At 38.8% G+C, this 143,761-nt stretch overlaps 2 protein-coding genes and 1 pseudogene across 6 annotated transcripts; 2 read left to right on the top strand and 1 right to left on the bottom strand.

The window, feature by feature from the left end:
• Window positions 1–3,871: 3,871 nt before the first annotated feature.
• On the bottom strand, window positions 3,872–5,261 carry LOC147917244 (uncharacterized; annotated as a pseudogene).
• A 17,424-nt stretch (window positions 5,262–22,685) lies between these two features.
• LOC106803529 (protocadherin alpha-C1) lies at window positions 22,686–62,704 on the top strand. Its single transcript, XM_014795259.2, has 5 exons — window positions 22,686–22,817; window positions 23,134–25,443; window positions 61,999–62,106; window positions 62,291–62,418; window positions 62,560–62,704. The coding sequence occupies exons 1-5, from the start codon at window positions 22,686–22,688 to the stop codon at window positions 62,702–62,704; spliced, it is 2,823 nt and encodes a 940-aa protein (XP_014650745.2).
• On the top strand, window positions 62,421–102,776 carry PCDHAC2 (protocadherin alpha subfamily C, 2). 5 transcript variants are annotated; one of them, XM_087429680.1, is made up of 6 exons: window positions 62,422–65,393; window positions 73,686–73,744; window positions 76,573–76,661; window positions 87,920–88,000; window positions 100,807–100,908; window positions 101,348–102,776. In XM_087429680.1, exons 1-6 carry the CDS (start codon window positions 62,835–62,837, stop codon window positions 101,416–101,418), a joined length of 2,961 nt encoding a protein of 986 aa, XP_087285806.1. In that variant the 5' UTR covers window positions 62,422–62,834; the 3' UTR covers window positions 101,419–102,776. The 5 variants fall into 5 exon arrangements, with proteins under 5 accessions (XP_087285807.1, XP_087285806.1, XP_087285805.1 ...); XM_087429679.1 differs by having other exon boundaries at window positions 62,425–65,393; window positions 100,807–102,776; XM_014795254.2 differs by lacking the exon at window positions 87,920–88,000 and having other exon boundaries at window positions 62,426–65,393.
• The last annotated feature ends 40,985 nt before the right edge of the window (window positions 102,777–143,761 follow it).

Here is a 143,761-nt window from a genome sequence, read left to right as displayed (position 1 = left end):
TGTAAAGTGAAAACCAATGTGTCCAAGTAAAGAATTTAGGTAGGTAGGTGTGTTAGTTCCTGGGGCTGCAGTAACAACTTACCAAAAACTGGGTGGCTTAACACAACAAAAATTTATTCTCAGGGCCGGCCCGGTGGGGCAGCGGTTAAGTGCGTGCGCTTCCCTTCGGCAGACCGAAGGGTTCACAGGTTTTGATCCTGGGCGCGCACAGACGCACTGCTTGTCAAGCCATGCTGTGGCGGCGTCCCATATAAAGTAGAGGGAGACGGGCACGGATGTTAGCCCAGGGCCAATCTTCCTCAGCAAAAAGAGGAGGATTGGCATCAGATGTTAGCTCAGGGCTGATCTTCCTCACAAAGCAAAAAGAAAGGAAAAAAATTTATTCTCTCACAGTTTTGGAGACCAGAAGCTCACAATCAAAGTGCTGGCAGGGCTGTGCTTCCTCTGGAGCTCCAGGGGAGAATCTGTTGTCTCTTCCAGCTTCTGATGGCTTTTGGCATTCCTTGGCTTGTGGCCACACCACTCTGGTCTCTGCCTCCATGGTCACCTTGCCTCCTTTTCTTCTTATCTTTTCCTTCATATGTTTGTTTTATAAAGATACATGTGATTGCACTTTAGGGCTCACCTGTATAATCCAGGATAAGCTCCTCGTCTCAAAATCTTTAACTTAATCATATCTTTTGCCATATAAAGTAATATTCACAGGTTCCAAGGATTAAGATGTGGGCGTATCTTTTTTGGGGGGGTCACCATTCTACCTACTATACTAGGTTTAAAATCATAGGGTAGTTAGACAACAGACAGCTGAAATAAAATTCAAAGTACAAAATATCAAGTAAATATTAGAGGTGAAGAGAAGGAGATAAACAGAACAGGCTTTTTTTATTTTCCAGAAGTAGCAGGTTTAATATTGTATATTTATGTTTATTTTTTTGTTAAAGGTGCTTGAGTGTTTTTGTAGTGTGTGGGAAAGAAGCAAGTAAAGGAGATACTGAAGATGAGACAGACAGAGAAAGAATGAAGATGAAATGAAAAATATGAAGGAGAATAGAATAGACAATAATTTTTTAAGAGCATAGGGTTGGCCTTAAAAGTTGGGACCATTTTTCCTTAGTAGGAAATGAAAAATAGAGAATATAAAGAAAAACACTGATATAAGAAGAGAACCATTGAGTTCATATTTGATGACTTATCTCCCTGGGTAAATCATCTGAGAATCAGGTGGTAGAAATGAGATTGGGAATTTGAGAAGAGAGGGAAGAGAGTATGGAAGAATCTCTGTAGGCAAGAGAGAAGAGTTAATTATGAATTCATTTAAGGGCCCAATCGAGGTAAAGGTGGGAGTAAATTTGTAGAGAATATAGTCATCATGGTTAAGTGACTACCTTATACTGAGAAACTCAATAGGAGGAATGGAGAAAATGGATAGTTAGGCTGTGTGTTGGAAGCTAAAGAAAATGTTAGAGAAGTAATATAAGTAGGTGAGTGCTTCTAGGGTGTCTGGAAGGGCATGTTTTAAATGGTTGACTATGTAGTCTACGTTAGGTGGAGAGGTAAGTGAGACAAGGTAGGGCCTGATTGACAAGAACAATTAGAAAGAATCAAGGAGCTATTCCCATTATAGGAGTAAAGCTATTTTAATAAAAGTAATGGAGCAGTGGAGGAGGATGAGGGTAAGAGAGTACCAAATACTCTACTCAAATTTTCAGAGGGGAGCAAAGATACAGAAATGAACTCAACTATTATTTCCTGCAAGTTGTGCACAGAACAGGCAAGAGAATTATTGGAGCTATGCTATATCTTTCATAGCACTATTTGGCCTGGAACTTTGTGGCTTGGTAAGGATAGTTATAGCGATAGGTAAAAGTAGGATTCCCTTCCTCTCTTCCTTGCTAAAGATGTGTTAACATCTGTGTCTACCTGTTGTTGCTTGGAAAATCAGAGTCAACTTAAATAGTAGTAAGGTTTTCCCCAGTGATAGTGTAAAATGGGGAGAGAGAGAGGGAAGTTTAACCTATTGGTACTAACCTAAATTCTATCAAATACATAGGATGTTAGTTCTTGGCATGTTTTATACAAAGAGAATCCAGAATTTTAAAACATTGTTATATCTAAATGGTCTAAATTGTTGTGTTTATGCACATTCACGCTCACATACAAACTCATACACACATCGGATACCTCCTTCAAATACAAATACTTTATCCACATTTCACAGTTACATTTGGGGTAATTTATAAATATGGTGTATTTATTTAAATCTGGTATTTCACTTACCAATATTTTCCACGTTCATTCATTTTATTCTTTGTGGTTCTGTTTCCTTTTGGAATCAATAGCAGTTGTGTGAGCAGGTCTCAAAAAATATTACAGGAAAAGGACATTCCCAACAAAATCTACAAAGCTATGCAGAACTAGAGACTTATTTCCAAAAGTGAATTTACAATATTCTCCCTCTTGTCAAATTCTGCATGGAAGTTTTACAAGTGCAAAAATATATTTGTGGAAAAAAGGAACTCATCAACCAACTGTCAGTTAGCATCCAGTACTGATCAGAATACAGTGATTTATTGTTTCTGGAAAGAAAAATATTTAATCTGGAATTATGTATATGCAGTGAAAAACGTCACGAAGTGCAAGAAAAAAAACCCTACATCAACGGACAAGGCGAAGACAGTCATTTTTACACTTACACATTCATGCGCATGGTGTCGCTCTTCACTGAGAACGCTACCCGAAGAAAGCACATCCGCTTCTTCCTTCCTGCAGAAAATTTGGCAGATAGTGGAAAACCTCTAGCGAATCCTCCCGCAATAAAAGGCCATAAAATTGGACATTGAGAGGCAGTTTGAGGTAAGGTATTCTATATACTTCAGTTCTCTCCGAAGCCTTTAGAGTGTACCATGCTGTTTTCCTGGCGAGGAGGCCCAGGAGCGCGGCGTCTGCTGCTCTTGCTTCAGCTCCTCACAGCCTGGAAGGCGGGGAGCGGGCAGGTCCACTACTCCGTCTCCGAGGAGGCCAAACACGGCACCTTCGTGGGCCGCATCGCGCAGGACCTGGGGCTGGAGCTGGCGGAGCTGGTGCCGCGCCTGTTCCGGGTGGCGTCCAAAGGCCGCGGGGACCTTCTGGAGGTAAACCTGCAGAATGGCATTCTGTTTGTGAATTCTCGGATCGACCGCGAGGAGCTGTGCGGGCGGAGCCTGGAGTGCAGCATCCACCTGGAGGTGATCGTGGACCGGCCGCTGCAGGTTTTCCATGTGGAGGTGGAAGTTAAAGATATTAACGACAACCCGCCTGTGTTTCCTGAAAGTAAGAAAAGAATAATCATCGCAGAATCTAGACCTCCGGAAACTCGGTTTCCACTAGATGGCGCATACGATGCAGATATTGGTGTAAACTCGGCCTTGACCTACCGTATAAATCCCAACGATTATTTCGCTTTGGACACACAAAACAATCGTGAACAAACGTCTTCGTTATCACTTGTGTTGAGGAAATCATTGGACAGAGAGGAAATTCAGGAACATAGTTTATTGTTGACAGCCAATGACGGAGGTAAACCCGAGCTGACTGGCACAGTTCAGCTGCTGATCACGGTTCTGGATGTGAATGACAACGCCCCAGAATTTGACCAATTTGTTTATAAAGTGAGAGTGTTAGAGAACGTATTCAATGGAACATTAGTGATCAAGCTAAATGCCACAGATCCTGATGATGGTACAAATGGAGATATAATCTACTCATTTAGAAGGCCTGTGTCACCTGCAGTGTTATATGCATTTATCATAAATCCCAACAGTGGAGAAATTAGGACAAAAGGTAAACTGGATTTCGAAGAAAAGAAATTATATGAAATATCCGTGGAGGCAATTGACAAAGGGAATATTCCAATGGCCGGTCATTGTACCATTTTGGTGGAAATATTAGATATAAATGATAACGCCCCAGAAGTCACCATCACTTCTCTGTCACTCCCCGTGCGAGAGGATGCTCAGGTGGGTACCGTCATCGCTTTGATTAGCGTGTCCGACAGTGACTCTGGCGCCAACGGGCAGGTGACCTGCTCAGTAACACCCAATGTCCCCTTCAAGCTGGTGTCCACCTTCAAGAATTACTATACGCTAGTGCTGGACAGCGCCCTGGACCGCGAGAGTATGTCAGCCTATGCTCTAGTAGTGACCGCGCGGGACGGGGGCTCGTCTTCTTTGTCGGCCACGGCCAGCGTGTCCGTGGAGGTGGCCGACGTGAACGACAACGCGCCGGCGTTCCTGCAGCCCGAGTACACGGTGTTCGTGAAGGAGAACAACCCGCCCGGCTGTCACATTTTCACGGTGTCTGCGCGGGACGCGGACGCGCAGGAGAACGCGCGGGTGTCCTACTCGCTGGTGGAGCGGCGGGTGGGCGAGCGCGCGCTGTCGAGCTACGTGTCGGTGCACGCGGAGAGCGGCAAGGTGTACGCTCTGCAGCCGCTGGACCACGAGGAGCTGGAGCTGCTGCAGTTCCAGGTGAGCGCGCGCGACGCGGGCGTGCCGCCTCTGGGCAGCAACGTGACGCTGCAGGTGTTCGTGCTGGACGAGAACGACAACGCGCCCGCGCTGCTGCCGCCTGGGGCGGGCGGCGGGGGCGGCGCAGTGAGCCAGGTGGTGGCGAGGTCGGTGGGCGCGGGCCACGTGGTGACGAAGGTGCGCGCTGTGGACAGGGACTCGGGCTACAACGCGTGGCTGTCTTACGAGCTGCAGCCGGCGGCGGGTGGCGCGCGCAGCCCGTTCCGCGTGGGGCTGTACACGGGCGAGATCAGCACGACTCGCGCCCTGGACGAGGCGGATATGCAGCGCCAGAGCCTGCTGGTGTTGGTGAAGGACCACGGCGAACCGGCGCTGACGGCCACGGCCACCGTGCTCCTGTCGCTGGTGGAGAGCGGCCAGGCGCCAAAGGCCTCGTCACGTACGTCGGCGGGCGCCGCGGAGACGGCTCTGGTGGATGTCAACGTGTATCTGATCATCGCCATCTGCGCTGTGTCCAGCCTGTTGGTGCTCACGCTGCTGCTGTGCACGGCGCTGAGGTGCTCGGCGCCGCCCACCGAGGGCGCGTGCGGGCCGGGGAAGCCCACGCTGGTGTGCTCCAGCGCGGTGGAGAGCTGGTCTTACTCGCAGCAGAGGAGGCAGAGGGTGTGTTCAGGGGAGGGGCCGCCCAAGACCGACCTCATGGCCTTCAGTCCCAGCCTTCCTCCTTGTCTGAGTTCTGCAGAGGGAACAGGTGAAAGAGAAGCAGATTTAGAACATTTGAAAGAGGTGAGTTCGTATTTACAATTGTCTTAACAGTATTAGCCTTCTTCACAGTTTTCCGTATAAGATGTCTTCAATCGCAATTTTAAGATTATTCTTTAATTTTCCTCATTGTTATAGTATTTAATGAGTATTGTTGACATTATGGGTTTAATTATTCTTCAGATTGAAATATTAGGTCAAAAACCATAATAAATTGTCCACAACGCTAATCATTTGTTTTTGTTGTATTCATAATAGTTTTTAAGTATTTAATGTGTACGTCATCATTTACAAGAAACCCCACTTTATGAGTACATAAGCATTTAGAAAATGTTTGTTTTAATGAGGCTAACCATAATTTAAAATTTTAAATCTCTTTATTTTTAACATTTATACATATACTCACATACATGTTTTATTTTAAAGAGAGCCATAACTTTTTTACATAAATATCTTTTTATAGGCGCCATTTGTCTTTCTTTTAAAAAAATTTTAGGCTTGGTCCCTCCTCACTTTCCTCTAGGCACACCAGCATTTCTCTGTCAGGTATCCAACACGAAAAAACTTGCGATTTTCCTTTCACATTTTTATTTGCAGTCACATAATTACTCGTTTACACGAATACACTGGTGGGTTTTCGTTATTCTTTCTTTTTGAAAGTTTATTAGCATATATAATGCATTTTACATTTCTCAGTCACCAGTACCTTGTGGAAATCCCTGCAAATCTGATACTTTAATAGCTGTGTAGTACTCCATAGTGTGGGTGTATTATTATATATTCAGTTATTCACCTGTTGATAAGCGCTTTGTTTCAAGTGTTCTTTTGCCCTCATAAACCATGCTGTACTATCATTTTACATATTCCTAAAATATTCGTGCTTTTATTGCTTTTTTTCTTTTTTTTTATTTATTGCAGTAACATTGGTTTATAACTGTATAAATTTCAGGTGTACATCATTATACTTCTATTTCTGCGTAGATTACATCATGTTCACCACCCAAATACTAATTACAACCCATCACCACACACGTGCCGAATTATCCCTTTCGCCCGTCAGAATGGCTATAATTAACAAGACAGGAAACAACATGTGTTGGAGAGGATGTGGAGAGAAGGGTGCTTTTATTTCTACAAAATTCATTTTCAGATGTGGAATTGATGCATCAAAGAGTATTAATAATTTTAATTTTAAAATGTGTTGCTAGATTGCTTTCCAAGAATTTTGTACTCCTTTTATTTCCATCACCAAGTTATGAGCACTCTCTCTTTTATTTCCAAAAGCAGTAGAGGTCTTATATTCTGCCAATGTGATCCGTATAAAAGGATATCTCATTGTTATTTTAATTTTAATTCCTATACACTACCACTGAATTTGAGCATATTGTTGTTTATATTTGGTTTTCTTTGAGTTATCAATTAGATTCTTTGCCCATTTTTTATTGAAAAAAATTTTTGTTTTTCAATTTGAGAAAGATCTCTGTAAAATATAGATATTAACTTTTATCTCCCATCTATATCACAAAATATTTTTTCCTCCTATATAATTTATATTGGATTGTTTATAGTACATTTTGCCATATAAAAGTGTTTTTAAAATTTCTAAATTAAAATATGTCTATTTTCCTCTTATGGGATTTAAGGTCTCCAGGTTTAGTTAGGAAGATCTTCCCAACTCTTATATTAAACATTGTTTAATTAAATTCATTTAATAAATATTTCTTTTAAATTAAATTAATTTTAAATTGCGATATAATTGACATATAACATTATATTAGTTTCATGTGTACAACATAATGATTTGATATTTGTGTATATTGCAAAATGATCACTACAATAAATCTAGTTAACATCCATCACCATACATAGTTACAAATTTTTTTTCTTGTGATGAGAACTTTTAAGATCTACTGATTAGCAACTTTCAAATATATAATACAGTATTATTAACATATAGTCATCATGCTGTACATTGCATCCCCAGGACTTATTTATTTTATGACTAGAAGTTTGTTTCTTTTGACTTCTTTCACCTGTTTTGCCCACTTCTTACCCCCTGCATCTGGTAACCACAAATCTGTTCTCTGTATCTATGAGTATTTTTTTTTTTTTAGATTCCACGTAAGTGAGATCATTTTTCTTCATGTAGGCATTTATTGCTATAAACTTCCCTTTTAGCATTGCTTTTGTTGCATCCCATAAGTTTTGGTATGTTGTATTTCCATTTTCATTTGTTTCAAGATATTTTTTTATTTCCCTTTGATTTAATCTTTGACACATTGGTTTTCAGGGCTGTATTGTTTAATTTCTACATATTTGTGACTTTTCTGGTTTTCCTCCTGTTATTGACTTCTAGTTTCATACCCTTGTGGTCAGAAAAGATGCTTCATATGATTTCAGTCTTTTAAAATTTGTTGAGGCTTGTTTTGTGATCTAACATATGATCTATCCTGGAGAATGTCCCGTGTGTGCTTGAGAAGAATGTGTATTCTGTTGCCATTGGATAGAATATTCTGTATGTCAGTTAAGTCCATTTGGTCTAAAGTATAGTTCAAGTTCAATGTTTTCTCATTGATTTTCTGTCTGGATGATCTATCCATTGATGAAAGTGGAGTACTGAAGTCCCCTACTGTTATTGTAATGTTGTCTATTACTCCCTTCAGATCAGTTAATATTTGCTCAATATATTTATATACTCTGATGATAGGTGCATATATGTTTACGATAGTTATATCCTTTTGATGAATTGATCCCTTTATCATTATATATATATCTCAATATTTATAAATTTATAATGACCTTCTTTGTTTCTTACTACAGTTTTTTTACTTAAAGTTGATTTTGTCTCGTATAAGTATAGCTACCCCTGCTCGCTCTTTTGGCTTCCATTTGTGTGGAATATCTTTTTCCATCTTTTCACTTTGAGCCTATGTGTGTCCTTGAAGCTGAAATGAATGTCTTGTAGGCAGCATATAGTTGGGTCTTGTTTTTTTTTTAATGCCTTCAGCCACTCTATGCCTTTTGATTGGAAAATTTAATCCATTTACATTTAAAGTAATTATTGTTAGGTAAGGACTTACTATTGCCATCTTGTTAATTGTTTTCTGGCTGTTTTGTAGTTCTTTTGTTCCTTTCCTCCTCTCTTATTATCTTCCTTTCTGAATTGATGATTTTCCATAGTGGTATACTTTGATTCCTTTTTCTTTATCTTGTGTGTATCTATGATAGTTTTTTTGTTTTGTTTTGTGGTTACCCTGTGGCTTACTTGAAACATTTTATAGGTATAAGAGTCTATTTTAAGTTGATAACAACTTAAGTTTGATCACATGCAAAAACGCTACTCTTTTACTTCCCCCCATCATTTTATGTTTTTGTTGTCACAATTTACATCTTTTTGTATTGTGTGTCCATTAACAAATTATTGTAGCTATAGCTATTTTTAATGCTTTCATCCTTTAATCCTTATACTAGAGTTAAGTGGTTATCACACCACTGTATTACAGTATTAGAGTATTGTGAATCTGACTATATACTTACCTTTACCAGTATATGGTATATTTTCATATGTTTTCATGTTATGAGTTGGCATCCTTTCACTTCAGCTTGAAGAACTCCTTTTAGCATTTCTTGTAAGGCAGAGCCAATGGCGATGAACTCCTTTAGCTTTTGTTTGTTTGGGAAAGTCTTTATCTCATCTTCATTTCTGAAGGACAACTTTGCAGGGTAAAGTATTTTTGGTTGCCAGTTTTTTTTTCCCCCAACTCTTTAAATATATCATCCCACTCTCTCCTGATCTGCAATGTTTCTGCTGAGAAATCTGCTGATAGCTTTATGGGGTTCTCTTGTATGAAAGAATTTTTTTCTCTTGTTGCTTTTAAAATTCTCTCTCTTGATTTTATACAGTTTTATTATAATTTGTCTTGGAGAGGATTATTTTGCATTGAAATTTTGGGGTGACCTATTAGCTTCGTGAATTTGGGTATTCAAATCTCTCCCCAGGTTTGGGAAGTTCTTAGTCATTATTTCTTTAAATAAGCTTTCTACCCCTTCTCTCTCTTCTCCAAGACTCCAATAATTGTTTCTTTTAAAGGCGTCTCACAAGTCCCATAGGCTTTCTTCATTCCTTTTCACTATTTTTTCTTTTTACTCCTCTTGACTGGATAATGTAGAATGATCTGTCTTGCTCCCTCTAGTGTCTGTCTTCAGCATTTCAAGTTTCTGGTTCTACAGCAGCAAGCTGCTCTCCCTTGTTCTCAGTGGCCACTAGACATCCAAGATATACCGGCTTCCTGTCAGAACCCCAAGTCAGGTGAGACAGGTACCAGTCCCTTGGACAGCCCTCCAAAAACCCAGAAGGCTGGATGCACCTCACTCCTCTTCTTCCTTCCTGATAAGGCAAGCTGCCCCCTTGCCATTCTTTGTTCTCAGTGGCCCACCCCCCCCCCCAGCATCCAAACTATGCCAATTCCGTCAGTTCCTTGAGTGAGGAAATACAGAAACTAGTCCCTGAGGCGTTCCTCTGAGAAGCTGAAACATTGGACACGTGCTCTGCTTTTCTCTTTCTCCTTAAAGGTGAAGTAGAAATCCAAGGTGTTCTTTCCTGGCACTGAGCTGTGCCAGCTTGAGGGAAGGGCTGATATGAGGAAAGTAAAATTACTTTCTTTATTTGTTTCAATGCAGCTGTTTCAGCTTTGTGCTCACCTGAGGTACTCCAACTTCTTAACTGGATTCTGGAGGTCTCATAAAGGTATTTTTGTCCATATATCATTGTTAATTGGTATTTTAGTGTGGGAATGAGGGCTAGGACTTCCTATTCTGACATCTTGCTGGCATCATTTTGATCCATTTTGAGTTAATTTTTGTATCTAGTGTGAGGTGGTCCAACTTCGTTCTTTTTCAAGTGGATGTTCAGTTGTCCTGGCATCATTTATTGAAAATAACTATTCTTTCTCCCATTGAATTGTTTGGGAGCAATTGTTGAAAATCAATTGACCAATAAATTTGGGAGTTTATTTCTGGATTCTCAATTCTGTTCTATTGATCTGTATGTCTGTCCTTATCCCAGTACCACATTCTCTTGATTATTGTAGTTTTGTGGCAAGTTTTTAAATCAGGAAGTATTAGTGCTCCAACTCTGTTCTTTTTTCCAAGATTGTTTTGGCTGTTCTAGGTGACAAATTTAGGATCAATTTGTCAATTTCTACAAGGAGACAGCGTACTTTTGTTAGGGAGTTTGTTGAATCTGTAGATCAATTTGAGGAGTATTGCCATCTTAACAGTCTAGAGTCTTGTGATTTATGAACATGGGATTTTTCCCCCATTTATTTAGGTCTTTTTAAATTGCTTTCAACAATGTTTTATAGTCTTCAGAGTATACATCTTGTATTTCTTTTGTTAAATTTGCTCCTTAATATTTTCATCTTTTTGATGCTATTGTAAATTATTTTCTTATTTCATTTTTCATTGGTTCATGTATAAAATATAATTGATTGATTTTTGTTTATTAACCTTTTATCCTATAACTTTGCTGACATCACTTATTAGTTTTGTAGATTTTAGTGGATTCTTTAGGATTTTCAATATACAAGGTCATGTCATCTGTAAATAGAGATAGTTTTAATCTTCCTTTCCAATCTGAATGTCTTTGATTTCATATTCTTGCCTAATTGCTCTGGCTAGAAACTCCAGTACAGTGTTGAATAGAAGTGGTCAGAGAAAACATCCCTGACTTGTTCCTTATCTTAGGGCAAAAGCATATGGTTTTTCACCTGTAACTATGATGTTATCTGCCAGTAGATCAGTAGTAATGTCCTCTCTTTCATTTCTGGTTTTAGTAATTTTAGTATTCTGGCTTTGTCTCTTGGTTAATCTAGCTAAAGATTTGTCAGTTTTGTTGATCTTTTCAAAGAACCAACTTTTGGCTTCTTTGTCTTTCTCTACTGTTTTTTCATTCTTTATTTCACTTATTTCTTTTTTTTTTTAAATTTATTTATTTTTTCCCCCCAAAGCCCCAGTAGATAGTTGTATGTCATAGCTGCACAGCCTTCTAGTTGCTGTATGTGGGACACGGCCTCAGCATGGCCGGAGAAGCAGTGCGTCGGTGCACGCCCGGGATCCGAACCCGGGCCGCCAGCAGCGGAGCGCACGCACTTAACCGCTACGCCATGGGGCCGGCCCATATTTCACTTATTTCTGCTCAGATCCTAATTATTTCCTTCCTTCTGCTTGCTTTAGGTTTTTTTTTTGCTTTTATTTTTCCAGTGGAGGTGGAGATTAGGTTATTGATTTGAGATATTTCTTCTTTTTTTTGTGAGGAAGATGAGCCCTGAGCTAACATCTGTCACCAATCCTCTTCTTTTTTTCTGAGGAAGACTAGCCCTGGGCTAACATCCAGGCCCATCGTCCTCCACTTTATAGGGGACCTGCCACAGCATGGTTTGACAAAACGGCATTGGTACGCTCCTGGGATCTGAACCTCCGGCCGCTGCAGCGGCGTGGACGCACTTAACTGCTATGCCACTGGGCTGGCCCCCAGATATTTCTTCTCTTTTAATGTCAACATTTATAGCTATACATTTCCCTCCAAGCACTGCTTTAGTTGCATCCCATAAGTTTTCTTATGTTGTGTCTTCATTTTCATTCATCTCAGAGTATTTTCTAATTTTCCTTGTTCTCTCTTCTTTGACCCATTGGTTATTTTAGCATATGTTGTTTAATTTCCACATATTTGTGAATTCTCCAAATTTCTTTTTGTTATTGATTTTTAATTTCATTCCATTGTGGTCAGAGAACATACTTTGTATGGTATCAATCCTTCTAAATTTATTGAAGCTTACTTTATGGCTTTGTGTTGGGAAGGGAAGTCTCATGTGCACACTCTTTCAACACCAGTCAGTCACATAAAAATGGGCCTTGGCCATATATGACAAATTCACAGCCAACATCATACTTAATAATGAAAAACTGAATGCCATTCCTCTGAGATTAGGAACAAGACAAGGGTGTCCCCTCTCGCCACTCTTATTCAACATAGTACTGGAAGTTTTGGCCAGAGCAATCAGGCAAGAAAAAGAAATAAAAGGTGTCCAGATTGGAAAGGAAGTAAAACTCTCACTGATTGTGGATGACATGATTCTATATATAGAAAACCCTAAAGAATCTGGCAGAAAACTATTAGAAATAATCAACAACTACAGCAATTTTCAGGGTACAAACTCAATATACAAAAATCAGTTGCATTTCTATACACTAATAATGAACTAGCAGAAAGAGAAGTCAATAATACAATCCCATTTACAATCACAACAAAAAGAATAAAATACCTAGGAATAAATTTGACCAAGGAGGTGAAAGACCTATACACTGAAAGCTATAAAACATTATTGGAAGAAATTGGAGACATAAAGAAATGGAAAGATATTCCATGCTCATGGACTGGAAGAATAAACATAGTTAAAATGTCCATATTACATAATGCAGTCTATAGATTCAATGCAATCCCAATCGGAATCCCAATGAAATTCTTCACAGAAACAGAACAAAGAATCCTAACATTTGTATGGAACAACAAAAGACCCCAAAGAGCCAAAGCAATACCGAGAAAAAAGAACAAAGCTGGAGGTATCACAATCCCTGACTTCAACATATATATACAAAGCTATTGTAATAAAAACAGCATGGTAATGGCAGAACAAGAGACACACAGATCAATGGAACAGAATTGAAAGCCCAGAAATAAAATCACACATCTATGGACAGCTAATCTTTGACAAAGGAGCCAAGAACATACAATGGAGAAAGGAAAGTCTCATCAATAAATAGTGCTGGGAAAACTGGACAGCCAAGTGCAAAAGAATAAAAGTAGACCATTATCTTACAGCATGCACAATAATTAACTCAAAATGGATTAAAGACTTGAATATAAGACCTGAATCCATAAAACTCCTAGAAGAAAACATAGGCAGTATACTCTTTGACATTGATCTTAGCAGTATCTTTTCAAATACGATGTCTACTCAGACATGAGAAACAAAAGAAAAATAAACAAATGGGACTGCATCAAACTAAAAATTTTCTGCAAGGCAAAGGAAATCATGAACAAAATGAAAAGACAACCCACCAACTGGGAGAAAATATTTGCAAATCATATATCCAAGGGGTTAATTTCCAAAATATATAAAGAACTCATACAACTCAACAATAACAAAACAAACAACCCCATCAAAAAATGGGCAGAGGATATGAGTAGACATTTTTCCAAAGAAGGTATACAGATGGCCAACAGGCACATGAAAAGATGTTCATCATCACTAATTATTAGGGAAATTCAAATCAAAACTACAATGAGATATCACCTTACACCCGTCAGAATGGGTATAATTAACAAGACAAAAAATAACAAATGTTGGAGAGGATGCAAAGAACAGGGAACCCTCATATACTGCTGGTGGGAATGCAAACTGGTGCAGCCACTATGGAAAACAATATGGAGATTTCTCAAAAAATTAAAAATAGAAATATCCAATGATACAGCTATCCTACTACTGGGTATTTATCCAAAGAACATGAAATCAACAATTTAAAGAGATGTATGCATCTCTATGTTCATTGCAGCATTATTCACAATAGCCAAGACTAGGAAGCAAACTGGGTGCCCATCAATGGATGAATGGATAAAGAAGATGTGATATATACACATACACACACACAATGGAATACTACTCAGCCATAAAAAAGACAAAATCGTACTATTTGCGACAACATGGATGGACCTTGAGGGTATTACGCTAAGCAAAATAAGCCAGATGAAGACAAACACCATATGATTTCACTCATATGTGGAAGATAAACAAACACATGGATAAAAACAACAAATTAGTTGTTCCCAGAGGGGAAGGGAGTGGGGGCGAGCGTGAAAAGGGTAAAGGGGCACATATGTACAGTGACAGATTAAAACTAGACTTTTGGTGGTGAACATGATGCAGTCTATACAGAAACTGATATATAATAATGTACACCTGAAATTACACAATGTTATAAGCTAATATGACCTCAATAAAATAAATAAATCAATGATAATAATAATAAAAATGGGCCTTGGGCTTGGAATACTTTCTTAGCAAGAGATAAAGAGCCCACACAGCCAAGGCTTATCACCTTGTGTGGGAATATCTTTCCCTGTTTCAGGCTCAACGAATGCACTTTTGTCTCTGCTTAGAGGTGCATCATGTGGCACCTGGCCAACCCCACTGTTTCATTTGTCCCCCATCGGAAGGGACAAGGCCTTTCTACTGTGAAACAAGAGAGAGGCACATAGGCAAATTGCCCTGCAATAGCTTCTAGGAGAGACCTGCTGGCTATAGGGGCTGATGCCCACTATTGAAACTCTTCTTGCTCTGCCTCTTCTCTATGTGAGTAAAGTGTTGTTCCATCCAGAGCTTGACTGTGTTGTGTTTTTCTTGGCCACTGTGATGCCAAGATGCCATGGACAGAAGTGTTTAGTGTCCTTTGGGATTGATAACCAGTGTACAATAATCTGCTTGATACTTAACATGTGGTGTATCATGGAGAATGTTCCATGTGTATTTGAGAAGAATGTATATTCTGCTGTTGTTGGGTAAGTGTTCTATAGATGTCTTTTAGGTCTAGTTGGTTTATAGTGTTTTTACAGTCTTCCATTTCCTTGTTGATCTTCTGCCTAGTTATTATCCATTACTGGAAGTAAGATATTAAATTCTCCAAGTATTAGTGTTGAGTTGTCTATTTCTCCCTTCACTTCTGCCAATTTTTGCTTTGTGTATTTTGGGGCTCTACTGTTAGCTGCATATATGCTTATAATTGTTATACCTACCTAATTGACCCTTTTTATGTATATGACCCTAAAATGTCCCTCTTTATTCCTAGTAATATTTTCATCTGATACTTGCATAGCCACTCCAGCTCTCTTGTGGTTGCTATTTGCACAATATATCTTTTTCCATCTTTTTACTTTCAACCTTTTTGTATCTTTGAATCTAAAGGTGTCTCCTGTAAACAACATATAGTTGGATCTTGTTATTTTTAAATCTAGTCTTATAATTCTGCCTTTTGATTGGATTATTTAATCCATTTGAATTTAATGTTATTATTGATATAGTTAGAATCATGTCTGCCATTTTACTTTTTGTTTTCTGTATGTCTTAATTCTCTTTTGTTTTTATAGTCCTCATTTCTTTTTATTAAGTGAATATTTTCAGATATAATATCTTAATTCCTTTAATGAGTTTTAATCTGTATTTTTGAGTTATTTTCTCAGTGGCTTCTCTAGAGTTTACCACATATGTTTTAACTTATCAGCATCTACTTCAGATTTATAGTAACAATTCTATTGAGACATTAAAATGTTACTCCTATATAGCTCTTTTTATTTTACTCTTTTTGTCCTATCATTAATATACATATTACATCTTGTGGTGGGTTGAACTGTAGACCCCAAAAAGATATATCTACATCCTAACCCCTGCGACTTGTGAATGTGACCTATTTGGAAAAAAGGTCTTTGAAGATGTAATTAAGTTTAGGATCTTGAGATGAGTTCATCCTGGATTTTCCAGGTGGGCACTAATTTCAATGACAGGTGTTTTTATAAGAGAAGAAAAGACACAGACACAGAGGAGAAGGGCATGTGAACGTAGAGGCAGAGATTGGAGTAATGCAAATAGCCACCAAAAGCTGGAAGAGGCCAAGAATGGAATTCCCACCCACTAGAGCCTTCAGAGGGAGCACGGCCCTGCCAACACCTTGAGTTTGGACTTCTCCCCTCTAGAACTGTGAGAAAAACTATCTTAAGCCACCCAGTGTGTGGTAATTGTTTACAGCAGCTTCAGAAAACCGATACATATCTATATATATTGTAAACCCAACAATACATTGTTATAATTATTACTTTATATAATTTTATATTTGATAAAGTTGCTGAGAGAAAAAGGGAGAGCAATTATATATTTATAGTATTTCTTATTTACCATTTCTGGTTCTGTTCATTTGTTCCTGTGGATTCAATTGACCATCTGGTGTCATTTCCTTATCCAATACAGCTGTTCTCCCATCCACCTCCTTTGTACAGTAATTGGCAAAGTTGTTACATTTCTATACTCATAGGCCCAGTGATACATTTATGCGTATTGTTTCATATAATTGCTTTTTAAGGAGAAGAAAGGAGAAGGCTCTGGACATATTTCATAAAGATTACTCTTTCTCTCTCTCTACCAGAGGCACAGGGGGATCTTTCTTGGATGTTCACTATGAGAACCTGGTGGGATTTCCTGAAGGTAAAGCCCACAAAAGTGTGGGGGCCTCCCAAGACTCTGGCCTCCAGGAGTTTCTCCCTCTCAAGGTAGTCCACAATTCAGCCTCCAGCAATTCATCAAAATTTCCACTTACATGTTCCCTGCCAGTCTCTGGCTCTAGTGGCTTCTACTCCATGTAAGCAGATTTTGATTGTGACTCTGGATTTGCCTGTCTCTCCAGATTTCAGGGTGAAGGTTTTTCCTGCAAACTCAGTTCTCCGACGGGTTCAAGAAAAGTCATTTGCCCAGCTTTTTTGTTGTTGTAAGGACAGGAGTGACAAATTTCAAGCTCTTTACTTGTGGGAGCTGAAACTGGAAGTCAGAGTGTAAACTCTTAATTGAAAAAAACTTCTTGATAGATAATGCATCCCCTTATTTCTGACAGACAGGGAAAACCACTCCTGCTGCCCTTGACTTCCCCTGGCTGAAGACAAACTAGACTTACATTGCTGAAAGTTGAAATCTGAAGTTTATTCGTATCTCAAAATTTTTTCTTGAATGATGTCTTTGGGTTTGTTTTTTCTTTTCCATGTATTTGGTTTCTTTAAGACGTCTATTAGGGAGTGTGTTAGATCTCCTTTTTCTCTGTTCCAGAGCTATACTTTTCCCTTTAATTCTTTTAAATTCATTGTTCTTTCCATTTATTTTTCTCAAACTTCTCGAGCATTTCTTCTTGTTCTTGACTGTGAGCCAACCAGAGCCTGTTCACCTTTTTACTGGTTCTAATGTGGCATTGATTTCTGTGATGATCTTATATTTCTCTTCCATTTATTTCCTGAATTGTGCCAACTCAGTTTTCATGGTCTTCTGTGGCCTTTTTATTTTCTCCTTGAAATTCTGTAACTGTGTTTTGAGTTCTTAATTCTCTGAGGCGCTTTAAAATTGTGAATATTTGACCAGAGACTTCTAGCCAAAAATTTTATCTGCTTGGTAGTAAAAATTTTCAGGTGTGTATTTTTATCTGTATTTTTTTTTTGTGAGGAAGATCAGCCCTGAGCTAACATCTGATGCCAATCCTCCTCTTTTTTTTTTTTTGCTGAGGAAGATTGGCCCTGAGCTAACATCTGTGCTCATCTTCCTCTACTTTATATGGGACGCCGCCACAGCATGGCTCGACAAGCAGTGTGTCAGTGGGCGCCCGGGATCGAACCAGCGAACCCTGGGCCGCCACAGCGGCTGCACTCGCACTTAACCACTTGCGCCACCGGGCCAGCCCCATCTGTAATTTTTAATATTTATTTTCTTATTCTTTCTTGTAATATTTATGTAGATCCTATGTTGGCTCTTTTTTTGAGAGGAGTTCTTGTCTTTGAGAGGAGTTACTTTAGGACCAGCTATCTGCAGGCAAAGAATGTAAATGGAGGGGCCAGCAGTGCTCGGGACGAACAGGGACATTTCCTTATTTTCTGTTTGGTACAGTGGTTTGTGTGTACCTTAGCTTTTACATATCTCCAACTGAAGATAACTGACAGATGCAGAGCAATTTGTCATCCAGAGTTTTCTCTTTACCGCATCCTTAGGTTCACTCTTGGAATAATAATGCATCTACTCACTATCACATTTAATCCTAACTTCTCTCCTATCTTGTGCTGACAAATAGGTTACAGGAGAGTCCTGCCTGATTCAGGCTATGTGCTTAGATCTTTTTGTTCCAAACAAGGGGTCATTGGTTTTGCATCTGTGCAAGCCACTACTCTGGAAAACTCCAAACTACCAGCTCTTCTCAAGGTCTCCAGTGGCAGGAACCTCTTTGAGCATTCTCTCACATCTTGGTTCCATTTTCATGGCCCTTGATAACTTCTCTTCATATATATTATGGTTGAAGTCAAATGTTTTATAGAGTTTCATCAAAGATTAATTTTATCTTTTGTCACCCCCTCTTTAGTTGTTTTTGGTAGATTTCCTGGAGAAGAGACATTAAAATGTCCATTTTCATTTACTCATAATTGGTAGAAATGCCTCTTTTTGCCTAGTTATTGTAGGTATGTAAGATAGCTATGCTTTTTATATTTATTTTTAAGCTAATCATCTCATTTAACTCTTTTTATTTATTTTTACTATTATCATTACTTTTGGTGAGGAAGATTGGCCCCAGAGGTAATATCCATTGCCAATCTTACTCTTTTTGCTTGAGGAAGATTGGCCCTGAGCTAACATCTGTGCCAATCTTCCTCTATTTTGTATGTGGGTTGCTGCCACAGCATGGCTTGATGAGTGGTATAGGTCCATGCCAGGCCACCGAAGCCAAGTGTGCCGAACTTAACCACTACGCCACCAGCCAGCCCCTCATTGAACTCTTTTTAGTTCCAATTATTTTGTTTCTTTAATTCTCTGGGATTTTATAAGTGGAAAATTAAATTACCTATAAATTCATTATCTAACAATATATTGATCCTCCTTCCTAACACACACATACACACACACACACATTTCCTTATCTTGTGTTGTCTAGATTTTCCAAGTCAGTACTGAATAATAACTATGACATGAAGTGTCCTGTTATGCTCATGATTTTTTATGGAAATAGTTCTGGTGTTTTACTGTTTAAAACGAAGGTGGTCATTGTTTTGTGATAAGTTTCTGTCAAATTTTTATCAAATTTCTTTTAAGCATCTGTCATACTAATGGTCTGGTAATATTTTGTTTAGCATTTTTTGAAACTATAATATAATGTGAGATTTGTGTATAGTCTTTTTTGCAGAATGTTGGTAGTATCTTCATCAGATTTTTGTCTCAGGTTAGGCACTATCTAATAAAGTGATGTCAAGGAGAGTGGTTGGTAATGGTTGCAAACCTTCATTTTCAGTCACATGATGAAAATTTTCATCTGCAGCTTGGGGAAGATTAGTGTGACTGCTTACCAAATATGTAGGAATGTGAAATTTGAATGTAGATAAAATATATTATGTGATTGAACCACATAGGCTAGCTCTTAGCATAATGACATTCAGCAAATTTGAGTAAAAAAAAAGTAAGTATAAAAGTCTAGGACTTTTTGATCTGTGGCTTAATAGCATCTAGAAAAAAATAGTCGTGAATTTTAGTTTTCAATCCATCATGAAAAAAGTAATTGATTGGCTGTTACAGAACCAGATGCAATTTTAGGCGCTGTTACTTGATATGTAGTATTTAGAACGAAAGGAGTTGATTTGACCAACCTGGAGTACGAATTTAAGTTCTGAGGGCTACACTTTGAAGGTGAAATAGAAAAATATTTTTATAAAAAATTAATTTTTGGAAAATTAGTACACAATTATAAAAAGTAGTAAATAAACACAACATAGAGTTAGAGTGAAGATTCATGAACAAAGATCCAAGACACTTTATATGGTATTATGTCACAGAGAAAAATAAGTTCCTTGGTAACAGAAACTTGAGAAAGAAATGCTGTAGTAATGTGTTACTAGTAAAGGTTTGGAGTTAAACAAAAAAGGTATGACATAAGAGGATGTTGTGTATTGAGAGTGCTTTAGCCACTTAATTTACATGCCCAGAGCTTAGCTAAATACTCAAGAAACAAAATTGAATGGTGCAGATCTCTACCCTCAAAGAACTCCCATTCTATTAGACTTGATTTGGACACTTCATTAAGCTATCTTACAGGATGAAAATTTGCTTAATGTGATTGTGATGTCCTGTCTTTTGATTTAGTTTCCATAAGTACATAATATACTCCCAGGGAATAATCTTAAGCACTAAGAACATCTTGTTTAAAGTACAATATCCTTTTGCTGACAAACTCTTTGGTGGGTATCAGATTTACCATTCTCTTGTTTGGCTTCAAGATTTCTATTAGGAGCTTATGCATTATGGCTAGAAATCTTTTGATTTTACAGCTTAAAGCCAAGTTTGGTGGGAGAGCTTTATAATAATAGTCTTGGCTGTAGGACCCAAGCAGAAATCAGGATTGTGTTTTTGCAGCGAGTCCACTTAAAGTTGTACTTGCACCTAATTGAAAGCTTGAAAATGTCTGCATTAGGAGAAACTATGGAAAATGCCATAAAATGGCAAAATGAAATCTTAGAAAGGAAAGGTTCTGAGAAAGAGAAATTTTGTTAATTCACAATTTTAATGTTCCCCTAGTCATCTATACAAAAGAAAGAACTCTTGAGACTTCTTCCTCTTTGGGATTTCCAAATATCTCCTAAATATTGCTTTCCCACAAATCCCAGTTTATTTGACTAAATATTGCTTTCCCACAAATCCCAGTTATGTCTAAAGCTAGGGAGGCAGATGGTGGGACAAATCCCACTAGTGAGTGCTATCCACTTCTTGGTGCAAATTAAATCCTTTGAAAATAGACAATGGTGGCAGTTTAAATAGAGAAATGAGAAATAAAGGGAAGCTCAAGTCTGAGAAGTGTGTGAAGGGGGAAGAGCTTTTTTTCAAGATTTTCCAAGCTGATTCTCAGTATGAGTTTTTCCTTCTTCCCACTTCCTAATTCACATCCACATATACTGTCCTCCTAGATGCAGCTCAGGATTCCTAAACCCAGTATAATTGGAAGCTTGATTGCAGGTCTAAAAGTCAGGAGCTTTCCAAAAGTTGAGTACGTCTATCCAGGTGTACTTCATCTGCAGCTAATGGAAAAATGAAAAGTATAACCTTTCAGCCCAAAAGCAGTTAGTTTGGTTAGCAGCATTAAATTAAAAGGAGGAAATGCAAATCCTAATCTCTGGCACTGAAGTAGATAGTTTTGGTTCTGAAATTTGGTGAAGAATAAGTTTAATTTTTATCGGTTATTTCATATTCTAATGAGGATACCAAATGATAGCTATACTTATGACTCTGCCTAACGCTTCAATGGGCTGACATGTTTCCTGCTTTGATTTTATCTAAGACTTGGTGTCAATGATCATTTGGTTTCTTTATTCAGAAAGACAAATTAGTCAGGGCATTTACTACTTACATTGCCTCATGTTGCAGCCTACCCTTTCTATTTCTCTGGAAAATATATGGGATGGGTTTGTGATGTTCTGAGGAGGTGATTGGTTCTTTGGGGCACACTGAAGTTACCAATCTCCCTTTTTGTCTTAAAACCAGAATGCTGTTTAATATGGTGACTGACAAACAATAATGTACAAGAAAAATTTCATAATAAAGACAAAACAAAAACAAAAACAGAATGCTGGAGCTGCCTCATCCCCCTCCATTTTAATCAGCCTTTAAAAAGTTTTTATAGAAATAGTCAAACACACACTACAGGTGAGAGAATTGTGTAATTAACCCCCATGTAGCCAGTGCTCAGCTTCAATAATTATCACTACTTGTAGGCAGTTTTCTGACCAGAAAATTAGTGCCATGGGAGCTTCAATTCTTGATCTGTATTCAGCCTTTGCCTTTCAAAGTTTGGTTCTTTGGGCTTTGGACACTGCAACTGTATTATAAGAAAGATTTGAGTGGGGACTTCAGTGTTTAACAATCATTTAAGTTAGTCTCTTTTTCAGCTCGCCTTCCTCTCAGGGAAAGGAGCCGATTGTAGGGTGCTAGGCGGGAATTTGGAGATGTTTCTTGCAGCTCAGAGATGTTTTTCATAGCACTGACCACTGTCCTGATTTCTGTGCAGAAAATTTGCCTAAAAACGAAGTTGGAGAAAGTATGGGCATCTAGCCTGTTCTTACCCTGCTTCATTGCTGTTTTCTAAATATTTACAGAGTAAATTTACAGACTAGTTTGCTGGTCATAGTCTGAAGAGCATCTCAGTACTTTCTCTCCCCTCCACTTCTTCGCACGTCCTGTTTGAGAATGACTTGTCAAATCTTTCTGAGTTTGTGGTGCTTGATGTTGAATGGTTCCTGACCTCCCCTCTCACCCGGAGCGTCAAGGGCCGCCTGCAAAGCACTCCCGGTAGGGCCTCCTGGGGAAAGAGAAACTGCGGACCCGCAGAAAGCGGAACGTAGAACCTTAAGCCTTGCGCCCGCCCACTTTGGTGCCTCGAAAAGCGAGAGTCCTGAGGAAGCTTGAGGAAGATGCTGTTCCCCAGTTTGCCCCTCGCTGGTCGCCTCTATTGAAATCTTGGTGGCTCCTGGGACATAAGAAGGTGCAGGAGAGACTTGAACCCGCAGGGGAGAGGCAGAGAATCCAGCACGGAATGCACAACAGCACTTGCTTTGGGGGCTCCTGTTTCCTTAAGCCTCGAAGGCGTGGTGCTTCACTGTCACGGTTCTGCCTCTCGCCGCCTCCGCCCCGCGGTTCCTCGGGGAGTTCTGGCGCTCTTCCGCTGGCACCGTAGGGGTCGGTGGGTTCGAGCGTCCGGAGCTCGACGCTCCGCTCTCGTGTAATTGGCGAGAGAAGCCCAGCCGCGCTCAGCCCCCGTTACAAGCAGTCTTCAGGCAGAGGTTGTGGAGGTTAAGACCGGGGAGGTCTCAGGGCGTTGTGCTAGGAAACGCCGTTTAAGGCAAGATGTGTTAGTTTCTCGGGGTGTCTTCCTTGCCCCGCCCGGCACCCGCTGCCAGGGCTCAGGGCGAGAGCCCAGCCGGCAGGGAGTGGAGACGGCGCTACACCAAGCCCGGCCGTTTACCTCGTCTCCGCACCCCTAGGCGGCGCTGCGCTCCTCCGCACGGGGCCGGCTCTGCTTTCCCAGACGGCTGCCGAGCTTCCAGGCTAGCAAGCCTAGCTCCCAGCCCGCCAGCCCCGGGCAATCTGGTATTCAGGAGGAGAAACGTCGGCGGTCTCGGCACCTCTCGCCTGCAGCGGCGGCTGGCCGGCCCTTGCTCTTTACCACGGCTCGTGCTCTCCGGGAGTCCGGAGCATGGTCCCGGGTCACCGCGGGTGGAGCGAGGACGCCGAGAGGGAGGATGGTGGGCTGGAGGGTGGCAGTTCTATGTTTGTGGGTCTCCTGCGGCTCTGCTGCCGGACAGCTCGAATACTCAGTGTTGGAGGAGACCCAGCGGGGCGTAGCCGTAGGCAATGTTGCCGCGGACTTGAAGCTGTCAGCGGCCGCTCTATCCTTGCGGAACTTTCGCTTCCTTTCCAGCCACGGCGAGCCCTACTTCGGGGTGGATCTAGCCAGCGGCAGCTTGGTGGTCCGAGAGCCGGCGGACCGCGAACGGCTGTGCGAGACCAAAGCTACCTGCGTCTTGACCTATGAGCTGGTGCTCGAGGACCCGCTGGAGCTGCACAAGTTGCGCGTTCACGTCCTGGACACCAACGACAACTCACCTCTCTTCCCTGCCGGCGACGTGCAGCTGCACGTCCCCGAGTTCCTGATGCCCAGAGCCCGCTTTGCTCTCCCTAATGCCCAAGATGCCGACGAGGGAAGCAACGGGGTGCTAAGCTACAGCCTGAGCTCCAGCCAGCACTTTCGCCTGGACATGGGGTCGCGGGTCGACGGCAGCGAATACCCGGTGTTGGTTTTGGAGAAAGCGCTGGATCGCGAGCAGCGCGCCACCCACCGGCTGGTGCTCACCGCTCGGGACGGCGGGCAGCCCGCGCGCTCCGGAGAAGCACAAGTCACCATCGTCGTGGTGGACACAAACGACAATGCGCCTGTATTTGAACGCACAGTATACCGCACCAAGGTGCCAGAGACTGCACCCAATGGGACTGTGTTATTCCGAGTTCAGGCCTCGGACCCGGATGAAGGCTCCAATGGGGAAATCCGGTACTCCTTAAGCAATAGCACAGGAGCAAAGCTCCAACACTACTTTCACGTGCACCCGAGAAGTGGGGAGGTGCGAATAGCTGCTTCACTAGGTCCGCCTGAAACGGTGTTGGAGGCATACATCGAGGCGAGGGATGAAGGCGCCTTTGGTCTAGCTAGCATCGCCAAATTGCTGGTGGAAGTGACTGATGTGAACGATCATGCCCCCGAGGTGAACCTCATGACTCTTTCCAGTCCATTGTCCGAGGATGCTGCCCCTGGCACAGTGATTGCCCTCCTTAGTGTAAGGGATGAGGACCTCGGTCCCAATGGGACGGTCGTTTGTAGCGTGTCCAGTGGAGGCCCTTTTAAGCTGAAGGCTTCCTTTGACAATTACTACAGCCTGCTGACGGATGGACCGCTGGACCGCGAGCAGGTCAGCGAATACCAGGTCCTGATCACTGCCTCAGATGGTGGCTCACCACCACTTAGCACCCGCAAGACACTGACTGTGTCAGTTGCTGATGTGAACGACAATACACCAAGCTTTCCTCAGACACAACAGGAATTTTTTGTGGCTGAAAACAATGGCCCTGGAGCCTCTCTAGGCCATGTGTTTGCCCAGGACCCGGACCTGGGGAAGAATGGCCTTGTCGTCTATGAGCTGTTGGATATTATCTCTGAAGAGCAGACAGCCTCTAGCTTGGTGGCGGTAGAATCATCCAGTGGGACTATCACTGCCAAAATTTCCTTTGACTTTGAGCGGCTCAGGGGGTTTCGCTTCCAAGTGGAAGCCAGGGATGGTGGCATTCCTCCCAGAAGTGCAGCAGTGACCGTGAGCTTGTTTGTGGTAGATAGGAATGACAATGCTCCAGTCATCTTGTTTCCTTTTCCCAGAAATGGCTCTGTTCCAGTGGAAATTGTGCCCCGCTCTGCCAGAACTGGACATTGGGTCACAAAAGTGGTAGCAGAGGATGCAGACAGTGGCTCCAATGCCTGGCTTTCCTACCACATCTCTCAGGCTTCTGACTCGAGCCTTTTCAGAATTTCAGCCAATATGGGGGAGCTCCGTACTGCTCGCTTAGTTCTTCCCACTGATGCAATTAAACAGAGGGTGGTGGTGGTGGTTCGGGACCATGGAGACCCACCACTTTCCTCCTCTGTCACACTGGGTGTGCTGTTGAGCAACTCTGTCCCTCAGGTCTTCCCAGACTTTGAAGATGCCTGGGAAACAGGAGGGCATCTTTCAGCCCAGAACTTATATTTAGTAATTGCCCTGGCCTGTATTTCCTTTTTATTTCTGGGGTGCTTACTTTTCTTTGTGTTTATTAAGTTGAGCCAGAGCCCAGGTTGTTGCTCTCAGAGCTGCTGTCGCTCTCCAGAGGAGCTGAGGTGTGGAAGGAAGATGGCTTCGAATCCTTGCATGACATCAGCCACAATAGATGTCACTACAGTTGAGAGACTTTCTCAGACCTATCTCTGTCGGGCCTCTCTGGGGCTTGGTTCTGATAATAACAGTTTGCTGTTGCGTGGTGAATACAGTACTGCTGACCTGAGAAATGTGGCCACTGGGGTAGGACTGAATTTGCCAATATCCTGTATTCAGATTCGAAATAGGAAAGGAGATCACCCAAATGTCAATGCCATGGTAAGCAAATTTTATGGGATTTGATTATCTTGATCAGGAAATGGCTGCTAGCTATGCTCTGAAATGTTTCTTAGAGAGCCTTTGGCAACGTTTAATCCATTGAATTGAACACACTTGCTTAGCACCCCGTGCTAAGAATTCTGGGAGTATTAGAAGAGTGTCCTTGGCCTCAGAGAGCTTGTTTATTTTTGAGAAATAAGAGTAAGAAATTCAAACCTATTAAAGAACGATAAAAGTGATATAGCATAAAGGTCTAAAATTAAAAATAATAAAGTGCTGAAGTTTCTGGTACAGGTAATAAATGACCTGGGATGTCTTTAAATAATTCCTTTTAGGATTTTCTTTAAGGAATTACTTAAAGCAAATATCCCTTCATTCAAAAAAATATTTTGAGCTACAGATGTGTTTAAGGCATTCTGATATCTAAAGTGGGAATGAAAAATATGTAAGAATCTTTGTATAATACAAGTTTAAGGTGATGGAAGATGAGACATTTACTCAAATCATTGCAATACATGATTAAAAATGATGATAACCTAAAAAATAAATTGCCATGGATGTTCAAAGAAGGGAGAGAGAGAATATGAGAGAACATCTGGGCAGGGAGGAGGAGGGAATCAGAGAAGGCTTTGTGGTAGAGATGGCATTTGAATTGGGTCTTGAATGATATACTGTTTAATAAAATGCAGCATGTTCTGTAGGCTATACTTTACATGAATACCGTTTTGGTAAAGTAGTCTTTTTTGAGAATGACACTCCAAAACATAGCTAATAGCTCCACGTGGTATTTATAAGTACATAGAATTATAAGCATGTCTCAGAACACCTATTTGAACTGATAGAAACAAGATAATGCTATTGGGTATAGGACTTGACAACATTTTATTTTGTGTTTTTGTTGATATATTTCACAAAGAAAGATGAGCAATTATTATGTCAGAAACATTTGTGTGTTCGAAGGTACACTTACCATTCCAAGTCCATTCATCTTGGATTTAATTTTCTTATGATTTTAGAAGCCAATATACTTAGAAATAAGTAAATACCATATTTAGAGTAATGTATCTTCTAAAAGTTAAATTATTCAAATACTTCAATTATCCATAGTGGCCCTTGGCATTTCAAAACTTTTTGAATGGAGTGAGGACAACATTTTCCAGCAATTTTACAATACTACTTTTTGACTTCTCATAGAGATCATGGATGTAAGGGAAGGAGTTATACAGAAATTAGGGAAGGGAATGGAAGATTTCTTGTTTTATTATTCCAAGTAATAAGGGGAGAAGGAGATTATAAGTTATTCTCCTTGCATATAAAATGGATTTACATCCATTATAATTTTGCATACTTAATATTCTCACAAGGTATAATAGAATCCAATATATAAGATATGATTAGTAAATGCTGAATGAATGAATAAATAAATTTATGAACTTATGAATTGGATGGTAACACTGGTCAACATAGAGGGAAAAACTTTAACTTACTTTTCTACATTACAATGTGTATATATTGTTAACATTTTAATTATTTCAATGGCTATTTTCTTCCTCATGATGTATAGTAATGAAACAACATAGAAGGATTTTTTGGTATTAGATCTAGCATGAAAAACCTCAATGCTGTATTCTGGGGCTAAATATGAGTGCAGTTCCTGTAGATGACAAAGTGATTAGTAGGGATGTACATTACTGCATTGTAAAATTTTCAGTAAATGCAAATTAAAATGCAGTTAATTTTAGGGGAGAAAATCGGTGCACAAAATTTTAAGATTTCAGGTATCAAAACACTTAATTATAAACTCTCTTCCTATCAAGAAAATTCACCATTTATTTTTTTTGTTTCATTGCTTTCTGTAACAGAGAGAGATGAGAATAACAGTAATATCTATGAAGTATGGGAATCAGGACTTGTTTGAGAAACACATTTTGACTAGACTAGAGAGGAAATATAAGTAAGTGATAGGAAGATCAGTGGATCTGGAAGTTAGAAGGAACAGTAGCTATTTAAAAGGAAAAATACAGCTAATAACAGGGGAAAATGTCCTCTGCCACCAAATTTTTTAACTTATATGAGTGATAAAGTGACAGATATACTGTTCATACATGCACAAATATTGTACCATCCCGTTCATCCAGTTGAGCAATGTTTCCATCATTGTTGATATTTCACTTTTTAGGTAGTCCATTGTCTGCTAATAATTTTGGGGGGGGGGGTAGATATTTCCTTATATATAAAGAAAGTATGATGTCTAAAAACATGGATAAAATACCTTCTATAAAGCTGGAGTATTTGTAATTCACACAGGCATTTATTATTTACTTTTTCCTATGCAATTGTATATTGATCCAATCTTGATTCTTTAGAAAAGAATGCTTGTCATAGTGTTCATTGAATGCGTTAATAACCACTACAGAATTCTAGAAATAAAATATTTTTTGCTTGGTTTTATAAAACAAATATCCTTTGAAAAGCCTGCAATTTCATAATGATTTTAACTGTGTGCCTGTCATACCAAATCATGTTGATGCATATGTGTTTATATTTTGTTCAGATTCTAAGCTCTTCTGTCTTATTTTAGTTTACAGTGTATATTAACATAGTTTACAATACTGAAATCTATTAGTTCAAGAAATTCAGGGAGACATTTTTTTCTATATCTCTCTTATTGATAACATTTAACAAATATAAACAAAATTGATCCACTGCACAACAAGTAGACAACCTGTGTCTCATGTCAATTTTTTCTGTTAAGATTCCTGATGGGCAATTTAGTTTTTTTAGATTAGTATCTAAGATGATACCTCTGAGATGTAAATTTCTACTTACCATTTAAAATTGATTGCATGTAGCAAAAATGCACGACAGCATACAACTGACTTTATTAAATATTCCACATGAAAATTATAGTTTGAACATACCAATGTTACATTACTATATTGTTCTTCCGGAATTAAAGCAGTTTCTTTTTTGCCAGGATATATAGTGTATAGGTTATTTTTCCTTTGCAGTGTCATTTGTTGATAGAGTGGTAGAATGTTTTTTGGCATTCTAGGTGTTTTTATTTGTTAATATATATTCCATAAGTAGACTTTCTTGGAGGTTAATTACGTGTTTCCTTATATTTATTTTGACTTTGAAGCTGATAACCACACTTTGAAAAACTTTAGAGTGCTGTAACTAAGGAAGCTTGCATGGCATATGAAATGTATTCAGATTAAAAAAACATGCAGACGGTACAATAGTATTTGTTGTTTAATTGGGAAACCTCAAATTAGTAAAAAGGAAAGAAAAAGAGCATCATAATTTGAGTGGACAGAAGGGAAAAGCAATGTCTGGCAAATGTATGAGTGGGACAGTTTTAACAACATATCTGACAATGTTAATGATTTATTGATTTTTGTTGCCTTCAATATTTGCAGTTAAAGGGAAACAATATTATTCCAGAGACTGAATAGAGTTGGCTGGATTGGATTATAGGTGGACTAAATTGCTAAAAGATTTTTAAATTGCTCAGATGCATGTAATATGAGTATCGGAAATAATTAACATTTGGCAGAATGTCAGATGAATATGGATTACAGTCTAGGATTCTGACTAGAGTATTATGGAAAGTAAGGAATTTGTTGGTAAGAATTAGTCTTTTTTTATAGTTTTATTTTTTTATTGAAGTATAGTTGACATGCAATATTATGGTAGTTTCAGATGTACAATATAGTGATTCGACATTTATATACGTTATGAAATGATCACCACAATAAGTTTAGTAACCATCTGTCTCCACACAAAGTTATTACAATATTATTGACTATATTTCCTATGCTGTATATTACATCCGCATGACTTATTTATTTTATAACTAGGAGTTTATAGTTATAGTTAGGTGGATCCCCTTCACCTATTCTCTCACCACCAACCAATCCCCTCCCCTCTGGTAACCACCAGTTTGTTTTCTGTATCTAGGAGTCTGTTTCTGTTTTATTTTGTTTGTTCATTGTTTTGTTTTTCAGATTCCACATATAAGTGAAATCATACAGTATTTGTCTTTGTCGGATTTATTTCACTTAGCATAATACCTTCTAGGTTCATCCATGTTGTCACAAATGGCAAGATTTCATTGTTTTTTTATGGCTGAGTAATATTCCATTGTGTATGTGTGTCTGTGTGTATGTATATATATATATATATATTTATTTATCACGTCTTCTTTATCCATTCATCTATCGATGGACACTTCTTAGATTGCTTCCATATCTTGGCTATTGTAAATAATGCTCAATGAACCAAAAAGGCAACAGATAAGTGTTGCCGAGGATGTGGAAAAAAGGAAACTGTTGGTGGGAATGTAAATTGGTGCAGCCACTATGGAAAATAGTATGGAGGTTCCCAAAAAATCAAAAGTAGAACTACGATATGATCCAGCAATTCCACTTCCGGGTATTTACCTGAAGAAAACAAAAACACTAATTCAAAAAAGTAAGGATTATTCTTAAAAAACAAAACTAAATGATTAAGGTGGTTACTCACCTTGTTCTCAGTTTTAATTGACGGAATGAGAATGGTTCAAGATATAAATGAATTATATGTCTCTTTTATACTGCATTTATGAAAAAGAAAGAATTAGGATAATAATTTCCTCCTCAAGCTGTAAACACTTGGTCATTATATATTTATCCGAAACTTGTCTTGGAATCTAGAAATGAATATATAATCACATATTGTCCTCTGCTGCAGAGAAAGAGAAAAAACCTTTCTGTCCCATCCCAAATTCTTGGCGGTTCCTAGCGCCAGCTAGTTGCCATGTACATCTATACTATTTTCATAGCAGAGATCTAGTGACATATCCTCAAAAATGTACTCTCTGAATTCAGGCACATTATGGTTATTCTTTAGAATCTTTAAGCAAAAATTACAGCTGTTTTGTTTAAACTCAAAATGATGTTCATACAAAATAAAAACAACCAATTAAGACATCTTAATTGTGGGTTCTATTCATCTATACTTGTCACTTGAGATTGGCTTGTCATTTTCCTTTCTTATAAGTGTTTGGTATCAAGGTTATGCTGGCCCTATTAAACAAATTAGAAGTTTTTTCTCTCTCTTCTTTTTTTCTGTTCTCTGGACATGTTTGTTACAATTGGTGATATTTCTTTCTTAAATATTTAGTAGAATTCACTAGTGATGCTCTCTGTGCCTTAAGTTTTCTTTGTGGGAAAGTTTTAAATCATGAAATCAAATTTCTTTATTAGTAATAGAAATATTTATATTTTTCTTCTTGTTTCATTTCTGTAAATTCTATTTTTCCAGAAATGTTAATTTCATCTAAACTTTCAAATATTTTGGCATAAAGTTGTTTATAATGCCCTGTTGTGATCTTTTTAATATCTGCAGGATCTGTAGTGATGTCTCTCTTTTCAATCCTGATGTTACTTATTGCCACCTCTCACTTTTCCTGATTAGACTTGGAAGTACTTTATTATATTAGCCTTTTCAGGGGTTAACTTTTGGCTTTTGGGATTCTCTTTCTTGCATATTTGCTTTCTATTTTATTGATTTCTGCTCTTAGCTTCATTTCCTTGCTCATATTTTCTTTGTATTTAATTTTCTATTTGTTTTCTAGCTTCTTGCTTAGCTTATTGATTTTCAGATTTTGTTGTTTATAATGTATGAATTTAAAGCCGAAAAATTTCCACTAAGCATGGTATCAGCTGCTTCACACAACTCTTATTTTGAAAAATTTTAATTGATGTATAACATACATGAAAGTTCATGTATCATAAGTGTACAGCTTGTTGAATAATCCAAAGCCAACAAAATCATGTAATCACCACAGAGGTAAGAAAGTAGAGCATTACCAGCACCCTAAAACCCCCTCAGCCCCCGCATCATTACTACCTTCTGAACTGTAACCATTATCATGGGTTCCAACATCATAAAAATAAGAATCATATGGTATGATTATACTATTGTGTCTGGCTAATTTCGCTCAATATTATACATGTGAGATTTATCCGGGCTGCTGTGTATAGCAATAATCCATTTATTAAATTGCTGTGTATTGCATTGTATAAATATGCCACAATTTATTTATCCATTTTTCTGTTGATGGACATTTTTTCAAGTTTGTTTTTGCTATTATGAACAATTCTGCCATGAACATTTTTCTTTTGGTCCACATATGTTTGTGTTTCTATTGGATATGTAGTTAGTAGTGGAACTTTCTTGGTTATAAGGTGTATGTTCAGCTTTAATAGATATTACCAAAGTTTCCCAAATTAGTCGTTCCAATTTACTCTCCCACCAGCAGCGCTTGAAAGTTCCAGTTACTCCACATTCTTGAATATGTAGTACTTCCAGCCTTCTTAATTTTCATCATTATAATGGTGTGTACTAGTATCTCATTGTTTTTTTTCCAGTTCTAGATTTGTGTTATTTTTTAAATGCAATGTAATAATTGAATACTGAATAGTCTATATAAGTGGCTATGAAAATGCTAACACCATTCATCCCTCCCTTCCATTATATACTTTGAAAAAGTCAGGTTTATTGGTCATTTGGGAAATATTGATTCACTGAGCTGTGTAGATCTTCCAAATGTGGACACATTTTATTATACAATGAGAAAAACTCGCATTTGTCAATACCATCACTGATCTCATCAGATAGTCTTTTAGTATTGGGAAGCTACAAGCTCACAGTGGTAGACACAAGTTTTCCAAAATTATAATTCTCACTCAAAATCTTAAATTTGCAGCAAATCTATCAGTCGTTTTCCTTGCAGTGACAGGCTCATTTCATTCATTTTTAAGAGAATGTCTGCTTTCTGGTATTATAAATATCCAGGTTCATCTTGTAAATTTCTTGTCTCAGACCAAGAATCAACTGTTCTTCAAGGATCTTTTAATTCTCTTTTGTGGGAGATGATATGTAGAAATATAATCTGGACAATAGGTGTGCTTATTGCTACAGGGTCGAGTCAGTATTTCTAGGTATATTCAGTTACTGAGCTAAAGGATGTGCATTTTTAAAAAGATAAAATACATCCCAAGTTCATACTAATCTTTCCAATTCAAGTTCAGCATTAAAAGGTTTTTACTTAATTTTATCAACCTTACATATGTGTCTCCTTTCTCCCACAACAAAAATCCCAGTTTTCATGTACATCAACATAATTACTCATTTGTTGCCCCACACTACTCAAACAACAGACTTAGAAAACAGCACTACACCAACAATATGATTACAGTAACAACTTAATATTTTTGCCATTCTTTTCATTTGTAGGGTATATCCCACTAGGCATGTACAAATTACTGTATTTTAAAGTACCTTGGAATAGTTTATCTCTGTGTAGTTAAGCCACCAACTACATACAGAATTAAGTTCATTTGTTTTAAGTTTCTTTCAAATTTAGGGCTTGCTTTTTAAAATTTAATTTTCTTTTATAGTTATGTGAAATATTTACATAGTTCCAAAATAAATTTATAAAACAAAGTGTACTTACAGAATTCTAGCATCTACTATCCCTGTTCCTCCACACTAGTCTCTCTTTCCTCTTACAGGTAATCATATTTTACGGTTTATCCTTTTACTATTTCTTTTTAAACGTAAGTATATATATATATATATATATATAAAATGTAAGCAAATATGTATATGTCTATCTATCTTCTGCTTTTTTAGATAAGTTATAACATACAATACACATTCTCCTTCACTTTAATTTTTTCACTTAAAAATATAAACTTGTGATCACTCCATAGTAGTATATAGAAATATTCCTTGTTTCTTAATGCTATCTTTTGATTAACAGAAACTCCTAATTTTAATGATATCCAGTTTATCAATATTTTCTTTTTTACTTAGTACTCTTTCTATCCTTTTAAAGACAATGTAGCCTACTTCCAGGTCACAAAGATATGCTTCTATATTATCTTCTAGAACATTGCTGTCCAATAGAACTTTCTGATATGTTGGAAATTTTCTATATCTGCATATATATAGGACATATGGCTACTGAGCACTTTGAAATGTGGCTAGTGAAACTGTGGGACTAAATTTTTAATGTTACTAATTTTAATTAACTTAAGCTTAAGTTTAAATAGCCATATCTGATTAGTGGTTGCCATAGTTCCAGCAGCTTTCTTGTTTTAGCTTGCACATTTAGATTCTTAAATCCACCTGAAATTATTTTTTTGAGTTTGGTGCAATGTAGGAGCTAAGATTAATTTTTTCCATGTGTAAATCCAGTTGGATTTTCTAAATACACAGCACCATTTAATAAAGAGATCTTCTTTTTCTCATTACTCTACAGTGCTACCTTTGTCATAAATCAAGTCACTATATGTTCGTGTCTATTTCTTGACTCTATTCTGTTTCATTGGTCTATTTATCTAGTCTTATGCCAATACCATTCTGTGTTAAATACGGTAACTTTTAATACACATCCATATACAATTGTGTAGGTTCTCTCACTTTGTTCTTCTGCCTCAAGATTAATTTAGCTATTTTTGGCCCTTGGCATTTCTATATAAGTTGTAGAATTGGCTTGTCAATTTCTACCAAAAAAATCTACTCTGATTTTAATTAGTATTACATTAAATCTGTAGAAAATATGGGGCATATTGACATTTTGACAAAATTTTATTTGGATTTTTATTGACTCTATAAAAAATATGGGGTTTATTGACATAATGACAATACATTCATATACATTTGGCCCATTGACATAGTATATCCTTCCATTTATTTTATTTATTATTTTCTGTCAATGTTTATGTCTGTTTTCATGGGTATATGTGTAAGGATATTGCACAACTTTCATTAGATATTTGATATTTTAATGCTATTATTTTTTTTGTGTGTGTGAGGAAGATCAGCCCTGTGCTAACATCTGCCAGTCCTCCTCTTTTTTTTTATTTGATGAGAGAGACTGGCCCTGGGCTAGAATCCATGCCCATCTTCCTTCACTTTATATGGGACGCCGCCACAGCATGGCTTGCTAAACGGTGTGTCGGTGCGTGCCTGGGATCCGAAGTGGCGAACCCCAGGCCGCTGCAGCAGAGTGCGTGCACTTAACTGCTTGTGCCACCAGGCTGGCCCCCTATTTTGATGCTATTTTAAATGGTATTTTAAATTTTTCATTTTATAATTGGTTTTTGTTGCAGGTATATGGATATAAAACTGATTTTTATATTAAATTTGTACTCAGTCTCCTTGCTAAATTTATTTTAAAATCTCACAATTTTATATTATTTTATATTTTCTGCATATATTGTCATGACACTGCCAAATAAAGTTAGTTTTATTTATTTTTTTACTTCCTAATTATATAGTTTTCTTGTTTTATGATTTTATGGCATTGTTAAATAGAAGTGATGATAAGGGTAGTCGCGTGTTATTCCTGATCTCAAAGAGAAAGTTTTTAATATTTAATATAAAATATACTGTTTGATTTTTTTTCAGAGACCCTTTATAAGGATAAGGAAGCTTCCTTCTCTTTCTAATTTACTAAGAGCTTTTTTTTTTTTAAATCATGAATGGGTGTGAAATTTGTCATGTATTTTTCTGTTTATTGAGTTGATCATATGATTTTTATTTTTTTCTTCAAATCATGAATTATTGGTTGATTTATTAATAATAAACCAATTTTGCATTCTTGGTATAAAGCCAGGTTAATTGTGATGTATTATCCTTCTTTATATCGCTGTACTTAGTTCCTTAACATTTTTCTTAGAACTTTAAAAGTCTGTGTTTATGATAGAAATTGGCTTATAATTTTCCATTCTTGTAATGTTTTTGTTGGGATTTGGTATCAAGGCTATGCTGGCAGCATATAGTAAATTGAGAAGTATTACCTCTTTTTTAATTCTTTGGAAAGTTTGTGTAAATTATGTTTTTTCTCCCATAAACATTTGAAAGAATTCAGAATGAAGCCTTATTGGACTAGAGTTCTCTTCATGAAAATGTTTTTAATTATAAATTTAATATCTGTAATAGGTATAGAACTATATAGATCTTCTATTTCTAGTTTTATCGGTTTGGTTAATTATGTTTTCTAATAAATTTGTGTATTTAATCCTAATTTTGTAATGTGTAGGCTTAAAGTTTTTCATAATATTTCTTCTTATTTTAATGTTGTAGGAACCATAGTGATGTTTCTTTTTACTTTCCTCAAATTGATATTTTTGCTTTCTTCTCTTTTTTGATAACTTTCACCATACATTTATTGATTTTATTAGTTTTTTCAATGAGCTATCTTTTAACAGCCAGAAAATAAAAAACATATTACCTTTAAATGAGCAATAGTAAGACTGGCAACTAAGCTCTCAAGAAAAAATGTAAACCAGAAAACATCGAAATGGTATCTTCAAAGGGCTTAAAGAAAACATCTGAAAACCTAGAATTTTATACCCAGCACAAATATCCTTCAAAAAAGGAAGATAAATAAAAATATTTCAAATGAACCAAAGCTGAGGAAATGCATTTAAAGAAGATCTGCACTGAGGGAAATAGTAAGTGATTTCTTTAGGTATATGGAAAATATTCTCAGATAGAAGTATAGAAATATAGGAAGGAAGGAAGGTAGGAAGGAAGGAAGAGGAAAAAGAAGAAAGCAGAAAAGGTAAATATTCACTGAATAAAACAACAACAGTAATCATAGTAGCATTTAATTTTATTTATTTTATTTTTTCCCCCAAAGCCCCAGTAGATAGTTGTGTGTCATAGCTGCACATCCTTCTAGTTGCTGTATGTGGGACGCAGCCTCAGCATGGCCGGAGAGGCGGTGCGTCGGTGCGCGCCCGGGATCTGAACCCGGGCCGCCAGTAGCAGAGCGTGTGCACTTAACCGCTAAGCCATGGGGCTGGCCCCATAATCGCATTTAAAATATAAAAAGAACTGAAATATATGAGAACAATAACAAAAAATTTGGAGAGAGGTAAATAGAATTAAAAGATTCTAAGGCCATTGCATTGTCCTGGAGGTGGTAAAAGTAAAAATTTATATTAGACTTGAATAAGTCAAGGATGCACGTTTTATCTTCTAGGGCAATCCATTAAAAATATTAAAAGAATGTGTAACCAATAAGTTAATAATGGGGAGACAATAGGATAAAAATATACTTTTTTTTTTTTAAATATTGAAGAGGTTTTTTTTAAAGGAACCTTTTTCTGTGGTAACATCTGTTGCCAATCTTCCTCTTTTTTCTTTTTTCTCTCCAAAACCCCAGTACATATTGATGTAGTATAATTGTAGAGTTGTAGCTCTTCTATATGGGATGCCACCTCAGCATGGCTTGATGAGCAATGAGTAGGTCCACGCCCAGGATCTGAACTGGTGAACCCCAGGCTGCCAAAGCCGAACATGTGAACTTACCTGCTACATCACCGGGCTGGCCCCCATAAAAATATACTTAATTAATTTAAAAGAGTGCAAGAAAGGAAAGAAAGGTGATGAGATAAAAAAACAAATAGTAAGATGACAAATTTAAATCCAAGTATATCAGCAGTTACATTAATTGTGAACAGACTAAACACTCCAGTTAACAAAGATAGTCAGACTGGTTAGAAATTAAACAACCATATGTCATTTATTAGAGACACACCTTTATTGAAAGGGTAAAGAAAGATTGAAAGTAAAAGGATGGAAAGTAACAGGAAAAGATACCATGCAAACAGTTATCAAAAGGAAGCTGTACAGCTAGATTTACAAATATCACTTATAGTAGACCTTAAGGCAAGAAACCTTATAGATATAAATACAGACATTACATAATGATAAAACAGTCAATCCACCAGGAAAAGAAAACAATCATAAATTTCAATGCAATAACAACATCATCCTAAATTACATTTAGCAAAAATGGCTGAACTCCAAGGAGAAATAGAGAAATCTATAACCAGAATGGGAAATTTTAACATACTTTGTTCAGAAACAGAACAAGGCAACAAAAGAAAATCAATAGGGATATAGAAATTTTGAATAACAGGAATAACAAACTTGTACATGTATGTGTGTGGGTATATAAAATCACCCAACAACTGCAGAATACAAACTCTTTTAAAAAGCTCATGGTACATTTACCAAAATTAAACATCATCTAGGCTATAAAGGAAGTCTCAATAAATCCATCACAAGTTTTCATATGTAATATTTTCATTATAAAACATCCAATATATTTTCTAATTTCCTTTTTGATTTCTTCTTTGACCCATAGGTTATTCAGAAGTATTTTTTTCAATATCCAAACACAGAGATATTCTGCACATAGAGATAATCTATAATCTTTTGGTTATAGATTTCTAGTTACATCTTACTGTCATCAAATCATATCCAGTGTGATTTTAATTCTTGGATATTTGTTGAAATTTGCTTTGCAGCCCATCATATAGTCATTTTTTTGAAAAACTTTTTGTTTTTAAAAGTATAATATACATATAGAAAAGTGCACACATCATAAATGTACAGCTGGATAAATGTTCACAAATTGAACCTACCTATGTAACTGGCACACGAATCTAGACTTAGAACACTGTCAGCACTCCAGAAGCTCCAGTCACAATGCGCCCAAAGTAACCATTATTCTGACTTCTGATTAGTTTGCTGTTTTTATACTTGACATGTATGGAATTATATAGTATATACTGTTTTGTTTTACTGTCTTTGCTAAACATGATTATTTGTGAGATTCATCTATATTGTTGTGTGATTCATTCTGGTATAGTATTTCAGGGTGTGAATGGTCAATTTTTGTAAATATTCTGCATATTTATTAAAAGGCAGTATTCTGAAATTGCCTGTAATAGTTCCGCTGGTAAACTAGTTTAGTTTCTGTTTGCCTGAAATGTCATTCTTGATAAATATTTTTCCCTAGGTGTAGAATTCTAGCTTGGCATTTATTTCCCTTTTGCACATTTAAAGTTATCTCTTCACTATCTTCTTTGTCCCACTGTTGTCTCATTATGCTCTTTTATGAGTAATTTCTTATTACCTTTCTTTCAATGTTACTAATTTTTGTCTCCTTACGTATCCAATATGCTGTTAAAAGTATCCCTTGAGTTTTTGATTTAAGTTATTATGTTTTTCATTTTTAAAAATTCTAATTATTATTGTTCAAATCTGCTATGACATTTTAATTGTTTTTTTTGTTCCCTGCAAATATTTTCAAGCTTGCTTTTTATTTCTTTAAATATACTAAATTTCTGTCTGTTAATTCTAGAGCCTGAAAGCTGCAAGTATGTTTCTGCTGTGTGCTGCTTCAGCTGGTTTTTTTTTTTTTTTTTGGTGAGGAAGCTTGGCCCTGAGCTAACATCTGTGCCAATTTTCCTCTATTTTGTATGTGGGACGCTGCCACAGCATGGCTTGATGAGCAGTGTGTAGGTCCATGCCCTTGATCTGGGCCCATGAACCCTGGGCCACTGAAGTGGAGCTTGCAAACTTAACCACTACGCTACCAGGCCCACCCGTGCTTCAGCTGGTTTTTGATCACAGCTCCGTATTTCTGTGCGTGCCAAATTTTCTTTGACTTGTGATGGTCATTACCTTGAAAATAATCTTTGTCAGGATATCTTGAAATCTTGGATGAATGTGCCTTCAGGATAGATTTTTATTTATATCCGCCATTGTTCAAATACTACTAGTCGTAAACTACTTTAAACCAAGTTCAAGACTTGAGGATCCTTGGCTATTTAGACTATTATGTATACACAGCTGAAAATCTGTAGGATGTCCAGTATCCGACCACAAGTTTATAGGATTTTTTTCCTTTCCTATTTTCCTTCTGTCTTGGTGGCAAGTCCAACTCCCCAGCAGTTCTCTGGGCAGGAGGATAGGTAGGTTTGGTTTTGGTACACCATCACCTGGAGTGTATAGTCCTTAGGGTTCCAGATTAATGTAGGTTGGAGATTCTATAAGATTCCTTGTCTTATGTACATCCTGGTCCTTAATTTCTGTCTTTCTTCCCCACAAGTTATCTGAATTTATGTCCAAGTTTGTGTTGGCGAATGCTTTCAGAACAAAAAGCAAGTTTAATATTCTGCTTATCTCTCTGGGTTTAAGTTTCCTCCACAATTTGTCCTAGGAGTTCCCCATTATCTTGTGAGATTTTCAGTGCTTTTAAGATAATTGTTTTAATATTTTATCCAGAATATTTAGTTGCTTTCGGTAGGATGGCTGCTCTGAATAACTTAGGCTGCCATTACTTGAAATTCCCTATCATACAGTTTTATTACCAGCAGACTAGCATCTAAGTAATACTGAAATGCTTTTATGTATGTCTTAAAATATTTGGATTACTTTTCTTTCTTTTTTTTTTTTTTTTGGTGAGGAAGATCAGCCCTGAGCTAACATCTGATGCCGATCTTCCTCTTATTATTTTTTTTTTTTTGCTGAGGAAGATTGGCCCTGTGCTAACATTCATGCCCATCTTCCTCTACTTTATATGGGACACCGCCACAGCATGGCTTGACAAGCGGTGTGTCGGTGTGCGCCCGGAGTTCCAAACCTGCAAACCCCGGGCTGCCGAAGCGGAGTGCGCGCACTTAACCGCTGCGCCACCAGGCCTACCCCTGGATTACTTTTCTTTTGAAAACAACAGTATCTTACTATTTCCCCAGACCTTGATGGGAGAGTTAAGTCTCTTATCTCTTATTTTTAGTTTTGGAAAAAGAATAATTCAGAGATCAGATCTACTATGAAATACTTAGTAACTGAACCAAGAGAGCATATGCTTTCCCTTATAACATTCAGATAATCAGACTTTATTAAAGGTGGTATTTGTGGCTTTACTTGACATAGAACAATTTCTACATTTCTCTATTCTAGTCATTTTATTTAACGTGCTTTTTTGAGCATGAGACACTCAAAATGTGGAGACAAATAAGATATAGTCCATAACATTAAAAAATATCTCAACAATAAACAGTTAAACCATCAATTATAATATAAACAGATTCAAGCTGCAATTGAAACAAATATTACCTAGGAAGCACAGAGGGGAAGCAACTAACTCAGTATGGTGTTTGATGGAGGGTGGGGGTAAGCAGGGAAATCTTCCCATATAAAATGTCTCTTTAGTAGAATATTAATGGATGATTTGGGAAGCAAGGAGGTAGAGTGGAGAATGCGTATTTAAAGCAGAGTGAAAACCATGAATAAAGGCCCAGAGGAATTAGAAAGCATAAGAGGAGATGAAAATAGTTTGATTTGGCCAGAGCATACTGTACATGTGTAAGCAAGGTATAAGTTGAGGCTAGAAAGGTAAATAAGAATCAGATTAAGAAGATCCTTCAATGCAGTGCTTAGGATTTTATATTATATCATGAGGAGATAGGGAGCCAGTACCACATGATCATCACAGGCGTTTTGGAAAAAGAAGAAATCATCTATAATCCCAACACTTAAGTATAGTCACAATTATATGTTTTTACAACTCTTTTTAAAAAACATGTTCTATTCATATTTTTAAAAATAGTTGAAATCATGTATAAATATATGGTGCTTTATTATAAAATGAATTTATCTTTATTATAGAATATAGTGAAATTTAGGAAAGTATATACATTTTAAATTCATGCTCTTTTAGGGCCGGCCCGTGGCTTAGCGGTTAAGTGCGCGTGCTCTGCTACTGGCGGCCCGGGTTCTGATCCCGGGCGCGCACCGACGCACCGCTTCTCTGGCCATGCTGAGGCCGCGTCCCACATACAGCAACTAGAAGGATGTGCACCTATGACATACGACTATCTACTGGGGCTTTGGGGGAAAAATAAATAAATAAAATTAAAAAAAAATTCATGCTCTTTTATCACTTAATATTTTTACATAGATCTTAAGATATTATAAACTATTTATAAGAATAATCTTCTTTTTATTTTTTTTTTTTTGTGAGGAAGATCAGCCCTGAGCTAACATCCATGCCAATCCTCCTCTTTTTGGCTGAAGAAGACTGGCCCTGAGCTAACATCCGTGCCCATCTTCCTCCACTTTATGTGGGAGGCCGCCACAGCATGGCCTGACAAGCAGCGCTTAAGTGCGGCCCGGGATCCGAACCCGGGCCACCAGCAGCGAAGCATGTGCACTTAACCGCTGCACCAAGGGACCGGCCGTATCAGAATAATCTTAGTGACTATATACATTCCAGTAACAGTATGTATTCTAATTTGGATTATTTCCAGATTTTGAAAATATGACTACATAAATTATGTTTACACTAATATCTATGTGCATTAAGAATGGAGAATTGTGTACTTAGGAAATCAGACTAAGTTCATTGAAAAAATTATTTAAGTTATCTTGCATCAAATCATATAAATGTGCGTAGGTAGATGACATACAGCCACATAATTATAGGTTTTATATTTGCCAATAGCAAAAAATAAAATGGCAAAAAGAAATCTCGTAAAGAAGAGCAATAAACATAAAATACCTAAGAATGATGTTAATGAGAAATGCAAAGGAAAAGTGTGAAATTTTGTTGAAAAATATTTTAAAATCTTATATAAATGGAGTGGCATAATGTATTCTTAGACGGAATATTACAAAAGTGTATTTTCCCCGAATTAGTCAGCTTTGGCCCTGTGTCAATAAAAATTCCAGTGGGATTACTGTTTTACCCTAACATGCCAACTATTTTTCTAAAATTTACTTCTAAGAATCAGAAAAAATATTGAAAGAAATTGAAAGAGTTTAAGATGTAAAAGTTCCGTTATCAGAGTTAAATTTTGGTGAGACATTACTAGCGATATTATATAGTATCCATTGGACAGGGCTATAGTGGAGGAAAGGAAATTAAACTACTATTAAAATATCCAGGTAGGAAATTGTAAATGTTTAAATTGAGGCTAGAGGGAAGGAATTTGATAAGATATAAAAGGTAGACTTCATAGGGCTTCATTACTAAAGGTGAGGGATATAGTAGAATAATAAGTAGATGATATCAAGGTTCATGGAAATGATGTGTTCAGTTTGGAAATGTCCTCTAGGTAGAGGTAGACAGTAGTCAGTTGAATTTGTTGATCTGAGAGAGGTCTGAATTCTAAATATACATTTTGAGTCATCTGCATAAAGGTGATCAATGAAGCCTGGAGTATGGATGAAACTATCTATAGACAATGTATAAAATGAAGGGAAAAAAAAAGAGGGACAAGGTCAAAATCTTGTGGACCACGTTTAAAGGTCTAAGAGAATGAAAGTCCACAATCTAATGGAGAAGAAGCAGTAGGAGATATAGGAAACAATCCCAGAAGGGATACTTTATTCAAATCAAAAGAGGAAAGTTTCAAGAAAAAAGAGGTTGGTTGCAGTTGTAGGATGTCACAGAAAAGTAAAGTAAGGGATTGCTCAAGTGTTTATTGGGCTGGTCAATATGATGTCACTGAACACTTTAGCAAAAGCAATTTCAGAATTGTGGTTAGAGGAGAAGCAGTGAATTGAAGAATGAAGGCAGTTAAGACAACAGAGATGGAACCATTGAGTATCCTTAAAAACAATTACCTTCAAAAAGGGGGATATCAGATTGGGATATTGGGGGGCTTCTTGTTAAAGATAAAGGAGACCTGAGTGAGTTTGTATATAGTGGACCGAAGGCTAATAGAGAAGAAAAAGTCAAAGATTAGAAGAGTTGCTAATTAAAGGACTGATGTCTCTTAGGTGGAGGGAAGGAACATATTTCCAACTTTAAATGGTGTAGTCAGTTGTTTGAATATTTGGGGATCACAATTTTCCTGACTTCTGTAGAGATCACTTCAGAAATTTTCTGGGTACAGTAGGATGCTGCAGAAGTACAATGTTCTAACCGAGTGTGGATTTTGGGTCCATCCTCCTTACTTACACATTCTGACAGTAATTATCAGAATATCTTGCCTTAGAACACCTGAGCAAGTTGAGCGTTCACAAGGAAAAATGCCAGTTTTTCCTCCTAAATATTTTTGTATTTTGCAGATCCGTCGAAGTTCTGTAGTGATGTTTGCCTATTTCCTCATACTTGTGAAATGACACATTAGAACTCTCTCTATTGCTCTTAACCATCTACTCCACTGTATAGTTCCTATCACTCCAGAAACATCGCTTTGTGCTCTCTGCTTCTAATAGTGGCTTATTCCTTCTGTAGATGATTGTGATTAAGAGTATTGTCTTAATCTCTCTGCTGGATCTACTTCTGTAATAGTTGCGGGTCATGAATTATTCTTTCAGACATAATTCTCTTTGGTCCTTATTTCTAGCCACATTTAGGACTATTTTGTAAAATGCTAAAAATACTATGCAATCAGGTCCAATAATTAATTGCAAGTTACCAACTGAGCCAGATTGTCTCTAGTCCCCAACTCAGTGCCTACAAGTAACATCGACACCCAGGAAGTTAATAACAGGTCTAGTTTCCCATTGCTGCTCTTTTGATTTGGAGAACATCATGTAACAGAAAAACGATTTTACATTTGACTTCTTTCTTAAAAAGGAGGGCACATTCTACATCTCCATCAAAGCCTTTAAAGGATATCTTCCTAAGATTAATGAAGCCTGAGCAAGAGAGTTAATTATTAACGTGTTTAAAATTAAATGCATCTCCCAAGCTCACGTCCTCTATCACCAAGGATTAATTTAAGTATGTATTGGGAAGATTATAGCCATGCTGTATGTATTCTAGTGCATTGTGAATCACAATTGGTGGCCAATGATGCCTCTCAACTTCCATTCAACTAAAAATCAAATAGGTCTGAATTGTGATGGTGCTCCTTGAATCTCTGTGGAGAGAAAAGAGCCTTATAATTTTGAGAGCATAAGCATCAGCCTTTGCTTCTTATATGGTGTCTTTCATAATATTTTGTTCATACTGATTTTACCAGCAAACAAGAAGATTTACCATCTGTATAAGTGAGAAGTTGAAAGTAGTTCATGTTCATATTTGTAGCTATGACATTCATTATTTAACCTATTTAGATGAGCAGAGGGATACATTGTGAAAATTTAATTTGTAGTTGAGGCACATTTCAGCTGCTGTCTGCCTCACTCAAATTTGCCTCTCCTCTAAAGTATGCTGTCCATTTTCATTGTGTAATTCATTTATGAATTAATCAATATTTTATCTATAGTTCTCTTGAAATGCCCCATTGAAGGTTGTGCCTTAGAGCAGTTTGATTGAATTTATTTAAGGGTTTTTTTTTTTTTGTCTATACAATGGCTGAATATTCTTCTATTCAACAGCTTATTTTGGGGTTTTTAGAAATCCAAGACCAGAAGAAACTTAAATCAATTTTTATATTTCAAGATTTTATTTTCTGTTTATAACATCAATAGAGTTTGTTTTACATCTAAAATAATACAAAAATATTACATAGAAACTATAAATCCTCAGAATCTCCCAAGATATTAAATAATCTAAATTTAGATAAGCAACTATATATGCAGTTAAGGAAAGGGAATAATTTCCTTTTTTTTTCCTTTGTCTTTTAAGATTGCTATCAAAAACTTCCAGATAATTTGGTCAGGATAAAAAACAAAAGGCCAGTATCCACATTGGTTTAAGAACCTTCAACTTTTATAGTGATATTCTTAATGTATCTGGCTTTACTTATTTTTATCAACTTTATTATAGTTAACCTAATGTAGACTGCATCCTTTGAAAATATATGATTCTGTGAGTTTTTATGATTGTATACACTCTTGAAGTCTCTACTTCAATGGTGTGAATGCAGAATATTGCCATCACCCCCAAAAGTTTCCTGTTGTCCCCTTGTCCCAGGCCCCAGAGAGCCACTGATGTGCTTTCTGTCACTATAATTACATTTTCTAGAATAACAGGTAAATAGAATTGTTCAATATGAACTTTTTGTGTCTGCCTTCTTTCACTCAGCATAATGATTTTGAGATTCATTCATGTGTATATTCAGTAGTTCATTCCTTTTCATTGTTGAGTAGTATTCAATTGTATTGATACATCACATTTTTATTATCTAGTTGCCTGTTGATGGACCTTTAATTTCCAATTTTTGGCTATTGTGAATAAGACTTCTATGTGCATTGGTGTGCAAGTTTTTGTGTGGATATATGTTATTTTTCTCTTATTTTTCTCATATCTGTGAGTAGACTGGTTGCATTCTATGGTGGATATATGTTTTAAGAAACTCGCAAATTGTTTCTCAAAGTATTTGCACAATTTTACATGTTCACCTAGCAATGTATGGGAGTTTCACTTGCTTCATATCCTCACAAACATTTGGTATTGTCAGCCTTTTTAATATTATCCATTCTAATAGGTGTGAACTGTTATCTCATTGTGGTTTTAATTTGCATTTCCCTGATAACTAATCATGTTGAGCATCTTTTTAATGTGCTTCTATTTATATGTCATCTTTTATGAAGTATAGTCAAATTGTTTGCCCTTTTTTATTAGTTTGCATGTCCCATTATTGAGTTGTAAACATCTATATACAAGTCCTAAATCAGATATATGTATTGCAGATAATTTCTCCTCTTCTGTGGCCTGCCCATTCATTTTCTAAATAGTGTCCTTTGAAGACCAGTGTTTTAAATTTTGATGTGGGTAAGTCATTTTTTGTTTTAAGATTTATGTCTCTTGTGTTTTACTTAAGAAATTTTTGCTTACCCCAAGTGGGCAAAGAGTTTTCTCCTAGAAGTTTTTAAGTTTTAGCTTTTAGATTTAGTTCTATGATTCATTCAAGTGAATTTTTGTGAATAGTATGAGGTAAGTATCCAGGTTTATTTTTATCCATTCGAATATCCAATATAACATTTGTTGAAAAGACCTACTCTTGTCATTGAATTTTCTCGGCATCTTTGTCAAAAATCAATGGACCATATATACGTGACCCTCATTCTGGACTCTGTTTTGTTCCTTTTATCCATATGTCTATCGTTTCACCAATAGTAGATTGTCTTGATACCGTAGCTTTATAAGTTTGGAAATCAGCTATGTAAAATTTCTTAGGATTTTATATGTAAATAATCATTTCTTCTGGAAATAGAGACTCTTTACTTCTTTCTTCCAATCTTTATGCTTAATATTTCTTCTTATTCCTTCATTGCAATGGCTAAGACCTACAGTATAATATTGAATAGAAATTGTGAGAGCAGGTATCCTTGCCTTATTTCCAATTTTAGTGGGCAAGTGTTCAATATTCCACCATTAACTATTATGGTAGCCATAGATTTTTCATAAATTCTTTATCGAATTGAGGAAGTTCCTTTCTCTTTCTGGTTTGCTCAGAATTTTATCATGAGTAGTTGTTGAATTTTGTCAAAAAAATTTTTTCCATCCATTAAAATGAAAATAAGGTTTTCTCCTAACTAATATGGTGAATTACACTGATTGATTTTTGAATGTTGTAACAACCTCCCATTCCTGGGATAAACCCCACTTAGATATGATTATTATCTTTTTGTATATTGTTGGATTCAATTTGTTAATAATTTGTCAAATATTTTTACATCTGTGTTCATACAAGATATCTGTATGTAGTTTTCTCATCTTTTTTCTTTCTTTTTTTTTTTTTTGTAATGTCTTTATCAGATTTTGGTATTATCTGACCCAATAAAATGACTTAAGAGGTGTTCCTTCCTCCTCTGTTTTCTGAAAGATTGTGTAATATTAATGTTATTTCTTCTTTGAATGAAACTTTCTGTAGCTGGAGTTTTCTCTTTGGGAAGGTTTTTGATAATGAGTTCAGTTTCTTTAATAGATTTGTAATTAAAAATGAAAACATTATTTATATTTTTTGTTTCATCTTGTGTTAATCTTAAGTTGCATTTTTCAAAGGATTTGTCCATTTTATCCAATTTGTTTTATTTGTTGGCACAAAATTGTTAATAATATTCTCTCATCTTTAATGTGTGTATATTCTATAGTGATCACATCTCTTCAATTCCTATTATTGGTGATTTGTGTTCTGTCTCTTTTTTTCTTGATCAGTCTAGCTAGGAATTTATCATTTTGTTGATCTTCTCAAAGAGCCAGCTTTTTGCTTTGTTGATATATTTGCTAGTTTTTCTGTTTTCTATTTCATTGATTTCTACTTTAATCTTTATTATTTGCTTTCTTCAATGACTTTGGGTTTACTTTGCTCTTTTTTAAATTCTTTAGGTAGATTTCTACAGACTTGAGACATTTTTTTCTAACATAAAAATTAAAGCTGTAAATTTCCCTCTAAGAACTGTTTATCTGCATTCAACAAATTTTGATATGTTGTATTTTTATTCATTTTAAATATGTTCTAATTTCCTTTATAACTTATTCTTTCTCCCATTGATTACTTAGGAGTGTGTTCAAATTTACAAGTGTTTGTGGTTTTCCTGAATATCTTATTGCTTTTTTTTTTTTAAAGATTTTATTTATTTATTTTCCCCCCCAAAGCCCCAGTAGATAGTTGTATGTCATAGCTGCACATCCTTCTAGTTGCTGTATGTGGGATGCGGCCTCAGCATGGCCGGAGAAGCGGTGCGTCGGTGTGCGCCCTGGATCCGAACCCGGGCCGCCAGCATCGGAGCACGCGCACTTAACTGCTAAGCCACGGGGCCGGCCCTCTTATTGCTTTTGATTTCTAAATAATTCTGTTTCGATCAGAGAAGATACTCGACATGGTTTTAATCTCTTTACGTTTATTGAGACTTGTTTTATGGCCCAGCATACAGTCTATCTTGCTGAATGTACCAAGTGCACTTGAAAAGAATGTGTATTCTGCAGTTGACAGGTGTAGTAATTTATAAATATAAATAATTATTATTAGATTGTCCATGTCTTTACTGACTTTTTTTGTCTAGTTCTATAAGTTGCTCAGAGAGCAGTGTTAAAATCTTTATTATTATTGTATTTCTCCCTGTAATTGTGTCCATTTTTGCCTCATACATTTGAGGCTCTATTATTAGGTATAAACGTGTATGATTATTACAAACTTCTTGATTTATTGATCCTTTTATCATTATGAAATATCTCTTTGTTGCTGGTAATACTCTTTTTTTTTTCTTGAAGTATATTCTATGTGATATTAAAGTGGCCATTCCAGTCTCATGTTTACTGTTTGCATGGCATATCCCTTTTTGTCCATTTACTTTCTGTTTCTTTAAATTTAAAGTGTGCCCTTGTAGAAAGAATATTTTTGGATCTTGTTCTTTTATCCATTTTGATAATCCCTGTCTTTTAATTGAAGTATTTAGTCCAGTAACATTAGTGTAATTATTGATACGTTTGAATTTGTGTCCTCCACTATATTATTTGTGTGTTGTTTGTCCCCTCTGATTTCATTCCTCTATTCCCCCTTATCTGTTGTCTTTTGAATTATTTGAATATTCTTTAGAATCCCTTTTAATTCTTAGATATACCTATTTTTAGATATATCTATTTGTATTTTTTAATGGTTGCTCTATGGATTATAGCATACATCTTAACTTTTCTCAGTCTACTTAGTGTTACTAATGTACCACTTCCATAAAATGTAGAAAACTGGCAACCATATAAGACCATTTAGCTCCTCCTATGCCATTGCTTATGCTACAGTTTTCATTTGTATTAAATCTCACAAAATATTAACCCTACAAGACAAAGTTATAATTTTCGATTAAAGTTGTTATGTATTTTAGAGAAATTAAAAGAAAAAATAGTCATTTCTATTTATTCAGACATTTACCATTTTCAGTGCTATTAATTTGTTCCTAAAGAATAGAGTTGAGTTTCCCTGTAATATCTTTTTACTTCAACCTGAAAAGCTTCATTTAACACTTCTTGTAATGCATGTCTGCTGCAGTGATTTCTCTTAGTTTTCCTTTCTATGAAAATGTATTTATTTCTCTTGCATTTTTTTTTGTTTTGTGTGAGGAACATGAGCCCTGTGCTAACATCTGCCAATCCTCCTCTTTTTTGCTGAGAAAGACTGGCCCTGGGCTAACATCCATGCCCAGCTTCCTCCACTTTATATGGGACGCTGCCACAGCATGGCTTGCCAAGCGGTGCGTCATGCCCAGGATCCAAAATGGTGAATCCCGGGCCACCGCAGCGGAGCGCACGCACTTAACCACTTGCGCCACTGGGCCGGCCCCTCTTGCATTTTTTAATGATATAGAATTCTGGATTGATAGATTTTTTTTTCTTTCAGTGTTTTAAAAATTTTATTCCACTGTCTTCTAACCTCCATGGTTTCTGATAAGAAGTCTACAGACATTTGAGTCATTGTTCCCTTTCTGTAACATGGTTGTTTTTCTTGCTCTTTTTTGGGGCAAGGGGCACTGATTTCAAGGTTTTCTATTTATCTTTAGTTCAGAAGTTTGACTATGATGTGCTTATTTGTGGTTTTCTTCAAATTTATCTTGTTTGGGGTTGGCTGAGTTTACTGAATCTGTAAATTTATGTCTTGCACCAAATTTGGAAAATTTTTGGTCCTTATTTCCTCAAATATTTTTTGGTTCTATTCTCACTCCTTTCTTACTGGACTCCAATTACCTACATATGAGACTTTTTGCTATTGTCTGATTTCATCATAGTAGGGTTAAATTTTGATTTTTTAAGAATATTCATTCCTTGTGTTCCTATATTGTCCCATAGATCTCTGAGACTCTGTCTATTTTATTTTAATTCTTTTTCTCTCTTCTTCAGGTTTGATAATTTCTATTGCTCTATGCTCAGGTTCACTGACTTTTGTTTCTATCTCCTTATTAAGCCCACCCAGAAAAATTTTATTTCAGATACTATATTTTTTAGTGCTAAAATTTCAGTTTGGCTCTTTTCTATATATTCTATTTCTTTGCTAAGATTTTCTTTTTTTTTCATTGATTACAAGCATGTTTTCCTTTACCTTATTAAATATAGTTTTGGTAGCTATTTTAAAGTCCATTGTCTGCTAATTCCAATGTCTGCATCATCTCAGGTTTGGCTTCTTGATAGTTTTTACCCTTGAGAGTGCATCACATTTTCCTGGTTCCTTATATGTTAAGTAATTTTGAATTGTATCCTGGATGTTATAAATGTTATGTTCTGGAGACTCTTCATTCTGTTATATTCCTCTGAAGGGTGTGGATGTTTTTGTTTTAGTAGAGAATAAACTTGGTTAGACTAAAAATACAAACTGTCTCTTGCTTGTGATGGGCAATAGTTCAAATTTCAGTTTCGTCCTTTTAGCTTTAGCCTTAGCTCTGTATATGTGGTTCAGGGGTCTGCAGAGGTGCAGGAAGAATTCAAGTACAGAATTTAGAGATACCTTTCTCTGGCTTTCTCCGCTCAAGGATCCCTCCACTTTAAAATGGCTGTGGTTGCTGCTGGCTTCTTCCCCTTGTTCCTCATGCCAGAGAAACTAAGGGGCTATCTATCAGAACTTTAACTTCCTCCTGCTGTGCCACAACCATGGCCTGTCCTCAGGTCGAAGAAACAAAAACAGGAAACTCACTCCATGCTAATCGCTGTCTCCAAATTTTGGCTCCTCCCCCCAAATCTGCCTGCTTTCATTTACTCTCAAGAGCTCTCAGAGGAATGAATATTCTTAAAAGACCAAAATTTAACCCTACTTTAATGAAACCAGACAATATAAATGACACAGGAAGTATAACCAAAATTTATCATTTAAAAACCTAAAATATATGAACATATTGTACTCACTTATTCAAAAAGCACATATGTGTACAAAAGAGGCTTTTTTACAGCAGTTTAAGCAAATATACTTTCATTGGCTACTGGTCCCAAGATGTTTTTTCCTTCATTAGTTCCTCTGAAATTTAGTGTACAGGTGTCCATCTTCAACTGACAACCATTACTTTGGTCCACATCACCATCTTATCTCCCCTGGATGAATGCAATAGCTTTGTAACTGGTTTTCCTGCACCTCCACCCACAACCCTGCTCTCCATATACCATTCTCTACACAGCAATTATGATAATATTTTTAAATAAATACATTGGATCATCTCACGCACCCATTTAAAACTGACAATGGCTTACTTGGGGCTAAGCAGAATAAAATCCAAACTCTCTGTAGCAATATACAAGACTATAAGATCTGGCCCCTGGTTGTTTCTCACCCATCTTACACCACTCTCCCATTGCTTCCTATTCTTCAGCCACATTGGCTATCTCTCGATCTTCAAGTGTACCCTGGCTTTTCCTACTTCAGTGCCCTCACACTTGCTGTTCCACCAGCAAGGAATGCTCTCCTCACTATTCTTTTTATGATTGGCCTCTTCTCATCCTTCAGGTCACAATTTAAATGTCACCTTTTCAGAAAGGCCTTCCCTGATATCCATATCTAAGTATATTTCCTTCAGATATCCTTTATCAATATTTCTGGATTGTTTCCTTTACAACATTACCACTTTTTGCCTACTATTTATTTGTTCACTTGTTTATCATCCATCTCCCTCATTGCACTACTCCATAATGAATACCATGTCTATTTCTTTTGCCACGGTGTCTCCAGTAGCCAGCAGAATATCTATAATAGTCCTTCAATCAATATTTGTAGCATGAATGAGTAAACTCTGTCCTTAAGCATGTTGAACAGGGGAGATAAGATATGTACATACCTACCTCTAATTTAATAAGTAAATTAAAACTGTATGTGAGAGATACCAGGAAAGTGCTACAGAGGTTAAGTGTTTAGTTCAATCCTTGTCATGAAGTTAATGTTCAATAAATGTTGAATAAATGAAAAGTTTCCCAGCGAAAAATGGACATCCTTTCTTTTAATAGGAATGCAGTGAGATTGTCTGGTGATTCTGACACCCTAACTTAAGACAATATATTTTTCTTTACAAATTCTGAAGTTTAGGGGCCAGCCTGGTGGCGCAAGCGGTTAAGTGCATGTGCTCTGCTGCGGTGGCCTGGGGTTCACCGGTTCGGATTCCCGGCGTGCACCAACGCACTGCTTGGCAAGCCATGCTGTGGCGGCATCCCATATAAAGTGGAGGAAGATGGGCACAGATGTTAGCCCAGGGCCAGTCCTCCTCAGCAAAAAAAAAAAAAAAAAAAAAAATAGGGGGATTGGCAGATGTTAGCACAGGGCTGATCTTCCTTACAAACAAAAACAAATTCTGAGGTTTAAAAATAAAAAAAAGAATAGAGATAGGTAAAAATAAATGGAAATACAATGCAATCACATATTACTCAAAGGTTAGGTTCCAAAATAAGTGTATGGTGAATACTATGTTTAAGTAATATTAAGCTTAAAAATCACATAAATCTTTCCAAGTACAGTTTTCCTCGTTGTATTGGTACCACCTTACAGAGAAATTCTCATGTACGCTAAAGCTTGAGAAGCACTAAACTTACAGACATTTCTTTTGTTCCCTGATTTAGGTATCTGGACATTCAAACTTTTCTGCCTTTAAAATAAATGATGAATGAAGGGTTGTTGGAGAATTATAAAGTGCTCCTGCTTTCCTACAGAGTTTACTCCATACACTTTTAATGTTGACTCTATTGATACATATTAAAAGATTTCTTTAATGAGAATTAAATTTGGTGATATATGTGAAAGCTCTTAGCTCTGGGACTGGCACATACTAGATATGAATGCTTGATGAATTTGAATTTAAATCTTGCTTCATTAGACCAAGATACAAGAGTTTTTAAAACATGTATGGAGAAGAATGTGATTTCCTGCTTCCTGTATTTCCAAGCTGGCATTTCCTGTTGTAACACCAATGAATCCCTCCATGATTTTTTTCAAAATATATTGTGGTGGGTAAAAGGATAGGGAATAATCAAGGGTAATTTTCTGTGCCTACCCCCAGCCTATAACTGCCACGTTCTCAGAATTATAGCTGGCTTTTTCATCCAGGGATACAATATTCATCCTGGTACCCAGGAAATTCACAGACTGACTTTATCAGTTTTGTTGCTACTTTCTTAACACATCATCAACCCTGGGAAAGAATGACTTTTTATAATTTGAAAATTCCCTTTATTCCTCAATTCCTGCTAGCTTAAGGAGCACTAAATCCACATATCCTAGGAGGCATAGCTGTCCAATATAGCCTATGTATACATTAATTTATGAGCCAATAAATGTTTCATATACAGTTGAGATTTTAAGTGAGCTTATGATAATTGGATCAAAGGAATATTAGACTAGCTTGAGAGTAATGTAGAAAACCAATCATGGGAGGCTATGATGAAATTTTAATTATAAAGGATATTGAATATCCTAGGGTGACAACTCTGTTATAATAGATGTAACATTGAATTGGAAAGAGAGAAAGTAAGATTTTTACCCAGTTCTTCTTGAGATCAACTGTGTTTCCAGTAAATTATTGAACTATTCTATGCTTCAGTTTTATATTTTCATTGAAGTTACCACTCCATTGTCTTTGGTTCAGTGGATTTATTAGAGAATTGCCCAATAGATTTAGATAAAGAAAAGTCACAAGTTAAAGTGTTGATTTATTGGGGAGTTTTGTGTATATTTTTTTCCTATTCAGTGATGAAAAGCTGAAGTTGGCATCAACCAACTTCAAGTTGTAGATGCATCAAGCTGAATGATTTTAAGATCTTTTGAGACCATTAGTTCAGAGATGCTGTATAAATAGAACCAGTACAAAATTTTCCTTCTCCATTCTGTCAGTCAAGTAGAATATGCTTTCTTTGCTTGTGATAAAAAAAAAAAAAAGAGAGAGAATGCAGAAGCTTGGATTCTCCATTTCTTTTGACTCATCCTTCCTTTCTCCTAGGATTGTTTGGATAATTTCATCATACTTCTATTCCCATTCTGCCCCCTCACTCTTTTTTCTGGCTAATAATCATTAAGAATTTATATAATGAATTTTTTACAAGCTTCATCTCAATAAATGTCTAGTAGCAACTGTTTGTAGTAAGGACTATGTTTTCCTAAGCTGATGCTTAGAGAAATTAAACAACTTTCCAAAGGACACATAATTAATAAACAGTAGAGCTAGATCTTGAGTCACAGAGTCTGGTTTTACATCAATCAGGATTACTAGAAGAGGGCCCTACCTAGGTGCATGATCTAAGCATACAATGTAATTAAACACCTTCACATGGGCTTGGGGTCTGTAATTGCTAGTGGAATTTAATCCTAGATCTTACTACCTAAAAGATGCTTTGTAGACAATTCTGAGGTTACTACAAAATTTAAGAATCTATAAGTCTTTTCTAAATAACTTTTAAAAGGAGTTTTGATAAAGTAATGTTTTAGATAACATTATCTCATCAAAATGCCTTAAAGGATCTTTTAATATTCACAGAAAATACCGTACATCTTAATTAGCTAATTTAGAGGATTTATATTTTACCTACCTTATAATGTGTTATACACATACCTGCTGAAGGAATTATGTAACAAAATCTATCACAAGGAATACGTGAGTGGAATTTATGTCAGAAAAGTCCAAGTCATTTGTAAAACCCCATTACTTAGGCAGAATATTGTAGGTGGAAGATGGTACTGAAAGAAGAGGTTAGGATATGAAATACAAATCTATTTTGCATCACAATTTTGCTGAGGCCAGCCCTTTAAAGAACATATACAGAACATCCAATTGAATTCTCTAAAAGAAAAAGAAATTTGTAGTTGTGAAAACATTTGAATAGGATCCCATATAAAATACTTGGAAATTAATAGCTTAAGACCAAATAGTATGATTCTTAATTAGGAATGCATGGATAGTAGTCAGACGTTGTATTAGAATCTCAAGAAACAGGGGCATGGAAAAAAGCTCCCTGGAGATTCTGATCCAGTTTCTTCATCAATACCAACCTCATTGGACTCTTGTGAGGATTAAATGAGATAATGTGTATAGAAATATAAGTAAACTGTTAAGTGCTAAGGCATCAGGATGCAAGAGGGACCTCAAAAGCCAACAATTACTTCATACTCTGAATATATGAATGGATACTTTTGAGAATTGACTCTTCTTAGATTTATTTGTTTGTTTTTTCCAAGCAGCAAGCAAACTGTGGCCTTCACTTAGACTGAGCTCAGGTCATATCTTGGAAAACAGCTCAAATTCAAGGTACAATTCAACAATATCTACATTTTTTGAAAGAGAAAAAAACAGTATCCAAATCAGTGACCGTTTTGGCTAAAACCCTCTTGGGAACAAGGATATTCTTGAGTGCCAATTTCCCATCTTTTTAATTCAATGGCTAAAATCCCAAGAATTACAGAGGAGAAACAGGGCCAAACAAGGTTTTCTATTAAAATAAGAGGCCCCAAGTGATGAATGGAAACTTGGAACAGGTTTTAATGGCAATACCAGAAGCCAGAAATTAGCTTAAATACAAACTTATGAATTTCTGGTGTGTATTGAGTCTCAAATAGAATATTGATACTAATATTAGTGAATTAGAGACATGGCTTAACTTAAGCAGTTGTTGTTCTCATTCCAGAGAGCTCAACTTGCTGCTGGATTGGCCTGGACCCTTGATGCTTCCTTGTCTTGAGTCATTGATAAACTGTTGAGTGGGTTAAGACCAACAGTAGATCTCTGCAGTCACCGACGAGACTTCTCCTTCCAGATTGAAACATTCCATTAACAAACACTCTTTGGCACTGTTATTCAAACAATTATGAAATCACCTAACTTCACTGTCTTGCAGCCTTTCTTCATTTTGTCTGCAAGGCTATATTGGGGGTCTTTGTTTAACGTCTCCATGAATTCAGGACAGATTGTACCCGTAGCATTTTCCTTATCAATGATTCTAGCAAATGAAAATCTAAAATGCCCATGTGAAATTTTTTTTAAGTCTATGTGGTTGGTTTGATGTTACCAGTTTTTAGTTAAGCCAAAGTAGTCCCTAGTATGAATGCCTTTTATTATCAAGTGCTCATAAACAATCGCTTTAGTAATAATAGAATTTTGAAAGAATTTGTATCAAGTTCAATGGCATTTTTTTTAAAAATAGGAAATTTGGTTCTCTAGTCACATCTGTAAGTTCTTCCAGTACCCTGGAAGATCATTCATCTCGTTACAGACACTTGACTTGCTTATAGTACTCTCATGCTTCTTACCTCCTCACTTATCTTGAGGTTCAAGTTCTGTTTAAACATTTTCTTTAATGAAAGATAAAGAATTTGGGTAAGATACTTTCTAAATATCTCTCAATCTTTAACATTCTATGATTCTTGTTAGGCCATCTCAATCAAGAATACTGGTAGAGAAGCAAAGCTCCAAAATCGAACAGTTTGATTTTATCTGTTAATATTACATACACAGTCTGCCCCAACCCTTTAACCTATTCTCCCTTTTGATGGTTACTTGTCCAAAGATAGTTTGAGTCCCTTTGTTTATTCTAGGCAATTTTCAAATGCCTCAGTCAAGAATCAACAATATATTAGTTTTACTAAAAATTTAGAGGATCTCTCCCTAAAAGCTAATGCATTCCCTCTGGAGGGAAGGGAATGTGAAAAAAAATTCAGCTGTTATGTTATATGAGAAATCTTTTTTCTCTCCCCATCCACTGGATGCTATATACCTGTAAAGAATGCTGTAATCATATAGGAAAGTATTTTCCTTTTGGAGATGCATAAAGATCAGAAGTCTTTTTCCTTTATAACAAGATGGATTTTTCCCCTCCATTTGTAATATTTTATGTGAATAAAAATAAGAACAAAGTTAAGCAACAAAAATAAGAAAGCCTATAAATATTTTCACTTCTCATAAGGTTTTCTCCTGCCCATTCTGTACATATTCTTGGTTGTTCCTACCTAGGATGTGAAGAAAAGAAGAGATATGTTTTGCTCAATACATATAATTTCAGGTAGACTCTTTGAGAATTTAAACACAATTCCAATGTGATCTTTTAATTCATTTTGGAATAAGAGGGTCCTAATGATGTAACAATAGAATCAAGTCAAATGAGACTTGAAAAATGGTTGCTTTTTTAAAATGCGATAAGATGTACAATGCTTCAACATTTCCAATGACAGGAAAGTCACTAGCTCACAAAGCAGCATACTCAATTTGTAAATTTCCATTCGTTCATTCATTATATATGTATTGAGCCATTCTCTGTTTAGAATGAGCAGTCTGACAGCAACAAGACTGAAAGGGGGGAGACCAGTTAGGAGTCTTTCTCATTAGTGTAGGTGAGAGATGATGAAGCCTGAACTAAGTCAGCACCAAGAGAGGAAAATAGAATAACCAATTTAAAACATATGTAGAAAACAGAACAACTAGACTTAATGACTAACTCCAGTCCAGATTCAAGGAGAGGGGATTAGTTTCCATCTCTCAATAAGAGGATTAAAGATGTGGCCATCTTTAATCTGTCGTACGCTCCCTAAGATGGAACTTTTCAACTACCTTGGACCATACTAAATACTGAAATGTTCATTTGTCTTTGTTTTTAAATTATATATCATGTGCTCACTTTGTGGAACAACATAAATATACAACTTAAAAATTAAAATTAGATCCTTCCTTATTTGGCAGGTACTCTCATAATGGTCAGACCAAAGCCTGGTAAAACTAATGAGCATGCCCCTTGCCCTGTGGCCCAAAGACACCAGATTGTTTGGTTCCCCAAGGCAAAACGATTTGTAATGACGCTAATAATAGAGAAAGGAAAATTTTTGTGAATTAGGAGAGTTCACTGAGTGCCAGTATTTTTTTTATAGGCTTAATTTGGTTGTGTTGTGATTGGTTTTGCTCTTGTGCCCAATGACCTTGTGATAGATGCATTTTACAAATACAATTACGGGGGTACAATTGAGGGATGCTATTTCAAAGTTCTTGTCTAGCATGGAGGAAAACAAAACCATGTCTTATCTTGGCACTTCTCTTATCATGTCACTTTTCTTGTTAGTTATAAGCAAGAAATATCTTATTTTATAATTTATAGTTATAATATAAAGTAGAAAGAGTGATAACATAATACTTTGGGGCAGAGCCTTTCTTAGAGTCCAGCAACTTTTTAAGTGGGATTCAATTCCCTCTCTCCATTAGACATGGCCTGTCCATATACAACAAAAGCGACATGCCTGAATTGTAGCAGCTCTTCTTGAATTTGCTAAAAAAGGATCTGAAGAAAATGAAACAATCATCACTTATTTATTGAGAGTCTGTAAGGTTTCCTACACTGTGAAGAATATACGGAAATGTAAGACATGGCTTCTGCTTGCAGGTTGCTTATAAATAAGGTAAAGAAATAATATTAAAGCATTTGGATGAATTAAAGAATCACACATGTCTGCATTCAGAGATACGTGGTAGACTGTGAAAGAGGAAAAAAAGGCCATTATGTTTAGAATAGACAATGTTGCATGGATTAGGTGGATTTTAAGCTGGACCTTGAAATGTATATAAGATTTGGAAAGGGGGAAAGAAAAGAAGAAGCTATTTCTCGTTGAGAGAATTGCACCGGTTGGAAATTTAGTTCTGTTCAAAAAATATTGAATATGTCTGTGCCAAGCTCTATATTGAGTGCTGGAGATTACAGCATTTTTGGGAACTGTTCTGTACTCTGCTGCTAAAGCATTTTCATGTATCCTAAAAAAGTGAATCTCTTGTGAGGAAACAAATCCCTTGAAGGAATTCTCATGACAGAAGTCTCTTTTCCTTGGTGATATAGAAAGGGACTGGTTTTTGTTTTCAAAATATAGGATAAGCTCTAGGAATAATTGGGAAAGTTTAACTTTGGTGCACACTCATCTTCTCCATCATCACTGACTTCCTGTCTGGCATAGTTACAGGTGCTTATCTGTGTTTGATACCTAACGGGATGTGCTATATATAGACTATCAACTAAGGTGTTATCTGATGATAATAAATTGTTGCATTTTAATAATAATAATAGTAATAATGTACTTGTCAGTCACTATGCAGATTACTTTATATACATCATCTCATGTAATCATAACAACTCTATGAGTTTTACTTAATATTGTCTTCCCCAATTAAAATGAGTAAACTGAAGCTTAGATTAAGTAACATGTCCAAGGCCACATAGTTAGTCACTGGCAGGGGTGTGACTGACTCCAAATCTGTGTTCCTAATCACTGTGCTAGTCTGCTTTTTAATAGGGCGTTTGTGAAGGTCCAAGGGAAGGAATGCATAATGGCGTGGTTGAGGTATCAGCATTAATATTTGTAGACAGAGCACATGCCAGCAGTCTAAGCAATCCCATTCCACCCACTAGTAATGTTGGCAAGAGGCTAAGTAAAACAGTGTGAGAAACAAAAACATTGTAGTGCCAAATATAGAGTGTACCATTTTTAGTACAATGTCTTTGAAAAAGGTGGCTAATTTGTGTTGGCTGTCTGTTTGCCTTCTCAGTCATTGAGGGAGTAAATATTAGTTGAAGCTTATGATCCTGACACATCAAAATGGACAACCTGGCAGGTGTCCTTGCTGAAAGATGACGAGATTGCTAAAAGATGAGCCCTGGTTTTCCTCCTGAGATGTGACACTTGGGGGCTTCCATTAAAAACATCACCAAGCCTCTGTCACTTTAATCTCTTCCTTAAGTGCCTGTGATCTTTTCAGGGGCACAAGTCCATGCATGGTCAATACCCAGTGGCCAGGTTTCTGAGCTGTGGGCAGAGGTGGCAGTGACTGTGAGGGCCTGGGAGGAGATGAGGGAAGAAAAGGTCACTCTTCCTGACAACTTATAACTTGACTCCACTTTTAAGCCATTTATTTTCAGAAATAAGTAATGGGTAAAGACATAGGCCAGGCCTACAATTTGTGCACTTGAGAGTTTAAGGCTTTCTGAGATCAAATTACCACAGCAAACAGAGACAGAGTTACTGTAGGAACATTTTGGGAGGAAGCAGATAGAGAGGGAGAAGCTGGAGACCTAAGAAAGGAGACAGGAATAGAATGGGATGGAAATTGCTTCCCACTCTGCACCCTTGAGGGAACAAAGAGGACAAATAAGAAGTAGCAGTGAGAGGAGGAAGCTGGCAGCTTCTCTGGAATAATATTGGTCAGGTTATGGAGTGTTGTCAGCAAGTGTACTTGGTGGGTGGAAGGAAGGGATGTGCTAGTGCAGGCCATTGAAATCCAGGTGTCGAGATCATTGCCTTGGCCCCTTCAACTATCCCCTCAAGGAGGGAAGCATGCCAAATGTCAGGTCTCATTCTGGCTGTGTTCCAGTCCATAGCTAGAAAATGACCCACAAAGGAAGATCTAGGAGTGAGAGGTCGCTGGGAGACAAGGAAAAGAAAGGACTTTTAGAGAATGGTTTTTGCACATGGGGCAATGGATTTTTTTTTCCTTTTTGTGAGGAAGATCAGCCCCGAGCTAACATCCATGCTAATCCTCCTCTTTTTGCTGAGGAAGACCGGCTCTGAGCTAACATCTATTGCCAGTCCTCCTCCTTTTTTCCCCCCAAAGCCCCAGTAGATAGTTGTATGTCATAGTTGTGCATCCTTCTAGTTGCTGTATGTGGGACGCGGCCTCAGCATGGCTGGAGCAGCGGTGCGTCGGTGCACGCCCGGGATCCGAACCCAGGCCGCCAGTAACGGAGTGCGCGCACTTAACCGCTAAGCCACGGGGCCTGACCGGGCAATGGATTTTAAACTCCTACGGAAGAGATGAGAGGGCCAGGGAAGAGTGGATGTTCAGAACAGAGAAGCAGAGGCAATGACACAGCACAGGAGGGCTTGCTCTGATCATTCTCCTTCCTTCACTGAAGAGAACTGGTTGTCTTTTTGTTGCCTCTGCAGCCATACAAGGGGGAATCTTAGGGGAACCGAGGCCCATAGGTGTAAAGAAGCCTTATATATATGGAAGAAGAGCTGCAGCTATTGAAATTGCTGTGTATTGTAAGATAAATCCCAGCCTCCCACATTTTGCTTAATAACAGCAGACTTTTCACTGCAAAGCATTAATGGAGTCGGAATTCCAGTCAGGCTTGGGAGATCAAGAGTAACTCTCTTGATGTAACGGTTTTGCAGGCTCTGGAAGACATTGTCATCCATTAAAGAAAAATTTTAAAATCAGTCTTGAGAGAACAAAGAAAATGTCTTGGGTGATAAATGAAAAAGATTTGAAGTAAAATAAGGAAAATCTTGGGGAAAGAATCTCTCTTAAATTTTACCAGATTTCCCCCACTATGATCACAAGGGGTCAAATAAGAGCTTAGCCTGCAGCTTGATGGAGCCAATTTTTTAAAGAGAGAATTTTAAAACCTAAAATATTGGTTATTTGTAAAGGCACACAATGATGGTAAGGGCCACTTGGTTTGGGGCAGAATTGTGTTGGGTCTCAGGATACTTGTTTTAGGCTTGCCGCCTGAAAGAGGACAGCACTTGCCATCCCCCTCCCTTTGCCCTAGGAGTTGAACACTTTCTGCAGTACTTAGGAGTATTCCAGGGAAAATGTGAGGGTCAGGTAAGTAATCCCCATCAATAACCCCAGAGCGCCTCCCTTGCGTTTGTCTCCTTTAAACGTGGAGCCGCCGCCCACGTACCCATACTTAGCTAAGGCCCTCAGTTTATTTTCCTGAATTGCGCTTGTAAATCTTTTCCTGGGGAGCTGATAGCCCGAGTCCTACAGATTTAACTGTTTTTCCTAGAATAATCGTCCAAGACCCGTTAAGCAGCCCAGAGACCGCGGAGACTGGATGAACACGACCGTGGGGGCAGGGAGAAAGGGAGTGGCCGTGTTTCCGCGGTCTGCTGAGATTCGGCAGGTCCAGGCAGGGTGAAGGAGCTGGGGCTGGAGCGGCTGGAGCAACTGATCAGTCCAGGTCGCCGTTCGCCACCTCGGTGCGGAATCGGGGCCAGACTTGCTGAGCACTCCTCCCCCTCCCCTTCTGCTTCCTTTTCCCTCCCCCTGGAGCAGCGGCGGCGGCGGCGGCAGGAAGCGAAGCAAGGCTGAGCGACTCCGAAGCGAGCGGAAGAGCTGGGATATGGGGAGTCGGCGGGGACGGCGGGGCCAGGAGCCCTACGGAGGGCCCGCGAGGGGAGCGGCCCCCGGCGTTTGCTAGCGCGCGAGCGGTGGGGGAGCGGGCGCAGGGAGGCACGAGCGGAGGCAGAGGCGGGGCCCGGGCGTGGAGCGCGGCTGGGGAAGCTGCTGCCTCCGGCCCTGCCCGGCTGCCTCCGCCGCGGCCGGTGGCTATGGAGCTGGCGGGCACCAGACCTGGGGCGACAGAGCATCCGCGACTCCGCCCGCCTATGTCCTGGCTGCTGCTGCTGCCTCTCCTGCTGCTACTGCTGCTGCCGGGCCCAGCGGCCTCCCAGCTGCGATACTCAGTGCCGGAGGAGCAGGCACCCGGCGCGTTTGTGGGCAACGTGGCTAACGCGCTGGGGCTGGAGCTGCGGCGCTTGGGGCCGGGCTGCCTGCGCATCAACCATCTGGGTGCGCCCAGCCCGCGCTACCTGGAGCTGGACCTGACGAGTGGAGCGCTCTTCGTCAACGAGCGCATTGACCGGGAGGCGCTGTGTGAGCAGCGGCCTCGCTGCCTGCTCAGCTTGGAAGTACTGGCGCACAGCCCCGTGGCGGTGAGCGCCGTTGAGGTGGAGGTGTTGGACATCAACGACAACTCGCCACGCTTCCCGCGGCCGGACTACCAGCTTCAGGTAAGCGAATCGGTGGCGCCTGGAGCGCGCTTTCATATAGAGAGCGCACAGGACCCCGACGTGGGCGCCAACTCGGTGCAGACCTACGAGCTCAGCCCCAGCGAGCACTTCGAGCTGGACCTTAAACCCTTGCAGGAGAACAGTAAGGTGCTGGAGCTGGTGCTGCGTAAGGGCCTAGACCGCGAGCAGGCAGTCTTGCACCACCTGGTTCTCACAGCTGTGGACGGGGGCAGCCCAGCCCGCTCGGGCACGGCACAGATCTCTGTGCGTGTCCTGGACACTAATGACAATTCTCCCACCTTCGACCAGTCCACTTACCGCGTCCAGCTTCGGGAGGATGCGCCCCCAGGCACATTGGTGGTGAAGCTGAATGCGTCAGACCCGGATGAGGGCTCCAATGGCGAGCTCAGGTACTCCTTGAGCAGCTACACGTCGGACAGGGAGAGGCAGCTTTTCAGCATCGACGCCAGCACGGGGGAAGTGCGGGTAAGTGGAGCGCTGGATTATGAGGAGGCCTCTTCCTACCAGATCTATGTGCAGGCGACTGACCGGGGTCCAGTGCCCATGGTGGGTCACTGCAAGGTGCTGGTGGACATCGTGGACGTCAATGATAATGCACCAGAGGTGATGCTCACGGACCTGTATAGCCCAGTGCCTGAGGATGCTGCACCCAACACTGTCGTGGCCCTTCTCAGTGTCAATGACCAAGACTCAGGACACAACCGGAAAGTGAGCCTGGGCCTGGAGGCCACACTGCCTTTCCGACTGAATGGCTTTGGAAACTCCTACACACTGGTGGTGAATGGCCCACTGGACAGGGAGCGAGTGGCTGCTTACAACATCACGGTGACAGCCACTGATGGGGGAGTACCACAGCTCACATCCCAGCGGACACTACAGGTTGAGATCTCTGACATCAATGACAATCCTCCAAGCTTCCTGAAGGACTCCTACTCTGTCTACATCCAGGAGAACAATTTGCCAGGGGTGTTGCTCTGCACTGTGCAAGCCACAGACCCAGATGAAAAGGAGAATGCAGAGGTGACCTACTCCCTCCTGGAAAGGGAGATTCAAGGGCTACCAGTCACCTCTTATGTCTCCATTAACAGTGCCAGTGGCAGCCTTTATGCTGTCAACTCCTTTGACTATGAGAAGTTTCGAGAGTTCTTGGTGACTGTGGAGGCCCAGGACAAGGGGAGCCCACCCCTGAGCAGCACTGTGACCGCCAACGTGTATGTGGTGGACATGAATGACCATGCCCCTCACATCCTCTACCCTACCTCAACCAATTCATCAGCAGCCATTGAGATGGTGCCTCGGACTGCCCCTGCTGGCTACCTGGTCACCAAAGTCATAGCCATGGACTCAGACTCTGGGCAAAATGCTTGGCTCTTTTACCATCTGGCCCAGACTTCTGACTTGGATCTCTTTAAAGTAGAGCTACACACAGGAGAAATTAGGACTACCAGGAAGATGGGAGACGAGAGTGGAACCACTTTCAACCTGAGTGTGGTGGTCCGAGACAATGGAGAGCCATCACTATCAGCCTCTGTGGCCATTACAATAGCTGTGGTGGATAGGGTCTCCAAAATCCTCCCTGATACTCAGAGACATGTTAAGAGTCCTCGGACATACTCTGAAATTACACTTTATCTAATAATAGCATTAAGCACAGTGTCTTTTATATTTCTTTTGACAATCATTGTTTTGAGCATCATCAAGTGTTACCGCTACACTGCATATGGCACGGCGTGCTGTGGAGGCTTCTGTGGAGTGAGGGAGCGGTGCCCTGCAGAACTGTACAAACAGGCCAATAACAATATTGATGCCAGGATACCGCACGGCCTCAAAGTGCAGCCTCACTTCATTGAAGTGCGAGGGAATGGCTCCCTCACTAAGACCTACTGCTACAAGGCCTGTCTGACGGCAGGCTCAGGGAGTGACACTTTCATGTTTTACAACACAGGGGCCCAGACAGGACCGGGGCCTGGGGGAGTCCAAGCAGCAGCCGGTGACAGCAGGCACCTCACAGGCCAAAGTGGGCAGAGTGCTGGGAACCTGATTATCCTCAAAAATGAGGCTGTTTCTCAACATGAGGTGAGATAGCAGTCAAGGGGTCTTCGACAAAGTCATGCATTTTTCACATACCCCACCCCCCCAATATCATGTGGTTGGCTTTATTGAGTTATTAACAGTGACGGGTTATCTGATAAACTGAGTATGCATATATAGTACGTAATTTGATTATAATCTGCTATGTTTCCTCTCTGGAAAAATAGCGTTAGAGAATTGCTTTACTTTCCATTTTCTTTTCAGATATATAAAGGCTTGACTATAAAATTCTTTGAGAAATGAGGATTAGTCTTAAATATTTGATGTCAAAGCACAGCTCTGTGGAGAAATAGAACTGGCTGGAGAATAAGATGGTGCTATAGGGAGTAACATTATGAGATTCAAGGAGAAATGGCCTCTGCTCTATTATCTGCAGGGAAAGTTCTCTTTTGAAATCCTATAGGAGTGTTGTTTTTTAAAAAGCTCTGAGACCACTAGGGGCCGTGGTGATCACCTCTGTATGCTGTTCCTCTTTATACCTTGGACTGCCTGCAGTGAAAATTATCCAGTTAATATTTCCAGTAATTGCACTGAACTAATGCAGTAGGATCTTTTGGAAATTCATGTCAGAAGTGGTAGAGCCATAGAATGTGGACCTAACCCTGAAGCCAAAGTCTGCTTTGGTTATTTGATGTGGTAACTCTTCTCTAGAGGCTGTCAGAGGAAATGAATGATGGTGAGGCAGAGAGACCAAAAACCAATTTGTCTGGTTCGGCCAGGAAGGTATTAGAATGAGTGGATTAGGGATGTGGGGGGTTGGTGAAGACCAGGACAAGCTGGGAGTGGGAAGAAAGAAAAGAGGGAAAGAACTCTCCCACTAGTCACCTTTCTTGGCATAGAATTCATTGTAAGAGGATTTCCCTACATTTAACTTAAATGAAATCTATAATCTGATTTCCGGTTGACAGTTCCTAAGGTTTTGATGAGATGTGAAGTAGCCTCTTCAAGCCCCTTGTGTCTTTAGGTTAAATGACAATACTCCAAACAATACTTTGACATTCATTTTCTGGATCTAAAATTTGGTTGCAAAAGCCTTGGGAGATGGGTGGCTTACTATACATGAAAGACAGGTGTTAGTAAATACACTGGTTTTAAGTTTTAAATAGCCGTAAGGCCAGCTTGCTCATTATTGTGAAGAAGGCATACAAATTATTGACAGTGCATGAATGTACGGATGTGTTTGTGTAGTGTGTTTATCTCCATATGCATGCTTTAAATAACAGAGATTTGCTTTGTGATACTTTAAACTTGGATTTCAGAAGCAAAAATTTTGTCCCATAAATAGAGATGAATTGTTATCTTCCCAAACAACTATTTTGTAGCGAGGACTTTTGTAGCTACTACAAAATGTGTTAATAATATTTGTCCTTCCTATATTTTTTGTGATATATTTTCATTGACATATTGCCGTCTTTTTATTAATGTCTATATTTTCACATTCTAAATTCATGCTGATCTTAAAGTAATGCATAAGTACAGAGAAAACAGAGATGGCCTGAGAGGAGAATTTCCCATCCCTGTTGTAGGTAGATTTATCAGAACAGCCTGATGTTTGTCAGTGCTGAGCAGCCACAGGGGGCAGATTGCAGATTAAGAAAAACAGGGAAAAATCAAGGAGTTTCCAGAATTCTTTAGATCATAGGTTTGGGAAGCATATAAAAGGGCTTAGCTTTAAATAAGGATGCTATAGACATTTGCTTAACAAATTCCTGTGAAGCCCTTTTGGGCCTTCAGTGGGCTGCAGGTGGTGAAGAGGCACGGAGTGCTGGCAGGCAGGCAAGACTCAGTTTTGCCCCCAGCTGTGAGCCGGAAGCTTCCAGGAATGACATTCTTAGCCTTCCTCTCCTGGCTCAAAGCCTGGGGCAATTTGATACATGAACTATTTCTGTCTTACACTGACCTGTGTGTTAATAGGTACTTTGGTACACAAACCTTTAATCTAGGGAGAAAATTATGTCAGAAAAATGCTTACTCTTGTGGGATTTTGTCAGGAGAGTGCATGATTTTATAAAGGCAAATTTCTGCAGACACTTTCGGAAGTCCTCTGAAGAGCCCTAAAATCTACCACTCCTGAAATTATTGCAGTGATAGGGAGAGAGTGAGTCACATTGTCATAGCATGGCAAAGTGGGAACAAAATCACTCAACTCTGAAAGTCGCTGCTAGATCAACCTGTTAAATTCCATCTTAGGCTTTCTCTTTTCCCTGCCTAGTTACTGCAGATGCAGGAGGGTCCTGGGGTACAATTAATGCCATGTGCCCACATTAAAGTTAGATGGGGATTGGAAAGGATGAGTAAGGGAATTTGCACTCACAGACCACCCTGCTATGTAAAAATGTTTTGCTTTGCAATATATGTGTGGTTTCATTACCCGTAAGTCATGCATTAAACAAACATTTACCAGCCTCTAGCATATGAGGAAACAAGCTCAGAGAGGTTAAGTAACATACACAGTCACTCTGTTAATGATATTTGAAGTCATGTCTGTCTGACACCAAAGACTGTGCTTTTTGAAATAGTACGAGTAGACAGAAATCCCAGTGTTTATGCTCCTTTTGACATGGGATACTCAGGCATTTAGGCTACCACTGGCTCACCTAGTAGTGACTCTTTGGAAAAAGAGTCATTCCTTGCCTAGAAGTAGGTCACAAATGGGAGGATCAGTGAGTAAATATATTTTTGTTTGTTTTACCATTGGCAAAACCTGTTAAGATCTTTTATCTCTGTTCTTTCTCTGATTTCTCTCTTGTTGCTTATTAAACATCAGCATTTAACACCAGACTCTAATCTTTTGGTGGATTTTACCCCCAGTGAGCTTTACTTCACAAGCCACTTGTGCAGTGAGGTTTTTGAAGTAACTATTTGGTAATGGGGCACAATTTTTCTTTGGGGATTTCTGAAAACCTGATAGTGGATATGGCTGGTACCTTCTTCAGAGTCTCCAAGAAAAGGAACCAAATCTTCAGGTGGATTTTGTGCATTTATCGTCCTGTGGCTGCTGGTGAGTCACTTTGAGTGCTCTCGGTGGATCTGTCCAGTTGTGCCTCAGAGGGACCAGTTGGCACATGATGTGGAAATCACAAAAGAGTAGCAGAAATGACTTAAGTTTACATTCACTTTCACTTATTTTAAAGCAATTTGTAGTTACCAAATCTTCAGTTATTTCTGCCACTGAGTGTACATATTCACCGGAATTCCAGATGTAGTGACCTGAAAACCCTTCTTTCAGTGGCACCTGATTTATTTCTCCCAGGGCCGACTTTTCTATCTGGTGACTTTGTCCTGAACGAGAATTTACACTTAGTGTAAAGTGGCATGGTGGTGAATTTATAAAAACTGCACAATGATCAGAATAGGCAAGGAAATTGTATCCGTGAATTTCCATTCCAGTATTTCATCCTTTGATGGTCACTTTTCAGTGGATGGGGCTGTTTTGTTTTACCATTTCCATATTGGTTATGGGACTGTTCTTCTGAGCAAAGATTTTTTTTCTTTGGTCTGATAATATAATAATTTTTTCAAATTACCTCCTTCCTCCCTTCTTCTGCTGATCTGCTGAGCCAGATGGAATTACGGCTAAGCTCTTCTCTGTCTCTTTGTCTTGCACATATTCTGACTGATCAAGAAATCTATTTATTATAGCTTGAATGTCATTGGTCTACCCTTTCCTCTGACCCGGGAGTGAGCGTCACATGGGCATCTGGTCTAACTCAGAACACTCTGCAGGGACACAGCCTGGCATATTATAAATTGTCTGTTGGCATGCTGTCTGCCTGACAGAATAGCAGAATCGGTTCTGGATACTTGCCTTGGTTGGCCACCAATTTTTGCTCTCCATGAGAGGTCAGGATGATGTCAGTTTGCAAATGTTTGAGGAAAAATTACCATCACCAAGTCCAAAGGTTGAGCTGAATTTAATGGGAATTTACAGGTGTCTTTGAATGTGACTTTTGTAGGACTTCACCTGGCTCAGTGTTCCTGTGCATTTTATAGTATGAATATAAATTTAACTTATTCATATAATAATATTCTGAGCATTATAATCTGCAATCAAGATTTCAAAAATCAAAGGTCAAGAGGATTCCTTAGCAGTGTTTTAAACCTGCTAGCCTAAAAATTGTACAGTTTTTTTTCTTGCAAGTATTTGAACTTGACAGATGCAAAGAAATATCTGACATTGCAAAGATGAAGAGAAATGTTAGTTCCTTGGCTCATAAGCAACATCAGTTCCTTTCTGGCCTTGCAGGGTCAGAACTCTGGGCTCTAGGGAAGTGAAACTGTGAGGGAGAGTAACGGCTGTGCTAGCAGGCTGTGCATTCAGAATTAAGCAAACCGAGCATTTTCTGTTGTACTGGAACCCATTAGGTATGTTTTTAAAGTTATTTTTATTTTATTTTTCTGCTCTGTGGGTTAGGGTTGTAAATGATTGTTTTCAAAGGCAAGTATTCACCTAGAATTCTCATATTTCTCATCTTTTCATTTTGATTTACATTACATTACATGTAATGTAACAATGATTATTTTAAATGTTATGTTCCTTTTTGTCTTGATGACCAACAGTTTATGCATTCATTTTCTAGTGCTTTGTAACAAATTACCACAAATTAGTGGTTAAAAGCAACACTCATTTATTATCTCACAGTCCTGTCTGGTGTGACTATGTTCTCTGCTCAGGTTTTTACAAGGCTGAAATCAAGATGTCAGCCAGGCTGGGTTCTCTGCTGGAGGCTCTGGGGAAGAGTCTGCTTTCAAGTTCATTCAAGTTGTTGGCAGAATCCAGTTCCTTGAGGACTGAGCTTCCCGTTTTCTTACTGTTGGCTGGAGGTCACTCTCAGCTCCTAGAGGTTGCTCTCAGGTCCTTGCTCCGTGGCCCCCTCCATCTTCAGAGCTAACAGTGGAGAATCTTCTCTCACATGGAATCCCTTTCGTGTTTCAAATCTGTCTAATTTCTGTCTCTGATCGCTAGACCCAGATTTAAAGGGCTCATGTGATTAGGTCATTCCCACATGAACGATCTCTTCTTCTGAAAACCAGCTGTGCCATATAACATAACCTAATCATGGAGTAGATCCATCATATTCACAGTCTTGGAATTATGCAGGGCATATACACCGGGGTATAGGGATCTTGGGGGCCATGTTAGGATTCTGCCTATCACAGTTTATATCAATGTTCACAAAATATCACTGTGAGAAATATGCAGTATATACATCCTTAATAGAGTTCTGTTAGGAAGGAAAAGGAGATGCTACATATAGTCTCATGTCTCAGAGGGCCATTTATTGATAGCTTCAACATGGATTTCCATGATAAGAAGATAGCATATATTTCCTGAGTAGTCCTATAAGTTATGACATAAGGTATTTTTAACCTATTTTATTTTAAATCTGTCTTGAAAGAGGTGATTCACCTTTCTGTAGCTCAAATATTTTATCGTATAAGTAATAAACAATACCATTACAGGGCAAATTAAATCTTTGTTATAATTTTGATAGAAAATTAAATGGGTTCTTGTTCTTCAATAATACTACATCACCCATATAAACTATCCAATCCAGTTTTTCCACATGTGGAGTTTTGTGACTATTATTCTACTAAAGCACTAAGCTTTGAAACAGCAGAACACACTGAGGCTTTTCACCAATAGAAGTTAAGCATAGTCCTAGAACGTATCATCCAAGTATTAGAGAACTAAACAATCACAGTTAGTTCAGGGCCTTACTATATGTCTCCATTGTGTCAGTATATCAGTAGTCAGCCTTTCAATTTGAATTTTTCCAAGTTTAATCAAGTTTAAGTGAAACCCATGTACATTTTATTACTTTCAATTTTGGATCATTTTAAAATAAATCCATATCTGGGAAACTCAGAAGTTTAAAAAGAGGAAAAAGAAAAATATGTGTCATTCCATGTAAATTTATTTAAAACACAGATTTTCCCACATTAGGAAGACCTAAACATGACTATCAGCCAAACCCACCAATCAGGCAAGTAATTTGATCTCTCTAAAGCTCAGATTTCTCATTTTTGTAATTTAAGTACAGCAATATTCCCCTTGCATGATAGTTCATTTATTCAAAAACATTTTAAAAACCTACCAAATACCTGAACCCTGCTAGGCTCTGAAGACATAGCTAAATATATGAATATCTGAGGCTATTTATATGTTTTATGAACAAAACAGATATAACCCCTTTTATAGAATTTATGGTCTGACAAAATGCTAGGATAAACGCAATAATATATATAAAATACTCATCCCATTGCCTAGTATTGTGGGGTTACTTAAAACATTAATTACTTTCTTCCTTACCTTTTCACTACCTGATCTTAATGCCATAAGACATCTCATAACTATGATTCTGGCAAATGAATCCGAGAAGCATCTTGTTGCTGATGGACTGTTATAGAAAATAGCAGCACGACAAATTAAATGTCATTGAGGAAGTGAGATTGTATAATGAACTGAGTTTCCTGGTCAGTTCTGCTAGAACTGTGCCTTTCGGTAAAATTAGGTTGGTGATTTCATTCCAAAGATGAAGTTGCCGCAGTTTTCATCATGAATGTTACCCAGTCATAGAGAAATTGGCAACATTTACTCAACAGATGTCAAAGCCTTTCTTGAAGGAAAGTTCTCACAGCTGACAAGCTGACACTAGTGCTGCTGATGGTAAAGGGGAGAGATGGTGATGATATGATTAATAAAAAGTATTTCAGTCATATTTTCAGGTTCACAAAATGATTTGCAAATATTTTCTCTTTTGTTCCCTCTAATACCCATGGTAGAAAATGGGAACCCTTTTATTTCATCTGTAGATAGTTTTATGCTACTTTATATGGAACATCCATAGCATTTTGTGAACTTGAAAACCAAGAATGAAGCAGCTTGCATATTCATATCTTGCCAGCAGAGTGGAAGGGACCAGAGATGGCAGTTAGTATATGGGGATGGTTGCGGTATAATATCCTAGAGTTGTGGCTTTTTCTGGGCCTTGACTTTTGCTGACTCTCTGAATACCATCTAGCCATCCTAAAGTCTGTATGCTGATCACTTCTTCCCTAGGTGTTGTGAAGAAGTGTGTTTATGAAATACTCTGCATGCCTTGAATAAACTATAAGAATGAGAGGAACAAGAATTATTGACATTTTGAAATAGTTTATTGGTATTACTGTAGCATTGTGTCTACCAAATATGATAATTATAATCCAGAGGAAAACATAGAATACAACCTCCATATCCTCATCTTTCCACTCAGATAGACCTCGGTATTCAGTGACAGGGCCACTTTAATCTCTGCCCATGAAAACACATTGAGAGGAATGTCTATCACAGGTTTTTTATAATAAGATTTTTGCTAATAGATACCAGATAGTGGTAGTGATTGATTTTGTCCCTTGAGGAGCTTCTATTCAGCACGTAAATTCCCTGACCGTCTTTAGGTGCCTGTATTTTCGTCTTTGTCCCCTGCACTTTGAATTGACAGCTTGTAGACAGAGGGCAACAGATCTTTCCAATGCATAGGTGGTGCAGAGTGAGTCAGGTTCTTCTTGGCTTTCAGCTACTCCCTGTTCAGCAATCAGAGCTTAGTGAATGGTAATTGAGTGAGGAGGCAAAGCACTCAGAGGAGCAGGAAACTAGTACAATTCTTTGAAGAGGATTATGTAGCAAAACAAGGTCAAACTCTGCAGTGGTTTGTTTTCCTCTATCTAGTATTCCTCTTCAATCAGCAGAAGAGGCAGTTATCAGTTGCTGGCATTGTGACTGGGCATATCTGTCCTGGGTCAAACATGCTGCAGTCTGCAGAGCCAGCAGCAGATTGCAGTCCTCTGCAGTCCAGCCAGACCAGCAGAACTTGTGTGGTTGTGTGCCCTGTTATAGCTAGAATACCAAATTGGGAATATTCCCTTAATGGGGCATTTGAGGGCAAAAACAACAAAAGCTTTTGCTGTCTCGAAACAGACTGCCCTTTCCCTAGTGCTGCTTTAAGAACACAGACCTGTATGGTGCAAGGCGAAGCCAACGCTGGTCCTCACAGCACCATTAAATCTGGTTTTCCGTGATATTTAGTCTGTGCAAGGACCCTCATGTGCGAATTTAATTTTCTCCTGAAGTGCTATATATAGATGGATATCATCTTAGAGTTGCACATGAAATGGCTCCTTCAATACTTTTTTTAGAGGCATGGAAATATTTAGGAAACAACTAATCAATTAACATCATCCCTGGGAGATCATTGTTTTGCCATATTAACAAAAACCCCCTTTGTGGTTTTGCAGCCACGACAGCCCAATCCTGACTGGCGTTACTCTGCCTCCCTGAGAGCAGGAATGCACAGGTATGTATTTCCCTCCTTCTTTCACACAGAAGTAACTTGAACTTTGTATGGCTCAAATAAACTATGTCTCCATAGGCCAGAAGCAGCTGTCAAAACTAAGAAGCTTTAGGTACTTTGCCAGGGGAATGCAGTTATTTTTTTCTTTGCATCTATTTCTTGAAATGTTGGAAGTGGTCCGTGCCAAATGCTTATCAAGTGCTAGCAAATAAGAGTCCCTGTAAAATCATAGAGATGGGCTACTCTGTACTTTCTCTCATCAGAATTTCTATAAGGAAATAATTCCAACTTCCTTTATTCCTTCTCCACCTAAACTTTCTGTCCCTCCCTTAAAAATTGTAATTAATACTGATGCTTTTAGACTTGAGTACATTGTGTAATGTACATGTACATGTTGTCTACCTTGCTTTTCTATCACACGTTAACTGTTGTATCCTATCAACCACAATAATTGGTTGTTATTCTTGTTCATGTTCCCCCCTGTTAGAGTCTTCTTATCTTTTCCATCTCATTGCTATCTTATTGCCATCAATGGCATGGGGTCTTCAGAGGATGAGCCATGTGAAGGGCCTTTATTAAATATCTGGAGACCAAATCTAGCTTACTTTAAATTAACCTAGAGTAATAGTATTACTCTAAGACTCAGATTAAATATAATTTTGCTTTCTCTACTTTGTTTATTTGACAGTAATTGATTAACTACCATGATTCCCAGAGCTGATCTAGTATCCATGCCGTGGGGCCAAATAAAAGATTCATTATTTGTGAGCGTCTTTGGAAACCAAATGGGGAGGGCCAAGAAACTAATGATCACTACCACCAAAAGGATTTAGTTTTAAAGAAGAAATAAACTCCAAACTTAAGCCCCTCAAAATATCTGGGCAACTCTTAAATAGATCTTCACCAAACCTAGGTCAATTTCTAAAGAGAAAGCTTGCAAAGTATGTGTTGAGTTAATGATAAATTAGTTTTAGCCCATTAAAAAATGCATTAAGTTAAAATAAATTAACATAGTCTCAAGCATTGCATTGCAAATTGAGCAGAAATCATTAAAATGGGTGCTATTTCTGAACAAGAAGCAGTCAGTGAAGGGCTGAAGATTGGTAGCTGGCTTGATGAGATGTCACATTGGAAGCTGGGTTATAATTTTAGGCCAGAAATGCTCATGTGGATGCCAGAATACTAGGTATCAGAGGCTTCTTTATATTTGTTAGAGACCGCCTTATGCGTTTGCCTGCATCTGAGCTATTGTGGTGGAGCCACACAAGAGAAAAAGTGTGTTTACAACACCAACTCTTTCTTTCCCAATGAATTAGTGCTTTACTTGGAAAGTACCAAAGCTATGAGATGCGCCTTAAAAACTACATTTAAAATAAAATACTAAAACATATCACTTCCTTATCTGATTTTCAAATGAAAAAAAAAGGCCAAATCTGTTCTTATTCAGGTTTCAATTAAGATATCATAAGATTTAAGTAGGATAAGAAGTGAAATAAAAATTGAAGCTAAATGTAATTTATTCCTCACAATGTAGTACATTGAACGTATATTAGAGTTGTGAACTTAAATAACCCTCATCTTTTTCACACACGTGCTTGGCTTCTTGGCCTTTTCAACCTCAGATGTCATGTAACTGTTCCTTTGAAAATTCTGCCTTGAGCTGAGCTGGTTCCAGGGTAGCTACATCTTCCGAATGAATCTGATTGAACCCGTATAATTTGCTGGTAGGATCCAGGAGCACCTGAAGGATATTGATATTTGGAAAAAAGAGAAGATTCTAGGGTGTAGATGAAGGGAAGAATAGCAATAGGGCGGAGCTAAATGAGTGAATTTCCACTAGATATGTCATTTGAAGTAAAAAAGTAAGAGAATATTGAACTTATAGATGGCCTTCCCCCACAATAGTTCATGTTTTCTTGTTCTGTTGCATCACCTAACCTCTTCATATGGTAGTATAAATTTCATTTTAGTAACTAAATTTGCAAGATGAACCCATGTCTAGTTTAAAAGTGTCTTCTAACTTGGGTGAGGGTTTTCTTGTATGATATTTACTCTTAGGGTCCCATTTGTTTCTTCCTTCATCCAACAAATATTTGAGGGTCTAAAATGTGCTAGCATTAGACATACATAAATGAATATGATGTTCTCCCCACCCTTGAACACTTTATGTTCTATCTCTCCTTCCTCTGAGGGTCTCCCTGTTCATGTCTCACTCCCTGCAATATTTCATGCCAAATTAATCTATTCTCAACTGGGATCCGTGAGTGGTGGTGATAGGCTTCTTCTAGTCCCAGGAAATGTAGGGTGGGTCATCTATGAGTAAAAGATACAGAAAGAGTAAAACAAAATAAGATTAAGAATTAATTGGGTAGCCAAACTGGAATAATACTGCAGTTATCAGCAAATACTTTTCATGTGTTTTCCTCTTTGCTCTAGAGAACCCAGAAACGAGAGAACCAGCAAGATAGGCTTGGGGATTTTGAGAACAAGCTCTCCTCATCTGCTTCACCATTAAGATGCTAAAATGGCATTAGCCCTCTGAGGGGCTTCTTGTTAGATTTAGTGAACGCCACATGGCATTAATGAAAACCAAAATTGCCGTAAAGATAAAACATGTTTATTGTCTGAATGGTATAGGAGGCAGGAAGTCAGCAGTGCTTTTGCAGTTTATGCAAGGTGACTGCTCAGCAGTAATTGCTTCAGTTCAAGCATGAGTAGATTGTGTTAGCTGCAGCCCAGTTTCCAGAGATATAAGCACTTTCTGAGGGTAGAAGGAGATCTGGAAAGGCATTTATGGTCTAACCATTATTTGGGTCTGTGTGTTTACTCAGCTCTGTGCACCTGGAGGAGGCTGGCATTCTGCGGGCTGGTCCAGCAGGGCCTGATCAGCAGTGGCCGACAGTATCCAGTGCAACACCAGGTAAAGGCCCAGGGTCTCTGGGTTCTGCTTGGGTTCTGGAAAGCAATCAGATAACCTGTTTTTTTAAGACAAGGAATGTTAATGGCTCTCTTTTTATTCTTTCTTCTTTTCCTTAGATGCATAACTTCCTTACATACATGATTATTTTGATTTTCTACTTAATGTCCTTCAAGAGTTGAAAATAGATAACATAAGGGGGTGTGTATGTGTGTGTGTGTGTGAAGTTCTTTTCTAAAATAACCAGGTACCTTTCAAATGCTTAGGCTAGCCAAGCCACACGGAGAAGATCTGGTGGCCTCATGCATAGAGATGACACTGTTAGCAAAGATCTTTTAGTTGAAGACAACGGAAACCCCCTCAAAGTTGTAAGCAAAACAGAGATAGATAAATAGGTAGGTAGGTAGGTAGATAGATATATAATAGATAGATAGATAGATAGATAGATAGATAGATAGATAGATGGAATGGGGTTTCTCTTGGAAGTGGAAAGTTATCAGAACCAAAGCACCACTCTCTCTGACGTCAAGTTACAGTCAGATCTGCTTCTTTCTGCACATCTACATCATTCTGCAGACTGACTTTTACTGCCTTGTTATGCACATTGCCAAGCATGATCGCCTCAGTTTCTTAGTTCAGAGGACCAATGGGGACCAATTCCTAATATAAACTTTCAGGAAATAGTATCTGCCAGGTTGGGTCAAGAACCCAGTGGCTGGGTGAGCATAGAAAAATTGCTTAAACTCATATTTTTTTATTTCCTTATTCTTTCCCGATCACCAAAGCAGTGTCATATAATAAAAATATGGCTTTGGAGGCCCATGCCTGTGGCAGTTTTCAGAAAGGAAGGATTATGGAGACTAAAAATGGTGTCTCCCATAATCCTCTATTAATAGAACATCATGATGATGATAATAGTTACTAACTATTGAGCCATAATATATCCAAACACTGTGCCAAGCACATTACATGCATGATCTCATTTATTCCTCATGACTCTCTTGCAAGGGATTTATTATATCTATTTTACATATGAGAAACCAGGAGACACAGAGAGGTTAAGAAACATACGCAAGTTCACAGTATTTAAGTGGCAGAAGTAGAGTTCAAACCCAAGTGTGTCTAGCTCTAAATCCACGTGTATCTAGCAGTTATATTCATAGCATGGCTAGCTTGCAGGAATCCATCCAAATTCAAATACATACATACATATATAACAGATGACATAAGTGTGTGTGTAAAAAGTTCTTTCCAAAAATAATCAGGTGCCTTTCAAATGATTAAGCTATCCAAGTAACATGTGCAGCTAAGAGCCCATTTTTGCTGGCAACTCTAAGGGTTTTCTTTGATTCTAATCAGCCAGCATTTGCTATTTATGAATGTTGCGTAATTCAACTGAAAGTCACATTTGTCAAAAAACAAATGCACAAGTTAAAGTAATTCATTAGAGAGCTAATATTGCCACCAGATGGCAAGTGGAAGAACATAAAATAGTCCATTGACAAATCTGCAACCCCAATGCCAATGATGGAGTGAAGAAGTGATGGACGAGGAAGCGGTTTTAGACTACCGAGTATTGCAGGATGGGGAGGCATCTGGAAAGGTGAGAACTACTCAATTAAAGCAGCCATGTGAAATCATGCCCTGCTATCCTGCCCTCATTTCAGGGTTTTTCTTGTTTTCATAGAGGCTCTGTAGGTCAGTCTGGTGAGCCAAGAACTAACTTTGAATACATTCTCCCTTTCATTGATGATGCTGGGTGGTGTTTATTCCTAGGCAGATGTGAAGTAGGAACTGTCTACTGATTATTTCATCTGCTTCTGGGCCTCTGAAGGTCTCTCCTTCAGATTCAAAAGAATGTTAGGAACCCATCTTCTTGACGGAAGATAGGGAAGGAGTCTCCATTGCTCCCCTTCCCTCCCATCCCAACCCCACTTGAATAATCCCTTCCATCCAGGACTGTGCCTGGCTGCTGACTCATGCATCATAGTCCTCGTGGACTGAGCTGGACAGAGCCTATATCTTCCAATTACTCCATGGCTGACCTAACTATACTTTTCAACATACCTCTGCACCATGATATGAAGTTAAAGAGATGCTCCTCTGCCGTCTGCTCTGTCCTTTTGATACTTTTAGGTTATTAGGACTCAAAATATGTTCTGCACTGTTTGGAGGGAATATAGCATAAAGATTAAGATTATGATTTTGAGTCAGATCTGAATTGAATTCCACTTCCAACCTTTTTTGCTGGATGAGCATAAGCAAATTGCTTATATTCATGTTTTCTTAATTACCCCATTTGTAAATTGAATATAATAATAACACCTATCTTATCGAGTTGCCATAATAACTAAAGAAGAAAGAAAGGGCTGAATATAGAGCTTGACGTATGATGCTAATAAACGTCTAATCTTCTTACTCCTTTTTTCCTGGGATACTTTTGTTTTGTGCAATCTGTGATTGACTTGGCTGATAACCTGCTGGCCAGAATTCAGTAGTTTTCATTTCTAGACCCAGATACAGACCCTCTAAGGCTGTCTGGATCATCCTGACATCTATACAGTCCAGTCACCCGCCAGCACCCTCCTGGAGATTTATGAGGAAGATTTATTAGTTCTGCCCAAAGAAATAGAAAATGCTTCAAAAAATTTGGTTAAACCATTCTCCAGTTCCAAGTAGAGCCTGCCTTTCATTGATTCTGGTGCCCTTAGTGCTTCATGATGAAGGCACAGTTGCTTCCAAAAGGCTTCCTCTTGGTGCTTGAGTCTCCTTACACTTGTGGCTGAGACCTTCTCATGAACCAGCAGCGCCTTCTTATACCAGCACTCACGACCGCTGCAGCCATGGGCACAAAGGGAGAGAGGCCGCCTGTGCACTGATCCTCATTCACATGTGTTCCTTGCAGTTGTTTTTCCTCCGTTGCTGGATTCTTTTGCTTTGTCACTAAACTGTTCATTTATTTTCACAGTCCACAAAAGCCTAGAATAAGATGCCACGCTCTAAAGGGATCAATGGGGACATCACCAGGTGATGTTTCCTGCAGGATAAACAAGTCAGGCATTAAATTGGTTAATCCTGATTACTGGCCTCTTCTTCCAGCCTCGCCTCTGTGTAAGCAGACCTGGACCGTGGGCTTCGTACTTCCTCACCAGCTTCCCGTGAGACTGAGCAGAGGAGGAAAATGAGCGAACTAGGGAGTTCCCAGCAGACAGTTACAGCCACTTCTTCAGATGGAGGAATGTGTTTGGGGGCTGGGGCATTAAAGGGCCAGTTACTCTCGTTTACAACTCTAACTTTCTCAGTGTGAATGCTCTGAAGAGGTTTTAATAAGTGCCCTCTGTGACCAGTTCCTAGAGGGAATCCCGAGAGGTTATAGAAAGACTGCCCTCCCTTCCAGAGAGCTGGTCTGTCTTCAGGGTGCCAGGTTGCTTTACTGTCTCCCATGGGTTCTTCCAGGCTCCTCTGTCTACATTTCATAGGATCTCAGGACTTACCTAAAGCAACGGTAAATTATTTTTGGAGTGGGAAATATTCACTGTTTTCAAAAGTGCTTAGGGAATTCCAAAACACACAGCACTGCCAAAGATAACATTATAGCTTGTCAAGCAACACCCCAGGGGATCTGGGACTGAACAGTGAAAGTTTAATAGGTAGGTGAGGTGACTAAGGCGATAAGGCTTACTTAGAGAGCTTTGGTTTAGAGAGACTAGACAGTGGTTCTCCAAGTATAGTTCCTGGAGCAGCAGCACTGACAATATCACCAAATCAGAAATTCTCAAGGCGGGGCCCAGCAATCTGGGTTTTAACAAGCCCTCCATGGGATCCCGATGCACCCTACAGTTTAAGAACTGGTCTTGAGTCGAGAGTAAGTATTCTTGAGGTTGTCTAATATCTTTGGAGGCTCAGAAACCATGTAAGGAAGGCATCTGCTTATGATTCTTGCAAGAAGCAGGAAGCCTTTCCCTGTACCAGAGAGATAATCACTAAGAGCTCAGGCTCTGGGTCAGAGTAACCCTCCTTTGAATTCTAGCTCTGCCACTCGGCAGGTGTATGTCCCTGGCGCCTTTACTTAACTTTTCTGATTCCCAGTTCCCTTCTCTGTAAAATGGAGTTAATAGTAGTGTCTGCCTTATAGGGTTGTTGCAAGAATTAAATGAGATAATACACATGGATTACAGAGCCTGGAGAACAATGTTCAGTAAATGGTAGCCATTTTTATGGTTTTTCAAGGTATGAGTCTATCTTTCAACTTTAGAATTTAGGTCTGAGTTGTTCTGAGTAGTCTCTGTGGGAGGCCTCTATTATAGGTAAGATTTTTTAAAGTGCCTGTCTTTTTGTGTCCTCGAGGGATTGTTTTGCCCTGGTTTGCCACATCTCTTTACTCTGTGGAAAACGGACACATTTATGTGCTCTAGTTCTATAGGGGGATTCATGCTCTTGTTTGTCTTTGGGATTCCCACCTCTCTGACAAAATCAACTCCTCATGGAGGTGCTCCATGGAGACTCCCTCTCTGATTCTTCCCTGGAAAAAAGCCATGATCCTTAAGTTTTTTGGAATCTATTTAGGAACACTGCCAACATGAATTTTTCCACTTCATGAGTGAGTGCAGCCTCAGGCCCTGTTCAAGAATTTAGAAAGCGTGCTGTTCCACTAACCTGCTCACCCTCAACTTCTGCTGTTGTCATGGCAATGATAGTCCTGGGAGGTGTGTGCATATCCTTACTAGGAACAAAAATGATAGGCAATCTCTGTGGGTGGGGCAGCTCCCTCCAGTCGGTGTCCTCCCCTCTCATCTTGCAGCTCACTGCCCAGGAGTACCAGCTTGGCTTCGTGGTCTCTAGCTGAGAAACATGAGTCCTTGTAAGATGCACTTTTGCTTTCTCGGGGTGTGGAGCTCATCATGTCTGTTGGAGTTCTCTATGTAGCTTATGTTGTGTGTTCTGAACTGGCCTGGAGGGAGGGAGCAAGGTGGTGTGGGAGGGGGAATGGGAATCCTCTACCTAGGAGAAGCCACGAAGCTTGAGTTTTTGCTGGCTCTGTCCAACCATGACTTTCTCCATTTCTTTCTTGCAAGAATACCCTGCACCTTCTATTTTTAATTGTCATGTAAATAAAAAAACTAGAATGATAACTTCCTGGTTTTTCCGAAGTTACACATTTCTGTTTGATAGATTCTGGGACAGTTCTTTCCCCACCTCTTGTATTTCCTGCACCTCTCTCATTTTTCCTACACCGATTCTTCCAGGGTTGGTAGCGCTGGGCAGAATACAGGCAGAGTTGGGGCCATGATACATAATAAAAGAATTTCTTCCTGACAGTGACCCCAAACAGAGATCATGTGCCTCCTGAAAATCCAATCCCGTGTGCCCTTAGACCTGTGCTCCTGGGCATACCTTTTAGAGGGTGTAGTGAGGAGAGAAGAGCAGCAAGAGCTGTTCCCTTAGGCTGCAGTTTCCTTCAGATCTCACAGGTGCAGAGAAGCAGCTAATGCAGGGTCGGGAAATGGAGACTCATTATGGTTCCTTCGGTTATCATTGATCCCTTTAATGTGCCACTGGAGCAATACAGTCTGGCACTTGAAAACTTCGTCATGAGAAACAACTTTTGAATATATCTTAGAAAAATAATTCACTTTATCCTCTTTTTTTTTTTTTTTTTTGGTGAAGGAGATCAGCCCTGAGCTAACATCCATGCCAATCCTGCTCTTTTTTTTGCTGAGGAAGACTGGCCCTGGGCTAACATCTCTGCCCATCTTCCTCCACTTTATATGGGATGCCACCACAGCATGGCCTGACAGGCAGTGCTTCGGTGTGCACCTGGGATAGAACCGGGGCCGCCAGCAGTGGAGCGCGCTCACTTAACTGCTATGCCACGGGGTTGGCCCCCTGCTTTATCCTCTTTTTGTTTAAGAGTGTTTCATGGGACAGAAGAGTTTCCAAACTACTCTCCTTTCTAGTTTTCTCTACACACCATCCTTTGTAGTTGAATTTTTAAGCCCCTTATCAAAACAGAAATTCAAGTTTCTACTGGGGAGATCCTAGGGTCACAAAGGACCAAGGAAGAGGGGTGGACCAATTCTGCCACCTGACTCAGCTCAAAGGCCACCTGTGTGTCTGAGAGCTTTGTGGGGAAGAGGGAGTAGAGGGTAAGAGTCTGCACTTCATTCTAGAAGAAAGACTGCTTGGATTGTTTGGAATTGGTGGGCTTGGAGCTCCTCCCTGGGAAGTGCTTGGACAAGAAGGACCTACTTATGACCTGGGTGAGGGCAGAGGAGTAGTGGTAACGTGTAATTCTTTTAAGCTTTGCAGCTCCAGAAAGCATTGCCCTCAGTCTCACTGATTCTAGTAAACTAGAAATGAAAGCCTGTCCCCAGCAACAGCAAGTGTCTTTAATGGCAAATAGTTTCAGAGAAACTCAGCCCAGATTCCAAAAGAATTTGAAAAGTTAATTTTTACAGAGGCAGTCAACTTTGCAGTTGAGAAGGTCATTGCCTAATCTGGAGAAACATATTCAGGTCAAGCACTGGCTAGAGACTGGGGGCCTCTAGGGAAGGGTCATAAGAGAGCTCATTGCCAGGAAGCCTGGAAATGAGCCTGTGGATTGGAGAGGAGTCTGCCTCAGCACTTGGAGCTCGTTACTCACAGTCAGAAAAAGGAGAGCCAGCAGAGATCGAGGCCATTCCACTCTTGTCTCAGTGAGACCAAGAGCTTCCTCAGCAGCAGCCCTGCCTGGAATGTTCTGTCTCCAAGGGAGTAGGCTAGGTGAGGATGGGAGAAGGCAGTCCTGAGGATGGCAGTACCAAAGGAAATAAGGGGGAAATGAATGTTTGTGCTAGTATTAACATAGGAAATTGAGAGCTTTGTAGAAGTCAGACTCAAGAGGTATAGATCTAGAAGGTTAGGATATAGAAAGGTAACTTTTAGGAACCAAATTTGGATCCACAAGAGAACAGGGATGATGAGGAGCTTATTGTTACTAGAGTTATGCCCCTTGACTGCTGAATCCCAAACATGCACCCTGGGCCTCCCAATTACAACTGCCATTGGATGTAAAAAAACAACCGAACAACCTTAAAAAGTAAGTAAAGCCTGTGCTGTACAGAAAGTCTGAACAAACAAGTGTGTTGTTAATAGTCCAGGAAAGTCTGCCAGCTTCGGCTTACTTCCAGCGTTGGACCAATCCTGTGTCCAGAGCTGTTGCTCTAGGCGGCTTCATGGGCCAAGCTGAGTAGTGAGGTGACTTCCCCAAGTCTTCTCTCTTATCTTTTTTGATTCTGCCTCATAGATACTGTCTTACCTAAGAACGCATGTGTCACATCTCTGCTCCCATAATCACCTGCAGTCACCTAAAGGTCTGTGGCTAGGCTAGAAGCCTGAGCCAGTGTGAATGATTTACATTAGATGTGCACTAAACTACATGTCAAGGAGCTGTGGGGGGAGAAGAGCATCACCAGGTGTGTAATGGCCCTGAGGTGGACACCTTTGAGCCTGTGAGCTTGGCTTTGTTTGATGATGAGCCATGGAATACAGAAATTCCCTTCTCTCAGCTAGCGCTTTTAGCAAGGAAGTGTGTGTCAGTGGGAGGTCTTTGTTGTTGAAATTTCAAAGTCTTTAAATCCTGTGCTGTTGCCCCGCTGGGTTGTAGAAATAGTCTTTTAGAACAAGAGAAAAGAAGACTTAATAATAGCTGCTATTTATTGGGAACTGTGATACCTACTTTACATGCATTGCCTAATTAAACAAGAGAGGAATACATTGTGATTCCCATGATTTAGATAGGGAAATTGAAGCTCAGAGGAATTAAGTGACTTCCTTACGTTCACACATCTTGCCTGCTCACCACTATATTCCCAATGTCGAGTAAGGTGTCTAGCACACATGATGCTTAATAAATATTTGTTGAATTCATTAATGAATACCCACATTCAAACCCAGCCTGCTGCTGAACCCTATGACTTAACTAACACACTACTCTTACTTTGTCCCACATGCCGGGCGAAGGGAATAGTTTGGTAACTTGCAGAGGACTGTTCACTGTCTGAGTTGCAGGCTGACTGTAGGGGTCTGTATTACTTTCCCATTACTACTGTAATAAGTTACCACAAGCTTTGTGGCTTAAGATACCAAAAAATTATTATCTTAGAGTTCTGGAGTTCAGAAATCCAAAATGGGTTTTACTGGGCTAAAATCAAGGTGGGTTCCTGCCACTATATAACAAGGATCCACTTGCCTTCAGTTTCCAATAACATGTTCCTCATTTCCATCTGAGCCCTCACTGGCAGCACCTTTAATGTCCATATTTCCACCAACAATCCATTCACGGCAATTTAGTATTCCCTAGACAATATATGTTTTCTCCCCCATGCTCTTCACTTCTATCTGAGTCTTCTCTAGCAGAGTTATTAATATCCATATTTCTACTAACAGTCTGTTCAAGGTAATCTAGGTACTTTCTCCCAAGCTCCTCAAAATTTTTCCAGTCTCTGCTGATTGTGCAATTCCAAAGCCACTTCTACATTTTGGGTTATTTGTAACAGCAGCACCCCACTTCCAGCTACCAAAATCTGTATTAGTTTCCTAGGGCTGCTATAACAAATAACCACAAACTAGGTGGTGTAAAACAATACAAATTTATTATCTTATGGTTCTGGAAATCAGAAGTCCAAAATGGGTTTAATTGGGCTAAAATCAAGGCATTGGCATTCCTTCTGGAGGCTCTAGGAAAGAATCTGTTTCCTTGTCTTTTCCAGCTTTCAGAGGCTGCCTATATTTCTGGGCTCAGTGGCTCCTTCATCCATCTTCAAAGCCAGCAGCATAGCATCTGCACATCTCTCTCTGGCTCTGACTCTCCTGCCTCCCTCTTTCCCTTTTAAGGACCCTTGTGATTACCTGGATAATCCAGGGTAATCTCTATCTCAAGATCCTTAATTTAATCATATTTGCAAAATCCCTTTTATCATGTAACCTAATGTATTCACAGGTTCCAGGAATTAGGATGTGGGCATCTTTGGGGGACCATTATTTTGCCTACCACAGGGTCTCTCGTGTTCAGGCAGAGGTGGCTGTGTGTGTGTAAGTTTTGGTAGAGGTAAAGGTAAAATAAAGTGCATATTAGGACCATGAAGAGTATGAAGTCAGTGTGGCTTCTTTACTTGCCATACTTTAAAGGCCTTTTGAAAGCTATTAATTGTGAGAAGTTTGCTGGAGACTAATTAATCACCCCCTTTCCCTCCAAATCTTAGCTAATTCAGAAGAGACGCAGGAAGACAACTGAAGGATCAAAGTTCAGAATAAGGTTTATTATTGGTAAAGATGGTCTGGAGAATATGCCAGGGCCTCCAGCCTCCCAAATACAAGGGAAGAAAATCAAGAATGACAGACCTTTCCCTTGGTGAGGAGAGGGAACTGTCCTGGTTTGATTAACAAACAGAGGCTGAGCTAGAGTGGAGAAAGAGAATGAGAGGGGAGGTTTATTATGAAAGTACAGTGACTGTTGATGCTAACTTTCCCCAAACAAGAAGCATGTTCCATTTAAAGTCTGGCTTATGATAATCTCCCCAATCAGACAAACAACTTTTCCTTCCTGGGAAGAATAAGTAAGGAAGTGGAGTTAAAGGTGAGAGCTCCCTTCCTAACACATCCCCCAGTGATGGAAGTATTGGCTATGGGTGTTCCCTTCTTTATGGGCAGAGTTGGAAATGTGGAGAGAGGAGGAAAATGGTTCCCACTACATTATCATGTAAAGGGCTAAGAGATACTGTTCTGTCCCAGGATTAAGAGTATTTTTCTGAGAGTTGGGGAGCAGTCAGGAGAGGACAGTACTCTTTGGCTTATCCACAGGCTAATCTGGAAGGAGTCAATTAAAGGGCATGGTGGCTAGCAGAAAGTCACTGTCCCCAGGGTGATGCCGGGAGGCAGGGGCAGCGCATCTGTCCTGTATGCATCTAGCATCTGTGTCCAGGTGAAAGCAGATTAAAGTGTATACCCAGGGCTTCCCTGAAGAAGAAGGTTCGGAACCTGATCGGTGTGTATGCGTGTGTTGGGTGTTGGGGGTGCTTCAGTCAGTATTTCTAAATCTCACTTTTTTTTCCTCAATGGTGTGTCCTGTGTCAGGGTCAGGGGCCAGGGTGGTTATGGATACACATACACTCAGGATTTGTTTGTTTGTTTTTTAGGAGCATTTTGTGTAACAAACCGATTCTCATACTAGCTACCTCCTTGAGGTCCTAACAGGCTAGGTACTTCCAAAGCCCAGAGTGTCTCAGCACCCCCACAGCTCTGACTGGAGATTCAGTCACCCCTCATGCCTCTGACGGTGATGAGGCATGAGACCCAAGAAGGAGCCCTCTTAGAGGCCAGCATCCTTATAGGCTCTTGTGTCACTGAGATGCCATCCAGCTGCTGTCCCTGCAGTCTGCAGTCAGTGGAGTTGTGTTTAGTCAATGATCGGTGTCATGTCAGCTTCCCTGTATCAGACCAAGTCTAAATTGATTCTAAATATCTGTCTTGAGGAAATTTCTTTAGGGATTATGAGCTCTTCAGCATGCTCTCTCTAAATCTTGGGATTTAGAAATATAAATTAGCTTCTTTGGTCTTTTCTCACTAAGGGTCACAACCTTGCCTCCAGGATACTATCCTGCTAAATGGTTGTGATTTGAAGGGCACCAGGAAGATCCTCACAAAATCGCTTCACAGGCAGGTCTCTAGAACTCCACCATTAATTACTACCACCAGGATTTTTAAAAAAAATCCTCAGTCACTCATATTCTCTCTCTCTCTCTTTCTCTCTCTCTCTGTCACACACACACACACACACACACACACACACACAGATAAAGAAATGAAGTATTAGAGTATCCTGTCCAAGAGTGCTTTCCTTGGCTTGGCTTCAATATAGAATTTGATTGGAACCTTCTATATAGTTATTAAGCAAACATTTATTGAGGACCTACTTAAGGACAGTCTATGTTCTAGGTGATGCAAATATAATCCTAACACAGTCCTGTCCTCATAATCTAGTGGAGGAGACAGAAGTGTAAATAAATGAGACAGAAATATTACAATGGCTTGTGATAAGGACCATAACAGTGCCGTGCATAGGCAGGGCCAATGAGGGGGAAGAAAGCTGGGACAAACCACCAGGGCACAGCAGTCCAGAATGGGACCCAGAGTCTATCTATGTTGTAATCAGTACAATCCCCATGTAAATATGGTAAGCTGGTTCACCATTCCTGAGAGGGCCCTCCAAATTGTTTTCACAGGGCCCAAACCCTCCCTCAGCAACCATGAATACTGGATGTTGTGGGAGCCCAGAAGATGGAATTGGGAATTTACGGGACCAGGTCAGAGATTATGTGATATTTAATACTGGGTATTGAGGGATGGTAAGTAGGATATGGGAGGGAAGTGAGTTCCAGGCAAAGGGAACAATATAGGCAAAAAAAAAAAAAAAAATTCAGAAGTATGTAATCTAAGTGAATAGAGTGAGTGCATTTGATGGGTGGGGAAGGATGGAGGGCTGTTGGGAAATGAGATCGGAAAGACAGACGAGTCAGATTTTGTAGGGCCTTAAAAATCCTGCTGAAGCACTTGTAGTTTCATTTGTTGGCAATGGAGGGCCACTGGAAGTTTTGTTTGTTTATTTGTTTGTTTTTAAGAAAGGAGGCTCTATGAACCCCCTTTGCTCTACTGAATCTTCAAAAATAAACCTATGCTATGTCAAGAGAAGTGCATGAGCTATCAACTTAGTGTATTTCTCTACTTAAACCAAGGAGTGGAAACTTTGAGTGTCTAGAAATGTGGGACTAAAAGGGAGGTGAATGCAGCACTTTTGTAAAAAGGACTGGCCTTAGAAATGTTCTTAGGTAATTCTGGTGGACTTGGTCTGATCATGTCTGAGAAAATGTGGAGAGCAAAGGGCAGGTTTGTTTAAATTTTGCCTTGCGTTAGCTTCTTAAGGGAGGCAGCATGACACTGCACACTCAGATCCCTGTTGTAGCACTTAATCATGTGCCTCAGATATTAATGTGTAAAAGGGGAAAGACTAGGCTGCTGTAAGGATTAAATGAGACAGTGCATGAAAAATGCTTAGCACAGGGCTTAGCTCATGGTCAGCTCTCAAAAATGTTATCATTTACTTAATTTTATGCTCCTGGCATTTAGCACAATACCTGGCACACAGTAAATAGGCTTCAAAATGTTTTTGCTGGAGTAAATGGAGCGTATTGAAGTGCAGAGTGGGAGGATAGTGGTGGGGGAGATGGTTCTCCCCATGAACTCATTCTCTTGCCCTCCTTCTACTGCAGTGTTCTGACGGCACCTCCATTTTATGTGCTCAATGCAGGGATATCACTGCTTGTCTAGAAATGGTCGCTCAAGGCTGAGAAGTGACACAGCAACACAGAGCCTGGGATTGCTGCCAAATTTTAACAAGCGCAGATTGTAACAAAGTAAAGGGGGAGGGTAGAGGAGAAAAGTTTGAAAACCCAACCAAAGCCGGAAGCGGTTTTATTGTTGAGTGAAATGATTATGCTTCACACAGTCTCAGGTGTGACAAGCAGTGTGACACCACTGGGAAGAGTGACTGTCACGTTGTGGTGCTGAAGGAGGAACCCAGCAGTGTGCTCTGGGGTCCACGCAAGGCTGCTTCAAGCTCTTAGAAAGGCCCTATTTGGTTTAATATTATGCTGTCACCATCTCGAAATTCTTAACAATTTTTTAACAAGGGGCCCCCACTTTCATTTTGCACTGGGCCCTGCCAATTATGTAGCTGGTCCTCGGTCCAGGCTATCCGGGACAGGGACATTTTATCTCAGCTAGTTTGTGAGCTGGTTTTTGAATTTGCAGCTGATGAAGCAAGTAGTGGCTGGGCTAGTATTCTTTTTAATCTCTCTCTCTCTCTGATTTAATTATAAAACAACAAAAATCACAGCAAATTAAATCTATACAAAACTGAAATAAATAAGTAGTACCTCACTCCCTACCTGTAGGCACACTCCCCAGAAGTAACCACTACCAATAGTATAGGGTGTATCCTCCAGATTTTTATAAGCATAAAGTTTAAAGTACTGTATTATAAAATAAGGTGTAATTACATTGTTGATGTAAATATTAAACAATATAGCTTCATTTGCCTGAAAATATTCAAGTTTCCCTCAGTCTCACTCTCCTTTAGTGAAGCAACCACTGTTAGCAGTTTTGTGTGTATCCTCCAGGTATTTTTTTTAATTAATCAACTTTATCTTTTTAGAGCAGTTTTAGCTTCATAGCAAAATTGAGCCGAAAATACAGAAAGTTCCCGTATACCCCTGTCCCTACACCCACACAGCCTGCCCCACGATTGACACTCAGCACCAGAGTGGTACATTTGTTACAACTGATGAACCTACATGACACATCATTATCACCCAAAGTCCATGGTTTATACTAGGGTTCACTCTTCCAAATATTTTTCAAATTAATTTTTAATCACATAATTGATATATGAATGTTTTTTCTATATTTATTAAAAAATATGTAGGCTTTCAACAAAGCAAAATGGAATAATGTTATGCATATTAAAAACAGCTTTTTTTTTTAACAAACTCCTTTCCAAGTCATTACATATAGATCTGCCTCATTCTTCAATAAGGGCATACTATGTTGCATGTCTATAAGATAATTTGTTTATCCAGTTTCCTATTGGTATCTATGTTTTTTAAATAATGCAATGCACATTCTTCTATGAATATCTTATGCACTCCTACTAGCATTTATAGATAATAGATTTCTAGGAGTGGAATTTCTGAGTTATAGGGTATGAACACATCAAATTGGCACTCTCTAATCTGGAGTTGGACTGAATTTATATGCACTTCCCCCTGACCCCCACCTCTAGCTAGGACTGTATGTCCCTTAACTCAGTGACATCATGATCAAGGGACTTAGCCCTCAGGGTTAAAAATAGTGGAGCAGAGAGATGAGAGAATTTACTTATGAATAATAACAGTAATAGCTAACCTGTATTGAGTGCTTAAACCATGTTGTGTGCACTTAAGCCAGGTGTTGTTCTAAGCGGTGTACATGTATTAACTCCTTTAATATGTGTAACTACCCCCAGACATAAGTCTATTATTATACCCATTTTAATGCTTAGAAAACTGAGACACCTAGGGTTAAGTAAGGTCGCACATCTATCTCGTAAGTGGTGGGGCCAGGATCTGCAGCAGGGCTCTTTGACTTCTGAGCCTGTGCTCTTAACCTCTACACACACCATTTCTAGAAAGTTTAGTGCCATTTTTATGTCAGAGTTTCTCTACCTTGTTTATTCCTTAAAACAGTATTGTATTTATTCATTTACTTGTCTTTTTCTACACTGTAACTCTTTGAGGGCAGGGTACCTGTCCTAATATTATTTATATCTATATCCCTAATTCCTAGCACAATGTCTAATTTATTGTACAGAATAAATAAGTTTAGTTGAATGAATAACAGTGCCTCTGGGAGGCAGCTACAATATCCATTTCACAGATGAAGAAACTACAAATCAGGGTCACTCCAAGAGTGTAATAGAAAATAGTAGAAAGCAGAATGGTGGAGCTGCAATTTGAACGCAAGGCTTTTGATACCTAGTACAGCGTGCTGTCCACAGTGTCTAGGGTGCCTCCTTCCTGCCTGCTTTGGAGGGCTCTGGGGGATGGCTCCCTACCTAGCAACCGTTTCTAAGCTGGTAAACTTCACAGCTAGACGTCTTTAATGATCCCTAGGAGAGGCAGAGCCCGATGGGAGGAGGCCCCTGGAAAAGAGAGTTCCTGGAAGTGCTGCACCCAGGAATAGGCTGTTAGAGGGGGAGTCAGGTTCCTCAGAGGACTGCTACGTAGTAATAATACCTATCCTTTATTTCAATTTCTGCACATCAGACATCGTTCTGTGTGATTTATGAGCATTGTCTCTTTTTGATGCTCACAATCCCATTAGATGGATAGTGTTATCTTTGTTTTACGTATGAAAGAGTGGGGCTAAGAGGCCAAGTGACTTGCTCAAGGTTATACAACAAATAACTGGTAAAGCTGAGATTCCAACTCAAATCTGTGTGACCCCCAAACTTTGATTTTAAGCATTCTGCTACCTCAGGTTATAACAGCCGGCTGAGGCAGGGGGCATTGTAAGAAGAAGGCTGTAAGGGGAAATTGCCCTCCCTAGACCCTGGGGGACTTCAGCAACCAGGAAATAAGGTGGAGAGAACCATGCAGCCTGAGCCCTGCTAGGTTAGGGGGTCACGGAAAGAAGAAATGTGATTTTTTTTTTTTTTTTAGCTGACTATGGAGAACTGGGAAGATTTGAGACCAGCCATTCCAATTTTTGAATCTGGGTTTACAGCACGTGATGTCTTTATACTCCTAACCTAGAAATGGCAGAGTTATTTTGGGCACAAAGCAAGAACTGTGTCTTTAAAAATATGCCACTGTATTTATCTCTTCCGCTCCAAGATTACTGCAAATCAGCCCAGCTGTGGCCTGAGGCACCAAATAGCCACAAAGTCTTCCAGATCACTCACCCCACCCAAGGCAGGTGAAACACCCAGGAGGGGCTCCCTCTGGAGGGTGATGTCAGATCAGTTTCCCCATCACCAAGCCTACGTTCTGATCATACACACACCATCCTTTCCCCACTACTCTAGGGATCAGAATGCTAGGCCTTGGAATCAAGCTCAACTCTCTCTCCTCCCCCATCCCCAAGGCTTCACAAGAAGTAAAAAAATACTAACAATTCTTTTATTGAGCCAGGGAGTCAGTGCGAGAATAATTTTTCAGCTTTATTACCAAATCCGTGTGTGATTCAGCGAAAATCATCGTGCTGTAATTTAAACCTTCAGTTTCCTTCTCTATAAAATGGAAATCTTTAAAAAATATGTATGTATATAATATATTTAAATATATAAATACATATTTATATATATAATATATAAATAAAAACATATAGGCAAAATGTTTAATCAAGTGCCTGACCCATAATAAACGATCGATCAATATTCCTTGAACAAATGAATGAATCTTCTGCTGCTCTGATCTAACAAGTAAAATTAATGAGTTTTTACTTTGTGCCAGGCACTGTGTTATGTGCTCTATAATGATAATTACATTTAATCCTATAACAACCCTATGAGGTTGATGTTATTGTCCCCTTTACAGATGAAAACTGAGGCCCAGAGATATTAAATAATTTACTAAACATCATATAATTTACATGATGTAGCGAGATTTAAACCTAGTATTCTGATTATAGAGCCTAAGGTCTTACAGAGAATAGGGAGTATAATTTTACCTTCTCTTGTTTCCATGGAAAATTCTTTCCACTGTCAACTGAAGGACTTAAGAAGTAGTGGGGAAATGCTAGAAGTGCTCACCCAGGTGATTTTAGCCTTCTCCTGGTTTCTCTGATCCTAGACAGGATTTGGGTTTCAGACCACGGTTGTCCTGTGTTTGTGGGCTGTAATTAGTCAGATTAACGTTGCCCAATTCATAAAGGATTGAGTGAGGGAGAGAAGGTGGAGCTTGTCCAGGCAGTCCACACCCCCCACAGATGGTGGGGTAGGGGGTGGGGTGGGAGCTAGAGATGCTTTACAACCTGGTCTTTCAGCGGGTTTCATGGTGGATGCTTTTTGCCTTTTGATCAGGCTGAGCATGTATAATTCTACAATCTGCCAAGTTCTGGTAGAGAGAGAGACATAGAGAGAGACACACACACACGCACACACACGCACGTGTGCACAAAGAGAAAGAGAGAGACAGAGACAGAGGAAGATGAAATGGTTGCTCAAAGCCTAAGAAGGCTCAAATGAAATCGGAGCTGCTTGAAAGGCTGCAGTGGCTGGCTCAGGTGGGGAGAGGAGTCAAGGAAATGGGGGAGGTGGGATGTCCCTGTGCAGAAAGCCTGGATGTTCACTTGCAAACCCAGAATCTGCACAGCCTTCCGTGCCCTGACTCTTCCCTGGGCAGCCAGAGGCAGCAGCGGCAGCTGCGCCAGAGAACTAGCAGTCCAGGGGAGCTGTCTGGCTGGGCCGGAAATGGCTGTAATCATTTAATAGCCTTTGGGGCTGCACTGACCTAGCAGAATGGGCGGTAGGCAGGCTCCAGAGTGCTGTCTGGCAAGATAGTCCCTGGCTTTAATCAAAATGATGGGTTTTCTGGAAGCTCTTTATTAACCTCAGCACCAAAATCCCAGAGATGGTGACAAAGGGATGAATGGGGAGTGAAGGGGAGGGGCTGAAACCTGCAGACTGGGCTGTGATTTTCCTGAGCTTGTCACTCCTGCCTCCACACCCCTCCCCCCACCTCCATCCCTTCTTACAACTGATTCTAGCTTAGAGGCCTCCTGCCTGCGTCTTTGTCTTCCCAATAGTGACAAAACAAGTATAATCATAGTAATTGCTGCATTTGTATAATGCTTCAGAGTTTTCAAAGGGCCTTCATAGACAGCTCAGGGTGTGGGTCTCATAACTGGAGTGAGACTGCCTGGATTTGAGTCCCAGACTCCACCAGTTAGTAACCACGTGACCATTGGTCCTTTATTTTTCATTTTTAAAACAGACATATCTATAAAACAGACATGGATATTGGCAATATCTGCTTCATATGGCAATATCTATTTCACACGGAGCAAAAATTATATTGCATGCAGATCTGCTTAGCCCAGTGCCATGCACAGAGAAGGACACAGTAAATATTAACTACATCCGTAACCTTGTAGACAGGAAGGTGATCATCTCCATTTTATGGATGAGGAAATTGAGAGTCAGAGATATTTATGTAAATTGCTCATGACTATGTACTGTTAAGTGATAGAGCCAGGGCAGGCCCTCGAGTTCAGAAGAGCAAAGCAAGATGAAGAGAGGAAAAGAGAATTAAACAGCCTCCAGCATTCTCCAGCCTGTGCCACTCTGGGAGCTTTTCTGAAAACAATATCCTTGGTCAAAATGACTTTGTGTTGTTCTGTTAGGAAAAATCAGTGTAAATCAGAAAAAAGTTCTCCTGGCCTTAGTTGATTGTCCAGAGCAGTTTGGGATAGGGGTTGGGGGTAAGTTTGCAAGTCTGGCATTTGTTTCACAATGTTCAGGCCCTTCCTTGGCCTCTGCACTGGCAAAGCCTCCAGCCCAATCATTCCTGGTCACTGGGGCTAAACTCCATGAACTCAGGCAGCCAGCGTTAGTTTAGCATGAATGAAGGAAGTTGGGAATGTTGCCAAGAAGAACTTGGGCAGTGCCTAAGGGAAGTGCCTAAAGTGGCTTATAGGATTAAGTGAAGTGGTCAGCAACCTCTGGAGGGCAGTTTTTAAACTTATATACCTTAAAAGAAAAAGTATGTTGTTGTGATTTTTAAATGAATTCCTACCTATTATGGAGAAATTGGCCAATACAAAAAAAAAGCAAAACCATTTACTATAATTATAATCATATTCTATTAAAACTTTTAAATCCCATTGGGTTGTAATCTGAATGTCAGGGCTCTGCCTAAAGGATCCAGACCTCCAGCTGCTTGATGTGTGTCTGAAATCCTCTTTCTAGGCTCTAATATGTCCATTCATTTGCGTCTTGACTGCATCTCAGTCATGCGTTTGTCTGCCAGTAAGCTAGGTCCCTGGGAGCAGAGGGGAGGGACTTGTGGGAGGTCCCAGGAGTGGGGAAGGGAGGCAGCACTGAAAGAAGAAACATTCCTTTGATTCACCATTTGCTGGGACTGGCCCTGGGCTGGAGTTAGGGGTAGAAATGGTATATCTTCCTTTTTCATCTTCTCCAAAGGGTTCTGTCTCCTTGATTCTGCCCCAGAGTCACAGCATTTTGTAAGCAGTGCTGGCCAAGGGTCTTCAGTGCTGTTAGCCAAAAGGGACACAGATTAGGTGGTCAGTGAATGTTGTTTGTCAGACCCTTAAGCTATTGCTTCACCTGAATGAGCCCTTAGAGATGTTTGCTTATGCAACCAGAACAGGTTGGGCACAGTGGTCTGTGAGGGACTGGAGAAACCAGATCTTGTTCTGCTCTGCAGAAGCTGAATATGAGGAGGTTGCACCTGAATGGATCTCTGATTGCTTCTTGGAGGTTAGGCTGAGTCAGACCTAACTCTGACTCCCAGCAAAGGCGAGAGAAGCTCAAAGACATGTTAACAGAAGCTCATTAACACTTAGTGGTCCTGCTGTGAGGGGCTCCCTCGGCCAATAGGCACAGCCATTAATGTCCTTTAACTCTGCAAGATAAAGATATCGCTGAGCTCTCTGGCTCCAGATGACAGTCTTAAAGGCGTCATGCAGAGTCCTGGCTGTGGTTGGAAAAAATTTCCATCCTGGGCTCTATGAGAGCAACTAGAGGAGTGGGGAGTGGTGTTGAAACCTAGTTCTCCTAGATGTCAAATCAGAGGCTTTTAAATACATTTCTCGATTTTGTCTCAGTCTCTCAGGGACAGGGCCTGTATTTGAAAGGTAAACAGGCAGATTCTGGCTGAGCTCAATTGCAGATTTGATTATCGTAGATGGATCAAAGAAATTAGTCTCAGTCTCAGAGAAAAAGTATCTATTATTGCCCTGTGTCCAAAGAGCTGCAGTGTCAGCTCTGCCAGGGGAAGCACGGGGTAGAGAAGGGGTTTAGGGGAGTGAAGCAAGTTTCCTGCTCCCTTTTCCCTGCTGCCTGCTGGTACTTGGACTAAATTTGTAACAGCCTTACCCTGCCTTCTTAGCCCAAGAGCTGAGCCATTTATAGTTGCCCATATGTGATTCTATTTATCGAGCTCTTATCTTGTGCTGGGGATCAGGCTTAGCACTTTACATGCATTACCTCATTGTCTTCAGGGACTCCGAGAGTGCCGCCCATGGAGAGTTGTTTGATCTGCTAAAGAGTGGGCACCACTTCCACTTCTCACATCAGTCCTTTCATTCATCCATCCAGCAAGTATTTATTAAACACTTGCTATGGGCCAGGAATTGTGCTAGACACTGGTTATACACTGGGGAATAAAACAGATATATTTTCTGCCTCTGTGGATGTTACGGTGATAGAGATAGGAGTGAAGGGGGTGCTGCCTGGCTAGGATGGTCACAGAATGCCTCTCTGAGGAGGTTACATTTAAGCCTAGACTTGAAGAATTGAAGAGTCATGCTAACAATGGAGGGGATCATTCTAGGCAAAAGGAAACCGTATATATACAGATCCTGAGGCAAAAACAATCCCAAGGGGTGTTTGAGGAACTGAAAGAAGGCCTGTGTGGCTGGAGGAGGGTAGTAAGAGGGAGACTTGTAGATGAGATTGGAGAATAAAAAATATCAGATAATTGAAGGGAGTTTGATGTTCATGAGTTTGATTGATTTCTTTTTTTCCCCAAGGCAGTAGAAAGCCTTTGAATAATTTTAAGCAAGGGAGTGATATAATCTAATTTATATGTTTTAAAGGATTTTACTGTATGTATGTTATACTTCAGTTTTTAAAAAGGGGAGAAAGACTAAGGAATAAAGATGACTGTGGCTCCTGTGTGGAGAGGTAGGGAGAGGCAAAAGTAGAAGCAGGTTGAAGAAGGATGAGGCTATTGTTGTAATTCACATGCGAGATAATGGTGTCCTGGAAAAAAGGCAGCAGGAGTGAAAATGGGGAGAAGAGGACAAAGTCAAGATATATTTAGGAGGTAGAAATGACAGGTCTTGATATATTATAAATGAAGAATGAAGAGTAGAGAAAAATGAATGGCTCTGAAATTTCCAGCTTGAGTATTGGGGTGAATGGAGTGTCACAGACTAGAGCGATTTAGAAAGGAATAGATGAAAGGAATCATGAGTTTGATTTCAAATTCCTTCAGTTTGAGATGCCCATGGGACCTCCACGAACAGAGACAAGATAGGCAGTGGGATACGTGAGATTGGAGCACAGAGAGATATGGGCTTTGTTGGGGTGGAGAAAATCCCCTTTCTTCCCTTCTTGTGTTCTTGTGGCTGGACTAATAATAAAATCGACCCAAGACCAGATTAACAGGAGAAAAACCCAGTTTAACACGTATGTATTGGAGAAATACATACGTGAGAAATGAGGCTCGGAGTGAACAAAGTAGGCAGTATATATATCTTTTACGCAAAGAAACGTAAATTTGTGGGGAATGACAGGACAAAGAAACTTAGATTTGAGGTATGTAGTCAGTGAGGAATTGAAGCAGAGTTTAGGCTTCAGGTAGTAAATTAGCAAGGTTTGTTTACGCAGGATTCTCGGTCCCGAATCCCCTAGCTCTGGTGATAAAGATGCAGGGAGAGCACGTTTCACAGGGGAGATTTATTTTCTGCTTTCAGGGGATCAGAGACGGGAGGGTCAGAATGCCCTTTATGCGTCTCAAGTAACCTTAATTCAAAATAGTCAATATGCTATTGTGGGATATTTTGGGGTGGCCTGCCATGGGCCCCAACAGATTTAAATATAAATTTGTATCTCATCAGCATATTTAGATAGTATGTACACCCGTGGACGTGGCTGAGATTCCAAAAGGAGAGAGTGAAGAGAAAGAAGAGAGGAAGGTGTAGGGCCAAACCCAAGGAAGCTCCAACACACAGGTGAGGAGGATCCTGCAAGGAAACTGACCAAGAACAGCCGAGAGAAAGGTCAAGAGCATGGTTTGACGAGGAACTCATAAAAATAAGTGTTTCAAGAGGGAGATGACACATGCTGCTTAGAGGTTCAACAAAATGAAGACTAAAATGTGACCACTGGCTTTGGAAATAATATAATTAGTGAGCTTGACATGAGCAATGCTAGAAAAGTAGTGCTCAAGGATGCCAAATTGGAGGAGACTGAGAAGTGATAGGAGGTGAGGAGATGGAAATAGCAGATGTAGAGAACCCCAATCTGCAATCAAACATAAATGGTTTATCTGGTGGAACTTTTCACGACTCCACTAAAGGAGCAGTGTCAGGTATATGAACACTGCTGTGATGTCAAAGGGCTCCAATGTCGTGGTCACTGGGATTACTTTGCTCAAACAGACCATTACTCTTTCTCTCTAGCTCTGACCTCTTCTCTTCTAGAAGTCATTGGTTTACTTTATGGTGTGTCTTCCAACTAGAATCTTGGAGAAGTCTTGCATTGAAAACCTCTGTGCCTGCATAATCATTTCCCCAAGTCTCAGTGCAAATTTCACCTCTCCTGTGGAATCTCCTTTGACTTTCTCAAGTATGATTAATAATTTTCTCCTCTGGAGTCCCATAATACCTTATATATACCTTGGTTATTGCATTTATCACACTGGTTTGTAATTGCTTGAGTGTGTGTCCCAACTAGACTGTGAGCACATCGAGAGAGGAGACTGGGTTTCGAAAGTAAGGTTAGCTCCCAATGCTTTATCCAAACAAATAGACCCAATTTACAATAGGATTCCATCCCCTTATGCTGTGAATTATCCCTCTGTACCCACACTTCCTCCCATCTCTTCTCTGCTTCATTCCACTACCCCACAAGGTTATTATAATAGAATTAGGATCAAGTAATTGATTCAACTAATTTATCTTTTGGACAGAGTAGGTGTCATAATAATTAGTAGACAAAGTTTTCTCTAATTCATACACTAAAAGTAGTATAATCTGCTTTTTTTTTTTACATCTTAAACTGCGTTATGTACCTCTAGTTTAGGATTTTGTTTTTGTTTTTCTTTTTCCCATTTAGCCAAAGACAATTAAAGCATTTTGAGTACAATTGCAGACAAGTGTTCTGAAATCACTTGGCAGCTCTTAATTTGGGGGACATCATCCAGATGATGCAGAATATACTTAGGTCAGCTGCCTTTTATGCGAATATTTTCTCCCATTCAGTAGGTTGCCTTTTCATTTTGTTGATGGTTTTCTTTGTTGTTGAGTAGCTTTTTTAGTTTGATGTAGTGCCATTGTTTATATTTGCTTTTGTTGCTTTTGCTTTTGGTGTCAGATTCAAAAAATCATTGCTAAGATTGATGTCAAGGGGCTTACCACCTATGTTTTCTTCTAGGAGTTTTATGGTTTCAGGTCTTACATTCAAGTCTTTAATCCGTTTTGGGTTAATTTTTGTGTGTGGTGTAAGATAGTGGTCTGCTTTCATTCTTTTGCATGTGGCTCTCCAGTTTTCCTAACACTATTTATTTATTTATTTATTTTAATTTTATTTATTCATTTATTTTTTCCCCCAAAGCCCCAGTAGATAGTTGTATGTCATAGCTGCACATCCTTCTAGTTGCTGTATGTGGGACGCGGCCTCAGCATGGCCAGAAAAGCGGTGCGTGGGTGCGCGCCCGGGATCCGAACCCCGGCCGCCAGCAGCAGAGCGCGCGCACTTAACTGCTAAGCCACAGGGCCGGCCCCTCCTAACACTATTTATTGAAGAGACTGTCCTTTCCCCATTGTATATTCTTGGCTCCTTTGTCATAAATTAATTGACCGTGTATACATGGGTTTATTTCTGGGATCTCTATTCTGTTGCACTGATCTATGTGTCTGTTTTTGTGCCAACTCCATACTGTTTTGACTACTATAGCTTTGTAATATAGTTTGAAATCAGGGAGCATGATGCCTCCAACTTTGTTCTTCTTTCTCAAGATTGCTTTGGTTATTCAGAGTCTTTTGTGGTTCCATAAAAATTTCAGGATTATTTGTTCTATTTCTATGAAAAATGAGCTTGGAATTTTGATAGGGATTGCGCTGAATCTATAGATTGCTTTGTGTAGTATGGACCTTTTAACAATATTAATTCTTCCAGTCTTTGAGCACGAAATTTCTTTCCATGTATTCGTGTCTTCTTCAATTTCTTTCATTAATGTCTTACAGTTTTCAGCGTACACGTCTTTCACCTCCTTGGTTAAATTTATTCCTAGGTATTTTATTGCATATTCTGCTTTAATCTAGTTCATTTCCTGCCCCATTCCCAAGCAAGATCATCGCCACCACATTCTTTAGGAAGTTCTTCACGAAGAGCCAAAAATATGTTCCTAGAAAATTAGATTTCAGGACCCTCTGGTGAGAAAATCTGCCCTCTCGCTTGTTTCCAAGCACTGGCCTTGCCCTGAGGCTTGAAGAAATAACCCACGATTTTTTGGGGGCCAGGCCTGTGTGCAGCATCTTCTGTATTCGACGCGGTAGTGTGGCTCAGAAGGCGTATGTTGCTGACTTGTGATGTTTTGTCTTTCAGAACCAGAGGCAGGAGAGGTGTCCCCTCCAGTCGGTGCTGGTGTCAACAGCAACAGCTGGACCTTTAAATATGGACCAGGCAACCCCAAACAACCTGGTCCCGGTGAGTTGCCAGACAAATTCATTATCCCAGGATCTCCCGCAATCATCTCCATCCGGCAGGAGCCTACTAACAGCCAAATTGACAAAAGTGACTTCATAACCTTCGGCAAAAAGGAAGAGACCAAGAAAAAGAAGAAAAAGAAGAAGGGTAACAAGACTCAGGAGAAAAAAGAGAAAGGGAACAGCACGACTGACAACAGTGACCAGTGAGGTCATCTAATGGAAACAAGCCACTTAGCCAGTTTTTGTAATAATGGCAAATCTCTCCCATGTAGCAACTCCCTTCTCCCTTCTTCTATCCACCTGAGCCCTCTCTTAGAGACCTCAGAAATCTGCAGAAAGTTCCCTGTGTCTGTCTAGATCGCATTTAACAGGTTTTGTCTGAAAAGCTTTACTAAGTCTGGTGTTAACTCTTTCTCTCCGCTCTGGCTTGTTTTCAGAACCTAAAAAGCAGACCCAAGTTTCCTTTCTCCTCCGCCGCAAAGGAGAGGCTTCTCAGCCCCGCCAGTGAGAGGTTGGACTCTCTGCCCTGTGCTCCGGGGATCCTGTCTTGATGACACTTGCAGGGCAGGCTGAAAGGTTTTGAGATTGAGCAGCTTGGGTGTCTGTGGCCACTGGGTATGTGTGGCCACCGGGTGTATGTGAGTGCCAGACATTGGCTGGGATGGGTCAGATTAGACTAGTTGGCACAAGGAGGGCTGGGAAAGAAGGGCAAATAAACAGTGGGCGTTACCAATCTGGAGGGGAAATGTGAAACTAAAAGGGACCAGACTTTCTAAATCTTATGCTCAAGAGGCGGTGGCCACCCTCTAGCAGACAAAACTACTCCCACTGACAAGGCTTTCGGAACCCCTAAAGTCTGTTGGCTGTGGTGTCATTATACCTAAAACTGGCATTATACCTACAAGCGAATAGTTCAGTGTTTAACAGGGGGCCAACCAGGGCAACAGAAGCAGATCTGACGTGTTTCCTGTATATGTCCTTGTGCTCACTTTATTAAAAATTCTTTTGCACACGATGTTTATGAAAAGGCCAGATCCTTTTCCGATAACACATATGCAAAAGCAAAAGAAAAAAGAAAACCCCAACACCTCACTTTATGCTGTTTGTTGTTTGATAGATTTATTTAAAAAAGAGGAAATGTATAACTATAAATCTTTAAAGAGAAATATGATGAATACAATTCCCCTAAACTCTCCTCAAAAGAGAATTATTCAGTCTACAGCCATTTAAATGATCATTGCTGCTACAGAAGTGCTTTAAGAGAATTGCCTGAAACATCTGTATTATACCGGCCACCTGCCAATCACAGCTTTACTCTTTTCAGGTCACTCTGGGGCTGCCTCTTGCATGTATTAATTACTAAATAAAAGGATCTTTCTCTCTCTCTTTTCTAAGAAACAATTATGTGCACTTTGAATACACGGCCTTCTCTATCCAACTATATCAAGACCCAGAAATTGAAGAAAAATCTTGTTTTCTCATACATACAGTGAGCAGACTTTTCAATCCTCTAATTCTGTGATTTGTCTTGGTGTGCTAGCCTACACCTTCTCTTTGGTTTAGTTTTCCTTTTCTAGAATACTCTGAATTGCTAACCTTGCTAACACCTATGATGTTCCCTGAAATCAATCTCCCATATGTATGCTGTATGCTATTATAAGACTCCTGAAATATACTTACTCTGTGCTTGTGTATGTGAATGTTAATGCACCTATTACCTAGAGTGAACTTTAAGCTTTATTGTTGAATGTAATTCCATTATATTTCCTTTTGTACACCTGTGAAAAAGTGGAGTAGTGTTTTTTTAACCATTGTTAATCAGCTTTTGTGTATGAAAGACACAGTAAAATTTCTTTCTTAAATCAAGATGCTGGTGATTCAAGGAATTTTATTTATGGTCAGCCAAGAGCTTTCTCTTGCCAAGACTCCTGCTGGCAAGGGAATGGATAAAGCTGTTTTTTTCTAGTAACAATTCTGGAATGAATACTGAAGATATTCCCTGAGGGTGTGCAAGCACAACATTTACCAATCTGGCCTCTTTGAAGTCACAGAATGCTTTGAAATTCTAATAATATCAGCTCATAGAGAATAATAAGATTTACTGTCACCTTATATATGAAATTTTAATTTTGTTAGAATGTACAATTTAGAAGTTTGATTAATTATATTATCTTTTAAAAGTTAACATAAAAGAGGTAGGAGTCTGTTATTAAAACAAAAGCATTAAATCTCAAAAAAAAAAACTGTTTTGTCTACTTATAGCTTCATTCTCCCATATTTTGAAGGGTGTGTAACTTCAGCTCTGCAGGATTGCATGGGGTAAAACTTGTTGCCAACACATGTGAACCATTGCTACATTGTAGATTGTGATCATTTGCCCCACTGAAACCCATGTATCTGACCTTACGTGCCTTTTGAATACTAGGAGAATTGGGCTAATTTATTAATGATGATAATTATAATGTATCTGTACAGCACTTTTTACATTTGCAAAGTGCTTTCCAATCCATGTTAGTTACTAGTTATTACAGCTGTAAGGATAAAACACGTCATGTGGATTCATTTTTAATTGGTGCTATTGGTATTTCCTCTGTTATTGCTAATAAATGGAAAATGGTGGTATTAAAGAAATGGTGGTCATTTCTAAGTATAAGAGGAGGAGAAAATAGAACACTGATTATCATTAGCTATTATTATTGAAGAAAGCTGCAATATGAAACTTACTAGCCATCTCCCTGGCTTTCATGTTCATTATGAAGGCATAACACCCAATGGAATCGAGAATCAAACTCAACAGTATTACTAGAATGGGTAGCCAGGAGGTTTCTGGGTCACTTCCCAGTACACTATTTCAGTCTTCTCTAATAAGAATTGCAACAAACTAATTTTTATCACTAGAGCTCTCCAGGCAACTTGTTCATTATTTGTTTAGCCCTTGCACCTCTCTACAATTGGGAAGTCAAATAATGCCCCCAAGAAATTAATTTTTATTGAGTACAGGGAATGCCAGCCACTGTAATAAGTAGGTGCAGTTCGTAGTACATGTTCTGTAACAAATAAACTATATTTTCCTTCTGTGGTTAAATTTTTATGAGCATAGGCTTTGAATGCAGTGATTCTCAACTGAGAGCAGTTTTACCCCTCAGGGGACATTTGGCAACATCCAGGGATATTTTTGGTTTTTGTTACTTGGGGTGGGGGTGCTACTGGCATCCCTGGTAGAGGCCAGGGATGCTGCTAAACACCCTGTAATGCACAGGACAGCCCCCCACAACAAAGAATTTTCCATCCTACAAAGTCAATAGTACCATGACTGAGAAACCTTGAGATGCAGTGACCATACAAATTGTTGTCGAGTCCATTTTTGAGATGGAAAGGGGACACCATTAATAATTACTTCAGGATACAAGATGTAAACTGGGACTATCCTAGGCAAACTGGGATGTATGATAACTCTACTTATAGAAAGAATTAAACTGGTATAGCTCTGTCACTTAGTAGCTGAGGAACCTTGGGCAAACCACTACTTCTCTCAGTTTTTCAGCCTCAATTTGATCCTCTATAAAATGGGAATAATTATAGTACAGACCTTATAGATTTATGGGGAGGATTTAGCAAGAGAATCTCAAAAAGTTTTTAGCACAATGATGTCTGGCACACTATAATGCTCAACAAACAGTAACTATTAATAGTCCTTTTCTTCCATTTCCTTGCCCTTTTTTCAGAGATATAGCTATTACACTCAGGACAGTTTTCCTACTGATTAAAATGTGAATAAGGGATGGTAAAATAAATCAACAACGACTTTGCAATAAAAATATTTTATTTTCTCTTCCACTTTTTTCTCATCCCTGAAGGAAAAGAAGTAAAGTCAGTTTTGTAACTCTTTACCTATTTCTATCATGAATAATAATTAGATCTCTAAGTAAGTGATCAAGTGACCAGTCTGTCTACGGTTGTTGCACATCAGTGATCGGTGATCTGAAATTCAGGGACCAAAAGGCTTAACGTCATTCTGCATATTCAAATGAATATATTCCATGTGAGCCTAAGTAAAACAGCTTGAGAGAAAGAAAGAGTCACCTCCAACTTCTTTTGGCGGATGGGCAAAAAAACAAAAGATCCACAAACTTGCCTACTGCCCTGCAGCTAATCTGGAACAAACCAAGCTGCATCTCTCTTAAGGGCCAGGCTACTTGATATGGGTCTCACATATACAGAGTGCAGGATTCACTCTTTACAAGAATTGCAATTCATCTCATTTTAAAGGATGAGGTTCCCCAACGAATGTTCAGAGCCTTGGCTATCGGCTTTTAGGCCCCTAGGTAAGATTATGGATCCCAGGATCTTATATTAGTGTATTTTATGTTTTATAAATTTGAAACTCAATCCTAAAGCACAAATGTAATTAACCGAATATTAATGCAATTCTAGTGTTAAAGCTAGATTTTAAAACCACCAAAACATCAAGAGGTACAGTAAAACAAACACACAAAAAACTACAGATATACTTCCTTAAGACTTGAAAGCCCCTGGGCCGGCCCTGTGGCTTGGTGGTTAAGTGTGCGCGCTGCGATGCTGGTGGCCCGGGTTCGGATCCCGGGTGCGCGTTGAGGCACCACTTCTCCGTTCATCCTGAGGCCGAGTCCCACATGCAGCAACTAGAAGGATGTGCAGCTACGACACACAACTATCCACTGGGGCTTTGGGGGGAAAAAATAAAATAAATAAAATCTTAAAAAAAAAAAAAAAAAAAAAAAAAAACTTGAAAGCCCCAAGAGCTTCTCTAAGAAATGGCAAATTGGCCACTCCTTGACCCTATTTCATCATTTTTTCATGTGCTTCTATTACTGGACCAAACAAGAGTCCCCTTCTTGGTGAGTTAATCAAACCACACCAGAAGTAGTTGTCATACAAAGCAGTTTTATTTGCAGCATGCAGAAAAGAAAATGGAGATCATAGGGAACAATTTCACAAAGCTATGGCTTCTCAAGCATGGGGAGGTGGGTACCATTCTTTGGGGTAGGGAATGAATATTCAAAGGGGAAGTTTCATCATTGCATGTAGAGGTGGGCGTAAGCTGGCACATGTGTGATTTAAAATCATGCTTTTACATACATCACATGGTCTAAAAATGGCTGCTTCGCCTCTCCCAGAGAAGGAGAATTTAGGATGTTAATGAGGGCAGGTTACTTTGGTACAACTCTCTGCCTGTCTGCACAGGTGTCATTCTTGTGGTTGTCGTCTGGACCAGTCTGGCCCAGTTCACAGCGGATGGGTCCAGGGCAGTTGTTGCTTAGAGCTTCTTCCTGGAGCATAACTGAAATCACATAAGCTCAAGACCCCAAAGTTGTTAGAGAAAGGAACATCTGCATCTTTCCACAAGAGAATTAGGTCAAGCACAAAAAATGTTAGAGTTTAGGCAAGACAAGGGAAGCGGGTTAGAGTCCATGGCTGGTGACCAAAATCTCTCCTCTAGTTTTATCCTGCTCCTCATTCTTGAGAGGCATGGGGCAAAGGTCTATCTTCTGTAACTATTTCCTACTGAAAATGGGCGTTGTCATAGGGGCCAGGAGAGGAGCAGAATTTTCCCCCGACTAGTCTAAGCCTAGCAGGTAAGTCTGTGGGTCACCAGGCATGGCTCCAAGTAGTCCATATTTTTGATTAATAGGCAGGTGGCAGCTACAACTCTCAAGTATGGGGGCCATCTTTTTGCCACAGTGTCTAGCTGCTTTGAGAAATAGGCTACCACTTTTTTTTTTAAGGGTCCCAACATTTGGGTTAATACTCCTAGAGTTATTCTTTGTCTTTTATGAACGCATAGGTCAAATGGTTTGTTCAGGTCTGGTAAGGCCAGTGCAGGTGTTTCCATTAGTAAGTTTTTAAGCTTATTCAAAGCTTGATTGCACAGCTTATCGCATTCAAAGGGGTCCATTTCTGTCCCCTGTAATTTGTCATAGAGAGGCTTAGCAATCAACCCTAAATTAGGGATCCACATTTGGCAGAATCTGGCCATCCCCAAGAATCCTCGTAGCTACCTACACGTTCTTGGTGGAGCAAGTTGATATATTACTATTTTCCTCTCTTGAGGAAGGCTGTGCTGCCCTTTGGAAATAATAAACCCTAAATAGTTTACAGTATTTTAGATATCTATGCTTTTCCCTTAAATACTGTATATCTCCTACTGGTTAAGAAGTTTAACATGGTTACAGTGTTCTCATCAGAGATTTCTTTAGACGGACTGGCTGTTAGGATGTCATTCATATACTGTAACACAGTGTTTTGTTTTACTTTTAATTCCCTTGAATCTCAGCCCAGAATTTCCCCAAAAATTGTAGGGGAGTTTTCAAACCCTTGGGGTAAGACAGTCCAACAGTACTGTTGTTTCTGGTGGGAGTCTGGGTCCTCCCATTTAAAGGCAAAAATCTCCTGGGACTCAGGGTCCAATGGGATGCAAAAGAAAGTGTCTTTTAAATCTGCACAGTATAAAACATGCTGTCCCCAGGGAGATTAGCCAGCAGGGAGTAAGGATTAGGTACTACAGGATGTATGTCTTGCACTGTTTCATTGACAGCCTTGAACAAATCTGTACTCCCCTGTTCTCCGTTTTTTTTTTTGAGGAAGATTGGCCCTGAGCTAACATCTGTTGCCAATCTTCCTCTTCTTTTTTCTCCCCAAAGCCCCGGTACATGGTTGTATATCCTAGTTGTAGGTCTTTCTAGTTCTTCTATGTGGGACGCTGCCTCAGCGTGGCTTGATGAGTGGTGAGTAGGTCCAGGCCCCGGATCCGAACAATTGAACCCTGGGCCGCTGAAGTGGAACACACAAACTTAACCACTATGCCACTAGGCGAGCCCCTCCTGTTCCCCGTTTTTTAACAGATAAAATGGGAGTGTTGTAGGGGGATCTACATGGCCTGATTAATCCTTGTTTTAAAAATTTGTCAATTACAGGAAGGATTCCTTTTACTGCTTTTGGCTTTAGGAGATATTGTTTTACCTGAGGCCAGTGGTCTCTCTGTTTTAATTCCACTCTTACAAGTATGGCACTGGCCGCTCGTCCCCTTGTCCTTGTGTCTATATCTCTGAATTAACTCGGTTTAAAATGTTTTGGGGAATATCTTCCTTTTCAGGTGCTGATATGTCTTGTAATAAGGCCATGAGTTCAACTCCCTGATCTCTAGGAACTTGGATTTCTATTGTGTCTTGTTCCCAGTTTATTGAGGCCCCAATTTTGATAGTATGTCCCTCCCAAGGAGGGGAACAGGGCCCTCTGGCACATACGGAAAAGAATGTCTTAATATTTTTTATCCTATTTCATAGGTTAAGGGTTCCAGAAAACTTTTTGGTCTTTCCTCTTCCTGATATCCCTTTTATATTATATTTTCTTTTAGAAAGATTTCCCTTTTGGGTATTTAACACTGAGAATGTGGCTCCAGCATGGAGCAAAAATTTAACATGTTCTCCTTCCACTGCTAATGTTACCCGGGGCTCCTCAAGAGAGATAAGGATTTGATTGCCTGGAGCCAACTGGGGAGCCCCATGGCCCTGTCATATCTCATCTGTAGTCAAGGGAAGTTGCCATGGCTTCGTCTTGTTTGCTCCCTTCCCTCTCTGGGCATCCCCAGAGAGGATGGACAATCCCACCGCCAATCCCCTTCCAGTTTGCAGTATGCAAATCGAGTAGGCCCCAACTCTGTTAGTGGCCTTCTGGTCCCACAGTGGGAGCTTGGTTCACTCACCTGTGGTGTCTTCTTCCCCTCCCCCAGGTTACCTTGAGCAGATTAGAGGGCCACTGCAGGCAAAGCTGCTTGTCTTTGTATCTTTTTATCATCCTTTTTCTCTTCTTCCTCGTCCTGGTTGTTGAATACCCTGAAGGCTGCCTCCACTAACTGTGCAGAACTGGTATCAGGCCCTGTTGCCAACTTTTGGAGTTTCCTACAGATATCTGAAGCACTATAAGATGCAAAATAGGTATCAAAAACCACTTGTATTCATAACATTAAACCACACAATATAACCTAAGTGGGTTTATCATTGTTTATTTGTTAATGTTTTCCACATAATTTAACACACCAAATAAGCCTAACTAGTTTAATATCTCCCTCTTTATACAAAGAGAGAACAAATTATATCGAGAAGTCTTAGGGCCCCATTGGAAATCCCCAAAAAGAAAAACTTTACTTAAGATTTGAACGTTGGGGAAATTTGTCAAAAAATACCAAAAGGTTTTAAAACACTGTTAGTTATCCATTTAATCAAGGTGACAACAGAAAATGTCAAAGGCAAACAGAGAGAGTGAAACAGTTTATTTTTTTATTTTTATTTTTTTGTGTGAGGAAGATTGGCCCTGAGCTAACACCTGCCAATCCTCCTCTTTTTGCTGAGGAAGACTGGCCCTGGGCTAACATCCATGCCCATCTTCCTCCACTTTATATATGGGACGCCGCCACAGAATGGCTTGACAAGCAGTGTGTCAGTGCACGCTCGGGATCCAAACGGGCAAACGCTGGGCTGCTGCAGCCGAACACTCACACTTAAAAACTTGTGCCATCAGGCCAGCCCCTGAAACAGTTAAAAAAAAAAAAAACCCTCATAGAGAGATCTCAGCCTCTTTGGGCATAGGAAACTATTTTAACAAAACATAGATTTTTTTTGTCTTTTAGGTAGACTCACTCAAAGGAAAAGAAAAAACCTTTTGCAATCTCTTTGTCAAGAGTAGACCATAACTTTAAGATGATTATTCTTTTAAGAGAGGAAAGTCAAATTTTTAATTTTTTTAACTTACTTTTGATATTGAGACTCATTTATTTAATTGAATTTATTTTAATCTTAGTCAACTTGATGATATACAACCCCCTTTCTTTTTTACCCTCAGAGTTTTACTTCCACAAACCTTCTGTCACTTGTTTTTTTTACATTTAGAATTTGTCCCATGCCTTCCTTTATTTTTTTCTTTCCTAATACATTAGGACAAATTTATCTTTAATAAAACAAATAAAAATTTCTCTAGTATTTGTGTCTCCTTTACTAAAAACATACATTTTATTTTTCTTACATGCAAAGATTTTTTCTTATTAACTCTTAGTAGTTTTAATTACATTTATTAATCAGAATTTTTAACCTTTACAGACCTTAATGTTTAGTGAAAACTAAGAAGTAAGCAATTATAAACTATCTTTTACACTAGCATTCTGTGGCTTGGCAAATTTATAAATACCTTTTATAATTTCTAGAAACATGTTACTTCACAGTACAATCTTTTAATAAAATGTAAGGTATGTTTACCAATAGACCTAAACATCTTTTAGCTTCTCTGTAATAAGGAGCCAAATGTAGATAAACATAGACATGTTTAGTAATAATGTTTCAGTATTTTTTTCTTGTTTGAAAATGACCAGATATTTAATGAATTTTTTAAATTCAATTTTACCTAGTGAAACTTTAAAGCTTCAAGTTACCAAAGAGATTTTGAAAGTTATTTTAAATACATATGTCATAAAATATAATTATTGTTAAAAGTTTATCCATAAACTCTTATTTCACTTCTATCTAAACCATTTGTATCTTTTTTGTGTTTTGGGTTTTTTTTGGTGAGGAAGATTTGCTATGAGCTAACATCTATTGCCAATTTCCCTCTTTTTTTGATGAGGAAGATAAGCCCTGACCTAACATCTATGCCAATCTTCCTCTATTTTGTATGTGAGTCGCCACCACAGCATGGCTTCATTAGTAGTGTTGGTCCATGCCCAGGATCCAAACCCATGAACTCAGGCCACTTAAATGGAGTGCGCCAGACTTAATCACTATGCCACAGTGTTGGCCCCCTAAACCACTTGTTTTTAACAATCATGTTTAGATAACTTACAAAAACTTTATGTGACACAAAAGCCATTAGCCATCATTTTAAGTTGTTTTAAGTACATACATCAGAACACATAATTATTGTTAAAAAGCTCTCCCAAAAACTTTTACCTTTTTAAAATCTTTTTTATATCTATTTAGTTTACCCGTTTCCAACAATTATTTAGATTGCCTATAAAAACTTTATGAGACATCGGACAAAATCAGCTATTATTTTAAATTATTCTTGTTGACAAATTTTGTAACACAGATAATATGAGTTTATTTGACTTATAAAGGCTGTATGTTTACATCGTATCCAATGTTGATAACTCTGAGGATGTGTCTATTTTAATTAAACCAACAAACTTAAAAAGTTTTTATTTACCAAAGATCATTTTATATCATGCTAACTTGAAAGACATCTGAGCTAGTTTTTATTACATTTAGAAATAATTTATAGAAGTGCTTATTTTAAGTCAATTAAATAAAGCTCTCTTTAAAAATTATATCATCCAACACACATACATAGACATGTAGACAAATACAAACAGACATCTTTAAAATTTTAGCCATGTTTTAGGCACAAAACTTAAAAGAATGCTGGATCCAAATTGGGACTTGTTTAGATGGCTGAAGATTTTTATTAAAGATTTTTTTCTCTTCTTTTTGCTGTAAGGATCCTTTTTATAGCTGTTTTTAAGCTCATTTTATCTTTTAGAAGCTTCTGTATATTAGTCAAAGAATGCATTCCATTGTGAGAGGTTTTGAATCCTCTTTTTTTTAAAGGTGGACGTATCTGAAACAAAGGTTCCGCAAAATGGCCATTATAATTTTAAAATATTTTAAAGGTTTACTTATTTTCACTGGTTTAATTTTAGATCTGGAATTTTGGGGAAGTTGAAGTAGGGGAGCTCAGCAAGAGAGGAGGGAGGAGCATCAGATTTGGTTTCGTTTCTCTAGCATGTTTGTTTATTCAATTGCTGTTTATTAAAGAGACAGTATGAGATTCTGACCTTGTTTAGAAGCCTCAAAAATTAAAATAGGCTTCCTATTGGTTTAATTTTTTTTTATTGCTGGCCTTTTCTCCAACTACGTATGTAAATAAACCAGTTTGGGTAAACTGAAATTGTCCCATTTTGGCCATTTTAGCGTGAAATCTCTTTTAGTATGTTTAATTAACATTGTCTGAAGGGTGGATTTATATGCTTTCATAATCGCCGTAATATAATTTAAAACATAATTAGGCAAAAGAGACGCAATCGTTTTACATAAAGTCCATCATTCCTGGCCAGTCCTGTTGAAAAAGGTTAGCTCAAGGACAAAAACAAAAAACTGAAAGATCCAATATCCAGTAAAAGAAAAATCAGACCAAGTGCTTGGAGGGCAAGTACCTTGGCACTGCTGTACACAAGTTCTGTTACTTACCAAAGACGCCTTTTCAAGTTCCGAGCCTAGTTTCTTTCACCACCAAAAGCAAAAGCGACTTCTCCAGTGTGGATGATTAAGGAGACTAAGAGACCTCAGGAAGATCTCAGGAGGAAACTTGGGAGAAGAGAGGTTGATGGAAATTCTCTAGCAGAAAGTGTGAGGGAAAGAAGAACAGGGGATGTTGAGATTTCCCCAAAGACCTCTGGTAAAGAAGCTGAAGAACAGAGAGAGATTTGAGAGGCCTAGAAGCCAGTTTGTTAAGGAAACGGAGAGATACCGAGATAAAGTTTCTGTCACTTTAAGGCAAAATTTCTGTCGGGGGTCCCTGACCAGCACCTACACAGATGGCACACATTCAAAACTCAGCCTGCAGGGACCTAACCCCACATTTTACCACAATTGCAAGACAAGACTCAGAGACACACTCTGTAACTTCACAGAGAATTAACCCCAACCATGGGGGATCAGCTCCTTCTGTTACAGACACTACCCAAACATACAGACTCAGTGGCTCCCCGGAGGGACTCAAACCCACCCTTGTGGCTTTCACAGCACAAACACAAAGGGGCCCTCAGAAGGTCATCAAGCCCCAGCAGTGACAATCTTAAGTGGGCCTTAAGGCCTCACTGCCCAGTGACTAGTCAACAGAGATCACTCCCGTTTGCCAGAGCCGAGCATCGGTTCTTCCCGAGTGGCTGAGTTGTGCAATCCTTTTAACCAGAGAGGGAGCTCTCACTCCCCTGGGCCAGGCTACCTCTGGATGGGGACTCAAACCTCAAAGCCAGGCTTCAACAGGCAAACCTTGGGACTCGAACCCAAGTCTAAGGCAGCCTTAAACCCGAGGTTCAGGCAGCCTGACTTTGTGAGACAACTTAAAGAAATAACTCTTATAGTTGTGACTTGGGGTTGACGCCACTTACCTCCATCCAGAGATCCTCGAGCAAAATGCTTAGTGTGGCCACTGGGTCTCCCTATGGGGAAGTGACGTCAAGCTGGCAGCACTGACACCAAGAAGAAAGTCCCTCCCCATGAGGCTCACCCCTCAACCTCCAGTAGTATGAACGGGTTAGCCTGGGACAAGCTGCCACTGCCCACTGCTCCATCCACTGGAAACCAGATGGTTGGAAGAATTGTCCCTCTGGGATGTCAATTTGTTAGCAGACCAAACGTGAGTCCCCTTTCTGGTGAATTAATCAAACTACACCAGATGTAGTTGTCACACAAAGCAGAAATTTTATTTGCGGCATGCAGCACATAAGCTTGCACATGCGTGGTTTGAAATCATACTTTTACATGCATCACATGATCTAAAAATGGTTGCTTCGCCTCTCCCAGAGGAGAAGAATTTAGGATGTTAATGAGGGCAGGTTACTTTGGTACAACTCTCTGCCTGTCTGCACAGGTGTCATTCTTGTGGTTGTGGTCTGGACCAGTCTGGCCCCGTTCAGAGCAGATGGGTCCAGTGCAGTTGTTGCTTAGAGCTTCTTCCTGGAACATAGCTGAAACCACATAAGCTCAAGACCCCAAAGTTGTTAGAGAAAAGAACATCCGCACCTTGTGACGAGACAAGAGAATTAGGTCAAGCACAAAACTGGTTAGAGTTTAGGCAAGACAAGAGAAGCAGGTGAGAGTTCACGGCTAGTGACGCTTCCTCTCCTTGTAGAAGAAGCTGATCACATAATTTCTCCCAGAATATGTTAGTTGGCAGGACACATAAGTTGTAACCTGCAAAATCCCTTCTGATTTTATGTACACACACATAGACACTCTCCTATTATAATTAGGCAGGGGGCTTTAGTAAATGAGCATGCTGCTCTTCTCCCTTTCAAGTTGTGCGTAACAGTGGTATATAGCAACCTTATTGTCAGAACCAGTTAGGCAAAATGTTTGTTGGTTCCTATTTTCTCTTTTGGTTGATCCCTGGGGAAATTCCTGCCTAAGCATTAAATCTTAAAAGTCTTTTGCCTCAAAAAAAGTCTAGGTGTTTGTCTCTGAGCTTATGCTCCTGTGAGCTAGACACTGGTCGATTTACTTCCATAATACGGAGCTAGTCTGCATAAAGAAAAGAGGGAGACTGGATAGTGAAAAACATAAAGCCTAGCAGTCTGTTAGGTTATGCAATTATCACGTGACTTGGGGATCTTCAATCCACAAAGAACATGAACAATTCAGACAACAACTCAGCCAGTAGCTGGTCTTAGAGCAGAGCTAAAAAAAATTGACAACCAAAGCATAAACATACAGGAGGGTTGATTAAGCTTTGCTTTAATTTTTTACATTAAAAATTTTTAAGGCTTGCTTTTACTAGCCTAACTTTATCTAATTTTATGACATTAAATTTTTATTATAAAAGTAATACATGTTCTTTTTTTTAAAAATCAAAGAATCCAAAGATATATAAAGAAAAGTTGTTAATCTCTTCACCAGCTTCTTTCAATTCTCTGTCACACAGGTATCCAATGTGAACATGTTCAGGGGTGTTTTTCCACATTTTCTTTATGCACATGTGTGCACACACCCACACACAGACACTTGGATTCTAAATAGGAAGGAGACTTCAGTCAGTGAACATGGTGCTATTCTCCCTTTGAAGTTGTGCCTAAGAGTAGTACATAGCAACCTTATTGTCATAACCAATTAGGTAAAATATAGAGAAAATATAGAGAATTAAATTTATGTGATATCATATACACATAATTTGTTTTCTTATCTATTTATTTACTTTTTTGAAGTATAATTGGTACACAATATCACATTAGTTTCAGGTGTACATCATAGTGATTTGATATTTATACACATTACTAAATGATCACCACAATAAGTCTAGTTATCATCTGTCACCAAAGACATTACCATATGTTTGACTACATTCCTTATGCTTTACATGACATTCCCACGACTTATTTATTTTATAACTAGAAGTTTGTACCTCTTAGTCCCCTCCACCTATTTCCCCCATCCCTCCGGCCTCTGGTAACCACTAGTTTGTTTCCTGTATCTGTGATTCTGTTTCTGTTTTGCTTTGTTTGTTCATATGTTGTGTTTTTTTAGATTCCACATGTAAATGAAGTCATACGATAATTCCCTTTCTCTGTCTGACTTACTTCACTTAACATAGTACCCTCTAGATCCATCCATATTGTCGCAAATGGCAAGATTTCCTTCTTTTTAGTGGCTTAATAATATTCCACTTATATATGTATACCACATTTTCTTTATCCATTCATCTATTGATGGACACTTTGTTTTCTTTTTTAAATAAAAACAAGATAATACCATGCCCCTTACCCTACAGCATTTTTTTTAAACTTATAATAACACGGAGATTTTTCCAGGTCAACTCTAAATCATTCTTTGTAATTCCTGTACAAATTCCATATAAAGGCCAGATTATAACGTCATAGTGCAATCACCTTTTCCTCTATTAATGGACAATTGGATTATAGCCAGATTTCTGTTGCTAGAAACAAAAAATAGCACTTGTGTGCAATGATAAATTCAGTACCTGAAATTTATAAAACCTGGTCTAGATGTATCCCAAAGAGGAAATTTGGAAGGGCTTTATGAATTTTATGTGACTCCCTCTACAATAACCACAGTCTTCTATCTGAACACATACTCATTTTTAGTCCTAAACAGTCATTTATGGCTCTATTTATATAGATGAATGATGAAAAACAGAATAAAACATTCATAAGAAAGAAAGAGAGAAGTTAGAAAGATTTGTTTTCATTTACTTATCCAAAATAATTTCCTGGGAGCTCTGTTTCACCCAAAGACTTTTCTTCATCCAATCACAGATTGAGATGTGTGTATAAAAGAGGGAGCCTCAATGACAATTCAAGTACTTGCTTTGACCTGTGATAATTAATATCCTCTGGTTGAATATTGTGTAGAAAGCAGTCTAATTTTCTTCTAGGTTGTTACATCTTAGCTGAGAAGTAGACATACGAACTGAGTACCTGTGGAGCTGATTTCATTTTAAGAAAAATAAATCGTTTATCAATATTGACTCTGAGACAGCCAAGGATCAAGGCAGCCATTCATGTGTTAAAAAATCTCAGTTACAAAACCATCTGGCTCATAGCTTTGGAAGATCTTCCTCACTAAATTATTGATACAAACCAGCCTTTCAAGAAGAATTACATTCCCAAGTCCTTAGGTTTATTCCATTCTCTACGGCTAACAGCATTCATTATCCAGATGAAGCACACATTTCTTCTCAACTGCAGTAGTTTTCCAGATCACCTTCCTCTTTGTCCTTCTCAATCCTACGACTGATTTTCCAGGGATGTTGGAGTCTGGAAGCTTCCTCTCTCCTTTCACACCTTTCACAATGGCACAGCTAGCTTAGAGCCCAACTCAGATGTCTGGTAAGCCAGTTCTGGAACGTAATTGGGTGATGCACACATTTGGGAGCAGTAGGTGGGATAGGCAGTGCTAGATCTAGCCTGCGGATGCTTATAGGGCAGTGAGGTAGGTTTCTACAGGCTAAGCTTAAATCAGATAGATATTTAGAGTCATTCAGTTACTTTCTTTGCACAGATTTGGAATGATAGGGCCAAGGAGCTAAGGGACAGGTCCACTTTTGCTGGCAGAGAGGTGCGTTGTAGAATAGATTCTTTGATTGCAAGTTAAAGAACCCAACTCCATCTAGTTTAAGCCAAAAACTACAATTTATTATAAGGACACAAGTTTGTCTCATTGAAACTAAGAATAGGAATTCTTATTCTTAAGAATAGGCAGCTGGGCATTCCAGAAGGAACCAGAGACTAGAAAGCCAGAAGACCTCTTTTTTTTTTTTTTTTTTTTTTACTTTATCTTCTATAATTATCTCTCTTAATTTGCTTCGTTCTTCCTTATCTCTACAGACCCATTTTTCTCTCCTCTTTTCCACAGCTTCTAAATTTATTTACCCTTGGTTCTAGTGGTCCACAAAAACCTACCTTCTCTTTCTAAATCCCCATTCTAAATTCTTCATGGAGAGAAAAACCAATTGGATCACCTTGAGTCAGTTGGCCACCTGTGGTTCCATTAGCTATGGGCCAGTGGGCTGTGGATAGGAAAGAGAAAAGAAGAGATCAGACACTTAGAGACAACTTTGATAGCTTGCTGACAGCTGATACTCCCCAAATGTACACTAAACATCAGTGTATAGAATCTTAGAAAGTAAGGGCCTAAAGGAAACATTTAACAAATGAGAAAATTGGGGAAGGGACAGACTCATTCAAGGTCACTCAGCTAGTTGATGACAAAGCAAAGTCCTTATCCTAATACCATGGACTGCAAGACCAGAGGCCTCCAGGAGTGAATGACAATACCCATTTCATTATATCCTTGACAGCCATAAGCAGTATAATTTAGGGAGGCCTTGTTTATTTTATATGGAGAGTAGTGTATCATTATTATATACATTTTATTCCTCTTTTTATTCAAAATGGAAATATCAATATTGATTTATTTTTATTGGTTCTAAAAGTAATACAAAATTATATATATATTTAAAAATAAAATATACAGAGGCCCAGAATTTAGAAAGTAGCAAGTGAAATATCTACAGAGAGGCACCATTGAGAGTTTGGAATCGATTCTTCCATGCCTTTTTTGATGCATTTATCACTGGGTACTTGAAAGGACCCAATAAATAACAGCCTTCTTCCTTGTCTAGAGTGATGAATAAATTGATAAACAAGACAAATGAATGGCATAGAAGGCAAAAATGTTACTTTATTAATCATAAAGATGAGTTAGAGGACATAGATTAGTGTGAGAGCCAAATTCTGCTAAATGAACCCCAGAATTAGGGTTTCCATCCCAGTATCAGGGTTTCCATCCCAGTATCAGGCAGGAAAGACAGCATGGAAAAGGAAAAAGAACCAGTATTCTCAGCAGGCAGCTCAATTCCAAAAGGAAAAGGGGCAGAGTTGAGCCAAGTATTAACTGTTTATTCTTCCCTATATTGCAATTAAATAAGCCACTCCAATCCTGTAAAGCAGAGTGAATAAAGGGCTATAAAAAGCTGAGTGTGGCTCTGAGTTCCCTTTGCACAGAAGGGAGCCTCAAGAAGGAGAAGATGCATTTTTCTGTAAATATGTATATATATGTTTTGTTACTTTCTGTAACTTGCTTTTTCCCATGTAAATATAAATCTTTTAAATTATTTGCATATATTCCATGATATGGTTATACCATAATTTGTTTAACCATTCCCTGGTAATAGATATTAATTTTTACTACCAAATTTTTACTACTGTAACCGGTGCTACAATGAACACTCTTTTACCACATATGGCATATTAATTCAAAATTCCTTCAGGATAAGTTCCAAAAAGTGGAATTACTAAGTAAAAAAATATGCACATTAAGCTTTTTTATACATATTACAAAATTGGCCCCTGGAAACGCAATATGCTCCTACCAACAGTTTATGAGGTTTTCTACACCTTGCCTGACATTGGATATTATCAGTCATTCTCATCTTTGAAAATATGATAAGCAAAGCATTGTGGTTTAATTTGTATTTCTTTGATTACCATAAAGTTGTACATTTTTTTCCATCTCTTCTGTCAGAAGATTATGATTTGACTGGTCTGATTTACGGTGTTATAGTGTAAGCCATGACAGCTGGCTTTTCTTTTGTAATGCAAGTGCCTGACTTAAGCTTTGATTGCTGAGGCATCCACTTTAAAAAGGCATCCACTTCAAGATATTATTATCTTGAATAAACACATCGACAGCCACATGACTAAAGAGCCAGCCCCCCCCCCCCCCCCCGCCCCGGCCCAGGCTCCTTTATTTTAGAGATCTTGGTTGATTTCCATAACTGACCATTTGGACGGCTTGTTTTGTCTTTTCCTGTGCTTTAAATTCCCGCTCTTATGTTTTAAATTCACCAATAAAGAGTGAGTCCATAAAACTATAGACCCCCACCCTTGACCCCAATAAAAGTAGAACCCGAGAGCTGCAGACCTCCTGTGTGGCCCTAGGTGTGTCATGTAATTTCCAGGATGTGTATTAATAAACCTTATGTTTTTTTCAAAGTTTTCTGATGGTTATTGCTAAGGGCATCTTGCAATCATGATAAGAACCACAAGGGCCAGTCCAGCCACAACATTCGTTATTGATAGGCTGTGGCACAAAACGAGTGTCAACTATTTACCAGAATGCAAGATGCCTGTAAGTATCTGAGCAGCAAATTTGGCTTTAAAACAGTGTGAAAAATTGATGGTGTTATTTAGCTCAGTAGATACATTAGATAGATTACAGTGTGTGATCTCGGAATCAATGTTCAATCCATATATTCACGCAATGGATAATTACTATAATAAATGCAGACTTGACATTTTAGTAGAAGGAACATAGTGCATTAGGCCTGTGTCCCAGAGGGCTTGCTGGATCAGGAGCTAAGAAACCATTGAGTATAGTGAGCTAATGGCCTTGCTTCTGTAGCTCTATCCTTCAGTCCTCATCTAGAACATGCAAGATTCATTTTCCTGAAAAAGATCCCATATGTCGTTGTTCCTGGTTCTCTCAGCCCATTGATGGAAGTTTGACTAACTCCCCAAGTAGCAGACCTGGAGCCTGTTCCTTGGGGGTCTTAAATTTATTATGAGAGTTGGTAACGTGTGTTAACAATACCAACAAAGTATATTTAGACACATATGTCTAATGATACATACATACAACTGAGTTAAAAGAGTTAATATCTATACAGATCGTAGAACAAGGTCAAGCACAGAGGAAGTACTTAATAAATGTGAGCTATTTTTAAAAAGTTGACAATATGGCACCTGAGCCCAATTTGAATGACTGGGAGTCAGTTTCTGTTTCTTTCTCTTCCTTCTTTTTCCCCCTCCTCCCAACTCTCCAGTTCATCCTCTATCTCCATGTTCTATCTCTTCCTGCTGGATTCTTTTCTACTCTTCACTGTTTTTTTCTCTCCTCCTTATCTTTCCTCTCCTCTTCTCCCTGCTTCTTCTCATGCTAACTTTATTAAACGCTTTTCGCATCTTCTCACCTCCAGTGAGAGTCAGGTTATGGTTGAAACTCTCAATAACAACTCAGAAAGTCAACAAGCTGCAAAAAATCAATTTACATAAAGTGAATTTACCTAATGTTTAATTGGGTTAAAATTTAATTTTTTCAATTCAATGCATTTCTTATGGAACATACTGAGTTTACTCTTTTCTCATATTTGCATGCTTTAAAAGTTAGTTAAGTTGACATTTTCCCTCTTATATCTCAAGGGTTTCACTGGATACTTTCAGTTACTTTTATTTTAATTTCAAGAAAACATGCACGTTTTAGGCTACTAGTCAGAAGGGAAAACTGTCCAGAAACAGTTGGTCACTTGCAGAGACAACTCTCTAATTAAGAAAGTTAATTCTCTTCTAATTAAGATAACAAAAATCACATAGTTTTGTATTTCTTTTTCACTTCTTTCTCTCTCTCTTTGCTTGCCTGTGAAGTGAGAAAGCAGAGGGCTAAGAGGGGGAAACTTAGAGATGTAGGTAAGCTGGAGGTAGGAAAAAGGGTTTTCACTCACCAGCAACAAAACACAAATGCCATTTGAATTAAAGGGTTAAATATAAATTAAAGCACCAAAGAACTAGAGTAAAACAAAAGTGCATGTCTATTAAATACCTGTCGGGAAGAAGGACTTTCCAAGCTTAAAGGCAGTAAATTGAAGCACAAAAAATAGAATAGATTTGATTATATAAATTTATATTATATCCATAAGTTAAAAGGCAAATAGACTGCCACAAATATTAACAGAAAATATGATAAAGGATGATTTTTATATAATAAAGAAATTGTACAAATTGATAAGAAAAATGCTCAGGTTCCAAGAGATATGAACAGACCAGAGAGTTTTGAAATATTTTCAAAAATGTTCAACTGTTCAAATCCTTTAATAATCAAAGGAAAAAAATGAAACAATTAGATACCATTTGTCATCTATTAAATTATTAAATATTTTTTAAAAATCATAATTTCCAATCCTTATAAAGATGTGAGATGATACTTCTTCGCCACTCCTTTTTTCATTCTGGGGGAGCTCTAACGACTTGGTCTTTCCACTCTCTACCTGATTCCTCACTCTTTCTTAGTGGAAAAGACTTACCTGATAGGAAAGTTTGAAAGGATAAATTGGGCATGCACAGACCATCCCTGTTCCTTTTTCTTCCTTGTGGATCAAACTCCTCACCTGGAGCCTATGTTCTACTCCAGTCCTGCTGGTGTGAAGGAGAGACCTACCCTGAGTTTAATTCTAGAGATCAGTATGAGAAGCACATTTTCCTGAAGATATAAGCATATTCTCTAATATCAGATTTATCAGTGAATTTGTCCTCTTTTTTGTTTTATATCTCTATTGCTTTAGATATTGGCCATAATGAAGGGTACCACTTATTGGGGCCTGTCAAAATCCAACACTTCACCATTGTGTACCCAAAGCTTTAAAGATGTTCAAAGCCTTTTATCTATTTCTGGAAATTACATTCAGACAAAGCTTTATGCACTACGACCTTCATTACATTTTTATTATTAATGATACAATAGTGGTTAATGAACCTAGGCTATATCCACTGAGATTGTCACCAAAAGGCAAAAATCAAGATGAAAAAGAATACACATACTCATTCATTCAACCAATATTTTTTAGCTTGTACTATAAGCCAAGAACTTTCCCATGTAAATTACAAAGAAAAAAGGCTAGAAGGAAATATACCAAAAATCTTAACATTTTTTTAAGTAGTAAGACAAAGGCTGATATCCTCTTTCTGATTATATGTTTCTTAGAGTCTTTTTAAATTAGCATGTGCTACTTTCATGACTCTTTAAAAGTATGTACACTAAAATAACTCAAGGTGAATTAAAACACATACACTAGAAGAGAGAGAGAATAATACTATTAAAAGCAAATGTGATGTATCAGTTAGGATTAGTTTAGGTTAACATATTTTTAAAAGACTCAAAATAAAAGTGATGGAAGTTATATCCCGCTCCTAAAAAGAAGTCGGGTAGGTAAGAAAGCTGATAGCTTTACTATATCATTAGGGACCTAGGCTCATATCTTCTGCTCTGTATCCTCAGCATGAGACTTCCTCATTGTCAAGGTCTCCCATAATTCAATACGGCTGATAGATCTCCAGCCATTTCAGGAATCGGAAGGAGGAAGGGAAGTCTTTTAAGGTTTCCCAGAAGTCTCACCCAACATTTCTGTTTACATCTCGCTGCCAAAAAAAAAAAAAATCACACAGTCAAAACTAGATGCCAGGATCTGACCAGCTAAAAGGCAGGGTTATCTATCTAAAAAGAAAATAATGTTGGGGCTATAGCCTCTGCCACAAAATAGATGAGTTTTTAAAAATAATTTCAGAGTGGGGAAAGATTTTATAAGTATGACAGAACACTAAGAAGACATAAAACAGAAAATATTTTGTATAGACAAATTTTAAAAAATTGCATTGCAAAACCACCATAAACAAAATCAAAAGACAAAATGTCTTTTCATTAATGTCATAGAAAGGTGCTAATTTCTATACATATAAATAACTCCTACAGATTAATAAGAAAAGCCTTCAAAGCCAACGGAAAAAATGTACAAAGACATTTCACAGAAAAGGAATATACAGATGTTTTGAACATATGGTTCAAACAAATTCAAAATACAACTCCAGTGGGATACTGTTTTTTTTCACTGATTAGAAATGATCAAGAAATTTAATGACACACTGCGTTGGTCAGTGTGCAAGTCAACAGGTACTGTCATATGCCATGTATCAGATACTTCTTGTGCCTCACCTCATATCCTCTAAACTTCACCTCTCAGGGCTTGGATTTATTTCTGGCTGACAATGTCTTGCCTCAAGCATTCATCTAAGCCTTTTGCTTTCTTTCCTAGGATTTTTCTGACGTCTTATCATGGGACTGGTGGTTGAAGGTACAGGTTTGCTCTAGAAGCATGGGGACTTGACACCTCTGGGTCAACCTTCAACCAATGAGGGATGAAGACTGATGGACAAATGTTTCTCCTCGTTGATCCTTGGGTGAACAATTACAAGAGGCCTCCTACACCCTCCTCTGAAGTTGCTGGTGGCTGGAGCCCCAGTTGCGCACAGTGGTGGTCTTGATATGCATCCTCGCATAGACTGTTCTCTGTTTTGCTTTGCCTGGTCCTTCACTTCTGCTCCTTTAGATCACCTCCCAAACTAATTGCCTCTATGCAACCCTTGTCTCAGCCTTTGCTTTTGAGAGTAATTTGAGCTCAGACATATTGCTAATGGGATATAAATTAGTAAGAGTAATTTGATAGTATTTACTGCAATTTTTAAAATATTGACCTAGAAATTCCACTTTAGGAATTTATTTTAAAGATATATACTAATATTTTAGCATGTGTGAAAGTATGGTTGTAAAAGAATATGCATTGCAGCGTTGTATAATAGCCAGGAATTTTTAAAAAAACACTAAATTCCTAAAAATATGGGATTGCTTAAATAAATGCCAATATATCTTTACAATGGAATAGGATGCAGGTGGTAAATAATGAGAGAGATTTATATGGAAAGATCTTTAGAAGTTGGTGTAGAGCAGTAAATATAATAAGCTACCATTTGTAATATATATGTGTGTACATGTATATATATGCTATAGATGATCCCTGGAAAGAGATTTGACATCAGTGGGTTGTCTCTCAAGAGAACTTGGTGGCTTCGAGTAAATGTGAAAGAGAGAGACTTGTTTTTAGTTTACATAATTTTGTATTTTTAAAATTTGTGCCATGGGAATATATTACTTATTCAATTTTCATGTCAAGCAAAACAATTTTTTTGCTTTGGTATTAATATATCATGACTTAGTATTACTTTGCTATTTAGAATACTGGACCCTGTCTGAATGCCTGTCTGAAATGTGTATCACATCTATTTACGATTTTTTTAATTAAAAAAATTTGTGTCAAAAGTTTCAAATGCATAAATTAGAATGAATAAGAAAATGAACCCTCATGTACCAATCATCCAGCTTTCAACAATTATCATCATTTTGCCAATTCTTCCTACTTTTCCCCCTGGAGTATTAAAGCAAATCCTAGATATTTATCATTTCACCCATAAAAATCTACTGTTACTTTCAAAGCTTCAATGCTTCACTAATTGGACATGACATAATATGTCATGTCCAATTTTATTCAATGCACATTGGAATACAAAACAATAACAGCAAATAGCAAAAAGAAAGTAAATACTTAAAGGGTTAAATTGGATGAATTACATGAAGCCCAATAGATTAAAAATATTTATTAGAAATATGAAAATAATAGGTATTTAATAGTCCCTTAGAAACTAACAGGCTAAAAACAAATATTTGAACTGCCCTAGAAACGGGAAAAATATTCTTTTAAAAAGATGCAAAATTATTCAGAAAATGTTAAATAAACCTGGTCCTGTATGATATACGTACACTAGAGCAGTGGTTGTTAATCTTGGCTAAACCTAGAGTTACGAGTAGAGTTGCCAGATTTAGCAAATAAAAATATAGGACAGCCAGTTAAATTTGAATTTCAGATAAATGGCAAATAATTTTTAGTATAAGTATGTCTCATGCATATGTCCCATGCAATATTTTTATTTATAATAAAATATTCTTATTTCTTTTATCTGTATTATTTGTTTATCTGATAATGCCTGGGTTCTATCACAGGCAAAATAAATCAGACTCTCTGAGGTTGTGGCCTGGGCATTAGTATTTAAAAAAATTCCCCAAGTCAGAATCACCTAATTCACAGCTGGGATTAAGAACCCCTGCTATAGGAAATGATAATTTTAGATGAATTAATTAGGTAAGTTGGCATCAAGAGAATTGACTTTAGGTGAAACGGTATGAGGTGAACTAAATCCCCATCACCACCTTAGCACGTCCATCCCTCTTGATGCATTATGCCCTTCTAAGAACCTAACTCATTTTGTAGTCATCACTTACAGGGTCCCACTCTGAATTTGGCACGTGCCTCTCGCTGTCCTCTTTGCATAGGTGATGTCCCTACTGAGTAGAGCAGTTTGTATTTCTTGCCTTTTAGCTAAGGCCTGGGACTGAAGATGTGAACATTCTCTCCAAAGTGGAAGTTGAAGCACCCTGCTCTCAAGTCAACAATGGCTCAGAAATCCCCTTTGATTTGGGGGCAGTTTTGTTTTTCACTTGCATACATGGAGAAACTGTAAGTAAGAGTAAGTTGGTGACTTGTAAGTGTCACGGATATAACCAGAGGCAAACTCCAGTATCCCAACTCCTGCTTGATTAAGTTGGTTTAAGAAAAGATGTCTTGCTGAAAGTCTCCGATTCTGCTTAGTGTTGCTCAGAAAAACAGATCAGACTTTTACATTTCCAGACTTTTTGCAAAACAAAATATCACCTGAAATCACTTCTTTCTTCTTCTCGGTAGCTAAGGTGCTATCTGTCTCCTCATCAGCTCCAACGACCACTGTGGCAGAGAAGAATGGGCTGTTATTTGATGCCAAATTGAATCTGCTGAGATCCAGTGAACTAAGACTAGAGAATTATTACAGTGACTCAGTATGTGTGTCTATTTGTGATTTTTAACATCGATAGCAAGCAGGACTTACTTTTAATTTCCTCTTAAATATTAGGATGTTTCAGAAAGTCTGCAGTTACTGATTAGGCCTTTGTGTTTCTGATCTTGGTGATAGAAAGCAGCCAACTTTTAAACTTAAAATAAAAATTCATCTGGAGGCTGTAAATGAACTTTCCACACTTCAAGAGTGCCCATCCTAGCCATAGGGAAAGCATGAATACTCTTCAGCTCAGTGCTACTTTTTAGATATTCTGGTTGCCGTTTGGTTCTCACAGGCCACTGTCTGATGTGAGAAGAATTGGCAGCATTGGCAGCACAACTGTCATCCCAATGTTCTGATCTCCTGAGAAATGTGGGCTTCAGGAGTGGATTTGTCTTCAAAAGGGTAGAAAGCCAGAACCTTGATTCCTCCTCCTATGGATAATATGCAGGGCAGCAGAAGGAAACTCTCATGGCAGATAGCCCTGCCCCTTGTCTCTGGCCTCCAAACTTGCCTTGGCAGGGGTCAAAACGGGTCTCTATGTGGCCCTGTGCTTAAAGAAAGACATCAGTTTTAGGTAAGCGAGAGCCCAGAATTCTGAATGTTTTTGACAAGACCTCCCACCCCTCACCTCCAAGTCATAGCCTTACCAACACTGTCTGCTACTGGGACTGTCAGAATTAACTTCACGGTTTATATCAGTTTCCAAAAGTTGAGAACTCCTCCATCATTCTCTTTTCCCCCAGAGAGTAACTCCCATGTTGTTCTGTGGACTTTTTTTTCTTACACTATTTCCACCCTCCTTAACTCCTTGAAACCCTTCCACTGTGCCCTTTGGTCAGTCAAAAAATCCTCTATATCCTCAGCATCTTTTCTGAAAATTCACCTTCTTACTAACTAAAATCTGGCTCTCCCTGAGGACATTACTTCCATGTATTTGTCTCAAAATGTAGCTGTGGTTTCTCCTTGGCCACAGTACTACTGGGCCTAGAAATAAGACATTCTCTTCCTTGCCCCTCATTGCCACTTCCAGATCACTCTACCTTTATTCTGCCTAACAACGTTCAGCATAGAGTCTTATGCCATTAAATTTTACTACCCACTACCTTTCCTTGTGGCAGTCATCTACTGACCCCATGTCACTCATCCTCATTTCTTAAACATTTCAACTGCTGGTTCTTCATTGTCTACTCCAGTGCAATTCCTGTCATAATTCTTGGTGATTTCAATATCTACATAGATGTTTCTTCTAATAGCCTAGTCTCTAGATTCCTTGAACTTCTCTCCTCCAATTAGCCAATACTCTACCCACCTCAGCCACTCACTCCCATCCAAAGTCAGTTCACATTATCAACACCTGGAACATTTCCCTAAGATCAATTTCACACATCAGACTGTTTGACTATCCTCCCCAATTTTTCCAGCTCACTCACTCTAGGACCCTAACTTCAAAAATAATTTCAACCACCCCAATACAGAAAGTCCATCAGTTTTACCATCTTTTCATCATGCCCACCACTCTCATGTCCTTACTTATCCTTATCCAGCTAAAAGTCTGTGGCCAATCATTATAATCACCCCACTTGATACACTCTTAACTCCCTGATCTTCTCTCACTTTAACGTACTTGATTATAAATGTCCTTACCCTTTATAAATCCAAAACTTTGCTTACGTCAGGCCTGTATTCACATAGATTAAAGTGGCAGGAGAAAATATCACAACATTTCTAGATGTTCACTTTATATCTGTGATTACAAATTTCAAATGGCCCTTAATGCTGCCTGCAATCATACTGTATTATCCTAGCCCATTTGCCCTCCCATCCTCAGTCGTTTTGCCATGACTACTTCATCTTTCTCCAACCTTGACTCAACCTACCCCCATCTTCTCTGTCTACTTCTTTACTCATTGATAAATGAATCAATCTGAGGAGTGTGTCCACAAGCTCTTACCACATTGACCTCTGATCTGTCTTTGTTCCCTTATATCCTGCTTATTTTCTGTGACTATCAGATGAAATGTCTATCCTTCTAGCTGAGGCCACCCTTCCACTTGTGCTCAAATTCACTCCCATGTGATGTATTCAAAGACACTGCTTTCTACCACCGCTGTATTATCAATTTTCTCCTTTCTACAGGATCTTTCCCAACAGCATACAAGCATATTATTATTTCTCACATCTTAAAATAACCATTTATTGACCGCATTTTTCCTTCCAGCCATTGCTCATTTTTCTCCTCTTTGCAAAAAAAAATTTCTTGAAAGAGTTCCTTATACATACTATCTCCAGTTCCTCTCCTAATCTCTCTTTTTTTTTGGTTTTAAAATAATTACATTTAAACAATTAGTACTCATAGCTACTTGGCCATAAATTCAAATGCCTTCATTTGAAGCCACTGTTATTCATTTTAGAAATTCATACCTGGCCTGAAGAGATAGTTGCAGTGGCTCAGATTTATTTTTTTAAAAATCAACCCTACAGAAAAGTTGACAGATTATTAAAATGAACATCCATGTTCTTTATATCAACACTCACCATTTATTAACATTTGGCCGCATTTGCTTCTCTCTCTCTCTCCATCCTCCCTTCTCACTCTCTCCCTCCTTCTCTGCATGCTTTTTTGGTGAACCATTTGAAAGTAAGTTTTAAAAATCATGACACATCACTGCTAAATAATGCAGCATGCATCTCCTAAGAATAAGAATATTATCCTATGTAATCATGATGATACTTTCACAAATAAGGAAATTATTATTATTTCAATGACTCTTCCTTATATATAGTCCACATTCAAATTTCATCAATTGTCCCCAAAATGTATAGTTTTCTTTCAATTTATGATCCAGTTGTATCTCACTCATTGCATTTGGTTATTATTGACCTTCAGTCTCTTTCATGTTAGAATGGTTCCCCTACATTATTTTTTTTTCATATAATTGACTTTTTATTTTTTTATTTTATTTTTTTTTAATAATTTTATTTATTTATTTTTTTCCCCCAAAGCCCCAGTAGATAGTTGTATGTCACAGTTGCACATCCTTCTAGTTGCTGTATGTGGGACGTGGCCTCAGCATGGCCGGAGAAGCGGTGCGTCGGTGAGCGCCCGGGATCTGAACCCGGGCCGCCAGCAGCGGAGTGCGCGCACTTAACCGCTAAGCCACAGGCTGGCCCCTATAATTGACTTTTTAAAAGAAGCCCTGGCTAGTTATCCTGCAGACTCTTCCACATTCTGGACTTGTCTAATTCTTTCCTCTCATGATTAGACTGAGGTTAAACATTTTTTGGCAAGAATACTATATATGTGTGTATACAGTACCCCAACATATATTTTGCATCTTATCAGGAGGCATGCAGTATCAGGTTGTCCCACAATTGGTAATGTTAAGTTGGATTACTTGGTTGAGGGAGTGATGCCACATCTCTCTTTTGTAGAGATAAATTTTCCTTTGAAATTAGTAGGTAATTTGTGGGGTGATTCTCTGAGAACTTGGATTACCCTTCTCCCTAAATGATTTCACCCAATGGTTTTAACATCCTTTTATGTTGTTCATTGATAATATCTATTATGTCGAGGGTTACCAAATGTTAATTTTCTAATTCTATCATTCCTTCTTCATTTATTAACTGTTTTTTCTTGGAGGGGGGATAGAAGTGTTTCTCCTATTCCTCTTTCTCTCTCTCTTTTGAGTATCAATGTGGAAAAACAGATTTATTTTTATTCAAGGTGTTATAATACATTATTATTATTTTTGGTATTCCACATCTCTTTAGCTTGGCCAGTGAAAGCCCTTTCAAGTAAGCTCTGTGTCCTTTTTTTATTTTATTTTTTATTTATTTTTTTGTGTGAGGGAGATCAACCCTGAGCTAACATCGATGCCAATCCTCCTCTTTTTGCCGAGGAAGATTGGCCCTGGGCTAACATCTGTGCCCATCTTCCTCTACTTTATATGGGATGCCGCCACAGCATCTACTTTATATGGGACGCCACCACGGCATGGCTTGACAAGCAATGCAATGGTGCGCGCCCAGGATCCAAACCCAGGAACATCCAGCCGCAGAAGCGGAGCGCGCACACTTAACCACTGCGCCACCCAGCCGGCCCCTCTGTGTCCTTTTGACATGACCTCCCCATTCTCTGAGTATTCCTTGCTTGATAGAAATATATGATGCTTCAGACTTAATTTATGCTTTTCTTACCCCAGACCTGAAAGCAGGTCTTTCTCTAAGGATCTCTGGTTCCTTTAGTGGGAGATAGTATTTAGAACCCAAAATCTAGGTGATACGTGTGTTCACTGCTGTGAGGTGTCTGTGTTTCTGGGCTTTATTAGTGGACTTGTATTCATGAGTTTATTCTAGTACTTCTAATTAAAATCTAACGGCATCGGGTTCTTCCTTACATTGCTCTTCTCCCTTCAGTGCAAACCCTGGTTCCAAACAGCACTTACATATTTACTCGTTTTTTTCTATCTTACAATATATACTAAATAGTTTCAGAATTATACCATCAATACCACTGGCAACAACAAACCTACTAAGTAAATGTTCCATTCTCTCTTGAGCCCACTTGAATCACGCTTTCGCCCTGACCATTCCACTAAAATGCTCTTTTAAATTTTCAGTTCTCGTTTTACTTGACCTTTCCGCAGCGCTGACCATAGTTAATCTCCTCTCTTTCCTTGAAATACTTTCTTTACATGGGTTTTGCAAGTTACTGTTTTTTCTCCTATATCAATAGTTCTCCTCAGTCTTCTTGGTTAGTTCCTCATCATCACAACAACCTCTTAATGTTGGAGTGCTACAGGATTGGTTCTTATACCTCTTATCTCCTTTATCTCCTCTCATTTCCTTGGTTTTTCATCCAGTCCCATAGATTTATAAACCGTCTATTCACTGATTACTTCCCAATTTTATCTTAAGTTTCAACTTCTTTCTTGAACTCCAGGCTTGTATGTTCAATTGCCTACTCAACATCTTTATATGGCTGTCTAATAGGCATCTCGAATTTAACATTTCCCAGCGCAAATTCTTGATCCCTCTCCCCCAGATGTCCTCTTCCCTATGCCAGTTAATGGCAACTCATCCTTTGCTCAGGCCCAAGTCCAGAGTTATCTTTGACTTCTCTCTTTTTTATTACATCTAATTCATCAGCAAATCCTATTGTCTTTATCTTCAAAATTTACTCAGAATCCAACCAATTCTAATCACTACCACTTTACCACCCCGTCCAAGATTCCATAATCTTTCACAGGTGTTTTTATTTTTTTTTTTTGTGAGGAAGATCTGCCCTGAGCTAACATCTGCCAATCCTCCTTTTTTTGCTAAGGAAGACTGGCCCTGGGCTAACATCTGTGCCGGTCTTCCTCTACTTTATATGGGACGCCGCCACAGCACGGCTTGCCAAGTGGTGCGTTGGTGCACGCCCGGGATCCGAACCGGCGAACCCCGGGCTGCCACAGCAGAGCACGCACACTTAACCGCTTGCACCACCGCCCCGGCCCCCACAGGTTATTACAATAGTCTCCTAAGTGGTCTCCACTTGTTTCCTCTTGCCCTGTTCTGTCTGTTCTCAGCACAGTTGCCCTAGTGATCAGGTTAAAACATCAGTCAATTTTGATCATTCCTCTAAAGTCTCTCCCAAAGAAAAGCCAAAGATATAATAATCACCTGCAAGGCGCTACACAAGCTACTCCTTTCTAACTTCTCAGAAGTTGATCCATTTTTGGTTCAACTACTCTGGTCTTTTTGATGTCCCTTAAACACGCGTGACAGGCGTGTTTGCATTTACTGTTCGAGGGTCTTTGCATTTACTGTTCACTTTATCTGGTATGTTCTTCTCAGATATCTACAGGCCTTGCTCCTTCACCTTGTTCTGGTTTTTACTCAAATGTTACCTTTTCTGTGTGGCCTCCCTGTCTACTGCACTCCCTATCCTCCTTCCCTATTTTATTTTATTTTCATAGAGCTGTTCACCATCTAACCAATATATTACTTACTTTGTTTATTTTCCCCTCCTCCCCATCCACTCTCAAGAAAATAAACTCTATGAAGGCAGGATTTTTGTTGCCACTCATCTTTTATATTTGGGGCCAGAGAGCTATTTTCTGAAAGGTAGAGATGTTATCTCTGTTATTAGCAATAGCTCTCTGCTATTGCCATGGGATATAGTAGCTAAGTCCACTCCACCTAAGTGCATCCTAATACAGAATTTTCTATTTTCAAGCCTTTGGGAAGATACTCTCGAATCTTCAGTTGAAGACTTCTATGTTGATAAAATAATTGTTAATAAATTTCTACTGAAGAGTTCTGTGGTTAATAAAGTAAGTGAATGATTTTTCATCTTTTGTAAAATCAAATCCAGCATGCCTAGACAGGAAAAGTTGGTTTATCAAAGATTATTAGTAGCAATAATTAGTAGCAACACTTACTAGTTACCAGTATTCAAAGAATTAGAATAATATACCACTAAAACTATACCAACCATGACTGAATCTCTCTGAAGTGATTCAGAGGGTGATGTAAAACATTTCCAATAATTCAGGTTCATCTGTATGTGAACAATGATTGTTTTATGTAGTTGTGCATGAAATACGGCTAATGGAGAGCTATAAGAATGAATGTCAGACATAGCTTCATTGATTATTTATTTGAAAATTATGATGATATAATATTAAAAAATTATGTAATGGTGTAACAGGGTTTCTGATTTACATACTATATTTATATGTGTTAAGAAAAGTCTTTATTTCGTCTCACTGATGTGATCTCCTCCATGATGCCCCCATTCTGCTGAGCAGATGGGGAGAAAACTATGTCTCCTCTAGCATATCAGTGTGGTCCAATAGTATAAACACTCTCTTTAAATAACTCAGTCTTTGTTTTGTCTTACAATCTTTGGATTTACCTGAAGAATTTAGTTCATCTATATTTCTTAGAATAACATATTTGGATTTAATGACTTATTTGGATTTAAATCTCTATCATAATTTGTGCTATTTTTTCCATCTGTTTTTCTCTTTTTACTTGCTTTTTTTTTGGTGATTGGCTGATTATTTTTTCTCATTTAAATTTTCCTAGTTTGGGATATGTAATCTCTATTTCTATTACTTTAATTACAACATGTATATCTAACTTATCAATGTTTAGAATCAATCAATATTTTCTCCTCCTGAACTAAACAAGATCTTAGACACTTTAAATTCATTCACCTCCATAGCCATGTATATACTACAGTTTTAACATGTCTTAATTTTATCTTTTTTCTTCTTTAAAAACATGCAAACATTATTATTGATGTTATTATTATTACATTATATTTATTCATTATTTTCTCTTTTCTAGTTTCTTTATTCCTTCTTTCATCTCATATCTTCCATTTAAGGTGAGGTTACTTTTGCCTGAGATATAATCATTAGAATTGCTTTAGTGTGTGGTCTGTTGGTGGCAAACTCAGGTTTTTAGAGTCTGAAAATGTCTTTATTTCATATTTGCTTTTGAGAGATATTTATGCTAGGCTAAGAATTCTAAGTTAACTGTAATTTTATATCACACATTGACAATATCATTCCATTTTCTTCTGGCTTCCATTGTTGCTGCTGGAAAGTTAGTTCTCTGTCATTACTTTAAGAGAAATCCATCATTTATATCTATTTTAAGATAATCTTTTCATCTTCAGTAATCTACAGTTTCCCCATGATATATGTATGTGTTTATTTATTTGTATTTATCCTATATGAGATTCACTTGGCTTTTTGAATTTGTAGCTTGGTGTTATGGATAATTCTAGTTAATTATCTCTTTAAATATTGCTTTCACCCCTTCTCTTTTATCCTGCTGGGACTCCAATTAGATCTATCTATACCCTTTCACTCTGTTCTCTATGTCTCTTAAACTCTTTCATAATCTCCATGTCTTTTTTCTCTTTGCTACATTCTGTCTTCTAGTATATTATTCTTTTTCTTCCATGTCTGATATGTTCTTAAAATGCCTCACTAAGTTTTAAACTTTCATTTATTACAAATTTACATTTCTAGAAGTTCTATTTGTTGTTTACTCAAATATACTTGCTTATTTTTCATGGTCTTCTGTTCCTGCCATTTATTTTCAAACTCATCTTTTATTTCTTTAAATACATTAAATCTAGCCATTTTATATTTTGTATCTGATAATTTCATTATCTGAAGTCATTGCATGTCTGCTTCAGCTGTTTTTATTTCTGTTGGTTCTCACTCTGGTATCTTGTTTTCTTGTATGTTTAATTATTTTTTATGGTAAGTTGCTCATTTCCCCTGGAATTCCATCTTTGGAAATAATTTGAAGCCTGGAATAAAGAGGGGTTATTCTAGGAGTAATTTGTGTTTACTTCTTTCCAGTTCCAGGGGCACTACCAGTTTGACATTAGTATAAAGTTATATTCTTCACTTGAGGTTTCCATTTTTTTCCCAACTATCCAGGTCCAGTGCACGCAAGCTACAAAACTACATGAGGGCTAGAAGTGGTTCCAGAGTCTTAGTGGTGATTTCTACCTGCCACCCTCCCGCCCCTATTGCCAGGCTCAAGAATAGTTTTCAGACAGTTTTTATTGCGGTCCCTGGGGTGGAATTTATATCTAGTTCACTTAATAGGGAGGTGTATCCTTTTCAGAGTCTCGCTTTTGATGGGGGAGAATCTCCCATTAGATCTTCCACATTGGTTGATTCAAAATCTGTTCCCCCAATCCTTGTGCTAATTGAGGATATGAAAACCGAAGCTCAATTACCAAAGACTGGAGACAAATGGATAGGAACTACCTACTGATACATGCAATAACAAGGGTGAATTTCAAAGCATTATGCTAAATGAAAGTTGCTAGATGCAGAAGGCTACATATATGTTATTCCATTTATATAGGGACGGAAATCACATCAGTGGTTACCAGGGGCTGTGGGTGGGGTGAAGGATTGAATACAAAGAGGCATGAGAGAATTTTGGGGGGCAATGGAAATATTCTATATCTTGATCGTGGTGGTAGTTAAAAGACTATGTGTGTTTGTCAAAACTCAGAAAACTGTACACCTTAAAAGAGTGAATTTTACTGCATGGAGGTTATATCTCAATAAAGTCCACTTTAAACAGATCATACACAGACACACACATACACACTCAAAGTTCAAATGTATCCAGTTCTGAAAACGTCCCCAGGGTGAAGCGGATATCAGTGATTATCTCTCTCAGTTCCCAGAGGGCAGAGATTTTTGTCTATTTATTCACTGCTGTATCCCCAGCATGTACAACAATCCTAAAATATCATAGGTCCTTTATAAATACTGGTTAATTGACTATATAAATGGATTTCTAAGCAGTGGCCCTCAAACTTTTGAAGATCAAAAGCACTTTTATGAGGGGCAAAGATAGTCTGTCATAATGAGAAAAGCCCTAGACTTGGAGTCAAATCTGATTTCCAGGACAATTGTGTTGCTGACTTGCAGTTAAGACATCCCACTTCTCTGGGCCTCAGTTTCTTTATACATAAAATGAAAACTATACTAGGTATCACTTCTGTTTCTCAGATAGAAAAATTACAATTTTAACTCTCCACATAACATCTAATCACCCATTTTCATTTACCTCTTCCACACCCAGAAGTCCAGAAATGATAAGAGGATGAATCAACAGTTGTGCATTATCTTGAGTTTATTAAATTTTAGAAATAAATCGCATTTCTTTCAGTGTCATACTCAGAGCATATCAGAAATGAGGCATCATTTAATATATATTTATTAATAAACCATTGTATTTATCATGACTCTTATTGTGAAATTGGGATAAGGGGAAGTACTTAATATGTACAATTATTCCCCAGAGCCTCATGAGAATGAATTAATGAACAATTGAGTTGGTTAGGCAATCTTGGAAGAGTTAGAAAATAATACTTGTAAAATGTCCTAAAATTATCTGAAAAGAATTTCAAAAATATTAATGGAATTTGTACTGCTTCTCCATATTAACTATTATATATGAACTAATGAACATTGATTACTATAGAAAAATAAATACTTTTTAAAGTTAAAAAATAAAATTTGATGTTTATCCATAATAATGAATAATCAATTTTAAGGTAGTCTGAAAGTCACTAAGAAATATTAAGACAGGTCACCCTAAAGAGAGAAAAATAATGATAAAGTTTATTCCCTTTCTCACAGTATTCTTCAAATGCACTATCTTTCCATTCTTCCATTGCCTCTAAACATGTGTATGTGCTTTTCCCTATTACTAGGTCACTGTTTCCCTTCCTCTTTGCCTGAATAACTCCTTACCTTTCAGAGGCCAGCCTTTCCTAACGTTCCATCCCTCACCTGCAATTTTAAGTTCTTCTATTATCTTATGTTCTTCTTATAGCAGTCTGTAACATATTTGTTGTAACCATTTAATTGCCTATCTTACTTGTTTGGATCCAAGTTTTGTGAGGCTGGGATGCAGTCCGTCTCATTCAACATCATATTTTCTTTTTTTTTGCAAGGAGAAATTCGCCCTGAGCTAACATCTGTTGCCAATCTTCCTCTATTTTTTTCCTCCCCAAAGCCCCAGTGCATGGTTGTATATCCTGCTTGTAAGTCCTTCTAGTTCTTCTATGTGAGCCACCACCACAGCATGACAACTGACAGAGGGGTGGTGTGGTTCTGGGACCAGGAAGGAACCTGGGCTGCCAAAGCAGTGGGAGTGTCCAACTTTAACCACTAGGCCACCAGGGCTGGCTCTCAACATCATATTTTCTGACCCTAGGATAGGCCAAACCACGGAAGGTGCTTACTAATATTTAGTAACTGAATGACTATAGTGCTGATTGAGTGTTAGGTGAAATTAAACAATCTTTAGAAGACAAATCCCTCGATTCAATACTTCTGTGAAGGAAAGCTGGCATAGGTTATTTAGTGATCACATTCTAAAACTCCTTTACTGGGCCCACGTGAATGACTTAGGAGCTCTCTGGAGTGGAAAATTTGCAAGATTAGGACGCCTAGTAATCCTGATGGCAATTACTGGAAACAGCCTCATCATAGGATAAACACAAGTGATACACAGAACTAGTTTGCAAACATATAACAGTCTTGGAAAATGCTTTGAAAGCCATTGGTTTAGATAAAACAGGAATTTCAACAAAGAGCTCTCCACCAAGGAAGTTTATTTTTCTATTTCAAGGCACAGAGTAGGTATCCGGAACAACTTTAGAAGAGGGGAAGAATTAAAAATTATGATTTCTATTATTGGGAATCACAGGCAGAGAATAAACTAGTATCTCCAGAGCTACGAAGAAACTGCCTCAGTATTTCCTTCAGGCAGCCACCATTACAGTGAAGCAATCTATGTACTTTGATCTAATATCAACAAATTGTGAATTTAAAGGTTAACTAATTTATTACATGTATATAAGACCATCAATCTTGGCAATTCATATAATCTCTACGTCAAGCAGCACTATTTAAAAGGAATCCAAGGTGTAGAATATTTTCATAATGGATTGTCACATTAGATCAGGTTTTTATTTTATCACTTCATTGAATCTGCTCTGCCAAGGTCACAAGGGACCTCCATCTTTCCATCTTAAGTTTCATCTCAACTAAACTCTCAGCAGTATTTCCTTCCTCCCCGTTGACAGAGTTTCTCCGTATGACTTTCAGGGCACATTCTGTCCTGGATTTCCTCCTACCACACTGGCCACTTCCTTTTTAAGTCCCTTTTTGCTGGCTTCTCTCCATTGGTCTAGACCTCTAAATGCTATGTGCCCTAGGATTGGCTGTCTTCCCTATCTACATGAATTCCCTAGATGATCTCATTCCAGTTTCATTGCTTTAATTATAGTTTTACTAATCTTTACTGTAAAATTCAAATTTCTAGATGTGATATCTCCTATAAGTCCTCAGACCCAAATATCCAGTTGTCCAATCGACATAACTTAGATGTTTAACAAGCATTTCAAATTTAACATGTCCAAAATTCTTGATTTTCCATCCCAAAACTAACCCCAACTTTCCCTACATCAGCAAATGGCACCACCAATCACCAAGATTCCCCAAACAAATTGAGGGTCATTTTTTTCTTTTATTATTTAACATTCCATATCAAATCCATCATCAAATCATGTCAATTTTATCTTTAAAATATGTGCCAAATCCAACCAATTTTTATTAACTCCAGCACTATCATCCTAGTTCAAACGACCATTATCTTTTGCCCATGTTACTGCAGTGGCCTTCTAACTGATCTCCCTTCTTCCACCTATACAACAACTAGACTTATCTTTTTATAACATAAATTAAATCTCCATTCAAAACCCTCTGTTGGTTTCTCATCATCACCTTTCTTCTTTACAACAATTGCCACACCTCACATAATATTATGTATCAATTTGTAGGCTCCCTAAAGACAGGGACTTTGTAGTATTCCTACTGTATACCCAGAGCCTAGAGGAGTCCCTGACGCTTAATAGATGATCAATAAATATTTGCTGAATAAATGAATGAACCACCAAGTATTTAAAAAAATCTTTGACATCTGATATTAAAATCTGGTAAAACAGAGATACACAATGATTATCTGGTGATACCTGTCTTTGTAGCTACATCCTAGGATCATAGTTAGAGCCCCATGCACCATATTTTTTCTCGTAACTGCAACAGAGAATTCCAACTCCTCATCCTAGATTACCTTTTCTTCAGTAGCATGAGCCCTGCTCTATGCTATTTTCCAGGAGGAGGTAACTTATAAACTGTCCTTTTAAATAAGATAAAAAGATGAAGATATGTATGTGACATGTATGGGCCTCTATCTGTAGGCATGATTTTTTACAGTGAATTAATATGATGGAGAGCTTGAAAAATCTATGCTGTGATTCCTCCAGAAATTCCCCTCCTGCCAAGACACAATATATATTTTTTTATGAGAGGGAAAGATAAAAACCAAACAGAGCTATTAAGTGTCAAAAGATACACCTAAACTTGTAATAACTTATTTATTCTTTCCCCTAATAGTTATTGAACTCCTACAGTATGTCAGGCATTATGCTAAGCACTGGGGAAACAGCAGAGAACAAGACAGATAGGGTCTGTGCTCTCAAAGAATTTACATGTGAGTGGGGGTAGTTAGACAGTGAACAAGTAAACAAATATATAAAATGATTAAAAGTTGTGATTAGTGCTCTTAAGGAAATAAACATGATGCTTCGCTAGAAAAAAGAGGGGGACTGTGGTAGACAGATGTCCCTCTCAAAGAATCCACATTCTAGTCCTCAGAACTTGTGAATATGTGATATTACATAACAAGGGGAATTAATTTTGCTCATCAGCTGACCCTGAGATCAGGAGATTATCCTGGATTATCTGAGTGGGACCAACATTATCCCAAGGGTGGAGAAAAGAGGCAGGGGAGAGGATGTCCGAGTCAGAGAGAGATTTGAAGATGCTACACTGCTGACTTTGAAGATGGAAGAAGGGGCCGCAAGCCCAGAAGTGCATGTGGCCTCTGAAAGCTGGAAAACGCAAGAGAACGAATTTGCCCCTAGAGACTCCAGAAGGAAAGCACTCCTGCTGATACCTTGATTTTAGCCCAGTGAGACCCATTTCAGACTTTTGACCCTCAGAAGTCTAAGAGAATAAATTTGTGGCATTTAAAGCCACTAAGTTTGTAGTAATTTACAGCAGCAAATAGACAAATAACAGAGACTTTAGATAGGCGCATCCAAGAAAGCTTCTCTAGAAAGGTGTCATTAATCTAAGAGTTGAAAGATTAGAAGGAGCATGTCATGAAGAGCTGGTGATAATGCATTCGAGGCAGAGAAATAGCAAGCCCAAGGGCCACAAGACTGAAAATAAATTGATATGTTCTAGAAACTGATGAAAGGTCAGAGTAATTCAAGTGTGACGATGGAGGGAGAAAGTGGTTAATAAGAGATTGGAAATTTAGGTAGGATTAGTTTATACAGGGCTTTACAGGCTATATTAAGGAGGTTAGAGTGTGCTCTCAGTGGGGAAGACATTTAATGGTTTTAAATATGGGTATGAAATGACCTTTCTTGTGTCTTTTAACGCATACTTTTTATTGCAGTATAACATAATTAACATGTACAAATCATAGTGTATAGCTCAATAGATTTTTACAGAGTGAACACACCTGTGTAACCACCACTCAGATCAAGAGATAAAATATTACCAATACCCCCAAAGCCTTCCTCATGCCCCCTTCTAGTCTTTATCTCCACTAAAGGTAACCACTATGCTCTCATCATCTTAGAGTAGTTTTTCCAGTTACTGAGCTTTATATAAATAGAATACAAGAAAACATATGTTTTCTTTCGCTTCTGATTTTTTTCTGCTGAACACTATGTTTGTGAGATGTATACATATTATGGCATATAGTAGTAGTTTTTTAAAAAATCGCATTGCTGTGTATATTTCTGTACATGGCAATAACAATATGTTTATCTATTCTACTGTTGAGGTACATTTGGATTGCTTCTAATTTTGAGCTATGATGAGCATTCTTGTACGTGTCTTTTTGTCCGCACATATAAGCATTTCTATTGGATATATATCTAAGAGTGCAATTACTGAGTCGTAGGGCATGCATATATTGAACTTAAGTAAATGCTGCCAGAGAGTTTTCCAGAGTGATTGTACCAATTTACACTCCACCAGCAGTGTGTGGTAGTTGAAGTTGCCCCATTCTTTCTAACACTTGAAAATGTCAGCTTTTATTATTAATTAATTAATTAACTTAGCCATTGTGTTGGGTGGGTAAAGACATTTCATTCTGGTATAAAATTCCATTTCTTTGATGATTAGTGATGTTGAAGATCTTTTCATATGCTTATTGGCTATTTGGACATCCTGTTTTATTAAGTGCTTGTTCACTGACTTAACTACTTCAGGATTTTAAAGATAATTTTGACTTCCATGGGGGAGATTATATGAGCCAATTTTAAGCACATGTTTGGATCATGAATGAAGTTTTGTATATGCATAGAAAATATATTTTACAAGTGCTTATGTACAGAGGGAATGCTACAGAAACAGGCGTGCAACACCATCAAAGTGCAATTTAGCTGTATTATGAAACTGAGTCAGATCATGCTTTCTGACAGTGTTGATCTATCTTAAGACACCTTGCTCTTGTCCCCCCTACAACCAACTTTGTGTATCATACTCTCTCATGAATTGAACTTATTAATGAAATGGTGTCCTTTAAACACAAGCTTTACAGAAATTTAATGATTGGAGAGAAAATGCAATGCCGCATAAAATTTAATTTAATGGCCTCCAGAAAAAATTAAATCCACTAGTTTGAAACCGAGTTAGATGAATTCTGAAACGTAAAAATGTGGAGGAGAAAGGGCATGTCCATTAATGGGATTTCTGGCTGCCTGCCCAAGGAGATTCTGCAAAATCTTACAATACAAGGTAAAAACCCCCTCTGGAGCAAGTAGTATGACTGTGGAGAATGCAGAGGGCTCCGCCCAACAATAAATTAACTTTGTATAGCAGGCTTTACTGCCCTGCCCTGCATTCTGGCAGGCTTTCTCTCATTGTCTCTCCTTCCGAGTCTCCTGCGTTGCTTGCTCCGTTTTAAAGATGACTCAGCTAGACTCTGAGTCTTTCCTCTCATCTTCTCCTTTCCCTACACCCCTCGCCCCTATTTTTGTTCCTAGAGTAGCAGAACCAGAGCAGAGCCTTTTTTGTTGCTGTTCCAGCATACTGAGCTATTGGCCTTGGGAAGTAAACTGTTTCTTTTCTCTTTCAAACCTTCAGAGATTACATTCGTCGTCTAACTAGGCTACCTCTGGCCCTCTCAATTCTCTAAAGCTAGTGATCCCAAATATCCACGGCTTCTGAGGGTGGGGCTGCTTTTCATTCCTGCTCCCTCCTGGAATAACTACTGCAATCCCCCTGCGGCCCCAAGCAAGGCGACACCAGAGCAGCCACAGATGCAAAGCTGACAGAGCAGGCATTCTGCCAAGTTCTGCGCGCTGCTTTCCTTCCGCCACACCTTCCTCGGCTGGTCTATATTTGAAGAACCTAGTAAATTAATTTCCCCCGGGTAAGGAACACGCAGCGGCGCGGGGCGGGGTTGGGGGGAGGAGAGGTTGGGCAGAAGGGAGTGTCTTAGGGGCGAAAAATACAGTTGACTCGCCCTCTGCTGGTTAAAGATCTGAACGATCGCCGCCACAACAAAGTGGGAAAGAGAAAGCAATCCGTATAATACGGGTAAATTACAGCTAAAACTCGGCTTAATTTAGCCTATTTGTCCATCTTAAATAGCCTCTTGTTCCCCTTTAGTCCTACCTGCTGCCCCAGCATTATTTAATTAGACTCTGATTCTAAAGCCTAGCTGTCCGGAGCCCATTTTCATTTGCCCTTGGGTTTTTGCCTTTCTAAGACGCGAATTAAAACCCGCAAATGTGTTCCTTTTGTCTAATTTGTTGCTAGGCAACTGGAAAAATAACACCTAAACCGTCACTTCCAGAACACACTTGTGCTTCAGTCCAATGTCTCTTTGCCTAAAATAGTAATTTCATGCGAAAAAAGACAGCTGCACAGCTGCTGTTTGTGTTTTTTGAGACTAATTAATTGGAAAACAGAAAAAGCAGTCCGTCTCCACGCTGGTTTCTTAGGAAAGCCGACAGGCAGCTTTATGCAAGACGAGATATTGGCCGCCATAACTCACACAGACTTTTGTACCGCCTTTGCTGTCTTACGCACTTCCTCGGAATAAACCAACACACCCAAATTGGATAACCTAATGTCTGTCGCACATCAAGACAGCATTTACAAGAATGCACTGAGAATCCAGCTGGTAGTGAGAGAGACAAAATCGGGATTTTGAAATATGGGATATTATTTAACATCAGCTGGTTCCCCTGCCAGCCTAAATGTCCCAAATCAAGATGTTCTTACACCCCTCCATATCTGGCATTGTAAATTAGTCCGTCACGCGGCCCTTGGAACCGGTTGAGATTGGCCAGTTCCTTTGTCAGGTGAAAAGCTCTGCAGCGAGCCATGGGACTAAACTGGGCGGTGTCGCTGTCCGCGTCCAGAGTGCTGAACTCTAGGCGTGGCCAGAGAGGTTTCCAGTACATGACAACTTCCGGTAGGGCGGGGTCGGGGTCGCGCTCCAAAAAATGGATCCATCTGCCACCTGGTGGTAGATGAGGAAAATACTCTTGATAAAGTTCAAAAAGGACTTTGGGTTGAGACCCTAAACTGGAAAGAAACAAATTGGAGGGGCTTGGGATCTTGGACCTCAGGAGGTGGTTTTGGGGAGATCTGCCTATTTTTAAAAGCCGTAGAGAGGTATAGGAAAGTGGAGAATTTCCAGAGTGATCTTTCACTTCTACCCAAGAAAATAATTTATGAATATGTTTAAATTTTCCCAAGCATATCTTCCAACACATCTTGTTATCAGACAGGTATTTGAAAAGTATTCGTATACATAGGCATTTAGAAATATTTACTAAAATATTCACAGAGTACATTTTACTAAAAGAAATGCTCTGTTGCAGCTATATCTTGTTAGCCAAATACATTAAGGAAGCTTAGCTGAGAGTACTGCTGTAATTTCAGCTTCTGGAAGGAAAAAAAGAAGTGTAATTATATTTAGATGTGGTAAGAGGTAATAGGAATTCTAGGAGGAAAACTCTTGTTTCTTTTCATTTTCTTCCAAGACTAGTATATAAGAGAGCTGAAAATATAGGAAGTTTATGGTATGCTTATTATTTTTACCTGTGTATTTTTACACTGTGTACTTTTACACAGTGATGACTCAGTCACTATGAAATATTTACATTCAACTTCAGATGGGGAGCCCCTTAGGTTGCTGAGTAAGTAGAGATTCTTTAACAGATAATGAGGGGAAAAAACAGGAGAAAGAGAGAATGAAATGCCTCATTCAAATGTTATTTTTATAAAAAAAACTATGAAAAGGTGGACACATTTTCTTTAGAAGCTGTGAAGTCAAAATTCCAACTGACCATCAA

The sequence above is a fragment of the Ceratotherium simum genome, chromosome 4 (assembly GCF_057802395.1).
Source record: "Ceratotherium simum simum isolate JZ-2026a chromosome 4, ASM5780239v1, whole genome shotgun sequence".
NCBI lineage: Eukaryota > Metazoa > Chordata > Mammalia > Perissodactyla > Rhinocerotidae > Ceratotherium > Ceratotherium simum.
The sequence above is the reverse complement of the archived record's forward strand: the minus strand, read 5'-3'. Positions and strand labels throughout refer to the sequence as shown.

Excerpts from the sequence above, each read along its gene's own strand:
- LOC106803529 (XM_014795259.2), top strand. The coding sequence starts at position 22,686 with ATGCACAACAGCACTTGCTTTGGGGGCTCCTGTTTCCTTAAGCCTCGA. Across the intron at positions 25,444-61,998 it reads CAGCCCAGAACTTATATTTA|GCTTGCCGCCTGAAAGAGGA; the intron begins GTAATTGCCCTG and ends TACTTGTTTTAG. Across the intron at positions 62,419-62,559 it reads ATTCGGCAGGTCCAGGCAGG|CGGCGGCGGCGGCGGCAGGA; the intron begins GTGAAGGAGCTG and ends CCCCTGGAGCAG.
- PCDHAC2 (XM_087429679.1), top strand. The coding sequence starts at position 62,835 with ATGGAGCTGGCGGGCACCAGACCTGGGGCGACAGAGCATCCGCGACTC. Across the intron at positions 73,745-76,572 it reads CTGAGAGCAGGAATGCACAG|CTCTGTGCACCTGGAGGAGG; the intron begins GTATGTATTTCC and ends GTGTTTACTCAG. Across the intron at positions 76,662-87,919 it reads AGTATCCAGTGCAACACCAG|GGCCCAAACCCTCCCTCAGC; the intron begins GTAAAGGCCCAG and ends TTGTTTTCACAG.